The sequence below is a fragment of the Pelecanus crispus genome, chromosome W (assembly GCF_030463565.1).
Source record: "Pelecanus crispus isolate bPelCri1 chromosome W, bPelCri1.pri, whole genome shotgun sequence".
NCBI lineage: Eukaryota > Metazoa > Chordata > Aves > Pelecaniformes > Pelecanidae > Pelecanus > Pelecanus crispus.
This window is the reverse complement of record NC_134675.1, coordinates 5,270,748-5,414,926: the sequence shown is the minus strand read 5'-3', so window position 1 is coordinate 5,414,926 and position 144,179 is coordinate 5,270,748. Positions and strand designations below refer to the sequence as shown.

At 37.5% G+C, this 144,179-nt stretch overlaps 1 protein-coding gene across 1 annotated transcript; it reads right to left on the bottom strand.

Annotated features, from left to right (window-relative positions):
- Positions 1-33,417: 33,417 nt before the first annotated feature.
- Positions 33,418-140,879, bottom strand: LOC142596550 (nipped-B-like protein). The gene is given in 47 exon segments (XM_075725737.1): positions 33,418-33,823; positions 34,390-34,456; positions 34,458-34,576; positions 36,796-36,970; positions 37,310-37,605; positions 39,074-39,220; positions 39,632-39,832; positions 41,185-41,292; positions 42,097-42,287; positions 42,826-42,999; positions 46,296-46,386; positions 46,647-46,801; positions 46,912-47,005; positions 47,332-47,472; positions 49,178-49,314; positions 50,544-50,652; positions 51,833-51,886; positions 53,489-53,587; positions 55,019-55,153; positions 56,997-57,143; positions 57,247-57,345; positions 58,295-58,397; positions 58,498-58,712; positions 58,960-59,049; positions 62,552-62,695; positions 63,622-63,754; positions 64,789-64,871; positions 65,077-65,215; positions 67,080-67,180; positions 68,222-68,302; positions 68,699-68,850; positions 69,155-69,386; positions 72,399-72,485; positions 74,603-74,706; positions 75,872-75,961; positions 76,048-76,119; positions 76,261-76,458; positions 80,845-81,027; positions 95,535-97,070; positions 110,488-111,120; positions 124,350-124,443; positions 127,693-127,853; positions 128,912-129,063; positions 130,698-130,797; positions 136,482-136,612; positions 137,896-138,061; positions 140,810-140,879. Coding segments are annotated over 47 exon segments (8,349 nt in total). The 5' UTR covers positions 140,874-140,879; the 3' UTR covers positions 33,418-33,457.
- Positions 140,880-144,179: the final 3,300 nt, after the last annotated feature.

Genomic DNA, 144,179 nt, shown 5'->3' with positions numbered 1-144,179 from the left:
CTCAGCATGGGCAGCAATACAAACCCTGTGGGTGCTCCTGGCCTTCTGGGCTGCCAGGCTCAGCCTCCTCTGGGCCAGCCATGTTCACACACCCCAGTGGAGCTCAGGCAGTCCAGCTCTGGCTAGGGCCATATTTCTGGATGGTTTATTCAGACCCCTCTTTGCTGCCATACCCCTGATATTAGTCAGGTCTCATTCATTCTGTCCCATTCACACTGGGGAGCTACAAAGTTGGCTAAAGTGTACGTGATGACAGTGAAGCTAAGGTGATGGCTGGTAACTTTTTAAAGACAGTGCATCTACAGACATTATCCAAGTATTGTTTGTATGCACTAACACAGTGAGATGTAAAGAAAATTCAGTCTAAAGGCTTCTGGTAAAACAACCTGAATATTCTCATTTTGAGCATAAAAGGAAGGATTTTAGTTTGATGTTCTTACAGGCATATTCTAATGTAAATTAGTAACATTTTTTTTCCCCTGCCTAACTTAAAGCTCTTTAGAAGAGCCCCTGCAAATTACTGGTCTGAGTGGTGTTACTGACATCATTAGTGATCTTGTAGTAGAAGGTGACGTCTCTCCATTGGAGATGGGCTTTATGAAAACACAAGCTAAGAAAATCTCTAGGTAGTACCATGGGTGGTTTTTTTTATGCATTGGTTACATCATTTTAACCCTGGTTATTCTTCTCATAGCTCATACCCTGTAAACAATGGAAGCAAGCATGTGATTTGAGTTGATGTTAATGGGACTAGCATTAGAACTGTTTAATGGCCAATGTTCTACTGGCCATTATTGTCAAAAGTGCTAATTGGTTTTTATTATTTTGCTTTTAAAATTCTTTCCTTCCTACTTGCTTGTTCCTTCTACCAGACACAGGCTGGAGCACAACTCTGTATATACAGCATATTCAGTTCAACCAAGGGGACTGGAGCCTTCTAAAGCAGTTCTGACAGACAGAATAGAAATTTCCTGTCAGTGGCAGAGCAGCTTCAGAAGCTTCCAGCCCCAGACTCCAGCTTGTCATGCTCTCCTCCCTGCTGGAGATTTCTACACCTTCCTGACTGTCAGTTATAAAATCAATCAGCTGTGTTCTTTCCTGAGATAGGTTGAAATTGCAGCTGTTTCCTACTCCTGTTTGTGATATCAGTTGCTTACAAGGCAAAATTACAGCTGTTCAGAATGCCAAATAATCTGTTGCATTGGTGCATTGGTTTAAGATACCTGTTTCAAGATGTTATAGTGACTCATTTAAATAGAGTGTAGTGCTCTGGTTTTACTTGTTTTAACATTTATTCAAATTATAAAAGGAGCTCAAGAGCTTCAGATCTAAATCTGTGCACAGATCGTAACATCCTTGAGATCCTTTGAGAATTCCAAACACATTAATAATTACTACATCAACATATAAATGTTGCTAGCTGGTCTGTTTTGTGCAATTATGTGAATGTTTTCAAAATTACTGAAAAATTTCAGAAACGTATTCAAATAGTATTTAATCAAACCTGACCAAAGATCTAAAGACACCTCAGCTCCTAATGTGAAGTAAGTTTCACATACTTATTTTCACATAAGACTATGGCAAAGGGAAGTGTCATCATCAGAAGTATTCACAAAGTAAATCACTTTCAAATGTGTCGAAGGGAGGCTCGAGGGTTTTAATGCTTCAATCCATAAGCATTCAGTTGAACTGCAGCTACTAGAGATACCTTGTTTTGCTACACTTATATCTTCTGTTGATTCTGGAATTATTAGTGCCTGCCAGTCTTGAAAATGAGAGAAGTTTCAAAATGGGCTGAAAAAAATGAGGCATTTAAAATTGAAACACTTCTCTTGGAAAACCTAATATTTAATTTTTAGGTCACTTCTTTTAGTTATACAATGAAGAAAATATATATTACCTAGCTGCTTACGTTAAAGACTATTGCAAGGTGAATTAGTAAATATTTCTGAAGAACTCTGAGGATGAAGTCATGTTAGCATTTCTTATTGGCTGTGTTTTTCTGTTCTTAGTATTCTGAGTTAGTGTTTTTAAAATTACTTTGTACAAATAGACTTGTGAAGGAGCTCATAGGTTCAGGGGAAGGAACAAAAAGGATGATAGAATCTCATTGGTCTTTTTTTCTTTTTAGATACTTATACTGTACACACTTAAAAATGAGAGATCATAGCAGAATGACTTCCTGTTTTTACTGTGCCAATTCTCCTATAAAGACAATAACAGATGGTCCCTATTTAAAGCTTTGGTCCTATTATCTGAATGTAATTGACAAATAGAAGAAAAATTTTACGGAACATCTTGGAAATTAATTGTGTGCCAGGATTTTTATGAAGTATAATTTTGCAGAAGAAAATTTCCCAGTTGTTCGTTACTTATACTTTCAGCTGAGTCAGAGTTTTAAATTTATTGCAGTATTTTTATTGTATAGCTGCCATTGTTTGCAATTTAAAGGATGTGCTAGATTATTTTCCATTTGCATCAGCTCTCAGGATTCATGATTCTGCTGCTGGACATTCTCAAAAAACAGAAAAGAAGAAAGAGATACAAGCATGGATGAAAAGAAAGCAAAAGAAAGAATGAAATAATATGTGAAGAAACTGGATGGATGAACAAAGACAGAAAGCATAATCCAATCAATTTAAGAAAGAATGTGGTAAGAATAATGGGTATCTTGAAGAGTAACTGTTATGTATTGTACAAGTGTTGATTGTTCAGGTTAGATAAGATAAAGGCTGTTGATGATTTTTTTTCCTATTTTAATGTTGGATTTTTATATATATAATTTTATTTTATTGGAACTGGCCATAGTTGTAAAGACGTGTTTACATCTTGTTTCATTTTTCCCCCCATCCCCCAAAAAACCCCAATGAATTTAAAAAGCACAGTTCAGATGCCAACATCCTTTATGAAGGAGATAGATATGATAGAGGGCAGCCATCCTTGTCATACACGCACAGAAGTGTATGCAATTACAGACAGTCAGCAGAAATGTCAGAATATGGCATATATCTCAAGTATCTGATGATTTTTTTGTTGAAGGCTGTTTTCAATACAGGCTCAGCAAACAATCCCTTCCCTTCCAGAATTTTTTTAATTTTAAGTTTAATTAGTAAAAACACATTTATGGCCTGATACATCTCTTCTGATCTGCACTGTGCTGGAAATAACTGAAGAAAAAAAGGTACAAAAGTAGTTGAGAAATAATTTCCCAACCAGTATTATGTCTTAAAATATGCATTTGTCACCTGGATACCTTCAGGACCTGAAAAGACACTGCTGAGTCAGGGGAAGCTACAGGGTTACAGGAGATGAGACCTAGCAACAGCAAATGTATCCCTATACTTTGTACTGATCAACTGAATGCAGGTTTTGCTGTAAATTCTTTCATGCTGAAGCTGTTTCAACTCCCAAGCAGCAAACATGTAACACACAAAAGTTTCCTGTTACTAAATAATTCCATGGTATTCACTTTTAGAAACAGTAACAGATCTCATCTATGAAATACAGTATTTCCCTTCCCCTGGTTTTAATCAGTCTTTCAGAGTTGTCCCAGGCTGCTCTTTTGTACATATGTAGAGATAAGTGATACAGGAAAAATGGACCTGCTTCTCTCCCTCTCATGTGCTGCCAACCCATGAATATATACTTGATGCTTTTGTTATAGGCTTTTCTCCTGAAATCATTAGATGAGGGGATTCTCAGCTTTTGGGTTTTTTATTTAAAAAAAGCATTACAAAATTCAAATTGTACGCTAGCAAACATAGCTCAAAGTGTAACCTTGCCCTGTTTTTTTTTAATTAGTTATTGTTAGGAAATACGCTTATTTTTAGGAAGCTGAGTGTGAGGCCATTTGAAATTCTGAGCTTGACAGTGATGACGTCTCCTTAGAAATGTTAATATAATGTTAATATTTTAAGCATATGAGCTATGAAAGGTGTGACTGCATGCTTTCAGTATATTTTTAGACCTTGGATGTCTATAGAGCCAATCTTAACGGAATCTCCTGGTAGGGCCGTATGCTTTCATATTGTTTTTCATTCTGGAGAGTGTCTTAAACAGTAACTTTCAAGTCAAATAGATCTAAATTTTGAGAGTGAGAGATTGGAATGAGACCACAATACATAATAAATTAATGATTGTTATACTTTCTTGTACAGCACTGCAGTTTTACTTTAAAGGATATTAAATTACTCTAGAAGAAGAAAGAAGAAAAAGTCAAGTTGCTATAAATGTAACTTGTGGTATTCTTATTTATATATTAATCTTCCAGTCTTAAAGAAGTAGTTTTAACTATCTTGTCTATGAAATTTCAGATATGAATGACATTTCAACAAAAAAGCATAAATAATTCATGTTTGCTTTACTGTTTAGGAAAACTTTGAATATTTTTAATCTTTTCTCTGTATTTTTCACTTTCCAAATTTCTTTTTTATTTTCCTTTTTTTTTTTCAACATTGACTCATTCATTCTGTCAAACCCATTGTTAATAAATGTTTTAGCTTTTTACTGATGATCTTAAAAGGGTTAGTGCATGTTCTCTGAAATTGCAAAAATATGTTCTATTCTGGTTACCATGTAGCCTTACAAGCCTCACAAGCCAGCTGCAATTAAATGAGTGGTAGCATGAGTTAATATGTATTATTATGCTTCCTTTCTCCATAGAGCCCTGTTAACTGAACATCACAGTATGAGAATATCACAAGCACTTTCTCTGATGAATGAAACGTTATCTGAAACAATGGTGTTACCTGCAACGGAACTGTGGTGGGTTGACCCTGGCTGGATGCCAGGTGGCCACCAAGCCACTCTATCACTCCCCCTCCTCAACTGGACAGGGGAGAGAAAAATATAACGAAAGGCTCGTGGGTTGACAGGACAGGGGGAGATCACTCAGCAATTACCATCACAGGCAAAACAGACTCCACGTGGGAAATTAATTTAATTTATTGCCAATCAAATCAGAGTAGGGTAATGAGAAATAAAACCAAATTCTTAAAACACCTTCCCCCCACCCCTCCCTTCTTCCCAGGCTCAACTTCACTCCTGATTTCTCTGAGCAGCACAGGGGGACAGGGAATGGGGCTTGCAGTCAGTTCATCACACGTCTCTGCCGCTCCTTCCTCCTCACTCTCTTTCCCTGCTCCAGTGTGCGGTCAAGAGCTTTAAAAATGTCCTTTGGAGCACAGAATGAGCCAACTCTAGAGACAGAGCTGTAATCAATGTCTTAACCCATTCCTCTCAGCAGGAATCAGGTACCTGGACTATAGCCAGTAACACAGTTAATAATCTCAAGAGCATCTAGTAACAAGCAAGAAGCAAATAAAAATACTACTGTGCAGGCATATAGACTACATAAATCGGTGTTCAGCAAACTCTAGACTTACTTTCTTCCTTTCTAATTTTTTCATTACGTAGGATTTTACTTGTTCTTTCTTTTGCACTTTGGTGCTTATTACCTTTTGAGGAGATTATGGTATTTGAGTATTACAAATTGGTAAATATATTCTTCTTGATGGCGTTAATGTCACATGTATATATAATCCAGGTGTATATTGCAGTATACTTTTTCCTCTTCTGCATACAATTTTATGTTTTCCAGAATAATAGGAGGAACTGGGTACTTCAGATAATCCTGTAACTTCCAGACTTAAATATTTCTGCATCTCTTTTTAATAGATAAAGTTCCAGGGTAGATCATTAAACTGAATGTAAACAGTGCTGTACCGAGTCTGCTGGTGGTGTCCAAGGGCAGTTTAATTACATCATCCCTGCTAGAATCAGAAACGCTAAGGCATGTCATGCAGAAAGCCACCTTAGGACTGGCAGTAACTTCTAACTAATAAGTTTTGTTGGACCTAAACTGGTTCTTTGAAAGCCAATTTGATATGTCTTCACTGTGATTCCCAGCACTTCTGATACTCATGAGGCTTATTGGCCCCACAAGCAGTGTGTGATGCTGATCCTCAGCTAAGTGGGCTGTAGGTGATTTCTGTGGCTTTTCTGCATTGTCTGAATAAGCCCTGTTAGATGTAAGTTGTGTGGAGGAATGGTATGTGGTAGACAGTGGTAAGTATTTGGGTTTTGCTGTGGTTTTTTTTTTTCTTGTTGTAGAGGCCATCCGAAGAGTCACATTCTGTAAGAAAGGAACAGAATTTCTGCCAAACCCAGCTTTGGTCAAAAAGGACAGTTTCACCCTAACTCTTGGTTTAACACAGTCCAGGGGTAAGAACTGAGTCAGACTCGCAGTCCTGAAGGTTTCCTGTCCTGAGGATTTTGCAACTATGCTATCATTGGCCTGTTAAATGATGAGAATTATCTTTCCTTATCATCTCTTTCCTAATCCAAAGTAGCTTTATTTGCCATAGCAAGAGTACTGTGTAATCCAGGAAGCAAGCTCATAGATTAAAATTCTGAAGCATCTTTTGAGTAGATTTGATCTACCGCTGGAAATGCTTTCTTTGTCTTTCCAGGAAATGCCTCTCTGCTCCTACAGAAAAATACTGCCAGAGGAAGAAAGAAATGCTGCAAACTATCCTCTTAATTCTAGGCACTGTAAGTTACAAAGAGCAATGACATAGTGCTCCTCAGCTACATAATACAGGGGAAAAATAAGAGAGAATAACAAGAAGGGCTTCTACAGGTATATCAACCAGAAAAGGAAGGTTAAAGAAAGCATACCCCCCCGATGAACAAGAAAGGTGAACTTGTATCAACGGACGAGGAGAAGGCTGAGGTACTCAACAACTTCTTTGCCTCGGACTTCACCGGCAACCTCTCTCCTCACCCCTCCCGAATCGATGGACCAAAAGATGGGGACCAGGGGGCTAAAGCCCCTCCCACTGTAAGGGAAGATCAGGTTTGAGACCACCTGAAGAACCTCAATATACACAAGTCTATGGGACCCGATGAGACACATTCGAGTCCTGAGGGAATTGGCTGATGTAGTTGCCAAGCCACTCTCCATGATATTTGAAAAGGCATGGCAGTCAGGTGAAGTCCCTGCTGACTGAAAGAAGGGGAATGTTGTGCCCATTTTTAAAAAGGGAAGAAAGGAGGACCCTGGGAACTACCGACCTGTCAGCCTCACCTCTGTGCCTGGGAAGATCATGGAAGAAATCCTCCTAGAAGCTATGCTCAAGCACATGGAGGACAGGGAGGTGATTTGAGACAGCCAGCACAGATTCACCAAGGGCAAGTCCTGCCTGACCAACCTAGTGGCTTTCTATGAAGGAGTGACTGCATCAGTGGACAAGGGAAGAGCTATGGATGTCATCTACTTGGATTTCTGTAAAGCATTTGACACAGTCCCCCACAACATCCTTCTCTCTAAATTGGAGAGATATGGGTTTGATGGGTGGACTGTTTGGTGGATAAGGAATTGGTTGGATGGTTGCATCCAGAGGGTCGTGGTCAATGGCTCGATGTCCACATGGAGACCGGTGACAAGTGGGGTCCCCAAGGGGTCCGTACTGGGACCGGTGCTGTTTAACATCTTCATCAATGACATAGACAGTGGGATTGAGTGCACCCTCAGCAAGTTTGCAGACGACACCAAGCTGAGTGGTGCGGTTGACACACCAGGAGGACAAGATGTCATCCAGAGGGACCTGGACAAGCTGGAGAGGTGGGCCTGTGGGAACCTCATGAGGTTGAACAAGGCCAAATGCAAGGTCCTGCACCTGGGACGGGGCAACTCCCGACACCAATACAGGCTGGGGGATGAAGAGATTGAGAGCAGCCCTGCGGAGAAGGACTTGGGGGTAATGGTAGATGAAAAGCTGGACATGAGCCGGCAATGTGCCCTTGCAGCCCAGAAAGCCAACCGTATCCTGGGCTGCATCAAAAGAAGTGTAGCCAGCAGGTCGAGGGAGGTGATTCTGCCCCTCTACTCTGCTCTGGTGAGACCTCATCTGGAGTACTGCGTCCAGCTCTGGGGCCCTTAGCACAAGAAGGACATGGACCTGCTGGAGCAGGTCCAGAAGAGGACCACAAAAATGATCCGAGGGCTGGAGCACCTCTCCTATGAGGCCAGGCTGAGAGAGTTGGGGTTGTTCAGCCTGCAGAAGAGAAGGCTGCAAGGAGACCTTATTGCGGCCTTTCAGTACTTAAAGGGGGCCTACAGGAAAGATGGGGAGAATCTTTTTAGCAAGGCCTGTTGTGACAGGATGTCCTGGTTTCGGCTGGGATAGAGTTAATTTTCTTCCTAGCAGCAGGCATAGTGCTGTGTTTTGGATTTAGCAGGAGAAGAATGTTGATAACATGCTGATGTTTTTAGTTGTTGCTGAGTACTGCTTATGCTAGTCAAGGACTTTTTCAGCTTCCCATGCTCTGCCAGGCACACAAGAAACTGGGAGGGGGCACAGCCAGAATAGTTGATCCAAACTGACCAAAGGGCTATTCCATACCATATGACGTCATGCTCAGTATAGAAACTGAGGGGGGGTGGCCAGGGAGCAGCGAATGCTGCTCGGGAACTGTCTGGGTATCGGTCGGCAGGTGGTGAGCAATTGCATTGTGCATCACTTGCTTCGTGTATCATTATTATTATTATCATTATTATACTGTTACTATTAGCATTACTATTTTACTTTATTTCAATTATTAAACTGTTCTTATCTCAACCCAGGCGTTTTTCTTCTCTCACTCCTACGATTCTCTCCCCCATCCCATCGGGGTAGGGGGAGTGAGCGAGCGGCTGCGTGGTGCTTAGTTGCTGGCTGGGGCTAAACCACGACAGTCCTTTTTGGCGCCCAACGTGGGGCACGAAGGGTTTGAGATAACAACAGATTAACCAGAGTGTATTAAGGAGTCTGTTAACAGTTGCCGGTCACGATATTAGTTCATCTGATCTGCACCATGTTCTTTTTTTTGTCTGTACATGTTAAAGCTTGCTGTCAGTTTGTGTAGTGTGCTATGCTCTGCAGTGATTCATGATCTTTTGCTTGGGAGGCTCCTTATCAAAACCCTGACCTTGAGCATTCTTTGGTATTTGGGTTTCATACAGAAGTCACTACTGTACTTTGGGTACTACCTCATAGAGAGAGTTAGCAATTATACTTCTTACTCTGAGAGGCTTGTTGTGGAGGAAATACAGAATGGCACCTTTGCTGCTTTCTTCTATGATGTTTCCTCCTTCATTACAACAACTTTCCAGTATCTTGAACACCCCTGGGCAGTTAAGATACTTCTATTGATACTTCTTGGGAATGTTGTTTCCGTTTTGATAAAGGTCAGTAAGCAGTTTAAAAATATCATCCAGAGATCTACCCCAAGGCTGGATAGTTATGAGTGGCAGGGTGTGTGGGATCGTATGCGCAAGTACCTAGGGCAGTGGGGACCTCCAGTGTTTTGGAACTTCACCCCTGAACAAGTGCAGAATCCTGAAGAATTAGTAAAGTATTTGGAAGAAGTATGTTGTCACCCTGGTAGCTCCAGAGAGACACAAATCATTGCAACATGCTGGGGACTGGCCCATGCCTATCGAGCTGTGGTCAACACTAATCAGTACCCTCAAAAGAAAGAGAAGGTCTCTGGATATGATGACAAAACAACAAGCACTGTGGCTACTCAAACCCCCACTACAGGCCCTGCGGCTACTCCAACCCCCACTACAGGCCTTGCAGCTACTCAAACCCCTGCCCCAGGCACTGTGGCTACTCCAGCCACAGCCATGAGCACTGCGGCTGCTCAAACCACAGTGACAGACACTGCGGCTAAACCAGAGAACCAACCTGCGCCGGTATCAGTTGCCCCTATACAGAAGAAAAAATACACGAGGAAATCAGTTCCTTTAGTAAGGGATGAAGATGAACCAGGGCCATCACGAGAACCAGAGGAGGAAGAACCCATAAATGAGATGGTGACCACCCGATCCCTATCCCTGAGTGAGCTGCGAGATATGCAAAAAGATTTCGGTCGTCATCCAGGCGAGCACATCATCGCCTAGCTGCTCTGATGCTGGGATAACGGGGCCAGTAGCCTGGATTTAGAGGGTAGGGAAGCCAAGCAGCTGGGATCCCTTTCCAGGGAAGGGGGCATTGACAAAGCAATTGGAAAAGGGGCAAAACCGCTCAGCCTCTGGAGGCGACTTCTGTCAAGCGTGAAGGAAAGGTATCCCTTCAAGGAGGATGTTTTATACCGCCCAAGCAAATGGACCACCGTAGAGAAGGGTATGCAGTACCTGAGGGAATTAGGCGTGCTGGAGGTGATTTACAGTGACCTGAATGATGAGCAGTTACCCAAAGACCCAGATGAAGTCAGGTGCACACAATCCATGTGGCGGAAGGTGGTACGGAGCGCACCAGCATCGTATTCCAACTCGTTGGCAATACTAGCCTGGAAAGACGACGAGGCACCAACGGTGGATGAAGTGCCTAGACAACTCCGGGAATACGAAGAAAGTCTCTCTTCCTCCCTACGGGCCTGTGTCTCGGCTGTGGAAAAACTGTCTGAAAAAATATGCCAAGAGTTCCAACAACTCAGAGAGGATCTGTCCTACTCCCCACCTGTAAGGACCAGTGTCTCAGCCATTAGGAGTCAACGTCCCTATGCTCAAGAGAGAGGATATAGAGGATACACACCACGGGGCACCCTGTGGTTTTACCTGCGTGATTATGGAGAGGACATGAGAAAGTGGGATGGAAAACCCACCTCAACCTTAGAGGCACGGGTGCGTGAGTTGCAAGGAAAAACTATTAGAAAAGGCGGTTCTCCCAGGAAAATTGCAGCTCCAGTTTCCAGTGAGCAGTTCCCCAGACAGACTAAGAGGGCTAATTTTACTTCCGATCTTAATCAAGGGACTTTTGATTCACATTTACAGGAAGTGAACAGCGAATACTGTGACCAGTGTTAGAGGGGCCCTGCCTCCAGCCAGGTGGAGGAAAGGGACAACCGGGTTTACTGGACTGTGTGGATTCGATGGCCTGGAACGTCAGACCCACAGGAGTAGAAGGCTCTAGTGGACACTGGTGCACAGTGCACGCTAATGCCATCAAACTATAGAGGGGCAGAACCCATTTGTATTTCTGGAGTGACAGGGGGATCCCAACAGCTCACTGTATTGGAGGCTGAATTGAGCCTAACTGGGAATGAGTGGCAAAAGCACCCCATTGTGACTGGCCCAGACGCTCCGTGCATCCTTGGCATAGACTACCTCAGGAGAGGGTATTTCAAGGACCCAAAAGGGTACCGGTGGGCTTTTGGTATAGCTGCCTTGGAGACGGAGGAAATGAAACAGCTATCCACCTTGCCTGGTCTCTCAGAGGACCCTTCTGTGGTGGGGTTGCTGAAGGTTGAGGAACAACAGGTGCCGATTGCTACCACAACTGTGCACAGGCGGCAATATCGCCACAATTGATATTGCTAATGCATTTTTCTCCATCCCTTTGGCAGCAGAGTGCAGGCCCCAGTTTGCTTTTACCTGGAGGGGTGTTCAGTACACCTGGAACCGACTGCCCCAGGGGTGGAAGCACAGCCCCACCATTTGCCATGGACTGATCCAGACGGCACTGGAACAGGGTGAAGCTCCAGAACATCTGCAGTACATTGATGACATCATTGTGTGGGGCAACACAGCAGAAGAAGTTTTTGAGAAGGGAAAGAAAATAGTCAAAATCCTTCTGAAGGCTGGTTTTGCCATAAAACAGAGTAAGGTCAAGGGACCTGCACAGGAGATCCAGTTTTTAGGAATAAAATGGTAAGATGGACGTCGTCAGATCCCAATGGATGTGATCAACAAAATAACAGCTATGTCCCCACCAACTAGCAAAAAGGAAACACAAGCTTTCTTAGGCGTTGTGGGTTTTTGGAGAATGCATATTCCAAATTACAGCCAGATCGTAAGCCCTCTCTACCAAGTGACCTGGAAGAAGAACGATTTCAAATGGGGCCCTGAGCAACAACAAGCCTTTGAACAAATTAAACGGGAGATAGTTCATGCAGTAGCCCTTGGGCCAGTCCGGGCAGGGCAGGATATTAAAAATGTGCTCTACACCGCAGCCGGGGAGAATGGCCCTACCTGGAGCCTCTGGCAGAAAGCACCAGGGGAGACTCGAGGTTGACCCCTAGGGTTTTGGAGTCAGGGATACAGAGGATCCGAAGCCCACTATACTCCAACTGAGAAAGAGATACTGGCAGCATATGAAGGGGTTTGAGCTGCTTCAGAAGTGGTTGGTACTGAAGCACAGCTCCTGCTGGCACCCCGACTGCCGGTGTTGGGCTGGATGTTCAAAGGGAGGGTCCCCTCTACACATCATGCAACTGATGCTACATGGAGTAAGTGGGTTGCATTGATCACACAACGGGCTCGAATAGGAAACCCCAGTTGCCCAGGAATCTTGGAAGTGATCATGGACTGGCCAGAAGGAAAAAACCTTAGAATATCACCAGAGGAGGAGGTGACACGTGCTGAAGAGGCCCCACTGTGTAATAAATTGCCAGAAAATGAAAAGCAATGTGCCCTGTTCACTGATGGGTCCTGTCGTCTTGTGGGAAAGCATCGGAGGTGGAAAGCTGCTGTATGGAGTCCTATACGACAAGTCGCAGAAACTGCTGAAGGAGAAGGGGAGTCAAGTCAGTTTGCAGAGGTGAAAGCCATCCAGCTGGCTTTAGATATTGCTGAAAGAGAAAAGTGGCCAGTCCTTTATCTCTCTACTGACTCATGGATGGTGGCAAATGCCCTGTGGGGGTGGCTGCAGCAATGGAAGCAGAGCAACTGGCAGCGCAGAGGCAAACCCATCTGGGCTGCCGCATTGTGGCAAGATATTGCTGCCCGGGTAGAGAACCTGGTTGTAAAAGTTCGTCATGTAGATGCTCATGTACCTAAGAGTCGGGCCACTGAAGAACATCAAAACAACCAGCAAGTAGATCAGGCTGCTAAGATTGAAGTGGCTGAGGTGGATTTGGACTGGCAACATAAGGGTGAATTATTTATAGCTCGGTGGGCCCATGACGCCTCAGGCCATCAAGGAAGGGATGCAACGTATAAATGGGCTTGTGATCGAGGGGTGGACTTAACTATGGACAGTATTGCACAGGTTATTCATGAATGTGAAACATACGCTGCAATCAAGCAAGCCAAGCAGTTCAAGCCCCTCGGGTATAGTGAACGATGGCTGAAATATAAATATGGGGAGGCCTGGCAGATTGATTACATCACGCTCCCATAGACCCGCCAAGGTCAAGGAATAATGGATTTAAACTAAAGAAGAATAGATTTAGACTGGACATAGGAAAGAAATTTTTTGCAATGAGGGTGGTGAAGCACTGGAACAGGTTGCCCAGAGAGGTAGTGGAAGCCCCATCCCTGGCAACATTCAAGGTCAGGTTGGATGGGGCTCTGAGCAACCTGATCTGGTTAAAGCTGTCCCTGCTCACTGCAGGGGGGTTGGGCTAGATGACCTCTAAAGGTCCCTTCCAACCCAAAGCATTCTATGATTCTATGATTCTATGACACAGAGAACACATTTAGGAATACATCCTAGGTAGAATTTATCCAACGCAGGCCTCAGATACAGCATTAGCTTAGAAGAATAAAAATCATTTTTTCACCCACATAAAAATCCTTTTCATTAGAAATTTGTACAATATTTTAATTAATCACCTCTATTTACCTCCTGACAGGTTTTAGCCAGATGGCAATTCCAGGATTACTGAAGCAAACATGTTGGATTTCAGTGATTTCCTGAAACAGGCATTATGAAGTCATGAGAGACAGAGGACTTGGATCTTTCTTTCAGATAAAACCCACAGAGGACAGTTACTTAGCAGTACAGTACACAAGTAGAATAGAATAGACTATTTCAGTTGGAAGGGACCTACAATGATCATCTAGTCCAACTGCCTGAGCAATTCAGGGCTGACCAAAAGTTAAAGCATGGTATTAAGGACATTGTCCAAATGCCTCTTAAACACTGACAGGCATGGGGCATTGGCCACCTCTCTAGGAAGCCTGTTCCAGTGTTTGACCACCCTCTTGGTAAAGAAACGTTTCCTAATGTCAAGTCTGAACCTCCTCTGGTGCAGCTTTGAACCATTCCCATGCATCCTGTCACTGGATATCGGGGAGAAGAGATCAGCACCTCCCTCTCCACTTCCCCTCCTCAGGAAGCTGTAGAGAGCAATGAGGTCGCCCCTCAGCCTCCTTTTCTCCAAACTAGACAACCCCAGAGTCCTCAGCTGCTCCTCATAGGACATGCCTTCCAGCCCTTTCACCAGCTTTGTTGCCCTCCTCTGGAAGCTTTCAAGGACCTTCACATCCTTCTTAAATTGTGGGGCCCAGAACTGCACACACTACTCAAGGTGAGGCTGCACCAGTGCTGAATGCAGAGGGATAATTGCTTTTTTGACTGGCTGGTTATACTGTGTTTGATGCACCCCAGGATGCGGTTTGCCCTCTTGGCTGCCAGGGCATGCTGCTGACTCATGTTGAGCCCGCTGTCAACCAGCATCCTCAGATCCCTTTCTGCAGGGCTGCTCTCCAGCCACTCCTCTCCCAATTTATACTTGTGCCCAGCATTACTCTGTCCCAGGTGCAGAATCTGGCATTTGGTCTTATTAAATTTCATGCCATTGATTGATTGCCCAATGCGCCAATCTATCTAGAGCCCTCTGCAAGGGCTCTTGTCCCTCAAGAGAGTCAACAGCACCTCCCAGCTGGGTATCATCAGCAAACTTGCTAATGGTGCATTCAACTCTTGCATCCAGATCATTGATAAATATATTGAACAGAACTGGCCCTAGGATTGAGCCCTGAGGTGACCAGTTGCCAGCCGGATGTAGCCCCATTAACTACCACCATTTGAGCCCTGCCCTTCAGCCAGTTCTTCACCCAGCGCACCATGTACCTGCTCATCCCACAGCTGGACAACTTGTCCAGAAGGATGCTGTGAGGGACAGTATCAAAAGCATTACTAAAATCCAGAAAAACTACATCCACTGCCTTCCCTTCATCCACTAGATGGGTGACCTTATCGTAGAAGGATATCAAATTAGTTAAACAGGACTTTCCCTTCACGAACCCATGTTGAGTGTGCCTGATGATTGCATTGTCCTTTAAATGCCTTTCAATAGCACCCAGTATGATCTCCATAATTTTTCCAGGTACTGAGTTTAGGCTAACAGGTCTGTAGTTTCCTGGGTCTTCCCTCACACCCTTCTTGTAAATTGGGATAACGTTGGCTAGCTTCTAGTCAGCGGGGACCTCCCCAGACCTTTGGTAGATGATCGAGAGGGGTCCTGCTCTAATATCCGATAGCTCCTTCAGTACTCTGGGATGAATCCCATCAGGCCCCATGGACTTACAAACATTCAGCTGATACAGCTGGTCCCTTACAATTTCAGCGTCCACAAATGGCAAGTCACTGTTCCCACAGTCGTGGTCCTCCAACTCAGAGGACCAGGCAGCCCTAGGTCTATCGGTATTATTAGAGTGAGGCAAAAAAAGCATTGAATGCCTCCGCTTTTTCTTCATCCCTGTTAGTCAGGTGACCATCTTTGACAAGTATTGGTCCAATGTTTTCCTTAGACCTCCTCTTGCTATTAACATACTTAAAAAAGCCTTTCTTGTTGTCTGACACAACACTGGCCAGTTTCAACTCTAATTGAGCTTTGGCCTTTCGTGTCTTCTCCCTGCATATGCGAACCACAGCTCTGTAATCTTCCTGCGAAGCCTGACCTTGCTTCCAGAGATCATACAATTTCTTTTTCCTCTTGAGCTCCACGAGGAGTTCCCTGTTCAGCCAAGCTGGTCTTCTGTCCCACTTGCTTGACTTTCGACACAATGGGATTGCCTGCTCCTGTGCTTTTAAAAGGTGGTTCTTAAAAACTGACCAGCACTCATGGACCCCTAAGCCCTCAAAAGCAGATTCTGAGGGGACACTGCTATGTAGCAACTCTGATGACCTTTTTTCTCATTACACTGAAAATTTTAAGCTCAGCCATTTTTAATTTTAAACTCTGGCCAAGACAGCCACCTACCATCACATCTCCCACGAGTCCTCCTCTATTCACAAACAACAAGTCTAGGAGGGCATCTTTCCTAGTTGGCTCCCTGAGTACATGTGACAAGAAGTTATCTTCCACAAACTTCAACAATTTCCCGGACTTGCTTGTCACAGCAGTATGGTATTCCCAGTTAATGTCTGGGAAGTTGAAATCTCCCATAAGGACAAGGGCTACCGATCCAGAGATTTCTCCTAATTGCCTACAGAATAACTTATCAGTGCTTGATAGTAGACACCCACTACGACATCTGCTTTGTTTTCCATCCCCCTAATCCTCACCCAGAGGCTCTCAACCACGTCATCCCTAACTGTAAGGGCTGTACAATCAAACTTCTCCCTTACATACAGTGCAGCTCCTCCACCTCGCCTGCCCTGCCTATCCCTCCTTGAGCAGCCTGTAGCTCTCCATCCCAGCACTCCAGTCATGGGACTCATTCCACCAAGTCTCACTAATACCAATGACATCATAGCTCTGGGAATGGACCAAGGTTTCCAGTTTATCCTGTTTGTTTATCATACTGCATGTGTTGGTGTACAAGCATTTCAGATATACTCCTGAGCCCTCACTGCTCCCTGGAGCACCGTAAATGTTCCCACTAGCATTGCCACCCTCAGGCGATGCCATGCCAACCCTTGGCTTACCTTCAGCTCTCCTGTTGGTATGCCCTTCCCCCATCAATTCTATTTTAAAGCTCTCGATCAGTCCCGCCAGCTTACACCCAAAGATGTGTTTTCCCTATCAGGACAGGTGCATCCCGTCAGGCCCCAGCATACCTTGTACCTTGAAGACTCTTCCATGGTTTAAAAACCCAAAGTTTTGGTGGAGGCACCAGTCCTGGAGACAGGTATTGATGTTTTGGGCTCGCCTGTTTCTTCCAAAGTCTCTCCCTGTTACTGGAGGATTGAGGAAAACACTACCTGTGCTCCTGAAATTTTTAGCATTCTTCCCAGGGCTCCGTGTCATGAATATGATTTTTTACACAGCTTTGGTTTAGCAGCAATTTAGGATTTATTAATATTTTTGAGATAGATCACAAAATTAGGTTGTATAATTCTTAACAGCACTTAAGCATCAGCCAATTTAACAGAGCGATTCAATGGCATTTGTTACAATCAAAATAGTGACTGAGTTAAAGATTCGAGAATGGCAAGGTTCACCCGAAACTTACAGCAGGGTTGCACACACAGATGGGGTTTAAATGAAATCTCACACACACAGACAGACAAACAGCTTTAAATCAAATTGCGCACAGACAGACAAATTGCACGCACACGCGCACATACACACACAGGTTAACCTGTGATTCAAATTTCCCTTTTTGTGAGTTGCATGAATTACTCACTTTTATGTGCTGGCATTCATCAATGGACGGTCGGTGAACCTCGCAAAATCAGGCCTTTGAGTCCTCGCAAAATCATCGACGGACGATCTTTTGATCCTCACAAAATCTACCCTGAGAGGCGTCCCAGCTCAGGGGGAGATACTGGGTCACATAGCCCCCTGAGTCATTCTGGTACACAGTTCTGGCAGCAGATGGCCCAGGTGTGGCCAGAGAGTGCCTGATGCCCAAGTCACTGCACTTGTGACCAAGAAAACAGCACAATAGGGCTTATCCTGGGGTCTCAGAGTGGCCTGGGGCGGGGGGAGGGAGCTACAGCACCACACTCCGAAATCTCTTTTGATTGACCTCAGACTTTTTGTTATGACATCGCTAGTACCCACATGTAAGAGCAGGAATGGATAGTAGCCTGAAGGTTCTACGAAGATCTTCAGCTTTGTGGTGACATCCCTAATTCAGGCCCCAGGGAGGCAGCAAACTTCCTTGAAAAGAGGGTCCAGTCTGCAAATGGACATTTCCATTCTGCACAAGAGGGAATCACCAATGACCATAACTCGCCGTCATTTCTTTTGGTGCTGGTCTTAATGCAGGTCTTGTTGCAAGGGGTTGGTCTCTGACCTTAGCAAGACTGTTTGCATAGGTTCCTCCTCTATCTCATGATGCGCTTTGTCTACCGTACCCAGGGCCTCGTACCTATTCTGTGAGAGTATCTTAGAGGGTAAGGAGAGTTTCGTCTTCTACCCTTCCTTATCCCTTGTAATGCTGCCTTCTTCCTGGCACAAACCAGATCCTGGACCTGTGTGCTGGTTTTGGCTGGGATAGAGTTAATTTTCTTCATAGTAGCTAGTATGGGGCTATGTTTTGGATTTGTGCTGGAAACAGTGTTGATAACACAGGGATGTTTTAGTTATTGCTGAGCAGTGCTTTCACAGAGTCAAGGCCTTTTCTGCTTCTCACACCACCCCACCAGTGAGTAGGCTGGGCGTGCACAAGAAGTTGGGAGGGGACACAGCTGGGACAGCTGACCCCAACTGACCAAAGGGATATTCCATGCCATATGATGTCATGCTCAGCATATAAAGCTGAGGGAAGAAGAAGGAAGGGGGTACATTTGGAGTGATGGCATTTGTCTTCCCAAGTAACCATTACGCATGATGGAGCCCTGCTTGCCTGGAGATGGCTGAACACCTGCCTGCTGCTGGGAAGTACTGAATGAATTCCTTATTTTGCTTTGCTTGCACGCACGGCTGTGGGTTGATTCCATTCTCTCTTACACCAGAATTATACTAGTGGCATTATAGAGATCCTCTTTGGCTTGTCAAATGTCAATTTATTTGAGTTGGCAATACAGGAAAGGGAGAGAAGCAGTGGTAAGCCGCTCGCTCACTCCCCCTACCCCGATGGGATGGGGGAGAGAATCGGAGGAGTAAGAGTGAGAAGCGCTCCTGGGTTGAGATAAGAATAGTTTAATAATTGAAATAAAGTAAAATAGTAATGATAATAGTAACAATACAATAATGATAATAACAATAATAATATACAAAGCAAGTGATGCACAATGCAATTGCTCACCACCCGCTGACCGATACCCAGACAGTTCCCGAGCAGCGGTCGCTGCTCCCCGGCCAACCCCCCCCAGTTTATATACTGAGCATGATGTCTTATGGTATGGAATAGCCCTTTGGGCAGTTTGGATCAACTATTCTGGCTGTGCCCCCTCCCAGTTTCTTGTGCACCTGGCAGAGCATGGGAAGCTGAAAAGTCCTTGACTAGCATAAGCAGTACTCAGCAACAACTAAACCGTCAGTGTGTTATCAACATTCTTCTCATCCTAAATCCAAAACACAGCACTATGCCCGCTACTAGGAAGAAAATTAACTCTATCCCAGCCGAAACCAGGACACACAGGAAGAACAGGCAGAGAATCAAAATATAAAGTTTACTTGTAACAGTGATTTCCTCATTTGCTAGTGCTCCTGGGAAGCAGAAAGTAAATATTTCTCACCTTCCTTACTTTGATCAGCAATGTCGTTACTTTGATCAGTAATAATTGGGCCTGCATTTGGAAATGCTTGCACAGAAATATTGCATTTAATAACCCATGCCTAATGAGCTTTACATAAACATCAGTGAATGCAGTTAGGAGTGGGAGAAGCACAGCTTGACACATATGCACTCTCTCATGTAATTTCTAAGCACTGCAAAAACAAAGTGGATGGAAGAAAGAAACCCAAATGAATCCATTATGCTAACATCTACCTTTCATAAGCAGGTAGATTGTAATATCTTCAAAAACATCACATCACTCTTATCCAAGAGAAATCCCCAATATACCCCAGGTGAGCCCCGTTAAGTAATCAGGAAAGCAATACTTTAGAAATTGTATCATCATGTCATTGTATGTTGCACCAAATAAAATTGATGTTTGTTTGTTTTTAAAAGGGTGGGAAGCAGAGCTGTTCCTTCCAAGTAATGAAGGATTCTGTTGTATCAAGAAAACACACAACCCATCTTTCCTTTAATCAGTTCCAACCTAAAGTAAAAAGTTTTGCTAATGCAACAGCTGATGATCACAACAATTTCAGGACCACTTTGTTAGAATAAAAGGCTGCAAATGGAATGTCTTCCAGTTAAGTTGAAAGCAGTTTCAAACAAAGCCACCCTTGAACAAAGATTTCTCTGCACATAGTGCTGTAACATGCCACAAGGTCTTTGAACAGACTTCTACTCACGAGGTAGACTCTGAGGTGAGGTGAGTAGAAGTCTGGTATGGGTTGATAGTCCATACCTGAGAAAGCTGTAGATGAAAGACTATGATGATAATTTTTAGCTTCCTAGAGTTGTTCTTAACGGTAAACTGCCAGGATACTAGGAGCAAAGACCACTGAGGGGAAAAAACTGCCCAGGATTTTACTTTCTTCCAGAAGTACAGCAAGAAGACCTTTCGTGACTGGGATTTGATGAAAAAAGATGTACAAATTTATCTCTTGTGCTATGAGGCACATATCTCTTACAAAAGATCTTAAGAGCTTAGCCTTGGTTTGGTTTTGTTTTGTTTTCATAGTAGTGACTTGTCATTTCTATTTTATTGAATGCAAAACAATCCAATGTTGTGATGCTGTGAACAGAAGCTCTTTTCTGCGAAATGCACCTGAGACAATCTCCCCCAGCCATGAGTTTCCACAGGGCATTGAGGAACTTTGAGAGAAGAAAAATATGTCCCAGTGATAAGTGGATAGAGAGGGATGTAAATCACTATCTCTGTTATTCTCTAACTAGACTAGAGCAGGTTTCTGTAAAGTCTTGAAAGGTATGCATCAGCAGCAATTAAATGTGTGCAGGAGCTTGTGCGATGGAGATGGACAATTTTTACTTAGAAAAGCAAGATGCAGCCACCTCAACAATGCTCTGCCAACAAAAAAGTTTAGAATTGCCTTAAAATCCTTAACTGAGGGTAGGTGGCTACACTGGTCTTCCTGATGATTGAGATAAACTGTCTATCATGAGAATAGATTTCAAGTCAACATGGACACAGCAGTGTGATGCAAGGTCAAGGCATCCTTTTGAAGCCAAAAGGAGTTGTTTTAACACATACAAACAGGTTGGATAATTTATCAGTTGGAGTACTTTGATATTCTGTTGACCATTCTCTTCTAAGAACTTAACAGTTGGGAGGCAACAGTAGGTGATGCTTTCACATGAGGCAGGTCAAGAAAAATGCTCTTCAAAAAAAGATTTTAGTGCCTCAGGAGCAAATAATGCTCCTCTGTATTAAAAATCCTTATCTGTAAAAATATTCGCTTGTGAACCAGTTGAAGTAATTCCTTTTTTTTCCCTGAGAAATGCTGATGTAATTGGATTTCCCTCTGCTATCCCACGAGCAAAGGGAGGTCCAGACTTAGTAGGAACATAGCGGGATGGTGAGATGAATGTAAACACCTCTTCTTCTGACTCATAACAGGAAAACTAGCAAGTAAGTTTTGGAAGATCTATAAAAGGCTTGACAGAGGTTGTGTACTGGCTCTGGCTACAAGATGAAAGCAAAATAGGAACACTTCTGGTAAAACCACCAACAGCATAATCCTCAGTGAGAGCAAATATCCCATTGGTCCTACTAGAAAAATTAACAGAGACATCGTCTATCTATGAAAAGAAGAGCAGACCACCACACGACAGCTTGCAGTTGGCTGAACCTTGGACTAGAAGGGCTAACTCCAAATTCAGTTTTACTGTACTCTTTGAAAGTGGCATCCATGGTAAGAGATCACCTCTTCCTTTTTCCAAGTGTCTGCTAGAGAGATGCAGAGGAAAGAAGGAAGGAAGAGCAAAAATTAATACTAGCACACAGTCCTGTTTTCATGAGAGAACTTCTGATTTATCTGTCTGCTTGTTAACCAAAAGGCTCTGCACATAAGCCAAATAGTGTATGTTATGAAACAGATGAGTTGCAGAAAGATGGAAGTATCAATTAGTTAAGAAAATATATATGGAAGTACAGAGGAGGAAAATGTGGGAAATAGAATCTATATAATCTCATATATACCTAGTTAGAATAACTTAATAGAAGAATGAGAAATGGAGAAAAAGTATTTTTAAAAAAAGGGCTGAATTTTTAGAATGGCTCAAGTAGCACAAGCTACAGCAATTTTTATTTTTCTAAAGCACAGTAACACTTTTTTGGAGTCCCACCTGAAGAAACCTAAATTTCCTTTAGCAGTCTAGTAGTGAGACATTTCCATCTGACTCCAAGATACTGAAATTTCACAGCTTTAAGCATAAGATTATTTTATTGGGTTAAATCATATACATAGACTTAGAAACTTGAATTTAGATATCCTTTTTATAAGAATGACTTTGAAATAATTTTTTCTATATTTTGTACTTAATTCCACATATTTGACATCTTTATGTATGTTTCTGTCTTTGGTTTCTTTGGTAGCTTCAGTCAGAAAGCTTAAAAAAAAACAAAATGAACTTCTTCCAGAAAAAAACTTTCTTCCAGGAAGTTAAAAAAACCCAACAAAAAAACAACAACAACAAGGGACGCTGAAAAAAACACCTACCACCAACCAAAAAACCCCAAGGAAACAAAAGACTTAAAACAGAAAGATGAAAAAGACAAAGCTACAAAATTAAGAAGATACTGCTTTGACAATCTTTATTCTTTAATATGTTATCTTGATTATTAAGGGACTCAGAGTAATAAAGAAAGTGGTACTTACCAGTCATTGGCTGTCTTTAGCTATACATCTTCAGCAGAAGTCTGTCTCTTTGTCAGAGCTCTGGCTGAGATATTTAAAATAAGGGACTACTAAAGAGATGTCAAATTATGTGAAAAGACAGAACTCATTGCAATATGCTGGGGAATGGCCCATGCTTATAGAGCCCTGTTCAACACTATTCAGTACCCTCAAGGGAAAGAGACGGTCTCTGGATCGGATGACAAAACAACAGGCACTGTGGCTACTCCAACCACAGCCACGGGCACTGCAGCTACTCCAACACCCACCACAGGCACTGCAGCCATTCCAACCCCAGTGACAGGCACCGTGGCTAAAACAGAGAATCAACCTGCGCCGGTATCAGTTGCCCCTATACAGAAGAAAAAATACACGAGGAAATCAGTTCGTTTAGTAAGGGATGAAGATGAACCAGGGCCATCACGAGAACCAGAGGAGGAAGAACCCATAAATGAGATGGTAACCACCCGATCCCTATCCCTGAGTGAGCTGCGAGATATGCGAAAATATTTCAGTCGTCATCCAGGCGAGCACATCATCGCCTAGCTGCTCTGATGCTGGGATAACGGGGCCAGTAGCCTGGATTTAGAGGGTAGGGAAGCCAAGCAGCTGGGATCCCTTTCCAGGGAAGGGGGCATTGACAAAGCAATTGGAAAAGGGGCAAAACCGCTCAGCCTCTGGAGGCGACTTCTGTCAAGCGTGAAGGAAAGGTATCCCTTCAAGGAGGATGTTTTATACCGCCCAAGCAAATGGACCACCGTAGAGAAGGGTATCCAGTACCTGAGGGAATTAGGCGTGCTGGAGGTGATTTACAGTGACCTGAATGATGAGGAGTTACCCAAAGATCCAGATGAAGTCAAGTGCACACGACCCATGTGGCGGAAGTTGGTACGGAGCGCACCAGCATCGTATGCCAACTCGTTGGCAATACTGGCCTGGAAAGATGACGAGGCACCAATGGTGGATGAAGTGCCTAGACAACTCCGGGAATACGAAGAAATTATCTCTTCCTCCCTACGGGCCTGTGTCTCGGCTGTGGAAAAACTGTCTGAAAAAATGTGCCAAGAGTTCCAACAACTCAGAGAGGATCTGTCCTACTCCCCACCTGCACGGACCAGTATCTCAGCCATTAGGAGTCAACGTCCTTCTGCTCAAGAGAGAGGATGGAGAGGATACACACCACGGGGCACCCTGTGGTTTTACTTGCGTGACCACGGAGAGGACATGAGGAAGTGGGATGGAAAATCCACCTCGACCCTAGAGGCACGGGTGCATTAGTTGCAAGGAAAAACTATTAGAAAAGGCGGTTCTCCCAGGAAAATTGCAGCTCCAGTTTCCAGTGAGCAGTTCCCCAGACAGAGTAAGAGGGCTAATTCTACTCCCGATCTTAATCAAGGGACTTTTGATTCACATTTACAAGGAGTGAACAATGAATACTATGACCAGTGTTAGAGGGGCCCTGCCTCCAGCCAGGTGGAGGAAAGGGACAACCGGGTTTACTGGACTGTGTGGATTCGATGGCCTGGCACATCAGACCCCCAGGAGTAGAAGGCTCTAGTGGACACCGGTGCACAGTGTACCCTAATGCCATCAAACTATAGAGGGGCAGAACCCATTTGTATTTCTGGAGTGACAGGGGGATCCCAACAGCTCACTGTATTGGAGGCCGAAGTGAGCCTAACTGGGAATGAGTGGCAGAAGCACCCCATTGTGACTGGCCCAGAGGCTCTGTGCATCCTTGGCATAAACTACCTCAGGAGAGGGTATTTCAAGGACCCAAAAGGGTACCGGTGGGCTTTTGGTATAGCTGCTTTGGAGACAGAGGAAATTAAACAGTTGTCCACCTTGCCGGGTCTCTCAGAGGACCCTTCTGTTGTGGGGTTGCTGAAGGTTAAGGAACAACAGGTGCCGATTGCTACCACAACTGTGCACAGGCGGCAATATCGCACCAACGGAGACTCCCTGATTCCCATCCATAACCTGATTCGTCGACTGGAGAGCCAAGGAGTGATCAGCAAGACTCGCTCACCCTTTAACAGTCCCATATGGCCAGTGCGAAAGTCTAATGGGGAGTGGAGACTAACAGTGGACTATCGTGGCCTGAACGAAGTTACACCGCCGCTGAGTGCTGCCGTGCCAGACATGCTAGAACTTCAATATGAACTGGAGTCAAAGGCAGCTAAGTTGTAGGCCACAATTGATATTGCTAATGCATTTTTCTCCATCCCTTTGGCAGCAGAGTGCAGGCCCCAGTTTGCTTTTACCTGGAGGGGTGTTCAGTACACCTGGAACCGACTGCCCCAGGGGTGGAAGCACAGCCCCACCATTTGCCATGGACTGATCCAGACGGCACTGGAACAGGGTGAAGCTCCAGAACATCTGCAGTACATTGATGACATCATTGTGTGGGGCAACACAGCAGAAGAAGTTTTTGAGAAGGGAAAGAAAATAGTCAAAATCCTTCTGAAGGCTGGTTTTGCCATAAAACAGAGTAAGGTCAAGGGACCTGCACAGGAGATCCAGTTTTTAGGAATAAAATGGCAAGATGGACGTCGTCAGATCCCAATGGATGTGATCAACAAAATAACAGCTATGTCCCCACCAACTAGCAAAAAGGAAACACAAGCTTTCTTAGGCGTTGTGGGTTTTTGGAGAATGCACATTCCAAATTACAGCCAGATCGTAAGCCCTGTCTATCAAGTGATCTGGAAGAAGAACGATTTCAAATGGGGCCCTGAGCAACAACAAGCCTTTGAACAAATTAAACGGGAGATAGTTCATGCAGTAGCCCTTGGGCCAGTCCGGGCAGGGCAGGATATTAAAAATGTGCTCTACACCGCAGCTGGGGAGCATGGCCCTACCTGGAACCTCTGGCAGAAAGCACCAGGGGAGACTCGAGGTCGACCCCTAGGGTTTTGGAGTCGGGGATACACAGGATCCGAAGCCTGCTCTACTCCAACTGAGAAAGAGATATTGGCAGCATATGAAGGGGTTCGAGCTGCTTCAGAAGTGGTTGGTACTGAAGCACAGCTCCTGCTGGCACCCCGACTGCCGGTGCTGGGCTGGATGTTCAAAGGGAGGGTCCCCTCTACACATCATGCAACTGATGCTACATGGAGTAAGTGGGTTGCATTGATCACACAACGGGCTCGAATAGGAAACCCCAGTCGCCCAGGAATCTTGGAAGTGGTCATGGACTGGCCAGAAGGAGAAAACTTCAGAATATCACCAGAGGAGGAGGTGACACGTGCTGAAGAGGCCCCACTGTATAATAAATTGCCAGAAAATGAAAAGCAATATGCCCTGTTCACTGATGGGTCCTGTCGTCTTGTGGGAAAGCATCGGAGGTGGAAAGCTGCTGTATGGAGTCCTATACGACAAGTCGCAGAAACTGCTGAAGGAGAAGGGGAGTCGAGTCAGTTTGCAGAGGTGAAAGCCATCCAGCTGGCTTTAGATATTGCTGAAAGAGAAAAGTGGCCAGTCCTTTATCTCTGTACTGACTCATGGATGGTGGCAAATGCCCTGTGGGGGTGGCTGCAGCAATGGAAGCAGAGCAACTGGCAGCGCAGAGGCAAACCCATCTCGGCTGCCGCATTGTGGCAAGATATTGCTGCCCGGGTAGAGAACCTGGTTGTAAAAGTTCGTCATGTAGATGCTCATGTACCTAAGAGTCGGGCCACTGAAGAACATCAAAACAACCAGCAGGTGGATCAGGCTGCTAAGATTGAAGTGGCTGAGGTGGGTATGGACTGGCAAGATAAGGGTGAATTATTTATAGCTTTGTGGGCCCATGACACCTCAGGCCATCAATGAAGAGATGCAACATATAAATGGATTCGTGATCGAGGGGTGGACTTAACCATGGACAGTATTGCACAGGTTATTCATGAATGTGAAACATGCGCTGCAATCAAGCAAGCCAAGTGGTTCAAGCCCCTTGGGTATAGTGAACGATGGCTGAAATATAAATATGGGGAGGCCTGGCAGATTGATTACATCAAACTCCCACAAACCCGCCAAGGCAAGCGCCATGTGCTCACCATGGTGGAAGCAACCACCAGATGGCTGCAAACATATCCCGTGCCCCATGCCACCGCCCGGAACACCATCCTGGGCCTTGAAAAGCAAGTCCTGTGGCGACATGGCACCCCAGAAAGAATCGAGTCAGAAAATGGGACTCATTTCCGAAACAACCTCATAGACACCTGGGCCAAAGAGCACGGCATTGAGTGGGTGTATCACATCCCTTATCATGCACCAGCCTCAGGGAAAATTGAGCGATACAATGGACTGTTAAAGACTACCCTGAGAGCAATGGGTAGTGGGACATTCAAATATTGGGATACACATTTAGCAAAAGCCACCTGGTTAGTCAACACCAGGGGATCTGCCAATCGAGCTGGCCCTGCCCAATCAAAAGTTCTACGTACTGTAGAAGGAGATAAAGTCCCTGTAGCACACATAACAAATATGCTGGGGAAGACAGTGTGGGTGACCTCCCCCTCTGACAAAGGCAAACCCATTCGTGGGATTGCTTTTGCTCAAGGACCTGGGTGCACTTGGTGGGTGATGCGAAAGGATGGGGAAGCCCAATGTGTACCTCAAGGGAATCTGATTTTGGGTGAAAATAGTCAATGAACTGAATTGTATGATATTAATTGCTATATAATACTGTATGTTATCTCTTGTTGTATGTTATCTCTTAACTGTATGTTAATGTTAAGTATATAGTACTGTATGTTATGGTTGCTATATGCCACATCAATGGTATTACAGTGAGAATTGCCCAGCTTAATGAAAATGAACTTTGATGAAACCATGTTGGAATGAGAACTGGCTTCAGCATGCAACAATCCAACACTGCACACCACCTCTCCTGCTCTGAAAGACAGATGAAACCCAAAGTCATGGGCTAAATGAACTCAATGGACATTTTACAGGAATGGGCCATAGATGACGGGAATGATATCTGTGTGTATATATCAAGACAAGATAGGGAAACCAGTGGTGATTAATTAGAACGCATTGGAAAGGGGAGGGCCTGTGCATGACGTAGATGGTATAGAATAAGGGGTGGATACTGTCCTGGTTTCAGCTGAGATAGAGTTAATTTTCTTCCTAGTAGCAGGCATAGTGCTGTGTTTTGGATTTAGTAGGAGAAGAATGCTGATAACACATTGATGTTTTAGTTGTTGCTAAGTACTGCTTATGCTAGTCAAGGACTTTTCAGCTTCCCATGCTCTGCCAGGGGCACAAGAAACTGGGAGGGGGCACAGCCAGAATAGTTGATCCAAACTGACCAAAGGGCTATTCCATACCATATGACGTCATGCTCAGTATATAAACTGGGGGGGGTTGGCTGGGGAGCAGCGATCGCTGCTCGGGAACTGTCTGGGTATCGGTCGGTGGGTGGTGAGCAATTGCATTGTGCATCACTTGCTTTGTATATTATTATAATTATTATACTGTTACTATTATCATTACCATTTTACTTTATTTCAATTATTAAACTGTTCTTATCTCAACCCAGGAGTGTTTCTCACTCTTACTCCTCTGATTCTCTCCCCCATCCCATCAGGGTAGGGGGAGTGAGCGAGCGGCTGCGTGGTGCTTAGTTGCTGGCTGGGGCTAAACCACGACAGCATGTATTTCTGACATAGCAATTTAAGTGCAGTTCAGGTTCTGTATTATTTTTGTATAAGCATAAACCGTAACAAGAGAACTAAACAAGTAAAAGACATAGGAAGAAGGCTGTTGTGCAAAGAAAGCGTAAGTCTTCAGTCTGTGCTTGTGAAGTCAAAATGAGAAAGAAACAGATGATTCCCTGTATGGTTTCTCAGAACTAACTGTAGTGACAGACTTGGGTTGTTTCCAACAAATTTTGTAGTCCTCTCTAACTGGGAATAGTATTGCAAATAAGGGATAGGTAAAACAAATTCAGAAGCTATTTTGGGGGAAGGGTAATGAGGAAGTGCTTTGAAAACGAGCTGATTAACAAAAAAGAGGGCCGGGGGTGTTTACATCCAAACCTAGCAGTTGAAGAGGTGTCCCATGCGACATGGTTTAGTGCTCATAACTACAGCCTCCAAAAGACAGAGGCTACATTACAAACATAGAAGTAGTATCCTGTTTAATAGTCAATCCCCTGGGGAGGTGAGGGTGGAAATCAGCTAAATCACCATTCTAGCTTTTAGGCACCAGGATACTTGTTTTCAAAACAAAAATATGAGTCTTTCAACACAGCTTCACTAAGTACAGTTATGGAGAAAAGCTCTTTTGAAGTCAAAACAAAAAATTTCTTTAGTCACTGAAATACTGAGAAATACTTGCCACTCTGTGTCACAAACTGTAACTGGGACAGTCAGTTATTTGGTAACGTACTTTCACAACTCCTGTGCTGTAGACTCCCTTGCCTGGACAGATGATTGCTAAAATGCATGCCACACGCTTGTATAACCACTACACTGGTGTTTGGTTGCCCGAGCTATTGCTGTTCTGCACAGGATAAACTCACCCCTCCCACCCCCTCGCTTCCCCCCAAACCAACCCTCAGGTTAAGGATTTTTTTTGAAGAGGATTTTTGGAAGAGAAATTTAACACAGCAGCTGCAAGTAGTGTATGCAGTTGCATGTATGCCAATGAAAATTATTCCTTCCTAATACAGAGAAGTCCAAAATTAGGTGGGAAACTGTATTTGAATAATGTAGAAACTAGAAACTACGTAGTTATGTCTGATAGGTTGAACATAGACTGGCAAGGATTATCTCAGAATAATCTAAAAATGGATTCCCTGGATGCCTTGTACGTGCCCCAGGCATAATTTGAGCATTGTAAGCATGATGAGAAAGGGATCAACAAAGTGTATGTGCATTCTATGATAAAGACTTGCAAGTTTCATTTTGGAAGGGTCCAAACTGAACTCTTACAACATTTATTTTAAATAAATGAAATATGAAAATACTATGAATTTATTTGTGTATAACAATAACACTTTAATATTTAGTCAAGGAACCATGAAATCTAAAATCTCACTACTTACATTAAGAACTCACCCATTACAACTCAGTACTTTAATAAGATGACAAATTCTCTGTGGGATATGGAAATGCTTGTATGATTATGGTGTGGCTCTTTGGTGAGTGGAAGCAAACTTGTGCCTTGGGCTCTCACTATTTCTAGCGCATAAGACTTAGGAGTGTCGGGCACATAACAAAAGCATTAGGTGTGTGTTTGAGTTCAACTCCATTAATATCTGTCTGGGGCTCAGAGTTAAAATGTGTTAGCTTTACAGTAAGGATCAGTTGAACTGATCCATTCATTACCCTGGAACATTATTAACACCTGCATTTAGGCAGAACATCCTGCTGTTTAACTAGCACCAGATGAGTCAGACTTGATTACAAAATTGTTTTTGTCATGAGCCACAAATACATTTAAGAACTGTTTCAGTGCTAGAAGGTATTTCATGTTAGAGCTAATGTTTACCACAATCCAATTATTTCACAATAACAGTATTCTCACTAGTGACACCACAACAGCAAAAAAAGGCTAAAGTTTGACTTAAATTTTAAATAGCTTTTTAATGGCCACACCTCACTAAAATACTTATGCTGAATATTGCCCATGCCTACCTTTATACATGTTAGAGTCATAATATAAGCAATAGAGAACTTCAAAAAAATACAAAAGGGCATTACTGAATCATTTAAAAAAATACTTATTTGTAATTAAAGTTTTGTCAAAAACTATTGCGATCTTTTATAGCTGCAGATAATGAAAATACTTAAGAATTATTCTGCAATTTTACAGTACTGAAGTGGAAGATTAAAAATAATAATTTAATTCTTTTTTATTTAGATTGTTGGAAGTGTCCATGTTTTCTTAAAGAGTACATTATGGTTAGTGTTAATTCTAAAAGCTTGACAATATCCCTTTGTTAGGTAAGCTACTGCAACAAGTTTTCATGTACAGAATTTGTACTCAAAGGAAGAAAGCAGTAAGAATAAAAAAATTCAATAGTCATTATTGTTATGTATGTAAAAATCTATAGCCATACAGTGAAAAAAATACTATAAAGCTATGTCAACACAAAGGAGTAAAATTCTGTTACTGTATCAATTACTGCACTGCAGCACTTTTTTTTTTTTAAACTTTTTTTTATGTAAAAAAAAAAAAACCTTATCTTGTAAGTGCTGTTGCCAATAATGTGGTTCATGTTGGTAAACCCATGACTGCTACTCAGAGACTGAGCACTGCATAGATTACAGCTGCAGCCTCAGGCTTTCTATTTCATATCTCTGAAAATCATCAGCCCACGTTATACACAGCTAACAGGAATTTGTTTCCCAAAAATGAACTCTGCTACCTTTTTCTTTCACAGCAAGTAAACTGAATGTTTGTGTTAGGCAAAACAAAACTAGATATTACTCTAGGTAGTACATAAGGGGAAAATTCAGCTCTTAACTAGAGAGAATCTTATTCAATTTATTCAGTAATCTATAATTAATTTTATAAGTCTATATTATATATTATAGCCAACAGATCCCATCAAGGAATATGCCCTTTGGCATATTACACAATATGGTCCAAATCCTCTCAACTAAGACAACTTTAGACTTCAGGTTTCTATTGTTTAATTATAATTTCTTTCTGATAATTTTATTCTAATAAATACCAAACAAATTGAAATAAAAAAACCTCTTTGCTATGGGAAAGCCACATGACCAGGAAACAATTTGTTTATGAACAAGGAAACATTTGCATTACCTATTAAAAATAAGATTCTTTAATATAAATAGCATCAGAAATGGCTAACAGACTAGTGACAACTTGATTTTAGACTTCATCTGTATGAAATTCTTGTTTTTACTATTCGGGAGTTTCCTTCTGAAGTATTTTCAACTCTTTCTACTAGTAACATGTGACATGTCATGCAACCCCTCTATTCTCAAAGTATGAAATTCCCACTATAAAAGCTGCTCCTGGCCCTGAGAAATACAGTATTTCATCGTTTGCTACAAAAATGTCCTGCTTCCAGACCTGCAGGGATGACTTCTGCTTTTTCTACTTCTCCCTACTTTAACAATACCTATATCTTAGCACGAGATATGGCTTTTTGTACAGTGAAGAAAACACCATGAACAGCAAAACCAAAAAGGTGAGAAAATATTTCTGTTCAGAAAAATTCCAGTGGTGAAACAGCAAAAACGCATTTCCCATAGGAACAATTACTAACTAGATTCTGAGGAGTTATTAATCAATTCAGTTTAATGTTTTTTCTGTACATGAGAATATTTTGTAATACTGTTACTATTCCTCACAAATCAAATAATGCATTAGAATTCTGCAAGCTAGTTTCAAAAAACAGCTTCCTACCATAAATTAAAATAAAAAAAAAAAGTAAAAGAAAATAAACATAAGAGAAAGATTTACTTATTGAGGAACACTTGTTTTAGATAAACACATTTGAAAACACAGCAGGGTTTAATACTCCCCTAAAAAGTTTAGTTGTTTTAGATTTTTTCTGTTTGCAAATCTGCTGCTTTTGTTAATCTCTGGAAAGGTGAACTGCTCATGAAAGGCTTGTGGCAACGTAGTCAAAACAAATGCTTCTGAAAGCTTTCAATAGCATTTTTTCAATTTACAAAATGTGAAAACATCTTTCAATTAGTAAAAAAAATAGGCTAATATACAAACTTTTTTTAAAAATTCATTTGTGAAGGAATGTAGCGTAATTACCCAGATTCATACCCATTCACTCCTCAGATACTGGTAGCTATCTCCTTTTCACACAAACCTCTCTATATTAACCCAGTGAAATGCATACATGGCCAGTTAGCCCAAGAAGAATAGTCATTCAGCTTTCCCCAAATTTAAACTATCATAAATTACCATTTGGACAGCATTAGAAAGAAATTGAAGCATACAAGGAATAAACTATAGTTTCTTTTTATATCAAAATGTACTCTTGAAAATGTGTTTGGCACAGTGCTAAATCATATAGTTAATACTAAATATTGCAGGATACAATAAAACCCTGGAGTTAACTTGTGTTTACACCCTTTAAGGGATAAAAATAAAAAGATACCAATTATTCAGAAGTCAGCCTATACAAACTGTATAAACAATATTTTATGTCTTGTTTTGAAAACCACTAATATAGTAAATTTTACATAAAAGACTGCAAAATAATATAAATGGATTTAAACAGATCTTTACAATAAGAAATTCAAATGGAAACAGACAAGTAACAAAGAGAAGTAAAAAAATTTATTGCAGTATTCGTTCCACCAGATTTGCTGGGGATCCCTTTTCTTGTATTATTCAGGGTGACCTAACACATCAAAATCTACATTTACAAAAACTCCTCCTGCAGATAGGTCATAAATACTGCATGCTTTTTTTCTTTTTTTTTTTTTTTTTTTTTTTCCCCTTCAACAGAATAAATTATATATCCAGGAGATTCTGCCATTTTACAGCCTGGAAAAACAATGCTTCCTTGGAAACTGGGCTAAGCTAAAGAAAGCCATCCGCTGCTAGGTTAAACTCCAAGAACACTTTATTAAGAACATTAACAGACTAATTGCCAACATTCACTTGTTTATTTTTTTAAACAGAAGGTTTTTTTTTCAAGATATAAACAATTTTTTGTTAAACTATAATACAGTGGGAGTAAAAATGAACTGAGAAGTTTCTGCTGCACAACAGCGAAGGAAGCTCCCACATAAATGTTTACCAAACATTTCCTTCTTTTTTCCTGCGTCCCAGGTTCCATTCTTACTCTTCATTTAACTGATTTTTTTTTTGCCAGAAAGTTGATATTTCAAGTTTTTCTGTTATTTCAATTCCTGTAAATTTGGCTGCATGTACAAATTCATTAGCTGGAAGTTCCATCCTTGGCAGCATACAGCGATCGTAAAGTCTGAACAACTTTATTAGTCAGCTTATTAGCACTCGTTAGAGCAATTTTTTTGTAAATAATGTCTGACTCCTTAATAGTGTCTACCCAAGGCACCAGTTTGCGGCCATCACGGCGCTTAGCCTCAGTCCAGGAGCCACTGTAGGAGCCTGCCATCCACTGAACACTGAAGCCACTGCTGGTTTTCTGTACTACTCTTGCAATTTGTGGTCGGTCTTTGTACTTTGGACAGCAAATAGCGATGACATCCATGACATCAACACTTTCATTCATCTGTGCTGCCAACTCCGTAGAGTCTGAATTTCGTTTTGACCTTCTCAATGACTAAAACATTGGGGGGAAAAAAGACCAAGTGTTACACAAAAGAACTTTAGTGAAATTATTGCTTTTATTGCTTTTAATCCCTTGACGCCGGGAGTTGGGATTTCCCGGCACACATTCCATTGCCGGCAATGAGACGCACCGCGACCGCCAGCGCCAAGGGGTTAACAAATCCTTGTAAAACCACATACTCTTAATTTGTACCCGTGTCTTTATCTCTTATTGATATATAAAATTATATATACACACGAATCATAAAGCTACATAAAAACTTGGCAACAATAAAAAGGATAACACACAGTACATTCCAAAGGAAAATTAATAAATTTTTATACGGGATAAATCTCATTTTCTAGTTTGTTTTTTTTTTTTTTATTGTCTTTTCTGTTAAACTTTCTACAAAAGTTGTATAAACGGTTAAGTAGAGAATCTCTATCTACAAAATGCTTTCTTTCATGTGGATTACATTACTTGGTGTACATTTAATATAATAGACTGACATTTATAAGCACATAAAAATAATTTTACGTAATACGCTGCGAAATACGTTGACTCCTCCTCCGCCTCACCCCTGAAGTGCCTCCTCCTCTATCCTCCCCATCACTTTCATCGTCCTCTGTCTCAGCTGCATTGTTTTTTAGGGCTGCCTCCTCCAAGCAGCGAGGTAATTGCTTTGTTCCGAGCATTTGTGCTAGCTGACACCTCTCCATCTTCTTCCTCTTCATCAGGATCCAAATGTTCCATAAGGAGCTTGAACTATTAAAAAAACCAGATCAGTCCCACATTTTAACTTTACAAATACATATTCATATCACACTACATTAAATAAAAAACAAATGAAAACATAAAGAAACAGGGTAAAACAAATGGCAGATAACTTCAAACTTCAACAGCTTGTGTTTTGTTCTACAAACTTTTAACTTTCATTTTCTACTAGGTACGTAAATCTTTCTTCCCATGTTTCCAACACTGCAAGTTTTCTCTAGTTCTCTACTTAATATTCTCTAGTTCTCTACTTAATGTTTTAAAGAATTGGGGGGGGGGGGGGGGGGGGGGGGAGATAAATAAACTAGATCTAGTCTCTGTTCCTATCTAGTCTCTGTTCCTATGATGGAAACAGTCAGGGAAAAAGTGAACAAGTTATATATACTCTCCACCCGAGAGTACTGAGGGAGCTGGCAGAGGAGCTCACCAAGCCACTTTCCTCATCATCTATCAGCAGTCCTGGTTAACAGGGGAGGTCCCTGATGACTGGAGGCTTGCCAATGTGACGCCCATCTACAAGAAGGGCCAGAAGGAGGATCCGGGGAACTACAGGCCTGTCAGCCTGACCTCGGTGCTGGGAAAGATTATGGAGAGGTTCATATGAAGTGAACTCAACAGGCAAGTGCAGGTCAACCAGGGGATCAGGCCCAGCCAGCATGGGTTCATGAAAGGCAGGTCCTGCTTGACCAACCTGATCTCCTTCTATGACCTGGTGACCCGCCTGGTGGATGATGGAAAGGCTGTGGATGTCATCTACCTGGACTTTAGCAAAGCCTTTGACACAGTCTCCCATAATATTCTCCTTGGGAAGCTGGCAGCTCATGGCTTGGACGGGCGTAGTCTTCGCTGGGTAAAAAACTGGTTGGGTGGCCGAGCCCAGAGAGTAGTGGTGAATGGAGTTAAGTCCAGTTGGCGGCGGTCACGAGCGGTGTTCCCCAGGGCTCAGTTTTGGGGCCAGCCTTGTTTAATATCTTTATCAGCGATCTGGATGAGGGGATTGAGTGCACCCTCAGTAAGTTTGCAGACGACACCAAATTGTGTGGGAGTGTCGATCTGCTGGAGGGTAGGATGGCCCTGCACAGGGACCTGGACAGGCTGGACCGATGGGCCGAGGCCAACTGTATGAGGTTCAACAAGGCCAAGTGCCGGGTCCTGCACTTGGGTCACAACAACCCCAGGCAACGCTACAGGCTTGGGGAAGAGTGGCTGGAAAGCTGCCTGGCTGAAAAGGACCTGGGGGTGTTGGTTGACAGCCGGCTGAACATGAGCCAGCAGTGTGCCCAGGTGGCCAAGAAGGCCAACAGCATCCTGGCTTGTATCAGGAATAGCAGGAGCAGGGAGGTGATTGTCCCCCTGTACTCGGCGCTGGTGAGGCTGCACCTGGAATACTGTGTCCAGTTTTAGGCCCCTCAATACAAGAAAGACATTGAGGTGCTGGAGCGTGTCCAGAGAAGGGCAACAAAGCTGGTGAAGGGTCTGGAGCACAGGCCTTATGAGGAGCGGCTGAGGGAACTGGGGTTGTTTAGTCTGGAGAAGAGGAGGCTGAGGGGAGACCTTATCGCCCTCTACAGCTACCTGAAAGGAGGCTGTAGTGAGGTGGGTGTTGGGCTCTTCTCCCAAGTAGTTAGCAATAGGACGAGAGGAAATGGGCTCAAGCTGCGCCAGGGGAGGTTTAGATTGGATATTAGGAAAAATTTCTTCACGGCAAGGTTAGTCAAGCATTGCAACAGGCTGCCCAGAGAGGTGGTGGAGTCATCATCCCTGGAAGCGTTCAAAAAATGGGTAGATGTGGCACTTTGGGACATGGTTTAGTCTAGTCTACCCTTGATTGGTTTAGTGTGGACTTGATACTATAGGTTAATGGTTGGACTGGATGATCTTAAAGGTCTTTTCCAACCTAAACGATTCTATGATTCTGTATGGTAGAGGTATACAAGATGGATACCAGAAATTAGAAAATACTCTGTAAAGATGAATATCCTTTAGTTGAAATTAATTTTTATTGTGTTTAAATTTATTAGAAGACTTTGAAAGATAATCCTGCTATACATCCTGAAAGGAAATGGTGAGTTATCAGTATATCACATAAGATTACCAGGAACTTAACATTTTGAATTTTTTGTCCAATACATCAGCATCTACTTTCAAGTTTACACTGTGTTACCTAGTTTGAAAGGATTTCAGATTTTCTGCAAAGCAACTTTACTTACATCTAAGTACTGTTTTACTATACTCCTCTTCACTTCTTCAGTGATCTTGGAATTAGCCATATCACTCCGCAGAAAATCCAGAGTTTGTTTTGGATGGAAATGAACTCCTGCCTTCCTGTTTATCGCTTTATCATAAACTTTTGCAGATTCAGATGGAGAATATTTCTGAATTTTACTGTTTAAAGAAAACAAAAGGGAACAGCTTTTAAGGAAAGTCCAAAGCAATTTCAAGGAAAAGCTTTTAAAATCTTCAATATAAGTAGTTATATTTTAATCATTACATATACAATAGACATCCTGGTAAGAAATTAAATCATTGCTTTTTCTAAGCCAAAATTTCATTACATTCAACCTATTACATTTATGTTTTGTCTCTTATACGAATCTAGTGCTTAAACAATTGTTAACAATCAACTTTAAAAAAAAAAAAAACAAAACAAAACACCTTCCAAACTTAATCCTTACAAAGAATTCACTAGATAACAAGATGGCCTATTATCTAAATTATCCTTACCTATCAGAGAATCCACAGAGGTTCTTTAAATGCTGCTTCAGCATCAAAAGTAATAATATGCCTTGGGAGACATTTGCAAATTCAATTAAAGGAGCTGAATTTTCTGGTAAACATTTCATCACAGCATTTATATCATTTTCTTCATCAGAATCTGAATCAGAGTCTACTCGTTTTCGTAACCTCCGAGGCTTAGAAGCTTCCTCCTCGCTTTCGCTCTCACTACCGCTGTTACTGTCACTCTCAGTCTCCTCATCTGATGAAGGCTTTCTTTCCTTTTTTTTGTCTTTCACCATAGACTGCAAGACAGAGAAGGCAACACACATTCCAAAATTAGGGTAAATAGCATCATGTATGTTTCTAAAAAATCTTTCCAAAATCATTATTGGCTTAAATTAGGAAGAATTCCCTGAACAATGTTATTAATTCATAACATGATATTCAAAGATTAAAATTATTTATGGCAAAAAGATGCTGAATTATAACCCAAGGCCCCTTAAAAACTGATCCAAAGTTCACGTTTTTTTGCAAGGTGGTTACAGAAGGAACTGAAGCAATGAGTACTCCACTGACATGTTATTCTTAAAAAGACTGCTCAAGTCTGTTAGCAGAGACAGTAAAATGCAGTAGAAGGCCAAATACAATAAATCAGGAAGAAAATTCCATTTTTGTTTCACCTGAATATAATTTTTGCATGTTACATATATTTCCATATGTACTTTGGTACAGACTAGTCCAAGCTGGTTTTAATCCTTGTCTCTGTTAAAATTATATGACATTAATTACACTGCTGACCAGAGAAACCCCCAAGTCATATATAGTATTACTAATAATCAGTTCTACTACTTGTAGAGCTACAGAATTTCACACTTGCATTATTACTGTACATAGTATGATTTTTCATAATACAGAACTTAAGATGTCCCAAGTAGGTTCTCATCCTCTATGTGCTGGTGCTGCACATTGTTCCCCCATCTAAAGAATGTACTGTCTCTTTCTAGCAGATTAAAAATCGACTTTGGTAGGGTGAGAATTCAAAGCAGTGTACTTTTCCAGGTATCAACTCTGACTTGTACTTACTAGTCAGATTGGAAATTCTAGAAATGGGGTTGTTTCCTGACAGTTTGGACCTTCTACTGTTAAAGTTGTCTAGGAAATGAAGACACTGAAGTCTTTAAGAAACAGAGGCCTTTTTCTTACAGGGTTGTGTATTACCATAACAACAGATACTATACCATTACTGGGGTTCTTATATGCTATCTTAAAAAAAGACATATAATGCACTCTTTTCTTGCAATAAACAATGTATTTAAAGTCTCCCAGGTGACACAAATGCAACTGCCATCAGTTACTTGACAACAAAAGAAACAGCATATTGGATTTTATTATTAAAATTATAAAACCAACCACAATAAACCAATATTTCATGATGATTCTGGGTTCATGTACTTCCCAGATGCATGCAATTAATATTAATTCCAATTAATTCAGCAATATTAGGGAATGATATAGATTTAATATTAAGATCTCAAAATTTGTCATTCTTTTTTAATAACACAAGCAGCAATGTAAGGAAAGTTTTTAACTAGTGTCTACCAGATACAGGCCAGAACAGAAAGGGTTGCTTGTTTTTTAACTACTGGTTACAAAGTAACTTTACTGGTCCATATCATAATAATGGTACTGTATTCACTGAAAAATTGACCAAATTATAGAGAAGCATATGTTGCCACCATAATAAATATACTAAAATATAAATGCACATACCTCTTTAAATGACTGTAGTAGGTTGCTACCAGAAACTGATAGTGTAATGTCTATATGATGCATTATAAACAGTGGCTCTTCCTGTGTTTGATAAGGAAAACAGGCTAGATTGTCTGCTATGTACAAGAGCATATTCACCTCTGTTTTCTGGAAGTTAAAAAAAAAAAGGACATATAAACAGACATACAAATATCTTAGATTTATACAGTTATCCTGTGTTCCTAACAGTCTAGAGCAAAAACATGATCAAAAAATTTTATTCTACATACCCCCGAAACCCACTCTAAACAACATGTATATATGCAAAATTTAGTCATACCTGAAGATAGGTTATTTCTGATCAATTCAAACTGAGCACAGAAAGGTACAGAATGATGCAAAAGTAACAAATGCATTCTACTATATAGGTAAACACCTTATATTACAAAGCAAAACAAAGTACCTTAGGGAAATAAAGTTATCAATAATTATGTCATAAAAATACATTGTAAAAGGAGAATTTAAGCTTGTAATGCTATATTTTATTTTCTTTTTAAGTGAAGGAAATGCGATGCTTACTGCAGTATCATCAAAGAGGTTGAGTAAAGAAATTAGAAATGCTCGTCTGTGTTGACGGTTCCCTCGGATCATGGAGTATAGGTGTGAACACAATGCATTGGATGATTCATCGTGTCTAAAACCTCTTACAGGATCCTTTGGGCAGGTATTGATTGCCTGTTGTACCTGGTAAGACATCTTCATACCAGCCACTGCTTTCATCTGAAATAGAAAAGTATTTATTTTTATTTAAACCATTGCTTTCAAGCAGTAAAACTGAAAGTGGAAAATTAAACAAATGCCTGTCAACAGAAACTGCTAGATCATTTTTTAGCTTATTTCCTTTTAAGTGGATGCTCATCTGAAGGTTAACTTTCAAACATGCACTACTACCTTTTGAGTTGGTAAACAGAATTTGTGGCAGAGATCAAAATGTCTTGTGAACTGCTTTCACCGTAAATTCTGTTAGAAACATACAGCTAATCTGTTTACCCACTGCAGCCAGGTATTCCAATTTAAAAAATTTTCAAGAATGCTGAAATGTTTTCATACATGAACAGAATATCTTACCAAATGCGTATGCTTGATGTCATTTGTAGTGAAACCAACAACTAAGTCCATATTAGCACAGTAGGACTGACAAACAGAAAATGAGGGTTTTTTTGCATATATTCTGTAATTTTCAGCTGATTTTACTTACTTCAAGGCTCCTGCTCTAGTTTCAAAACAAACAATCTCTAGCTAGGCTGCATATCCAACTCTCCTCATACCATCTCTGCTTCTGTTCAGTGTAGTTGTCTCTTCATCTATACATTGTCTTAAATCCCAGCTGCCTATATAGCAAATTTCATCTGCTAGCCTTCACCTACTGGATTAGGTATCTGTTTGGATGCCATGAACAGTGCAATGCTCCAATTTCAGTGAAACAGAATCAGATTTGGGAAGTCCCACAATGTAGTACACTCACTGAACCAAGACTGGGGCCTTCTGAAATAAGGAGAGAGTGCTGCAGCTCAATTTCAGATCTTAAGCAGAATTAATGGCACTATGCCACAACTCCACAAGTCCTCACTTAGCCCTCAGATTTTCCTTTCAGCAAGATCCCTCAGTTCTTAACACCTTCCTATGCTCCTTCTGCTTAGATTACAATTTATAAAGCCTTGATGCCTTAACGTTCTAATACATATATACTAAAGACCTCTACTTTTACAAGGTGTTCTCTTCCCTAGTCGACTGATACAGGAAAATCATTGCTAAACATTATGAAACAGCTGTCCTTACCTCTTATCAAATAAATGCTCTTATGTACTATTCAGTGAGGAAAACACTACTGTGAATTATAAATTAAAGGAAATTTTAGACTGGAAGAGATGCTTCAAATTATTATATCCTTTCTATTTCTAAGAACAGAAATCTCCAAACAGGGGAAAGAGTCGTGATCTTCCTTACAACTGCTTATAGTTATTGTTTATTTGTTACTTTATATTCTTTTTCTGCAGCTGAGGCCTATTCAAGTGTTAAGTCACCAGAGAACATAACAGTATTTTGTAAAATGATAAATTAGAATTACTTACGTGAATGAACCCAGCATATTTTTTGTCTATTTCCACCAACTGCTGGTCAGCTTTGTTTCGCATAGAGGGCTCTGGATCTGTGCCCATAGCAATTAAGTATGGCACACACTTGAAAAACAAATTAAATGATTATTCAGAGTCATTGTACCTCCTCTTTCTCACTCATTGTTCTTCTATTACACTGTTGTTCTTTTTATATTCTGACTACTGCAGAAACTAGAATAGGAAGCTCTGTGCAACTTACTACCTGACTACTTTTTGCAAGCAAATAGTACAAAATACACAAGACACCAGCATTATAAATGACAGAAGTTGTGTGAGGTTTCAGGTAGTATTTCCATTTCTCTCAAACTCTAAAGCCAATTTACACTACAAAAAATGCCATTTTAAAAAAAAAGAAAACACCACTTATGACTGAACATGCACAATGGCTGTGGTATAAAAAAAATAATTACAAAAATATTATGTAAGCAAAGAATAATGGAGATGATTAACTGAAGTTCTGACATTGACTCTGGAATTCCATAGTGTTTGGAGGACATGGGGATTTAAGGTGGAGGCAAGCTGACACAGTTTTCAGGATAAAGAATCAAATAAAGAAAACAGCTTGGCATACACCTGAAATTTCTAAGTATAACAGAAATATGCTCCAATGTGCATTTGTAAGTGCTCTTTAGGCACTGGCTGGGCTTTTACATCTTGATCCAAAGACAAGAAAATACAGCATTTGGAATCTCACTGGCTAAACAACATAAAATAGATTTCAAAATATGCTTTCTGTAAAGGCCCCTTGCTACAATGAGAAATTACTGTAACATATCTGGAAGAGAAAAACTAGAAATGTATCTAGAAAGTGTAGAAACCTCTGAAAACCTGAATAACAAAACCCCCCATCATAAAAGCCTACCATACCTGAACGGGATGGATGAGACCCTGGTTTAACGTCAGTGCAATGACATTTAGAGCAAAGTGGCGTACACTGGACTGGGTATGAAAGAAAGCCTCAAGGACCTGTTTCAGATATAGCTGCATGATGGAACTACTCATCCCTGAGGAAATATCACCCATTTCTTTCAGGTCTTCTTGCTTTGCTACTTTTTTCCCTATAAAAAGGACAAAAGCAATAGCACACTCACCACAGTATAATAATTTACTTTACCATTACTTGATGCATACTGATCTTTAAGATTTACAATACATACACATTTCAGCTGTCTTAGAATGGGTTTACAATCTCATGAAACATAGAACAGTCTGATGGCAAATATACTTCAAAAAACTAGAGACACAACTTTAAAGTCTTGTTCCTCAATAAAGATTTTAATTTTTAAAATTTCTTATTTTGTATCTGCAAATTAACCTTAGAGAAGATTTTGATAAAAAGTATTACTACCATCATTACAGCAATTATGCATTCCTGCTTGCTTTCAGGATTTATAGAACTTGAAAGTAAATAAGCAGCTACACTTCTCAATATACCTATGCACATAATGAATTTTTGAAAATTGTTCTAAGATACTTTGTGTACAATATTATTGATTAGATAACAATCTTAAGTGACTCAGTTCACATATATAGTAGTTGTATGCAAGAAAGTTAGGTTTTGCATGCCTCATTAGCACAGAAGAACTCAACACTTACAGTCTCTGTCTGCCTGCTGCATACGTGTATCCTCCTCCTGCAAGTAGGTCTGGAGGTTTTTTAACACCTGGATTTTTAAGTTTACTGAACAGTTCTTATCTGAAAGAATGCTGTTGTATAGAGTCTTCACTTCCTGTTCGAACATTAAACTTGGGTGTTGTATAAATGCAAATCCTAAGGGTGGAAGAAAAGAGGAAATATTCCACGTTATTATCTAGAAATTGTATTTCTGCTTTTTAAGCCTTTCTTCAAAACAGAGGTATGAAATTTATCTCCTCCCAACAGCATAGCTTTTTCTTGTACAAATAGTATTGCTTTTTCATATGGACACCATTCAAAGCTTATAAGGAGTTCTATTAGCCATGACACTGTCTGACAGATAAAGATTGGGTGCTGACCCAGGGCAGTTGCACTGAGAAGAGTTATACAGGTCTGGAAGCATGTCTAGTGTACTGGTCTGCATCTGAATGACTAGGAGCTCTCCCAAGAACAAGGGAGGAACATTGCTAAAAATTACCCATTATTTTTCTAATATATTTGGAGAAAAACATTCTGCTGAAATTGTGAAGAGTTATTCATATGGAGGCAGAGCAAATGTGGAAAAATTTATAAATATAATGAGTATTTAAAAAATAAAATCTTAAAAGAAAAAACATAGTGGACACAGTAAAATAAAATTTATACCTCTCACTGTCATTATTCATATACCTATTAAGGTCTTCTCTTGAAAACTATCTGAAGCCTTCCAACAAATGTAGTCTTGGTAATATATACACTATAGAACTGCTTTTAGCTGCAGCCTTACCCTTGACAAAGAACTGGTTATTCTTAGTCAGGGAAGTCTTTATTTCATAAAAACTTTGATCTAAATTAGTGACAGTATATATCATTTTAGATCACGTATGTAGATTTAGAAGTGCTGCTGACAAACTCTTACAGAGTATCATAAAAAAAAACCAGTAATGGGAACATAACTTCCCAATTTAAACTATGTTTAACTGCTTGATTCATTTTTAAGACTGTGAGAAAAGCAGACATTAAGTGTATTTTTCACAACCACAGGAAACTAAGATTTTGAATGAACACACAGAAAACATATAAACATAAAAGAAGAATGGGGGGAAAAATGAAAGCAAATAAAATTATGCAAAAGCAATGTATAAAAGTGGCTGTAACAAAGGGAAGACTGAGTCAGGCTCTGCACACAGAAAAGACAGTGTAGGTAAAGGCTAAGTCTAGGGCAAGACCTCAGTGATCTCATTTCAGTCTTAAAACAGGAAGAGGAGAGAAGGCAGGGGAGATGGAGGGGAAAGAGGGGAATGAAAAATGAATGATGCTCCTCTTTGTAGTATGTACTATAATTGTGCACTCTGTACAGGTGTATATTGATGTTTATAACTTGACCACCTCTGAGAAAGTCCAATCCATTTCTTAAGGTTAATATTAAAAATGAAAAGCACGTGCATGTATGTGTAACAATCCATAACTTTTTCTTTCCTTCATTCACTTACTTAAAAGAGTCTAAAACCACCAGTATTCTCAGGGAAATTCTTATTTTTCCATCCCCTGTAAGCGGGGAAGAAATCTTACTTGGCATAAGAATTTGTCATAGGAGATGAAAAAAGGCATCTGCTGTGTTCTTTTAAGGACTGACTCACATCTCAGGGCTGCCCTCACACCACTTCTCTTCATACCTTTGTTTTCACTCTGTTAAGAGTAAGCACTGAACTTGGCCAAGTAAGACATTACCTTTTAGATACTTACAGGTTTAGCTAAATTTACTAACAAAATTTTGTATCCTCAATCTGCCTTGCAAGTACACATCATCTGGAAGAGAAGCATAACCATAACCATTAAGCTTATGGTTAAGCTTCATCCCTCAACAGCAGTGACACATCCCAAAGCAAAGGCTAAAACTGTTGAGTGTCCTTACTGAAAGGACACACTAATAATTACCGATAGGAAAGAACACAGTCTTCATGTGATGCCTTCACTGTATATAAAAGTTGAATTAGCTTGCTAGTCATTTTCACCTTATTGCTGCACACAAATGTTGAATGGATTTGACAATTTGGCTCAATTACCAGCCTGTAAGGTAGAACTTTGCACTGCCTACCACATCTCTGTACATCCAGCAGCTACCCTCAAAATGGAACCAGTACTTAGATGAGATTAATATATCACAGAAAACAGTTGTCTGAGGTTTAATTAAAATAAAGACTGACATGCTTACAGGCAGAGAAAAAAAAAAAATATAGCCACCCCTGTTTTCTCCTCTTCCCCCAAACTGATCATAGTTCAGTCTGTAATTTAGAAACATTTTTGTCGAATGCAACATTCTCAGCATCCATGAGTAAAGCAATCATGGCTATGGTTAGGAAGACAGCCCCTATCCCACGTGCAATATTCTGTAGAGGACAATTAAATGAGAATGGACTGCAGTAAGTGTTGTGCATCTTGATACAATGCCTAGAAAAACCTCCAGCTAGTCCAGAACACCATAGCATTGCTCCTGCAACAGAGGCAACTCTAAAGCCATTAATCCCACTCAGCTGTCTGAAATGGTTTCCTCACAGAATATCAAATCAAGATTCATTCTCAGTCCTTATCCTCAGAGTCCTCCCTAGCCTGAACTGAAGCAGGATATCTAAAAAGCCACATAAACAGCAGCATAAGGAGGCAAATTCTTGTTCACAGTTAAACCATACAATGCAAGCTCACACACATGGGAGACAACTTTCTTTAGACTAAGCCATAACCATGAACTGAACTCTTCCAGAAACCAAGGCCTATCTGCCCAAACAAGATTCTCTCACATGTACAGTTTTTGTCCTTGAGCAGAGAATGAACATGATACAAACCACTCAATGACAGTTCATGTACTACTGCAAGTCAGTAAAATACCATACTAATGCCTTCAGATAAAGAATCTATTTAAAACTGAAATATTGCCAAAATCCCAAAACAAACTGTAATATTTAGACTATGACATCATCTCAATGCCTCGTGAAATCTCACAGAGCATCCCCCAGTTGGTATAAACTGCCGGAGTTCCCTTGACTCCTGCAGAATATCTGCCCCTATACTTAAAATTCTCAAAGTTTTTCCAGCATTTTTTCTAGTTATTCTTTAACCATACCTTGTGGACTGAAAAACAAGATTTGGAGTTACAACATACTTGCATGTGGGAAAAACATAACATCTCCATTACTTTGGAAACCTGATGCTTTTTAAGACTTGGTCACACATAAAAAAAGACATTCACTGTCAAAAGCATCCACTCTGCTGCAGAAGTATGCAACTTCAAAGTATCCCTTTGATTACATTTCTATAGCCAGTTCTCAAATAAAACATGCAGTGAACTTTGATTTTAAAAAAACTCCCCTGACACTACACAAATAAATGAATTCCTGCTGAAATGCATGGATTTTTACTATAGCGGAATAATAAAAACTATTAATATTTCTTACCAAGGCCAATAATGGCTTTTGTCTGTACTTCTTCATCTGAATGTTTTGTAAAATACATCAGCAATTCAAGTACTTTATCCTTAATGTTAACCTGAGGAAATTAAAACAAAAATAATAGCTATTTGAAGATGAAACAGATGTTTTTAATCTCTTATAAAAAGCATAAATATCAAAAAGGAAAAACACAATCTTACTGCATGGCCTTTGCAAAACCATGTATTTACAAACCAAAAAGCTATATTGTATGCATTATGAAAAAATACATAGCTTTGAGGGACTAGGAATACTGTGCTTTCAAATTGAAGCATTCAATATACATAAGACACAGAGAGTAAATACAAGTTATTTTACCTTACTGTTGCCCTTAAAATCTTCCTGATCAAAATCAAAATGCCGACACAATGCTCCAACAGTGAAAAGTGATCTAAGGAGTGCTGGTTTATTGGCAGTAAGTATTGTACTGTTGGGGTCTTCTTGGTGTTGACTTTTTAATTTCGAAAGTGCACCTACAGTAAGATAAAAGTTTTGGTCACAGTATTTAATCATACTGTATCCCTAAGACAAGATCTGTAGCCAAAACTGAAAAGTGACAATTACATGTTGTGATTTTACTTACCATAGTATCTATTAAAACAGGCCCACACAAATTTATAGTTCTGTGTGACCTTGTTCACAACAGCCCCAAGACAGCTCACACAGTGCTGAACAACCTAGGATCAAGAAAGAACAAATGAATTATACATTTAGAAGTTAAAACTGAGATTTTTGTGAAGTTATGTAGGAAAAAGCTATGTAGAACTAAAACTAACAATCTAACAGATGTAATGTCCATCTCCTAGACTGCTCTGTAAACCTGCCCAAACTTATAATTGTTAAAATATAGCAACAACACATACAAACACCAGTAAATGAAGAACACTGATTTTTCATGGCTCAAAAGTTATCTTCATAATGAAGACAGACTTTCTTTAAATCAAAACCATGTATTTCACAATGTGAAATGAAATCAACTGAACAGTAGCAATTAAAAGCTTACCGTCATGCCATATTTGATGATGAGTTTCATGAGGTCTTCCTCAATAGTAGCAAGAAAGGTCTCACTTGGGTGCTCCATTAGTGGCACTACAAGTTCTAAGATTTTTGCAACATTGCAGATCACCATGAAATCATTCTGGGTCTGAAACAACAGTATTTATAGCATTTAACATTTCTGGCTGTGTTACCTATAATCTAAGTATTATTAATATGTATTATGTAATACATATGTATTAATATTACATAATACAAATTAATATAATACAATTACATGCAAATACATATTAATGTAATACAATTACCTAATGGTATACTACAATTATGTATCTTGTAAGATATTTGGTAAAGATTTAAATGAATATTTATATAGTTTACATCTGCTTTTAAATTACATATTATTTTGAAAGCAAGTTCTTGTTTTCTACAGAACTTCTGGGGGGGGGGGGGGGGGGGAATCTGTAGAAGCTGAACTTCAGCTCTCATCAAGGCTGTGACAGACCTGAAAACTTTTGGTCCTGACAATTTTTTGGAGTCCTACAACAAATCTAGGAACTCTTCCTGACACATGCACACTAGAGAACACATAATACCTGGCAACAGGTATCGGCAACAAATGAAGTTGTGCTATGGCTGAACGTGGCTTAAACAAAATAGATAATAATGCGCACCAATATAGAAATTACAATTAAAATTATTACTGGTTTACATTATCGTGATTGTATATGTATTGTGAGGAATCTATGAAAAACATTTGTATATTAAATATACATCCTTCTAGAAATTTACTTTTTTGACAAATCAAGCTCACTAATCACGACAGGATAATTCCCAAATGCTACTATCAAGCTATTTAACATATTCAAGCTGACAGTGGTAATTCTACAATTCATCTCAACCTGTATAAGTACAAAACTTATGTAATGCACTAAAGAGATGTTGCAGCAAGTAAATAATCAGATAACCCTTTCCTATACTGTTTGATCAGAAGCAGCTCTAAAAGTCTGTTGTAGATGTGCCTAGAGAATGCTGAACCTATAAAATGCTAGGCTATACCTACAAGCTAAGCTGATAAGTATTCTCAAACCTGTCCTTCCCTGGGCAGCTGACCTAATGTAATGGATTGCTGCCACCCACCAAGCCAAGCTCTTCCTTGAGCTATGGTTGCATGATCCTGCCCTGCTCCTTCTGCCAGATCAGGGGTTCATCACAACCTTCACTGAGCCAACTGTGCTAATCAAACTGGCAGAAAGCAACACAACGTTTCAGAGGAGGGGGGCCATTTTACTGGAGTGGGGGGTTCAGCATTATAGCTCTCTACCATTTTCGTGAGCTAAACTGTCTTACAGGGTAATACAAAAACACCAGAGCTAGGGAAGGGAGAGGTCAAGTGCTGAAGAGGACAGAGCAGGACATTTTCCTTCCAATATATTTGCTATATGTTAGATCACTCTATCTTATGGAACCATACCTTTAGTCTTAAAATTCATATGTTAAATCTTAACTACTTTTAAGACTGTGACTATAAAACAAAACAATTTTAAGAAATTATTTCATAACAGGTGAAAAACTGGGTTTTAGTCCTCAAAGGAAAGAGTCAGCACAGGTTTCAGTTTCATTTGGCTGTAAAATGTGGAGGTAGAGAGTGAGGAACAGCATCTTAGAAGCTACAGAGATCATCAAAAGGACCTAATATCTTCAGAAGATAAGATGCCCATGAAATAGAAACACAATTTTTATTTCTATTTTCCTACCTTCAATTTCATCAAGCATACAAGACAGCCAATAATTTCCATGCTTAATTATCTGGGAAAAAAAAAAAGACTGATTTTGTAATTTTCTCTACTTACACTACATTTAGTGGTCAGGTATGGCTGCATGGTCATGGCATGTTTGACCATTAGCTGGGGCCGGATTTTGCTGAATAAGAACAAAGTGGTTATGCAAGCAACCAAGCGACCAGAATTCACACCTTTGTTGTCAGAATCTGCAAAAAATTTAGAAAATACACAAAGTAATGGTTGAGCAATGAAAAACATATGGCCAAAACATCATATGAATATCTCTTTCATAACATATCTTTCAAGATCAATACAGAATATTCTTATTAGATTAGAGATGAGAACATAATGTGTTAACATTTGTATGTGATCACAAAATATGTGAAATAAGAAGTAAAGATGCTTCAAAGACATCACTAGTTTTTAAACTACTTACTGTACACAGCAGACTGGCCCAACTAATGATTCCTATTACAACTGTAGAACATATTAATGCAAATAAAGCTTGCCACATTTGTTTTATTTTCAGTGATCTAAAAGTTTGAACAAGTTGTTTTAAAAGTAGTTCTGTTATTGTGGTTAGCTAGAGAAAATCATAGAATCATAGAATCGTTTAGGTTGGAAAAGACCTTTAAGATCATCCAGTCCAACCATTAACCTACACTACCAAGTCCACACTAAACCAATCAAGGGTAGACTAGACTAAACCATGTCCCAAAGTGCCATGTCTACCCGTTGTTTGAACACTTCCAGGGATGGGGACTCCACCACCTCTCTGGGCAGCCTGTTCCAATGCTTGACTACCCTTGCCGTGAAGAAATTTTTCCTAATATCCAACCTAAACCTCCCCTGGCGCAGCTCGAGCCCATTTCCTCTCGTCCTATCGCTAACTACATGGGAGAAGAGCCCAACACCCACCTCACTACAACCTCCTTTCAGGTAGTTGTAGAGAGCGATAAGGTCTCCCCTCAGCCTCCTCTTCTCCAGGCTAAACAACCCCAGTTCCCTCAGCCGCTCCTCATAAGGCCTGTGCTCCAGACCCTTCACCAGCTTTGTTGCCCTTCTCTGAACACGCTCCAGCACCTCAATGTCTTTCTTGTATTGAGGGGCCTAAAACTGGACACAGTATTCCAGGTGCGGCCTCACCAGCGCCGAGTACAGGGGGACAATCACCTCCCTGCTCCTGCTGGCCACACTATTCCTGATACAAGCCAGGATGCTGTTGGCCTTCTTGGCCACCTGGGCACAAATTAGGGAAGCTTTATTATTATACAGTGCTCAAAAGTTCATAATGAACTTAAATGCAATAATTCATTACCATCAGTTTCGTAATAGGAATTCTGTAACAGTAACTTTTCGCGACAGTAATTTGAACAACCACTGTTACAGTATCATATAAAATTCAAAGGACCTACTGGGTCGTAAACAATATTACCTGATAAGGATTCCTCATATTTAAGAATGTGCTCAACCAAATTGTCAACAAGTTGAGTACAGGCTTTTTTCACAGGTTTATATGAGGCATCCTCTTCTGACTTCAACAGCTATAGCAGATGAAACAGAAAATGATTTAGTATTAAGGGTGCATTCATTTACATTGGATACATGCTGGTTTTATAACAATTACTACAGATACACAAGGATTTTGCACTACAAAAGCATTTAACTTCTCCATAAAAGTTACATGGTGAAGAGAAAAAGTAAGGGAAGTAAAAAAAAAAAAAAAGTCAAACCAAAATGCAAGAGAAGTAAAGAAAAATTAACTGCGACAAAAAGAAGAGAACAGTTCTACTGTTTTTTGCATTGGGATGAAAGTTAACTTTGTGCTTAATGAAATAATGCAGAAAACAATAATGTAGTCATACTTGCCAGCAGTAACTAATAGGAGTTAGAAGGCTTTTTAAAACGCTCAGAAAAAAAAAAAGAGCAAATTCAGAAGGAACGTTGTTTTTGACACTAAGCAAAAATATCAAACTAAGATGAAACACAGTTCTATGAACATTTTAATCAGTTAATTTAATTGAGCCCATACTATAGCTTTTTCTTCAGTGCAGGCATTAAGAGGCACTTTGGTTTACTTGGCTACCTATTTTCACGGCACTCCAGGCTAAAGTAAAATCTTTGGAGGCCTCTAATTCCCCCATGCATGCTTTTGTTAATTTTGCTTGAAAATTAATGAGTGCATACAAGTTGTAGAGAAGAAAGATAACACAGGCTAAGAGATATAAACAAAGCAAGCTCATTCCTTAGAAAAATCAGAGTAAAATATAATGTCCAAGTAAGCTATACTCTGAAGATTCACAGCTTCTGTAAACTGTGTAACAAATATATTAGATGTGAAAATACATTTATCTACCATTTAAAAAAAATCTACATTACACTAGAGGTCTCATTTCAGAATTAAGTATCTTAGCTGTGGACTGCATGTTATGTCACTCATTATTGAAGAGACCATGAAATTAAAACCAACCAACCAACAACCCTCCCCAAAACAAAAAGTGAAGTATTTTTAAAACAGATCATATAGAAAGAAAGAAACTAATGTTGGAGACACAGAAAATTCCACCAATGAAGATTTTAAAAAAGGTCAGATGTTTAAAGGACATGAATTGGTCTGCTGTAAAGGACTGCTCTTGTAGTCTCCCTTCAATGCGTTTTAGTACCAAAAAGAAATGTTAAAATTCTTACAATGATTGTGCCATACATTCAAAATTCATTACTTACATTTTGAAGAAGCTGTTCAAACCAATCATACCCTGTATCTCTACAAGCTGCAACCTAAAAGTAGTTTTGAGAATAAAATGGTTAAAAAAGGCATCTGAAGAAAAATTACTTCAGTACAGATGTCATCTTAAAAGACCAGTAAACATGCATAGATATATTTTCATATACATTCAGTACAATCTCTTTGGAGATCAGAAACTGTCTTCTGCATTTGAAAAATAGTTCTCACCATTTAAGTGATCCCAGAATTTATATCCCATACAACACGAGGCCTACACATTTTACTGGAGATTGCTGGCTCTAATGTAAACCAAATTTTGGGTTCGGAGAACAACATTTTGTAAAGATTAAAGCACAAATACGAGCCTGACATATTAAAAATGAACATGTGTGTATATATATGCATATAGATATTTTTATACAAACAAACTAAGCCTTCACTGGTATCATATGTCAGGAACAGCTCACAGGTGTTCCAAAATAGAATTGGCAGGAGAACTGACAATTAAGCTGAAGTCAAATCGACTGACTTCTCAGTCTGGAAAAATGCACACTACACTACCATTTAGTAAAAATACTGAAAAGCAGGATGGAGTTTAAACCCATAATTTTAAATAGTGAAGCAAGTACTTTTATTTGATATTTACATCTTGGTATAATTAATATTAAAATACCTTCTCAGCACAGTGGTTTTACACAACACATTTTCACTACAAATGTATAAGCATTTTATCTGAAACAGATTTTTTTTTGAGACGTGTTATTTTATTTGCTGCTCCTAAAAAGTAGATAAAATTATGCAGATACTAGTTTACCCTGGGTGAGAACATGACCCTGTATTTGTTAAAACAGCTTATTAACCTTTCAAAATAAATGTTATCAATTGAGGAAATTTTTCTTTTAAGAGACAACTTCTTAGTTAGGCTTAACTATATGCTGCTACTAGCAAAATGTTAAATATAACAGAAATTTTTTGTTTTAACTGAACAAGTATTTTACACAACCTGAATGTAACGTGGTCTCAGTTATCACTGCCAGGAGATTAGTGAGCATTTAAAGTTTCCTACAGCCTGTTCCATCAGATGAATAATTCTAGCATATATTCAATGTCAGGAGACATATAAAGAAAACCATCTGATAATTAAATTACTTGCATATTTTTTGTATTCTAAAAGACTACAGACAATATTTCAAAGATACTAAAAACATAATCAAATTTTGCATGCAACTTAATTAAACCAGGGGAGGTTTAGATTGGATATTAGGAAAAAATTTCTTCATGGAAAGGGTAGTCAAGCATTGGAACAGGCTGCCCAGAGAGGTGGTGGAATCACCATCCCTGGAAGTGTTCAAAAAATGGGTAGATGTGGCACTTCGGGAAATGGTTTAGTGGATATGGTGGTGTTGGGTTGATGGTTGGACTGATGATCTTAGAGGTCCTTTCCAATCTTAATGATTCCTAGTTTTTACTTTCATTATAAATGATCCAGCCACCAAGCCAGGAGGCGTGGGGTTGCTACTCTACCCTTGATTGGTTTAGTGTGGACTTGGTAATGTTAGGTTAACGGTTGGACTGGATGATCTTAAAGGTCTTTTCCAACCTAAACGATTCTATGATTCTACGATTCTATTCTAATTCAAATTTGTTTAACATACCACATCAGTGATGTTTAGTATTTTCCTGGTCATTGCTTCTTTGTCATGGTGTGGAGTTGGAGTAAACCAGAGCTTCTGGAATGTCTCATTTACTAATTTCTGAAGGGAAAAAAAAAATAGCAGAAATAAATAAGCTTATCTTGGCACACAGGTATTATTTCTAATACATCCATACAATAGATTTGTTGTTGATACGTGCCATTTCGTAAGGGATTATTCAACCTAAGTGAGACTGTTGTAGATAATATTATCTGAGACAGACCCAGATCTACTATTACAGCAGTTATACTGGCATCTAAGCAAGCTTCACTAAAATGATCACTGAGAACTGATGCTACAGAAAATGGAGTTACCACTTTCCTGCACTAATTTGCATTCCTCAGGAAAACATAGTACCCTGAGGAGCTGACAACTGAACACAAGGTTACAATTTCTACAGCAGAATTAGCAGCAATTGTAGATTACTTTGGCATTTTCAGAACAGCTGTGACAAGGTGGGGAAAAGAGAGAAGCCAAGTCTCCCTACCCAAACATAGGAAGTCGGTTCCCTTCCAATGTTTTTGGATGGAAGAAAAGATGGAATAGAATTAAAGTGAACTAATTATTCCTGAATTACTTATAAAGCATATGGTTGTAAGAAGCATTCCTCATTCATGGAGACACAAAAAAGACATTGCAGATACTGCCTGATCTTTCTGAGGTTGTTGGAAAGGCAAGGGAAAGGAGGAGAGAGAACAAGGTCATCCTCCTTTCCCAGCAGCACCTTGGATCCAGCTGTCCATCTACTTCTTGATTAACAGTCCTCTCTGAAAGCCACTTAGCATTAATGTATCTCAAGAGGTAAAATATATGCTGCAGCTTTAAAGTTGCAGATTTCAAATCCCACTGAAAGTGTGATACAAAATTATTACAGGTATATTCTTAATTACCCAGCAATTTTAATTTTTTTTTGCCAAATCAAACAAAAAACATCAGTGTCAGGTTTATGATTCAACACATAATCTTAGTTTTATGCCCTTCTGCATATATATTGCACAAAGGGTAGAATATGATTACATAAGTAACATTTTAGGGGGAATAACTGATTCATTAAACATTCATAATTAATGCAAAATTAGCACAGATGAATACTTTATAATTTCTATATGCAGAACTTACAAATCTGGCATATACTAACATCAAGTACTTAATTTTGACTTAAAGTTTATTTTGTTTGCAGAAAGGAGTTTTATATGCCAATTTTACTTGTTATAAAAGAGAAGTACTAGAGACAACACTTGCAAGAAGAAAAAAAACAACCCTAGACAATAACTTTTTAAAATCTTTTAATTGTCAGAAAGAACTTGAAGAAAACAGAAGAAAACCAAGTCAGACAGCAATGTAGAAAGCTAAGATACTTGCTCTCAAAAATGAAAAGTGAATAAAAATAATAAAAATTACAAAGGAGCAATGAAATACTTTTTTGATTTATTTTGGTCAAAATATAGAACACATGATAATGAAAATCCTGAAGGATATGTTTCATTCTACCTTAATGCCTTCTTCATCATTGACTCTCCGAATCATTTTCACACACATCTCTGTAATTTTGGGAAATGTCGGTTGTTCAATGCAGATATCTCGCAGTATCTTTATGACTCTCTTTCTGACACTGATACCAGTATCCTGTGAGGAGAAAAGCATTACACTCTTGAAAACAAATCAGACATTAATTAATTTATGTATTAGTGTGGCCAGCAGGAGCAGGGAGGTGATTGTCCCCCTGTACTCGGCGCTGGTTAGGCTGCACCTGGAATACTGTGTCCAGTTTTGGGCCCCTCAATACAAGAAAGACATTGAGGTGCTGGAGCATGTCCAGAGAAGGGCAACAAAGCTGGTGAAGGGTCTGGAGCACAGGCCTTATGAGGAGCGGCTGAGGGAACTGGGGTTGTTTAGCCTGGAGAAGAGGAGGCTGAGGGGAGACCTTATCGCTCTCTACAGCTACCTGAAAGGAGGTTGTAGTGAGGTGGGTGTTGGTCTCTTCTCCCATGTAGTTAGCGATAGGATGAGAGGAAATGGGCTCAAGCTGCGCCAGGGGAGGTTTAGATTGGAAATTAGGAAAAATTTCTTCACGGCAAGGGTCGTCAAGCATTGGAACAGGCTGCCCAGAGCGGTGGTGGAGTCACCATCCCTGGAAGCGTTCAAAAAACGGGTAGACGTGGCACTCTGGGACATGGTTTAGTCTAGTCTACCCTTGATTGGTTTAGTGTGGACTTGGTAGTGTAGGTTAATGGTTGGACTGGATGATCTTAAAGGTCTTTTCCAACCTAAACGATTCTATGATTCTATGATCTTAAAGGTCTTTTCCAACCTAAACAATTCTATGATTCTATGATTCTATTATATGAATTAATATTTGAAGGTCAGCCAATCTGACTTGCAAAACGTATTTAGAAAAGGCAGCTAAAATATTCTGGAGTGCACTTATACAAAAGGTCCGCATAACTTGTACCACTTTATTTGCAACAATTCTAAAGGTTCTGGCTGAGTCCCCAGAACACTGAAACTCTTCCTCCATTTATACCCTCCCATTTAAGAGCTCATGATGTTGCAAATGTATAATTTCACTTCTTAATTCAAGAGCTTACAAGCTAGATGCGATGATGCTTTAGCTACTTTGTTGGAACACACAAGACCCTTTGTATATCTGGACTAATACTTCAAAAGCCTTTGGATAAAGCTTATGGATAAGATACATGCAGCAAGTCTTTTCCATTTTCCTAGGCTTCGTCTAAGGAGATGGATGAGGAGCTTCACTTCATATTACCTTATTCAAAACCTGTTTAATCTGAATGTCAGGATGAATGGCTTTATGTATGCTCATATGCACATCTCCAAAACCATTCACAAACGTGTTTTATCATGTAACTATAGCAAATGAGTAGTATTTGACTAAAAACCTGATATGGATGCTAAAAGCTAGTGTTCTCTTACAGTTAAATTAACATTGTATTTTATCTGAACATCCAGACAAAACCCACTTTTTATACAAAAACTCTAATAAGAAGCCTTTTAAAACACTAAAACATAACACAGAAAAACAAAATAGTTTTATCTTTTTTTCTTTTGGATTACAAATGGAAACTTTAGATTACTGTGTTGTAGATCTTTCTTCATCACCCACACTACTGAACTGCCCTCAATGACCCATATCTCAGACTTCAGAGATGTGGAAAAATTCCTCATTTCACCTAATTTGTGCCTTCATAAAGGAATCAAAAGGAATATAATCCTGGTTCTGATGTGGTACAACTTTCTATGTATGTTTACCTTTTGATGTAACAAAGCCTCACTGGAAACAAGTGATGCATTTTACAAGGTTGGTCTTAAAAGCATGATGCTTCCCATTAAAATAATAAAATATAATTTACTCTTGGGATCATCATTCCATATTATTAAACATATAAACTCAGTTGAAAACAAATTTTCAAATGACACATTTTATCATAAATATCACAAGTCACAGTACCAATATTCTTTCGATCAGCATGTCATAATACTGCTCAGCAAGCTGAGGACGACAGAGCACAAATCGGCCAAGCAGCTCCACAGCTGCTTCTCGTACACTAGTGGAGTTATCCATTAACCGTCCATGAACCCCTCGTTGCATATCCAGCTAAAAAGAACAAATAAAACACAGATCCAAAATAAGAAATAAAGATTTCTTTCAAGCGTAACAGAAGAATGCATATGCATAACGGATATTTCATTTTTTTTACCCTGGCTAGAATACTGGGGTCTACAGCAACAACCTCAGACAAACACTTCATGGCTTTTGTTCGAACAGCAATTGCATTTTCACCAAGTACACGCAGAATCTAATAAGAGAACAAAAACAAAGATTCAATTGCTTTGGGAATGTAGCAAACAATGTTTAACAGGCAAAAATGCAGAAGAATAATATGCAAATGATTTAACTAAAATAAGAATATCTGTCTACTAAAAACTGTATATATCTTCTCAGACAGTAAAAAGGTGCATGCAAGTGATGTTCTGTGGCACCGATAACTGAGCATGGATATTTACTAGCATTTGCTACATCTCTAAGCCTGGTCCAAACAGGATTTACACAGGGTCCGTATGTTCACTTTAAGTCCCTTCATTTTAAACTCTACTTTTGCCATTCAGTTGTGGCTTTCACCATGGTTCTTTCAACAGGAGAGCTGGATTTGGGCACTATAATTTTAAGAATGGCTCTGTATGCAGATCAATATAAGCAACACAACCTAAACTAAAATAAACAACTAAACCAGTACTGGAGTTCAAACATGTCACCATGCCAACATGTTAGAGCTCTTCTCCCAGAAAAAGGAAAGAAACCACACTGGTCAAACAGCAGCTTCCAAAATGACAGTAACATGCACTGCAAGCAACTGACCAAGTTGGCTTGTATTTTCAAATCAAATTAAGATCAGTTTAATGAGTTAATATTACCAAATGAGCATACAGCTTACAGAAACTGTAAAAAAAGTTTTCAACATTTTGTAATTATCCTTTTACTGCGTACATCTAAGATAATGATTTTGCCATATACATACACAGACAAATAAAATAATGCATGTACAATATGACATATGAAATGCATACAAGAAAAAGAAATGTAAGCACTTATGTCATCAATACAGAATATGAAAGCACATGATGTTATCATGGCCTGTTAAATATACCTGTGCTCAACAATGAACAGATATTGCACACTACCGCAAAAGTGTCTGGGATCAGAAACCAACTCTGTTTCACTGTACTAAGACTTCCAGCACAGTTTACCTGTGTCAAATAAATATCGAAGCTCTGGGCAAATGGCCTCATAGAGGCCAAGTAGCGAACAATCAAACATGCATCTTCATAGTCCACAGTATCAGAATTGATCCTGCAACAAATCCAATGTTTTAATTAGGACATGTTTATCAAAAATTATTAAAAACATCAAATGCATGGTTAATAAAGAAATCAGTGGTACTGAAACGTACTTTAGTGTACTGAACTGAGATGGAGCAGTTTTAATGATGCTGCGAAGAAACATTTTGCGACTTTCCGCTCTATGCATGATTTGTCCTGTGGTCTCAACATCTTTTGCATGATGAGTTCCTTCAGATGAATCCTCATCCTTCTGAGATTTAATTGCTTTCTCTGTCTCCATAGTTGTATCACGGAACCACTGCGCTATATAAAACTTCCGAGAAAACTGGAGAAATAGAGCAGGATACACAGAAAACAAAACCAACAGATATAGAAGAGTGAAATTAACAGATTTATAATGAGATTACGTGAGTCTAATGCATCAACCATATTTTGGAAAACACAATCAACAGTATATGTTAGGGTGACAATTTAATTGAAGCACTAACATGCATGACCAAAAATCATTTTATTCAGTACATGTTACTAAAATTATTTTTATATACACTTGACATCAGAAAGCTGAAATTTACCACTAATGATGCATCAGTTTCTGTGTTCTCATCCAGATAATCTAGCAAAGCCTTTTGCAGCTGTTGAATTTCATCTTCTCCTCCTGAAACCTATCAGAAATAGAAAGATAGTTATAAAATAGAATATTGCACAGTGGTAATTATCATCTGAAAATCTGCATGTCCACATATAAAATACACTGAAGTTAATGTTCTGCAATTATCAATACAACTAACAATTTTTTAATCAATTACTTCTAAACTTTATACAGACTAAACCAAATTAGACTGTGGCTCCAAAGTCTAAAAACAATTAACAGCAGAATAAGACTGGTTTTAAAACAGACTGATTTGATTAATTTTCATTCTATGATCTTGTGTGAAGACCCTCTGTCCCTGAGGAAAAAAGAAGGGCTGAAATCACACATAGTAGACTGACACAAGGTTTAACCTATAAAAGTAATCGTTAGCTCTCTCACCAATATTAAATACTGAAACAGTGACTTCTCAGGTGAACAAGGGATAAAAGGCAAAAAAATCAAATGAAAATAAATATGAAACACAGACAACAGTAAAAACATATGGGAAACATCAAAGAAATAAAAGTAACTTATCCCTTTGCAAAAATATTTGGTATAACTTTTTTCAGGGATAAAGCATCCATACAGATAAAGTGCAGCAAGTATACTCAATCCATCTAGGAAAGAAATTACAGAGGTTGTTCCCAAACACCCCTGAGCTCTAGCACTAAAGAATCACGCTCTCTGAGACTCAATTAAGTTTCTATCAGTCAAAAATCTTGAGGACAAACATACATTTTATAAAAATGCCACCTAGTGCATAAAGCCTATCTACAGAATAGGGTAATATTAATTTTCTTGTGAAGCGCTTTTAAGATGCACAAAAAGGATTACATATGAAATATTAATCTGAAAACTAGTGCTGGAGACTATGTATCAGATTTGTAAATATCTAAATTGTATGAATGTTAAAAACAGAATGTACTTTTTCCAAGAGGCTATTTTATAGGAAATATGTATATCCTGATCTCTTAAATAGTTCTAGCCTATGTAAATTGAACAACGATTTTGTATATGACCATCAGACAATGTACTTCTCCCCATATAGGGTTTATAGAGAATAAATCGGTATCAATTAACTTCTTAATGAATCTGAAACTAACTTTCACAACATCTACAAGACAGCATAAAACCAAAAACATAAACCACCCTTTTTTCCTTGGTACATACTGAAATACGCAGGTCCTTGCAATTGCTGATGCTACAGCAGAAAAAAGGATATTTTTTTTCCAAAATGAAGGAGTTCAAGAATGCAAAACATGTCTACAGTGCACATAATACTAATATAGGTTTATCAATATATATTTGGCACCCTAATATATGTGCAAATTGTGATTTGAAAGTCTGGCCTTTAACCAATATTAAATTCTGTGGATAAAAGGCTGAAAAAAAGAAGTTGCTTGATGAACGTTAACTGCCTAACTATTTTCAAACAAGTAAAAAACCCAGAACAAACAAAAAGAAACTGTGAAGCCCGCAACAAATTATATTCAATATTGATAATAAAAGTAGAAGAATAATTTCTGGCTTAAACTTCTTCAGCTACAGAACATTTTTCTTCTTCAGCAATAAAACTTGTAACTTATAACCATCTTAACTTCTGTATGAACAGCACAGACTGAGAATCTTGTCACAAATGCAGCACATAATATAGCTTGCAAACATCAGCAAGTGGAAAAAGGTACAGTTACAAGTCCAGAAGATCAGCGTATCAAGAGATAAACTAATGAAAAGCATGCACAAGTGTTCAAATCAACTTGACAATCTATGACAGATTTCTATGAAAAAAATCTACTGCTTAAAAATGTCAAAACAGAATAGATTTTCTCCTAAATCTAACTGTACAGTTCATGAGTCCAGACCACAGTAGACAGAGTTATAAGCATTCATCAATCATTGGGGAATATCCTGGTAATGATATCAGAGGGTAGAAGGAAATATCCAACTGAGTCTAAGCATTCAATTCAGCAGGAAAGAAAAATCTGTAGAGGTATAAGTTCATTTCTGAATTAAAACAATAATTTAAGATCTTTCTGATGACTAAAGCTGAACATGTCTACCGATGGATCTTATTTTCTTGCCATTTGAACAACAAAGTGAAGCTTAGCTGTCACGTACACATTTCCAAGTAGTTATTTGTTCTTATGTTACAAATCATTTATAAACAACACACTGTCTACCCTGACTGATGGTACTGTATAGTATACACCTTCCACAATGTATGGATGGTACTATCTACCATCATTGATGTTAAGCTTCCCGAGTAACTGAAAAAATGCTTTTAGCACTCAATTGCCCACAGCAATTTTATTTTCTGCAGATGCCAATGCCTAGTTACTGTCTGATCCTGTAAAAAACCCAAAATAAACATAAAAATTCAGGTCACTGATTGGGTATGTATCTTTTTAGAATATCTTTCAATACTATTATATAACTTCTGGAGATAAGGAAAGAGAAAAGGATTCTTCTAAAATATTTCCCTATGAAGTCTAATGTAGAATAGTCAAAATCACTGCCAACAGAGGAGAATTATAACCCCTTAGCACACAGAAGTAAAAATTATATTAAGCCACAGACATAAAGATTTGTCACTATATGTAGTACAATATTCTAATTGACAAAAGTTATGGGAAGTATCAGCCTCATAAAGGAGTAGATGAATTTTGATTTTTTATTTGAATGCCTGTAAATCACACAAATTTTTCCTTCAACATAAATCTATAACAGTCATTATAAAATACATATAATAAATCGGGAGTCTTTTCAGGTAACTGAAAGGGAAATGAACTTGATATGACTACTCAACTTCAGATCTAATCATGCCGAGAACAATTAGTAGTTCAGAAAGAAATGTATAGCATCCAAAAGAAATGTGCAAGTCCACATTTTTAAAAGGACACATAAGACCTGAGATTTTCTCATCATACTATGTACTACAGAGAGCCCAAATGCATACATTGCTTTGTTAATTGCTGCCACCCTTGCAGATTTGGAGACATTTTGATAAGCAGCATTAGATAATGCATATTTTCATTTCTGCTAATGAAAGATATATGTAAGTCCAGTTAAAAAAAACAAACACAAAAACCACCCACCACAAGACCAATACCAGCTATGTCACATAAAAACTAACCTTACAGGCCTAACAGTTTAACTCTCTAAAGCCTGTGTATGAGCGCCATAAGCCAAATTATCACTTTGCAATAGCAAATGCACATACATACATACACATATATATTTTTAAGGCTTCTTAAGATAGAATCCAACTGTCACACTATTATTTCCTCTGTATTGTCACAGGAAAACTGGTTTTATCATTGTAATTAACCACTTAATATGATCACTAGGGAGATGGTGTGAGAAAGACATGAATTAACAAATGTGATACTTATAAATTGAGTATATTTGATTCAGAAATCTGAACAACAATGAAAACTCATTCTCCACAATGCCAATTTTTCACACATCTTTAAAACGTTCAAATTTTTAAATGGATACATCTCAATCCAGCTGGCATGGGATCTCTCACACACCTGTTTGAGGATTCTGGCTATAGATCCTTGATCCATTTTGCTAGTGACTGCATCTTTCCTGAGTCTTGCAGCTACAGTTCCAAGATAGTCAAGTGATGCAACTCTTAATGCCATTTCTGTAGATTTGTTACTGAACTGGTGAACCTAAGAAAAGCAAAATAAACTGTTATAAAAAAATTATTTATGCAACTGAGATTCTTCTCACAAGACATTGCTTGACCTTATTAAAAATTCCACCTAACTTCCATGCTGCATAAAATTATGTCATTAACTATTACATCACAGATACACTCCTTACTTTACATTAATGCTTTTTCCTTTATTGGGTCTCTCTCTCTACAAATATGCCTGTTAGAGTTTTTTTAAAATATATATTTTTATAAAATAAACTGGACATCTAGTAGAGCAGATATCCTTTGCAATAGCATAGATCTTCAGCACCATAATGCAACTTCCTCATTATTCACACAAGTATAAAGAAAGCTACCATTTTACCAGGAACAGGACCATAAAATATTTTTCCAAGAAACAGCTCAAATTACTGTGTTAATTACATTGTAATACTGAAGAACAACTCTCAAAAAATGCATCAACAAAAATATTCACATTCTATAAAATGTCACATTCTATAAGTAAATGTACTATTATTGGTAAAAGACCAAACTACTTAATTGTTTTCAGGTTCTGTGCTAAAGGAATAGTCCAGAGAAGTATTTAACATGAACAATTGCAGATATTAGTCTGACTTTATTCCCAATGAATATCTACACTTATTAGATGCTATACAATGGCATTTTTTAACGTGGAAAATGTCATGGAATAGTAGAAATGGACTTCCATGAGAAACTGCATACATATGACCTTTACTAAGTTCCATATCAATGATCTTCTGACCTAAATTTTATTTTCTATGCATTACATAATAGTGATACACATAAGAAAATCCTTAAATGCTACATGTGTGTGTCAACAATCAGAAAGCATTCCTGTAATAGTCTGAGCTGAAATAAACAAGCTTCACTGTAATAATAAATAAATAAATAAAATAGTTAAAACCAAGAATCCCTTACCAATAGCCTTCCTAATAAGCTAAGTAGCAACTCTGCAGCTGGCCATTCTGGTTTATTGACTGTGGAAAGAAGATCTTGAATGAAGTTCTCAAACAGTGGTCTGTAATCTTCTTCCCCTTGTTTACTGCCACACCTGTTTAAAAGAAAATGAATTTTGTAAGTGAATTTAAGAGCCATTTAAGCTTTTCTTCTGATGTAAACAGAAGTAATCCTATGTTTAACCAGAAAACCAGTTTTATGCAATTCTAAAAAAAATATCCAAAATATTAGCAGAAAGATTGGTTTTATCCATTTACGGACAAATAGTTTAAACAGTTATCACTCCAAGTTGCACTGGAAGTAAAGCAGCCAATCCAGGATAGTAGAATTTTGTTCCTAAGATTTTTTTATTTATTGTTTTGAGTTAAAGTCTGCATTAACTTGGATGGACAAAGTAGGTAAAATTCTAAAGCTCAAGCTAGAGTGGAGTATTTAGGAGGTGTTGTGTCCTTAAACATGGTCTGACTTATCTCACAGTGATAAGACATTTCAGTATTATGCTCCACAAAGGTTAAAATCAGAATGTAAAAAAAAATCAAGAGATAACATACCTGATAGTGTTTCACTTATATGTGGCATCCCTAACTTTAATGATACCAGAAGTATGCAGAGAGATGGCTAGATGGCTCGTAAATAGCCTTTTGGCTTAACAGTAGAAATTAACACGATAATAATCTCAGGACTTTTTGTTACAAATCCTTTGTTATTCAGGTATTTTTTTTTCCCTGTTGAGCTATTGACATTCCTAACTTTATCTAAATGAAAGTAATTTTAGGTTTTGTTATATCTTTGTCATTCTGATGACTGAAAGAATCTAGTTTCACTGCTTAAATATTTTACTCGGCCTTTTCTTCCATGCTTCAGATGAGTAAAAGACCCCTGATAAAAGGTTCCTACGTAAACTATCAGACAGATTCTTAAATGTGTAAAGAACTCCCTGCAGAATTTCTGTTCCATAAAAATTTCTGTCCAGACAGGTAGCTCTCTTAGGGATCTATAAAGTATATTGCTATAAGTAACTTTATTAGTAGGCATTTAGCATTGCAAAGTGGTTTGGTTTGTCTTAAGGTGTGACATTTTATTTGGAGTTGGTTTCATCAATACACTAAAGAATGCAACAGTACTTACTTCTTAAGGAAAATAGAAAGGAAGTTTTGTGCTGTTCTCATGGCTGTTTCATACGAGTTAGTAATAAGCACATCTTGATCCACCTAAAAATAACAAGATTTATTTGTCTAATATTTTAGCATACACAGAAATATGATTTCCAGATCAACATTTCTCATTCATCAAATAATTACAGCAGACATAAAATTACAATGATTAATTACTAGAGTACCATCATAAAATATACCTACAGACAAAGTCATTCCTGCACGCACAAAAAAATATGGCTCTTAAAAAAAAAAATCTTACTTTTTTGTTTGATTCCTCCTCGGGATTAGAATCTTTTTCTGTTGATGGCAAATGCACCACACACTGAATAAGCTGCAGAACTAGTGCCGTTACCATCTGAATATACATAGGCTCTCCATCAGTGTCACTGCTGTTTAACCTGTTAATAAGACAGCATTAACACTAAAACTAAACAAAAAAGACAAAACAAACCAAAAATTTTTGGTCCTAAATAAAATCTTTCTAAAATAATTACCACAGCTAGATAAACATCTAGAACACAGATTTCTAGTCATTTGCTTCTCTCTTATGCAGTGAAAGATTTGGTCTAACAAAAAGAGTAAGTAGTATTCTCAGGCCGAAGAGATGAACTGAAACAGCTCACAGATAGGCTATCAGAGTATCTGTGAAGTTCAGCAGCTGAAAAATCTACAGAAATATTTCATAAATCAAACACCTATATGCTAAGGCACTTACTAATAGGCTTATTATGTATAATGCCATGTCCATTTCCAACACAGCATAAAAAAAATACACCATACTTGTCCTAATATTTTATTACTTATATTTTATTTAATGTATGTGAAATGTGCAGGACTTCTAAACAAGAGAAAATAGTGACCATGACCTGGATTGACTTCTACAAGAGTTACACCTATGGTAAATCTCAGGTAGTGTAACAGACTATAAACTTCAGCATGTAAGAGTGTCTTTAAGTTGGTATGACCAGTATGAATACACTCCACCTCACATTTCTCCCCTTCCAAGTGATTTAACCTGACAAATAGTACGGTGTTTAAAACCCATACGTACATCAACACCACTTAATGCTACCCTTAACAATATGAAAAGGTGATAATCTCTGACATAATTCTCCCCAAAATTATCAAAATAACAACTGGGCACAAAACATTGCAATTATTATCTTTATGAAGTTATCTTTGACTACTTGTACAGAGAAAATCTTTTCATATCAAATTTTAGGTAAGCTGTACCCTTCATGACTGTAGCCACAGACAGGGAATGTCCTTCAACAGATCAGATCTAGGACTCTAGAGATAAACAGTGCAGTCATTGTGGCCTTGAGATAGTGACTTCCTTCTAGTAAAGGTCTTAATTCAAAGAGTGTATCTATCATTTATGCTCCTATGCCTACCACCTTCCTATTTGCTAGATCTCTCTGATGCCTATAACCAAAACAATAGGAAATACTAGGAACAAGCACTCATGCTAACATTAAGGTTGCTGAATTCAACTTCAAAGTTTCAGTGAATTTCTTTTCCTGGATATTTCCTGTTCATCCACCCTGGATCGGACAACCTATTTCATTGACAATTTGTCTGTCTCCGGGGAAAAGATGTATGCAAGCAAGGAACAAAATCAACGCCAACAACAAATGTTTTAGAATCATTTCAAGTGTCCGACCCCAATTTTAACTGAAACCCAGATCAGGTCAGATTCTTTCTCAAATTGAACCTGAACCTATACTATTATTCAGAAGATACACTGAAATCCAGCTGAAGCACTTAAAAGACAGTTAAAGTGAACCAAGTAGTTCCTAAATAAAACTCATTCAAAGGAGTATTAGATTGATTTCCTGAAAAGAGTGCTGAGTGTGTCCTCAAAGAAATTCAGCCAGAATTTTTCTATTAAGCTTTAGCAATGAAGAAATGATATAAAATCCATACAAACAGAACCAAAGAATTTTCCAACAAAAAAACCTTTGAATGCACACTAACATTACACTCATTTCCATCCTTAGTGAGACAAATAATAAGATATTTCAATTATTTTTGTAAGCAGGCATAAATATGATGGCATAAGAAACAGTGATTATTACAAAATACATTTGTCAGGCAAGTCCACTCTCACTGTAGAGGTTTTGAAATATCAACCTCTAACAAAGCACAGCTTGTGGAGTCACAGATTTTTAAAGTTGTTGTTAATACTGAAGCCTAAAATCTTATATCTACAAAACTGTAAATGCTACTGTCTACAAATTATCAATCTATGTCAGAAATTACCTGAAGTTTCTCAAACTCCTCTTGCTAGTTGGTAGTCTCGCAAGGGAAGTGAAAATTTCTTCTAGTATTAACTGTCTATGTTTTTCATACCTGGAGAACACCTATTTAACAGTTACAGGATTAATTATTGTTACATAAAATATCGCTTGTTAAATAGATTGTTAAAAATTATATATAGAAACATACACTTTACATGACATTTAAATAAATTATATTTAATGCATACCGTATTTTTAATGCATTGCTTTGTTTTTTCAAAGCAAACATTTCTCTATAAAATACATAAAAACTTTTTCAAATATAGATTTTTTTAAAAATCTTCAGATAGCATAAATGTGTAATAGCTCTTAAAAATACCGTATGTTTTAAAAATTTCTGCCAATGGTACAACACACTGTATAAGAAAGTCAAACAGTGTAATGCTAAACTTTCAGATTCCAGTATAGAGCAAAACTCTATGGTAACATAAATTAAAATGAACACATGCATGGTTTTAGAGCACATTTGAGAAACCAGTTTTACTTCATATCCTAAGCTTTAATGTTTGCCTGACATGAAACATTCTTTCCATTTACGGGGGTCAGAATTGTAGAGTTTGCCTCTCCTTTTGTTTAGGCAGAATTACTTTTATAAATACTGGAGTACATCATCCTTACAAAGATGGAAAACTTGCTTGAACAAGCACATCTGTGTTGCACTGCAGTTTTCCTGAAATAATATTTTTATCTGCCCCATGTTTTTTTCACATAGCCACCTCTTCTGAGGAAAAGGACTTATTCTATTATATAGAAGTATCCTACTAGTTCTGTAGCTTATTCCATTGCGTAAATTCAAATCTTAACAAAGGAAATAAGGAAAACCACATTGTTAAGATTTCTTAAGAGAAAAAAGGACAGGTAAGAGGAAGGGGTTTGTGTTTACATTTTAAACAACATAACCAAAATTAAGTAAATTCCTTGGCTTAAGTAGGCTATTTCTTCCTACAGAGTACTCCGCAAATAGGAGCAGCTCCTATGATAACAAACTGTAAAAACATGCAAGAATAAAATTAGTTCTAAACTCCAATTCTCTACCAGCAAAAATACAGCCTAATAACTCTCAGAAGTACAGGAACATGAAACTGCAAATTAAAAATTACTTACTGCAGTCACTAATTTGATGGCACATAACTGTAGTTCACTGACATTTTCTACAAAGAAAGGTGTTATTCCCATAGATGATACCTATCAACAGAAAGAAGTTATTTTAAGTATATTTGACTAACAAACTGATATTTATGCAGTTTCACAAGTAGGTTATTCATTGAGCAGGTAAGGTATTCAACAACATGTATTACTTCATATTATTTGCAAACAAAGTTATTAAAGGATATTTGAATACAATCAGGTTAAACTTTTCTTAAGCGTATAAAAAAAGAATTAAAAAAAGCCATTAAAGATTTGAACATTAAATGCCCTTCTCCTGCAGATTACATACAACACAACAAACTAGTTATTGATGTTAATAATTCAAAAGTTTGTACTGATTTCATACTTCATGTCATTGAGACAATCACACTTTACAGTCTCTCTGGGAAAAGAACAACAGTCTCAGACAGAAATTCTTCTGATAAAACTTACCTGAAGAATAGTTGTATCAGTAAGAAGCTGTATCTCTAGCAACTCTGACAAACTGCTGACAATGTCACAAACTTTGTTATACAACATCACTATAACTCTTTGCTTGTGGGTAGAACACTTGGCACGTTTTGCTTTTGAACTTAAAACACCACCTAGAAAATAAAAAATATCTTTATTAATTTTTTTCAATGTTTCACATCAAATATTAGAAAGATGATCATCTTCCTCAAAAAATGTCCCCAAAACAACTCCATGACTACAGATTTGTAAATGCAATTGCTTACAGAAGAAAAACTATTTAGTAGAATCAACCGGAAAGTGAAAATTTCATATTTTCATAATTGCTCTGAATTCTGGATCCAAGATTTTTAAAACAGTTCTTGAAGTTGGACACCCACATCTGAAGGTATGTGTACAACAACAAAACACTAAATGCAAAACTTTTAGCATACTAACCACCATGAGGATCCACTCTATACACAGGATCGTACTGAGGATAGAGAGTGTTCTGCAAATGAAATTTTGTGTATTGAATAACTCTTTCTATTACATCCTCAATATATACAGCTTTAGGCATATTTGGTGATGTCATAATATTGATAGCAGTAAGACAAGCATCAGCAGATTTTGTCACTCTCTCCATAATAAGATCTCTCCATAATCTCTCCTCATCTTCAGTGTCATTGTTCTGTAACAGGCAAGAAAAAACAAGATCGTGCGAACAAGAAGTCAAATTTTTATCCTTACCAAGTAAAAGATATCATTATTTTAGTATACTTACATACACACACACAAAATGCTGTATTTCCTTTATGACAGAAAAATAGTTTGTTTTAGAAATCAACTAATGTTTGTTTTACTAGCAACAGGTTTGTAACCCTAAGTTACAAGTCTTCAATATCTCACTCTGTTCTTCTGGTAAAGCACAAAGAAGCTTTCTGTGTATCATCGGGAAGCACTATGAAGGAAGATTGCCACATTCTCTACTTAAGAATGATGTACCTTAATCAAAATCTAAACTCATTCATCTAGTGTTCTTTTCAGCGGCCTATGCACACCAGTTACTGCTTTGATCAGTCTAATTTTTGCCGCTAGAGGGAATTCTTACATAAGATGACTGTTAAGTCACACAAAACTCATGAGAATACAAGTTTCGCCACTTCACAGACTCATCTATTATCAATGGATTTAAAACATGTCTTATCAAAGATGACCATTTAGATTTAGCACAAGGTACAGAATCTCTGTATTTCTGTGTTTGTACAAGTTATAAAACCAAACATACATGAGGTTAATTATGACCACCCAACACTACTGAAATATTGTAATAAGGTGGAATTTTTAATAACTTCTCTGTTGGCTTTCCTTGTAAAAATAAGGGGTTGGTGAAACCGTATCAACTTTTTCCCTTGTGGGTAAGAGAATCTAAAAATATCACAGCGCATTTTTATATATATATATATGATATAGATACATATATATATATATTTGAAAAATCAACAGAAATCTGCAAATCAGATCTCTGTAAATTTCTTGCATAGAATGGCTTTAAATCATTTGTTCCTTACACAAAGGAGACTTAAAAAAACCCCATAAAACAAAAACCCAAGTAGTTTTAAATATTTTCTTTTTTTTTTTTTTTCTCATTAATCTTGGAAATAAAAAGAATCTGCAAGTGCAATCTGCCTCTGAAAAATATCCTGACATGGAGGTAGGATATTTTTCACTGCACTGTAAAAGAAGTAAGCTTACTCCTTACCAGAGGCTTTCTTTGCCATAATGACCTGAATCATGTTTAATGGGTTTTAAGAAAAATCTAAAAACTTCTTTGGCTAAAGATTACTTCTTTTTTAATCAAAGCTTTGTCTCTGAATTGCAATCATTGGACAATTTCATTAACTGCTTAATAATCTTGAATTTTACTACAAAAACCTAAAAGAAAAATATCACTTCAAAGGCATTGGCATAAAGACTCAATCATAGAATCACAGAATCATAGAATCGTTTAGGTTGGAAAAGACCTTTAAGATCATCCAGTCCAACCATTAACCTACACTACCAAGTCCACACTAAACCAATCAAGGGTAGACTAGACTAAACCATGTCCCAAAGTGCCATGTCTACCCATTTTTTGAACGCTTCCAGGGATGGTGACTCCACCACCTCTCTGGGCAGCCTGTTCCAATGCTTGACTACCCTTGCCGTGAAGAAATTTTTCCTAATTTCCAATCTAAACCTCCCCTGGCGCAGCTTGAGCCCATTTCCTCTCGTCCTATTGCTAACTACTTGGGAGAAGAGACCAACACCCACCTCACTACGACCTCCTTTCAGGGAGTTGTAGAGAGCGATAAGGTCTCCCCTCAGCCTCCTCTTCTCCAGACTAAACAACCACAGTTCCCTCAGCTGTTCCCTCAGTGCTCCAGACCCTTCACCAGCTTTGTTGCCCTTCTCTGAACACGCTCCAGCACCTCAAAGTCTTTCTTGTATTGAGGGGCCCAACACTGGACACAGTATTCCAGGTGCGGCCTCACCAGTGCCGAGTACAAAGGGACGATCACCTCCCTGCTCCTGCTGGCCACACTATTCCTGACACAAGCCAGGATGCTGTTGGCCTTCTTGGCCACCTAGGCACACTGCTGGCTCATGTCCAGTCGGCTGTCAACCAACACCCCCAGGTCCTTTTCTGCCAGGCAGCTTTACAGCCACTCTTCCCCAAACCTGTAGCGTTGCATGGGGTTGTTGTGACCCAAGTGCAGGACCCGGCACTTGGCCTTGTTAAACCTCATACAGTTGGCCTTGGCCCATCGGTCCAGCCTGTCCAGGTGAATTAGAGCAGGTAAAGCAGCACCTTCTTTTCACTTATTTTTCTTACTGCTAAAGACATTCAGAACCATATACTGAAACTTCGAAAACCCAACAAACTATCTAGATGAAAATATTTAGGTACAAATAATGTGTCTCTGGTTTTCATTTTCAAGTTCAAATTCTTCCTTTCCAATATACATAATTACTTTATATTTCTGCAGATCAAGGGTTTTTTCCATAAAATTCAAGAACTCTATTCTTGCTACAATATTTTTTTTGACTAGAAAGTGTAGAAATACATAAATAAATATAAAAAATGTGTAATATCACATTTCAGCCTCATAAAAAACTCCAAATCCCCATGTAGTTTTAGGTATATCAGAAAAAAACCCCTAAAGTCTTAAACTTCCTGTTAATTTTGTTTACGTTGATAACTTCAACTTTGCAGCATAAGAGCAGACCTAAATAAAGCACTTCCTCACTTTTTAATGCTCAGGAGAAGAATATGCTCGACATGAAAGCTGTAATACTTATTCTACTTTGTAAGGGATGTTTTATGGACACAGAAAAGTAGCAAAGAAATGTCCAATGGTGCAAGTTACCATGAATATTTCAGGATGAAACTATAATATTTAAAATTAAGTCAAAAGACAACTCAATTGCTCCCAATATATCTGTTAGTTATCAGTACTATAGTAAAACATGTTTAATACTGAAAGAATATAATCAATTGAATTTTACTTCAAATCTTAAAATTTGGCAATCTCTTAATCACATACTTATTAAATCAGAAATTCCTTTCATACAGACACACAGTATTTGAAACTATATGGGACTCAAGTGAAGAAAACCCTGTTCTACACAATGGTGTGAAACAATGTAATTTGAAACTCACATGGTTAAGTAATGTAGAAAGCTTTGATCCATCTTGAATATTCTTCTCCAAAATATTCAGGACTTTTACTGTTTTATCTGTTGAGAGCTAAAACAAGAAACAAAACACATCAAACAACTGTAGGAACATAGAGGCTTCCAAATTGCTGAAGAAAATGTCGATGGATAAAGGACAGAACATGTTATGTAGTCTGACAAACTTAAATTGTAAGTAATCTGAGATAAGGATTGGATCTTGACTTGTGCCCTGGTTTCAGCTGGGATAGAGTTAATTTTCTTCCTAGTAGCTGGCATAGTGCTGTGTTTTGGATTTAGGATGAGAAGAATGCTGATAACACACTGATGTTTTTAGTTGTTGCTAAGTACTGCTTATGCTAGTCAAGGACTTTTCAGCTTCCCATGCTCTGCCAGGGGCACAAGAAACTGGGAGGGGGCACAGCCAGAATAGTTGATCCAAACTGACCAAAGGGCTATTCCATACCATATGATGTCATGCTCAGTATAGAAACTGGGGGGGGTTGGCCGGGGAGCAGCGATCGCTGCTCGGGAACTGTCTGGGTATCGGTCGGCGGGTGGTGAGCAATTGCATTGTGCATCACTTCCTTTGTATATTATTATTATTATAATTATTATATTGTTATATTATCATTACTATTTTACTTTATTTCAATTATTAAACTGTTCTTATCTCAACCCAGGAGTGTTTCTCACTCTTACTCCCCCAATTCTCTCCCCCATCCCACCGGGGTAGGGGGAGTGAGTGAGCGGCTGTGTGGTGCTTTGTTGCTGGCTGGGGCTAAACCACGACAACTTGTCTGGTTTCTGACACAGCATGATTGAGAATGCTGATAATAGAATTAAACTAGTGAAATATGTTCTAAGGCTGCAATCAAACTGCATTTTCAACCAGCAAAATCCATAGAAATGTATTTAAAACTGCATGTCTGTAATTAACGTTGTATAGTTATACACTTTTGCTTCTAGAAACAGAAATTTACCAAATCCAAGTATCAATCACAAATTCTAACTGACCATATGAGCTTTATTAAGAGAAAATCCAAATTCTATGGACAAGCAGAAATAAAATTCCCTGATACTTGAGTGCTAATAAAAAGGAAATGTATTCTTAATAACTCTGTTAACTTTGAAAAACTAACATGTTGAAAAAAAGTAACTCAAACTCACTTACCAATGTTCTACAGAATTATGATTAAATAATCTGTAGAATATGCTAAACTCCAGAAGAGTCAGTTTCATTCATGCAGATACTATTGGTGCTCACCTTTAGAAGCAACAAAATTCTGATTTTATGTATACATGTACAGAGGTTAAGGGTGAGAACTATCAGGAAAGAGAAACACTCAGGCTGATAACACGCTACAAAGGAAGGTAGGGAGATCGAAGAAAAGGCCAGGAAGAATATCTAAATCTTGAATTAAAGAAAACCCTTCAGAGTGACTTGTATAAGTGGCTTCACAGACACTTCATAAACATAGTAAGTGGTCATGAGCAGGCAGAGTAAGAATTTAACACAAGACTGCCCAAAGCCAAGAGTTCTAGGAAGATAAAGAAAGCAAGAACTTTGTTGCTAGAGGTGTGATACCAACAGAAAGTTCCCTTGAACTGAAGTCGGGAAGAGTACGGCAAAGAAACCACAATATGCCGTCTACAGAAAATTAATCTTATCACCTGGGACATTAAGTCTTCTAGGTTTGAAAGGGCTCTTTGGAGAGAGGAAGGAAGTAGGCAATTCAGTGTGATGGACATCATACATTTACATTGCACTAATGGCATATATCAGAAAGGGTGGATTTTTTTTTTACTTTGCCAGCAGGTTCTGTTTTACTGTGGTTGCAAAACACTAGCTGTAAGGAGAAAAGCCTATGGGTCGATGTGCTTTTGTGAAAGTAGATTAATTATTTTAGATTTTACTGCTCAGGCATGTGTTACCTATTGGCATATAGTGCTCTGAGTCAGCGCTAACACAGAGAAGGACCATTCAACAAAAATGTCTCAGCTTCAGAGACAGTAACAGTTAAGATGTGGTAACTTTTTAAGCACTTCAGCTAAGTCAGCAGAAGCACAACTGTTCACAGTATCTGTCACATGCACACTTGAAGAGGGTGGAATATTACAGGGGACACAAGTTTTTTATGTTTAACAAAATTAAATGCTCAAAAAGAGTTAAATACTATGAAGATGTACCTTGTCCATAATGCCCATTGCCTTGATTTTTGCAGATTCACTACCCAACTCATTAAGCTGATGCTTTCCCAGTAGCAATTCCTGTGGAATCTCATCATCATCGCCTAAAAAAAAAAAAAAAAAACAAAACAAAAAAAACCCCAATCATATTTCTAATAAGACTTCAAGGAAACCAGTATTTTACAGCCAATGTGAAAAAGCCAACTGAAGAAAAAGAACTGATTTTCCAAATAGCTAGCATCTAATAGTCCCATCTAATGAAGACTGATGATGACAACTTTTGGTTGTTAAAATAACTACTTGTTAAATATGACTGAAAGTCATAAATTAAAAATATTTTTAATATAACAAAATCCATTTATTGCAGCTCTTGTGCCATCACCATCATTTCAGTAAAACAAATCTTAAATGATTGTAGTCCTAATTCTAAACTTCAAATCTGGGGAAGGGCAATAGATGAAAAACACATAGGAAATTAAGTACCTTGGGACACACTGCATCTTAATCACATTTACCCTTACAAGAAACCCCGTGATGTTACAAGACATACAGAAAGAACCAATTACTCCACTTTTTAATCCAAGGTTGTAGACACCATTGCTGTAGTGATGTGTTTACTATGCTCCTCCCCTTGTTCTAATCTCGCGACAAAGATGGTAGGAAAAAAAATTAATGAATGATCCATTATCCATTTCAATAGAAAGTCATCTTGGTCAACCCAAACTACTTCATCAGGCACTTATGCTAAGCTGGCTTATTTTCCACTGAAATAGATAAGGAGCATACAGTGATTCAGTGCCTCACCCATAAGTACATAAGCACTCTGCTGCTGAATTGAATAATCAAGCTCTGTTGGGCCAAAGGCCACAACAGATGCAAAATTATGTGCCTCAGACATTACTGGCAAGAGAACCATCTTACGTTAGTGTTGTTTACAAAGATATGTTTGACAGAAGATAACACCCTAATGACATCCCAAAGAGGTATCCTTTCCACTCCAGGGGACTATTATTTGTCTCATTGTGATTTATGTCCCTTTTGGATTCTGCAGGGAGGAAGAAGGAGGATCTTCTTCCTGCAGCAGCAAGTGAAATCGGAAAGGTAAAGGCCTCCACTCAAGGTAGAAGCCATATAAATGCAGTATACCGTAGCATGTATCACAGGCAATTAAATCACAAAGAAGGAAGTTTGAAAATACTGAGATGCAAAGTTTTTTGTTTCTTGTGTTTCTAATTGGGGGAAGCATTTTGAAAATTTCTGACATATTACCAAAAGCTGTAAAATCCATGTCTTCTAAATTTTCCAAAATATTCTCTATTGAAGCAGTAAATCTTTTGAAAGTCGAAGAATCCATCATTTCTGGTGAAAAAAAGAAATGTATATATAATTATTTTATATACAAAACAGAAAATACAAACTGTAGAAAATAAATCTTCTAAAATTACCTTCAGGTGTTAGTTTAGGTTCATAAGCTTTCCTCTTCTTTTGCTTTTCTTTTTTCTTCATTTTTCTAGCCACTAATTAAGAGAATAAAGGATTGTTTACATTTCTTACGCTTATATTCAATAATGTAAAGATGTTTATTTTAAAATGTTTAACATATCCTTTAAAAATGCACTAGTATTATGGAAGAAAATAAAATTTTTAAAATAAGTTACCCTCACTAAGGCTAGGAGGAGAAGAATAATCATCCATATCAGAGTCATCAGGACTGCGATTACGGTAACGGCCACTACCAGAAGTCCTCCTTCCTTCATGATAATAACCACTTCTCCTATGGTCACTAGAACTTCTTCTGTCATGTTCTTCATACTCCCAAGCTTCATCTCTATCCTTTTTATGTCTTTTACGAGAAGCTAGAAATGAAATGCATTTTCATTATAGAGTACAAAAATTCTACATTTAATAGCTCAAAATTATACATTTGCAAGTTAAATTGTAGTGTATAGATGTTCTGTAAAACAAGTGAACACTCTAAAACTACCATATAAAATTCTGTTATGGCATTATTCTAACAATTTCTTTTGAATTACATGAAAACTGTGCCTGAAACTGGCAAAGACACCAGTAAACATTTAAAAATGCAAATTTACAGGGCATTTGTCCTTTTAAACAAAGTAAGGAAATTAGAACAAATCAAAATAAGTTTCATCCTTTCATAAGAGAACATTGAGATAATTTCTTCAGTTATCTAAATTGTGACTATTACTGGGTGTCCATGTTCCAATTAAGTGATTGCTTTGCCCATCTAACACAGCAAGTTCCAATGAGACCTGATAACCTAGTTGCTTAAAGATATTCTGTTTTGCCAAGACAACTAAAATTTTGTCTTGACATATATCACAGTAAATTCAGTGTAAAGGAGAAAGATGGAGTCACAGTTCTGGGCCAGGCAGCGAGTATACTCGCTGTATACCACAGTATACCACAGAAGGTTTTTAAAACCAGTTTTCAGTCAGGACCAAAAAGCCCTGCAGAACTGAATGTTGAAAAACTGGGATAAATGTTCTATACAGAAACAGAGACTTGGTGCAAATAAAGAGGTTGTGGTGGGGGAATGGAGAGATCTCTGTTGTTTTCAAAGACAGTCCTGAAGGGGAGAGGGTGCTAAGATGTAACAGAAAAAGGATATGGAGGAGGAGGTAATTTCATTCATGAAATCAGCCAACTCTCCATTATCTAAGGTAACAGGATAACTGGGCTAGCAAAGAGATGTCTAACACAGACTGTGCTGTGAAGATCAAGATGGCTCCAAAACATTACATTCTAGACTAGCAGAGTTTATTATTCTTGTGAACTTGCGTATAACAGCCCTGACATGTGTCTCGAACCAAGTCTCCTGAAGTTTAGAGAGGTATGACTATATATAGGTGTCCTGGTTTCAGCTGGGATAGAGTTAATTTTCTTCCTAGTAGCTGGCATAGTGCTGTGTTTTGGATTTAGGATGAGAAGAATGTTGATAACATGCTGATGGTTTAGTTGTTGCTAAGTACTGCTTATGCTAGTCAAGGACTTTTCAGCTTCCCATGCTCTGCCAGGGGCACAAGAAACTGGGAGGGGGCACAGCCGGAATAGTTGATCCAAACTGCCCAAAGGGCTATTCCATACCATATGACGTCATGCTCAGTATATAAACTGGGGGGGGTTGGCGGGGGGGCAGCAATCGCTGCTCGGGAACTGTCTGGGTATCGGTCGGTGGGTGGTGAGCAATTGCATTGTGCATCACTTGCTTTGTATATTATTATTATTATTATAATTATTATATTGTTACTATTATCATTACTATTTTACTTTATTTCAATTATTAAACTGTTCTTATCTCAACCCAGGAGTGTTTCTCACTCTTAATCCTCTGATTCTCTCCCCCATCCCACCGGGGCAGGGGGAGTGAGCAAGCGGCTGCGTGGTGCTTAGTTGCTGGCTGGGGCTAAACCATGACAATAGGGTTGTTTCTGAGTAAAATGGCTCCAAGCATTCATACAGAACTGGAACAGAACTGACAAGTTCTTTCCACAACCCCAGTTTATTGAGAAGCATAGGAAATGTACCAGGATACAGTCATACCTGGTATAGTACCAGGATATGGTCAATACTCAGCCCAGGCTCAGAACTAATAACAACAACATTGAACCTGTGGTGATACTAATGCTCTGCATTGCACCCTAGAGGGCTCCCACTTCTGAAAATATAGTATGAAACTTCTGCACAGAGGTGGTCCAAGTGTTTAAGGTAATAACTTAGTTCATGCTTTGAGCTGTTCTGCTTATGGATCAGACTTGCTTCTGGAGGCATTATAGTCATGTTCACGAGGCCTGAGCTACTAACACTGTCAGTTTTAAAATGGTTGAGTTAACTGTGATTGAAGAAATGGAGAACTGTCTGGGATACCTGAAGTGAGCATACTGGAGAAGAAAGTAGGGGGTTTATGGGAAAAGACTTTACACATCTTAACTGATTTTTTTCCCCCCCATGAGACAGTATTTTGTGGAGGTAGATGAAATCTGTCTCCACAGTTTACAAATCATCAGTATCAATTTAAGCTCTGTAGGACGAATTCTGACCCCAGCTACATCTCCATGAGAAAAGTAACCTCCAACATTGCTTTCCAGCAGAAATTTAAATTGACCAGTTTATCAATGCTGCACGACAAAACAGAATGTGTTACAGTTGTGCTGGCTCTGCAAGGCAAATAAGATGAACATGGGAACAGCTATTCATAATCAGTCATTGCTCTACAAAGTTTATTTTGAAGTAGATAAAATTGACTAAAAATGTAAGCATTAATAATATTTTAAGAGTTATTATTAATTTTATACATAAATAAAGACTATCTGGATTATAAACACCCAATTTCATCTGAATTCTGCCAAACATTTATGCAATAACACATTTAGCACTTATTGTATGAGAATGATTTCATCAATTTTTAATTTCTCATTCTTTAATTTAACGGAATGCCCCCTTTTCATGAGATAAACAAATTTCTCTTCTTCTATAAAAATCACTATTTCATATTTTTTAAAGTTCAATTTTAGACAACCAAAAGAATTCTGAAATTCATATTTGTAACAGTACAAATCTATTTAGTATACTTGTCACAAATCTTTCATTCTCTTGATCATTTTGTCTCTTGTATTAACTCAGTTCATTTCTACAGTATCCTTTGAGAAATATTATAATTTATTTTTAAACCAGATGTCCTCAATGAATTGTTTAGAATGATGGCCAGATCTCTTGAGTGGATATAGTGAACCTAGAATCCCTTAAAGCATATAATTACTGTGAAAGTTTTCCTTAATTTGCTTTACTTTGCATTTAAGAATTTCAACAGCCACTGTGGCTAATAGGTAGATTAAGATCTCTCTGAAATTCCTGACAATCCTCTCCATTCCCAACCAACTTAAATAATTTTGCTTTACTTATTCTTTTTTTTAATTCACTGTTCCAGATTATTAACATCATAAACAGGTGAAATGACACGGTAAAGAGAGAATATAGAATCCTGAATGAAGCAAATCATCTGATTACAAGTTACCTCAAGATCTCATATTCACGGTCAAAGCAGCATTATTCAGTTCTATTTTAAATGAAAAACAAACAAACAAAAGGACATTCTTTTCTGCTTCTTTGATAAAGATCAGAGGTATCGCTATTATAATTTTTATGTGTATGTGTGCATACGCGTTGCATATCTGTTGGACGAGAACTTGAAACATTAAAAAAGCAGGACAAACAAATCTTTCTCTTTTGGACCCTAAGAAAGACTAAGAAGCAAAATGTTACGTTTTACAAAAGTTCAGTAAGATGTTTAGATAAGCAAAGATGGACAGAGTCTAAACTTGGAAAAAAATCATTATAAGCAAGATGCCTTCTCAGATTAACAGCAATAGGCACTTCTCCTGTAGCCCTGCATAGGTAACACAACTAAGATGTTACTCAGACTGAACTGATTCACTCCATTTTAATGGAGTTTCTTTTCAGTGTTAGCTAACTGAACTACCATAGTGACAAACTAACTACACTCTTATTCGCAAGTAGGAAAGCCCTTCCTAACTCAGAGGCATATAACAATTTTTTGACACTTATGAACTTTACCTGATTGCACAGCAAAAGTCTAACTATAAGCTTCCTCTCTTCCTTTGAAATCACTTAATTCAAAAATAGTATCATCAGCAAATGCTATTTTGAGAAACCATCGTCAATAATTCCAGTTTTTCAAGCAATATACCATGGAAATAATAAAAGAAGAAATATTTTAAGAAACTTCTGGGCACTAACATTCTTAATTTATCATGTCAGAAAGATTCAAGAGGGGATCCTTTGCTTTTCTTATCAATGAAACTCAGAATAATTTAAAATGTATTTACTGAAATTTTTCTTTGCATAGCTTTGTGTGCAAGTTTTCTGATCTGCTTTACAGGATATTTTATTTAATCTGATTGGCTAAAAATGTTTCACTGCACAACTGAAAAAAACCCCCAAAAATCTAGGCAGTGGCTTCCCATAAGGTAATTAGGGAAAGAAATTTAACAACTAGCTGCTTTTCATCTTGAGTGACAAATTGAAATCAAGTAATTTTTCTTTTAAAAGGAAAAAAAGGTTCTTGTCCAAGTAGTTGTCTGGACAGCAAATTTGTTTTCATATGGTTTAGGGTAGCCAACAAAAAAAAAAAAGTATATCTTTTTGTAAAAGCAAAATATTAGCCTTCTTTAGGAGTAGGAACAGAACAATGTACTACTTACATTCAAAAGCTTCTTCACTGTCATTGTCTTCATCAGAACTGATTTCAGCATATTTTGGTTTCTCATTAACTGTGCTACGTTTGCGCTTGTTCATTTTCACACGTTCACAAAGCGGCATGGTGGATTCAATTTCTGCCAGGAGCTCAGGAGGCAACTCCTTTAACACTGACTGATCTATGCTACCTATTAATGGAGAGCAAGAAGAGTAAATGTGAACCTGAAGATAATAAGGGCCCAACACTACAGTCCTTTCTCAGGAACTGCTTACAGTATATCCACTAATAAATAATACCACAGTTCGATATACTTGGATGTATTTGACAGCCCTTTCTAAAGTTGCATTTATTGTTCACACTGCAATTAGAAATTAACATAATAAATTGCATACACATCTCCTTCAATAAAATATTTTGTCAGGCATATAAACAAATTCAAATTGGTGAATTTCCTTTGTAAAAAGACGTCCTTGATCTACTTCCACAAAATTTAGTCTTATTTTGGTTCATCCTCTGAATTCAACAGGTTTTCTAACAGTGTAGGCAAATTAAAGATTCATTATGCCTCATAAACAGTTCCGTTTATTCTCATTCATATTATTTAGTGTACACAAGACAGTAATATTCCCTTTTCCAGTAGGTAGAGACAATCTGTGGCAGAATCTCTGGGGTCTTATCCCTAAATACAGACCACATCATTGACATCCCAACCTCTGCCTCAGATTTTTGTTCTTACCTCCTACTAGTAGTTTTATAATGCAACCCAAACTTTTGCTTGATTTTGTTACAAAGCATAGTTGAAAGATTTTTATTTAATATAGACAAACAGCAAGCTGGACCACATCAGGTTTCTTTTCCACAGAGGTAAACAGTTAGACATCATCACACAATTCTCATCACATTTTGAAACTATGATTAGGCCCATATGCAGTCAGTATGAAGGAGATTTACAGTCAAAATATTTTACAAGTGACACAAGGAAATCAAATTAATTCAAAAGTATTTCTTGGGTTTTTATTTATTTGATATCTTTATTTATCAAAGAACCTATTACACAGATTTTAAGATTATTGGACTAAACCGTTAACCTTTTTCCAACAACAGAACAAATGCCTTTGTCATAAGTGCCTCTCTTCTTCCCAAGGCATATTATATTATTTAGATAGAGAGGAAATCACCTGCCAATTGCTATACACACACACACACACACACACAAACACACAAAAATCCTCCAAGAAATCACCTTCTGGATGATAACTCACTTTTTAATTGCATTCACTATATCACTAACATAACTTTCTAAAATTTATTTCCATTTTTACACTAATATCCCATCTTCTAATCCAAACTTAGTGTCGTCGTCGTCGTCCCCCCCCCCCCGCCCTTAAACAACTTTAACTGGAATTAGAAGAGCCTTAATATGAGAAAATAGTTTCCAGCAACAAAATTTTAAAAAAAAGTCTCATATATTACTGGTTTCACATATCTTTACATCCATAAAAATTGCCTATAAGCAATGAAACTAATGATCAGAAAATTATTTTTCTATACTTCTCAGGTATGTTCAGCAAGTCATCCCATTTAAGTGCATTTGTAAAAAAGACTTAACTTAAAATATTGGGGTTTTTGAACTGAGGTAGGGAAATATCTATAAAGTAAAACTGATAGCAAAAGTTGTCCCTGCTTCCCCCATGCTATGGTCACTCTTATTTATTTGCTTTAAGTTGCCATCCTTTGATAATCACCACCTGCCAAAGTTACCTAAATTCTCAATATTGCTTTCAAAGATGCTAGAAAACATTTCACAGTGTGGTTTACCATGGTATGAAATGGTTATTCTTTGCAGGCTGGGCACTTGATTGAAGATAGGCAGAAATATGACAGCATGGACAGATCAGTTCCTCTGTATGTACCACCAGCTGACTGGATGCCAGCCAGGTCTAATCTGGACACTGCATAGCCATGTCTGAGCAGTGGTGTCCCCACACTAATACTCCATGTCTCTCTGTACACCTATACAGTGTCTGAAGAGAGTTAGCTTACATTCAGCCCCAGACTAGAGGAAAATTTGCACATACGTGTTTTAAGACAATTTCCACAGGTGAAATCGCTAAAGGGCCTCAGATCCTGTTTTTTTAACACATATTCTCAGTTTCATGCACTGCTGGTAATTTCATTGAAATCAGCAGGACAACACACAGAGCATAAATCCTACAGCAAATCTGGCCAAAGACATTGCAAAAAACAGCTGCAAGTAAAGGAACAAAAGTTGCATTAAGATTCATACAGATGCTTAAAAGCTAGATGGGCTAGATGCGCTTACACTAACAGGAGTATTTTCTACAAATATATCTTTAAGCCTCTCCTAGTCTACAATGAAAAGTAAATTTAAAACCAGAATAACTAGTAAGACAGATTGCTTGGAGAGGAAATCAGAAAAGGAAACAAATCAGTAATGGATTGTATACCTAGCTTGGCAAGAGTTCCATGACCAAATACTAATTCAATTCAATTTCAAACTCAATTTCAAAACTATGCCTGAATACTTCATGATGTAATTTTAAGATTGTGATCATTGCTTTGAGGAACTGTTAGAACAGAATTTATTCTTTATTTTCCTTATACTGTGCACAAAGAACATCTCAGTAAGATGAAAGGTGATATATTTTAAGTAAGAAAACCCTTAAAAAACAAAAAAAACCCAAACAAGAAACAAAAATCACATGCTACTACTCTCCTACCTCCTAGGAATATCTATTCTTGCTTTCCTTATTGATGTTGTTCCTGGGGTAGAACGCTACTCAATCTTTAAAAATAAGTCAATTACCACAGTGTTAATTAGACATCAACGAAAAAATAAAAATGCAAGTACTTTAAATATTTGGAAAAATAACTTTATTTCCTTCTCAAAAGTTCCGAGTTTTTTATGTTCTCCAATGCTAAATTCAACTAATGCTTGAACTGCACTCTGTTACAGATATTTCAGATGACAGTATAAGCTTCCCCCTTTTTCTTTTTTTAGGGAATATGAAAAGCTTGCTTTATTCAAGAAGAGAATAGCAGAAAAGAGAACAAATAGAATTACTGTAAGCCATTTGTAAAGTTTTTGTTTCTGTCACAATGTTCCCTGAAACGAGTTTGTTGCATGCCCAGTTTCCTTAGCTGCTGAGGATTGTAAATAACCAAATCTAAAAAGAGTTTTACTCATGCAGTACAAAGGAGTTAAGCATGACTGCACATGTACGAACAATTCTGATATACATGGAAAAGGACTCCCCATCCTTTCTGAAGAAATTCAGGGATATTATATACTGTGGGACTCCAAGTCAAGAGCTTATTAATATTTATTTCACTCCATTACTTATGTTGAGTCAGGGCAACCCAATCTTCACTAGAAACATCTTACTAAATTCCTTTTTTTATAGCTCCATATTTTATAATAAATGTACTATTTATTTGTTCAGGGTAGTAAAGAAATACTTAAGAGAATCCAGTTCACCATAAGAATCCAGTCACATGGCAACAAACATTAGGTTATAAAACCCATATTAATGCCTTTTCAGTTTACAGGATACTTTTCAAAAACAATTAAAAAATATAGAACACAAAACCATTTTGAAAGCATCTACAAAAACATGTATGATCACCTTCAGTTTTTCAATTTGTTTGATAAGCTTGCTAAGAGCTGGTACCTACTTTCCTGCTTCCACTTTAATCAGTTACATTTGACTCTAGTTTGCATGGCTTTTTAAATACCAAAGGAGAAAGTAACTTTACTAAAAAGTTACTCCACAAATTAATAAGATTGCCCCAGTAAACCAAGCTTTCTGAAAAACTGTCCTCATCAACAGAATAACTCAATTTTTTGCAATGCATGTGATCAGCATATACAGTATGCCTGAAATGGACCATAGGCATCAGTGTTCTTCAGACATCACTTATGCATATTCTCAAAGCTGCTGTAAAAATTAAAACAAACAAACAAACCCACAAGAAAAGTGCCATCCTAACCAAATTTTTGCTCCACTGTAAGGAATCACAATGCTGATAAACTCCACATTAGTGAAACTGAAGGGCGAGTCACAGAGTAGCTGTAAGAACAATTCATCAACAATTCATCCTGAAGAACTGCATATATGAACAACCACTTCTTCAGTGCTTTTCCAAACCTATGCAATGCTGTTCATGACTTACTAGTTGCTTGCTGGAGGAAGAACATATTGCTTGTTTTTGTTTGATTGCCATTATCAAAAGGTTTCTTGGAGAAGATATTCGAGAATCTTCAGCTGTTACTGAATATCCACTGACTGTCAAGATACTTCTTTCTCACCAAACAAATCTCGACAAAATATAATACAGTTAAAAACTAGCCAGAGAATCTTAGCTAAAAATGAATTAGTCTGTAAACCTCCTCCGATATTCTATTTTAATCTGGGAAGCTTTTCAAAGGGTTTTGCCATGTATAGTAAAGAGAGTTCTACAAATGTCTAGTGGATATAGTATTTCCCTTCTTCACGTATGGCTTAAAAAAAAGAATGGCAAGGCACAGATCTGATTCAAAGTTCAGCATTGCTTTTTGTTCATAACTTGATGGGTGGTTTCAAGTTTGTAGAACAGCCTTTAACTTTAGCTAATATTTACGCAAATCTAATCTTTAGAAGGATCCAAAATCACTTTGCCTTGAATTTGCAAGTCAAATAGATCTCCCTGAAACAGGCAGATGTATCCATCACCAGAATGCCTTCAAGAGAGGTTGAACATAAAAAAAACCCACTAAAAATGTAACATCATTATGGACTTTTATTAGATCCATTCAATATGGAAAGCACAAGTATATTTTGACACAACAATCAGTGTGTTCAGATTAGTTTCACCTGGCTTGATATGGTAACTTCAAACAAGTAGCTATGGAAAAGGGCATGATGCTTGCTGATGCTTAGGTCAGCTTTCCAGGATCAGAGAGGCTGTTCCTGCCATAAAATCAAAACCAACACTAATAAACTCTGTTATCTTCTCAGTAATGATTTATCTTTGCTTTCCAAATTATGGAAAACAGATGTATGGATTACATTTTGGTGTAATTTCCTAGTAACTAACAAGCCATCAATATTCAAAAACATTTAGAAACCTAAACTCTGAATTGCTACTTCCATAACTATAAGAGACAGTTAATACAGTGGAAACAATCCATATCAGTTTGCTTATATGGTTACTTTAAAAATACTCATGACATCAAAATGGCCTGTTTGTACATACATCTATTGCAACAAACGAACAAGTGCTTGAAGAAAAACTGCCCCTGAAGTTAATTTCAAAACTAAGGTTTAGGTTAATGAAGTCTTTTGCATAAATTAGCCTCCCATAAATACTGTCTTTTCCATTTCTATGTGCTAATACTTTGCAAAGTATAAGCAAAACTGCAGTTAATGCAATTTTATATTTGTAATCTCCTTATATACCTTGTATTTTAAAATGCAACTTTTTCCAAATATCAAGACATTATAGAAAAGAACACACAAGGGTCTAAGAGGGAACAGTGCCACTTGTTTGGGGTGGGAATATGAATCTTAACTTTGCATTTCTCAGTGTTTAGAAATTTAAGTTTAGCCACTCCCCACATTCTGGAACTTCTACACTAGTGAACTGCCACATTCATTTTGACATTAAAATTCAATAAAATAAAAACTTACAGATTACAGCTCAATTTTGCCTTCCCCTCACTCCTTTTTAGACACAGAAGACATTAACTGCCTACTGGACTCTTCTTATTTTGCTGATGACTAGTCTTGCTGTTATTCCACAGAGGCCAAGCTCTCCTTCCTTACATGTCCTCTCTGAACATTTGATAGAGGATATTCCAGTAGTTTTGGGTCTACCTCCCTTATGTATCACCAGCTTACTGTCTAACTTTCTCTAGTCATTTTGGGTCACCACTATAACTACACTGATAAAACCTCCTGTGTCAGACATATATACAGAAAGGAAAGCCATTTCTTTCTGGATTAGCTCAAACAACCTTCAAACTCTGTGCTAAATCAAATAAAATACACTCTTACTCCGTAACAAGAGTGCCTTCTTTCTTGTTGTTGGATAGCCATGTCATTGTAAACTACATCAGCACAGACTCATAGCTGAATTCTACTACAACCACTCATGCAGATCAGGTTCTATTTTAGATTAAGAACTAAAAGAAAAAAGAGGGGATAAAAGTACTTCCCTACTTTATAAGGATGCTTGGAAAATAAACACCCTTTAAAAATAGTTAAGTACTGTTACAGTATAGCACTCAGGCACTACAGTGCAAAGGGACACATCCAGCCACCAAGCCAGGAAACATGAAATTGCTACTCTACCTTTAATTGGTTTAGTGATGGACTTGGTAGTGTTAGGTTAATGGTTGGACTGGATGATCTTAAAGGTCTTTTCCAACCTAAACGATTCTATGATTCTATGATTCTCTGTGACTGATGAACAGCTTACTAGTTAAAGCTGAAAATTTTCAGCTATCCCTTAGTGTACACATTTAATTATATCCTTTCCACTGTGCTCTCCCTTAAAATGCTCCAGTATGTTCTTTATATCCGAGTCCTTGGTGATCAGAGTCCCTTGCCCACCAGCATCACACTCCTCCAAATAATTCTGTGCCCTGGAGAGTTTTAAGAACAGAAGGGGAAACACAGGGAAATCGCAATCCTTTTCTCAGAGAGGAATTTAAGGTATGAGGAAAGTATATCTGCTCATAAGACAGAAGTTCCACTTTTATCTCAATATCATATCATCAGCTGAAAAACACACCATCAAGATGAGTACTGATGACAATAGTCTGAGTAATCATCCATTTACTTCAGTGGTTTTCCTCTTTCCTCTCCCACTCTCTGCCTTAAAATTTGTGGAAGGGTATACAGCTACATCCTATAAACAGGATATAACTCTCTATTGAGCCCCTTACCCTCACCTTTTGGCTACATCCATGAAGGGATAACTCCTGAGCTCAGCTCACACACACACGCCTGAAAGAGGGCTGGAGACTGAGATCCCCTCACCACTGCCCAAGGGACTGCGCTCACAGGATTCTTTTGCAATGGATTTGGCGGGAGGGAGAGAAGTAGTGTTAGGAAGAAGTATGTTCTATATCATTCCATAGAACCTGCTTGAACACATCTTTCAAAATCATTTTTCCTCATCTACCCCAATACTGGCACAAAGGGAAGGCTCTCAGCCTCGGGCTAAACAAAAGGAGAGGTTCAGGCTCCCTGTTTATATTCCAGTCCTTAGCTCTGGCCTTGAGAAATGAGACCCAGACAGGTTGGTGGGTCAGAGAAGAATCTGGACACAGCAACTGAATAATTCCATGATGTAGTAGAGGTCATCATTGCCCATGGCTAAGCACAACAGATTAAAAAAGGATTTTACAGGAGCACAAAATACTCTTAGAAGCAAGAAACATTGAAGAAGAGATTTCCAAAGAGCGCCCTGAAGGATCCAGAGAGCAAGGAATATACCCAATGCACACTCTCCAAAGATGTCAAGAAGCATGAGAACTCACATTACATCAGTATCAATGATTTCTTCAAGCTATCTGATTGCTGCAGCAACTATAGCCACAAGTTATTTTATTCCCTATTGCTATTCACTGACTTCTCGCCTTTATAAAAATCAATAACAGAAGGTTAGAGCAGTCTAGTTTTGCAAGATACTTCACAAAAAATATAGCAGTACTCAGAGTAAAATGGAGCAAGATTGGCAATTGAAATAAATGCAGTGCTGCACAAAGAACCTCACATTTATGAATCAGTGTCAGGGAATTGCTTTTGGATTTCACTGTCACTGCTTTTGAACATATGCATTGAAATTTAAGTCAACTCAATTTATTGTATTAAAAAGTTAAGGTGTTGTGTACATGTACAAAACACAGCATGTAATTTTCTGTTACTATTAATGTTTGGAATCTGAAATTTATGATTGATGCATTTTCCCAACCATGTATTCTGATTAATTTAAAAACTGAGCCATGGGGCCTCACCTAAGAAAAAAGGCCTTCATTAAATATAATCAAATTAAACCTCAATTTTTCTTCTTGTAAAAGAAAAACTCCTATTTATTCAATATAATACAACCAAGGTCTTTGCAGAGAACAAGCAAAACAAATACCATGATTTATATCCAATTTGTGACTATAGGCACATCAAGATCTGCTTTTACCTCGCTCTATCATGGAAAGATTCTCAGCCTTTATCACTGAAAATATCACATAAAGCTACTCTTGTTTTGCTTCTTCAAAGTAACTTAATTGCATTAAAAACAAGAACAAAAAATTGCTGATATGTTAGCTTTTAATATAAAATACTACAGAAAAGTTGCTCAGAAGATAATTAAACAGTAAGTATATTTAAGGAACCTTTATTTGATGCAAACAACAGTTCAGTAATTTGAAGAACAAAAAAGGTCTCATCGTTTTCCTTTATGTTAATTGGTAATATTCCCATCGAGCAAAAACAAATTGCAAATTTCAAGTAAATCATTTAAATTTTCTTACACAAAACCAGTCTCCTAAAACAGTTGAAAATGTCGAGCAACAGAAAAGTTCATTTACCAGAAGCAAATGTGAGGCTTTCCCCTATTTGTATTTTGCCAAATTTACCCTTTGTCTAGAAGAAAATTCAAACCAAAAATTTTGATCATGTATCCCTGCACATAAGCCAATAAATAACATCCATATTTAGATACTTAGACACATGAACAGGTCTGCATTGCATATTGTAATGTCAAACAAATTGCTGGCCTACATTTTTACATATTGCAATGCATTGTTGCAAATATCATATGTGTAAAATAGCTTTAGCTTTTCCCAGAAATAAGAGGAACCTGATCAAGCATCCAAGCCCATGAACCAAAGGCAGTTTCAGACTTTCAACAAATTGCTCTGACAAATTAGATAATAAATTTCTATCACTTACATGTGCCAAAGTAATTTTTCAAAAGTGAACTAATTAAACAATGCACTCCTAGATCTGCAAACAGACAAAGCATCATATTTCGGATGAACCAAAGTACAATGAAACTAGTAGATTTGGTCAAGTTTATTGTTGCTGCTAAGAACTAGAAGTGCAACATGTAAAGCTCACTCTTATTATCCAGAGAAGACTTAAGAACAACTGTGAGAACAAGAATCAAAATATTTACCTTAGTGGCAAAGACAAAAATAGGAAATAACTCAAGCAGCCTCCAGGCAAAGCAGTGTGCTGAAAATGTCTCCTATTGTACTGGTAATAGATCAACACAAGAAAGGACTCCAGTGTGCAACTGCTGAATTCCTGCTGTCTACCGCTATCAGTTTATCCAACACCTACTTCTGAAAAACTAATGCCAAAAACGAAGGCCCCAGAGAGTACGTACAATGCCCACACACATCCCAACATACTTTTTGGGATAGGACAGATGCACCATGCCTAAAAAAATCCCTGTAAGTAGGAACAATCCATGCTAGAGAACTGAGATCCTCCTAGACTATTGGATTTAACTGGTTATATATAGCTTGGTTTTGGCTTTTGACTAAACAATGCCTGGAATATTTTTCAAACTATGAACCTGTTCAGTCCAGAAAGGAGAAAAAAAATTAATTAGGGCTAAATGGACAAAGTATATATTAAAATGGCTCCTCTACAAATCCAACATATCTTTAAATACTTCTAATGCCACGAGGGACAGCCAGCTCCTCTTCTAGACTAGTTAAGTTGAAAAGAGGTAGTCACTAATATCTCAGAAAAGAGTAAAACCAGGAAGATTGTAGAATTCTTATGAAAGTGATGTTTTTTCTACAAATTCAGTTAAATTTAGAGTTTAAGAGAAGCTTTAAAGACTTCAGCTGAGAAGAATCATGATAAACTCCTTGCTGTAAACCATGAAATATATCCTTTACTTCTCTGAAATGTGGCATAATTTACTAGAGAACTTCAGAGAAAGTTATGACATGCCTGATCCACCTGGCAGTACATGCACATACAAGATGCTTAGTGGGTTATTACTCTGGCCTTCCCACATGCAAATGCAGTTGCTACCAGGAACTCTAAAACAGTGATTCCAAATTTCAGATTTGTGGAATTACGGACTTTCACAATGCTTATCTTTACAAAAGCACAATCTGTAGTAAGCAAGCTGAGTTGCAGCCTTTTCCTTTCCAAAGGAAATATGCTTTTACTCCAGTTATTTCCTTGCAGCACAGCTGCTTGACCCACTGATTTCAGTGAGTACAACAGTATGTCTGTTTCATCATCAAGAAATTGTTATTTTGGAAATAAATTTGAGTTGAACTCTAAAGTTTTCTTGATGACTTAATATCCATAAGCTATTTTTCTCAAAGGTTTGCCAATTTTGTCTTTGTAGAAGTCCTATACATGAAGGATTTAAACAAATGTTTAAAATTGATACTCCCTTTTTGTCTATAGTTTTCAGCTGTACCAAAAAGTATTGGTGAGTAGCTCTGCTGTGCTGCCCAGAAGACTGTGAGAAGCATCAGAAGTTGGCTCACTGAGCCAACACAATCTGGATACAGCTTTTCATCGTGGAATACTCCCTTTCTTGTCACTCCTACCAAGAAGATGAGCACCTAATTGATTACACTGCTTCACAAGTGAGACCGTTTCCAGCAGTGATAGAAGTCAAAGATGGACCATTATGTTACACAAATGCCATAGAATTTTATGCTGCTACAACCTACCACTGACTACAAATTATAGTTATTATAGGCTCTGAAAAAGTCATCTGGAATTAAAAAAAAAAAAAAGCACACAAGCATAGAACACAGAAAAATCTAGAAGCATTGTTTTAACTCTGCGACATAAAGATGATTAAGCAGCAGCAAATTTTTTAGTTGCACCTGTAAAAATATGAAGAGGACCTTTGAAGAAATAGCAAATCTTCACTCAAATTCCAGATCATAGCAGCAGAGAACACAGTATATTTAGGAAGACTTGTAGTGAGCAATGAAAACCTGTGTTTAAAGTTCTGTGTTGTACAGATAATGAAATCCTATAATAACAATCTACACAATGAAGGAGTAGCATTCTGCATTAGATTCTGCAGTGAAATTATCACTTTTTTTTTTCTTTTAAAAAACAACAAAGTCTTTTTAGGTGATATTTGAAGACCCAAAAGGTGTTTCTGCACAAGTCTTAAAAAACGTGCACTCATTTGTCCTAGAACTAAACCTTGCGTTACATATGTAGTGCTTATTTTGGAAAGCCAATCCTTCAAATATATTATAAACCAACTCAGACATCTCCTTAACACAGACAGTTACAGTTTCTCTCATTACTCATATCTGTTTCATACTTTAAGAAAGTAAAATTTGTCTTGTTCAGAATGCAGTAACTGTAAAACTGGTAACAGCTCCCATCTCAACATAGCTGATCAGTATAGCTATAAGAAGCAGCAGAGAAGGTATTCGCTGAAGCTCTGAAAAGAAAGGATAGCAAACATGACCTCCTCATTGCAGGCACAAACTTGAAGGGAAAAGTTTCATGGATTCCCCAACAACATACATTTGCATTAAAACCAGGATAAAAGGCATTCACAGATGTTAAAACCAGAAGTAAAAAAGTGTTACAATTCATTCTGACCTGGACAAAACAGGCCACAAAATTTCACCATAAGACCCCTTAACAAAAATACTATGAAAAAAATCTTCTATAACTTTCCTCTGAGCTAGAGTACATCTTTCAGAAAATCGCTCAAAGATCAGGAGAGAGAAAAATGTTGCTTCTTCCTTGTAAATGCCAAAAGGGACTGTTAGGATGGTTCAATCTTAACAATCGTGTACTACGGCTACCCCATTCATATAACAAAATTTCAAACCTGTCTATAAAATTTGAGTAAAATGTTACTTTGTTTTTTTATAGTACAATGCAAGGTTTATCCACGTGCACAATAAAGGTATGATTTTCAAATTTAAAGTTTACTGAAACAATGTAAGAAGTTGTATAGACTTTCAGCATACATAGCATTAATTTTAGCTTAAACCAAGTCAATTTAACTGAGTTTTATAATGAATGGGCATTAGTCCCTTAAGACAGAATGACTATCTAAATGGTGTTTTGAACTAGCTGAACTAATCTTATTTTAAACTGGATTTCAGATAAATCACAGCAATGATGTTGTACATGACAAAGCCAGAAGACATTTTCTTGGGAGAGGGATGGATGAGAAAGGAAAAACAAAGGACAAGAAATACAAGGAGGTAAAAGAAGGAAAGATACTAAGCTACATGGAATAAGAGGGATGCAAGAAGAAGTGGAATAATGATGCTAAAAGGCAACACTAGAAAAGATTTGCTACAATCTATTAAGAAATATAGGGTGAACTAAATAAAAAATGTTTATGAAAATTACATCTCCTAGTGTATTAAATGTTTATAACTAAAAATGGCATGGAGTAAAACAGTGAATGCTATTTCTCTCAGTTGGAGTGAGGACATTGTGGAAATGACATGAATATTTTCTATATCAGTCAGCTGTTGACAAATAGACTTTGGCTTATGAAGAGATATCTTTATGAATTATGAACCTTTTAAAATACTGGAGTTCACCTAATTATTTAGTATAATATATCCTAGGAAGTAGGTTACCAGGAAGTTGGGCAAAAAAATGTAAAACTAAAAATACACATGAAAAATCTGAAGTTCAAAGACACTTTCACTGAAATCTGCCTGGCTGAAAATTCAAAACTTTATTTGTAAGAGAAACATAGTTACAACATTATTCTTTCCACGAAACTTATTTCTAGTATCATTGTAAGAATCTTATTCTAGATACAATAGTAAAGAGACTGATATCTGATTCAAACATTTTTTTCCCCTGGAAAATATGTCCCAAGTTAATTTCAGAATATGTAAGAAATATATGACTTCAGAAAACACAAAATACACAAAAACATTGCAGAAAAGTTAGAAACCTGACTTTAAAATAAATGCATTGTTCATGTGTGACACAGCTGCTAGAGTCATGCCAATAGGATGTCATTAAAACCTTTACACGTTACTAAAATATACTATATAAATAACCACATATAATACAGACTACAAAAGAGTCTACTTCACAATCATTTTAGAAAGCATACATGCACTGTATATGGCTCTGAGGGCTCTAAAAATTACTGATTTTCTGCACATAGAATTGTGTGAATTCAAAGTCTATCCTTTTGAGACTAGAGCTGAATTCCATCAGAAAATTTTCAGTATTCCCCATCAAGAACATAAAAGTTTCATCTGAAATCTTTAGACTAAGCTGACAGCAAAGATGTCATAATTTTATGTCCGACTCTAGATACCTATTATTATTAGAAATGGAAATTTTGCCTGTTCTGAACCTCAAAAAGGGAGAGGGAAAATGTTAATATTTCCAGGATAAAGAGAAAAATATTTAACAAGGAGGCTAATATTTTACAAATAAGTAATACTCATCCTGAATTATTAAGTCTTTAAGAGTCAATACAATCAGGTTAGTAGATAGAGAACAGACATAGCACAATAAATTCATTTTACAGATATCAACTCGGTACACTTGCACATAAACATAGTTATACATTCACAAAGATGATTTCTACATCATTTCTTATCAGATCAACTTTGTAAGAAAACATTTTAATCTCAAATTCATGAGCAATAATGTACCTGGAACTGCATTCATAAATAATCCTGTATACAGCTGAAATCCTCTCCCCTGCCACTTTATTTGTCTATTTTTGAGACATAACAGCTCTATAACCATAACTATGTAAGAAATTTAAATGCTTTAAATGCTAAATATTAAAAAAGAAAGGAACCCTGACCAGTTAGTAACATTGATTTCACAATGTAAAATTATTTACTTCAGTCTGAAACTAAAGAAGCCAAAATTATAGCACCAAGAAAAAAAGCAATCTTATAAAAAAGTGTTAAATCTGCAGAAGAGACAATCAATCAAATATCAAACCTACAAACTATTCTGAATAATTTCCTGTTCATATTACTAATTTGAAAATGCCAGCCCATTGTTTACCAGTTCCTTTCCTCTTTCTGCATACACTGGACCCTAAAGACAACAATATCACAGAATTCTAAAGACAGACCCTTTTTGTAAGCTTATTGTCACACAGCCTAAAGTGTGGAGGCTTCCCAACAGAGTTGTATTTATAGTGTAAAAGAGGCAGATGAGACTTTGTAATTGCCTTATTTCATCATGTCAAAACATCCCTTGGAAAACCACATTTCATTTCCAATTAAAAATACAAAAGAATCGTAGGGCATGTATACATAGTATTTCCCGCTACTCCAGCTACACTGATTCAGTTACAGTAGTACCAGTCCCTTATACAGACACACTTAAACCAGTTTAAATCATTCATATAGCAGTTATGTTTAACTAGATAAATTACCAGATTAAACTAATGTAGCTGAAGTATAGCTTAAGACTATTTAAGTGTTCCTACATTAGGAACTTGCATTGGAGTAAACAAATCATTTCAGTTACACTGTAGCAAGATTTCCAATAATGACAATCCCATAGACAAGTTTCACTTTGTTCCCCAAAATCACCATATAAGCAAGCATATAAACTAACTATCAAACGTTTGCATTTAATTTCTAACCACAGGAGTAGCAAATCTAAAAGAACAGGAGTGTACAAGATATAATGCAATTAACATTAAAATAAATCTTACCTTTATTAGATTTGGATGACTTGTTCTTGTTAGGTTTAAAACAAGAGCCCCTTGATTTATCTTCTCTATCCTTAATAAATTTCTGCACATCATCCAATGAAAGCTTTTGAAGGACAACTACAGGCTTAGCTCCTTTATTTAGATCTTCAACTAGCCCAATCTTCTCTACTTTGTCCTTCTGTTCACCTTTAAATTCAGTTTTCCTTGACTCCTGAGTGACATTGCCATCTTTATCACGCTTGATTTTTGGAATGACAAAATGTTTCAATGCGCCAGATCTTGCCCCCAACAAATAACTGGGAAACTCTGCTTTATTGTCAGCATGTGCTTTATTACTATCTACTTTACTCTTATTACCATCTGTCCTTCGTTCATCCTTGCTGTTGGGTGATTTAAAACCAGGTTTATCAGGTCTTGACTTACTAGAATCTCCTTTACCTTCCTGTTTAATGCGAGGGCTGTCAGGTCTTGATTTCTGATCCCCAGAAGAAAATCTTTCCCTTGACTCACCAGGCTCATGTCTATGTTTCCTTTCAAATTTCTCAATTTTTGAACCATCAGTTTTAATACCATGCTTAGAATCATGTGCATTTTTGTTTGAGGATCTCAAATATTCAGGCCTTCTAATCTTGGATGGATCTCCTCTGTATCTCTCCGACTCCTCCCTGTCCTCAGATCTTTGTTTAAGGCTATCATGGTCACGCCTCAGTGTATCAGAAACTGAACACCCATCAGGCCTTTGTTTTGTTGGATCAGATCTACTTTCAGATTTTATCCTTGAAGGATCAGATTTCACATCTAGTTTATGCCTAGATATTTCAATTTTCTTATCTGACAATGGTTTACTTGAGTCCCTCCTGTTATCATGTCTATGTTTTGGCGTTTCCGGCCTGCCTTCACTCTTCTGTTTCAGTGTTTCAGGCCTGCCTTCACTCTTCTGTTTTGGCATTTCGGGCCTCTGCCTTATTTCCTGCTTGCCATTATTTTGTTTTCCCTCATTTTGCTTCATCTCCATTTGCCTGCTCTCATTTTGTTTGGATTCTGTCTGTCTGTTCTCATTGTGTTTCACTTCCATTTGTCTGCTTTCATGCTTGCTTTCATGTTTAGCTTCTACCTGTTTGTTCTCATTGTGTTTACTTTCCAACTGCCTGCTCACATTTTGCTGAAATTCCATTTGTCTGTTTTCATTTTGCTGGATATCTGTCTTTTGACCCTCAAAGTCTGATTTTTTCCTAAAAATCTCAGGATTATTTTCAGGTTTAAATTTAACTCCAACTGTGTCTTCTTGGGGAACACACACAAACCCATCGTTATACTGCTTAATTTCTTCAGGTTTTTTGATGGTGTCCAAATCCTGAGTTACTGTTGCCTGAGAGTCCGCTCTTCCTGCTTGCTGCAGATCAATACTAACCATCAATGCTGGCCTCGCCCCATTTCCTGCAGAACCTGTCTCCTGAGAAGCTGCTCTATTTCCTCCAGTAGCACCTCCAGCCTCCTGTGGTTTGTTTTCTTGTTTTCGCTTCTTCAGAGGCTTATCTGCAAATTAAAAGAGAAAAAACACAAATATATATATAGAAATATATATATATAGAAACAGGTAAATGTCCAAGCAAAAATGTCCATTCCCCTCCACCCCCACCAATTAATCCTCCTCAGCACGTATGTGCACACACAACAAAACCCACTGAATTTAAAAGCAAGAATAGAACTTCTCTAATACTTTTTAATGTATTCAGAATATCATTCACTGTCAGTCTACCACATGTGCCAATTAATCATTAAAAAACACCGATAAAACATATGAAATCAAAGTCCCTGTAAAATTCCCAAGAGAACCATCTAATAAAGCAGCTGCAATACATAACGACTGAAAAAAAAAAATCAATTTACACTTGAAGCAAGTTTTGAGGAATACTACTCTTCTGCAGATTCAGCCTGCTTCACTGTACATGAACTAAGCAAGGATCTGCAATGATTAAGACAGAGGTTCTCCCTACTTGGTTCAATGCATCAGTTGGACTTCACACATATTGTAGCCAGGGAACACATGAACAATGAACAAAAATGATTAAAGTAACTCCAACACTCCATGCTTCTCTTTGAAACAAGGAGTATATCAAGAGTTGGAGTCTATACCTTAACACATCTGTATTAGGCAGGGGGCCACTACACACTTAAAAGCTTGAGTATTTTCCCTTTGCAACCATAATGCTTTTCATGGATGAAATAAAAAGTTCAGTGATAATTTTATGTAGTGTCAAGAGCTTGACTCTGCAATAAACCTTTCAGTTTACACTAAAAAAAAAAAAACCCCACAACATTAAGAGTAGAATACAGAAAAATAAAAAGTGAGCCAACCACACACCCTGTAATTTGGTAGAATTTATAGAAATGAGAAGCACATGGAAATATAAAAAAGAGTATGTTCTATTCGTTTAAAATACAACCTATTTATATTACCAACATGGTACTCTAAACTAAAATTAATTTCTGCCAGGAAACTCAAAAGCCCTACCTGCACTAAGGCTTATATTCTCATTTCTCAACTATCATTTTGTAATTTGTAAAAAAAAGCAATGACTTTCTCTGTAATCAGGGAATATGATTTTAAGTCTAAGTAATGACCAAACATAGGTTGGAAATGCTGTTGTAGATCTATTGTCAAAACATCTAGACCACAAATGCAATATATAAAAAATAACTTATTTTGTGCCTAGATTTGTGGTGCCTTATCACCAGATGCAATGAGCCATCTCTTTTTGGGAGCAGGGGAAGGGTAAGGAGGATGCAATCAAGGAAGAGGGAATTAAACTCTAAGGGAAAAAAAAACCCAACCTCTCAAGTTGTAAACCAGAATTATAACATATGACTTCTAATTTCTTCTATACTTGTAGAAGATTCTAATTCAGAAGAATTAAAACTTTGAAGGATCATCTCCAAAATTAACATTAGAACACAGTAACAAGTAGTAATATGGTCAATTCCAGTGATGTGAACAGGTTTGTGGTTTTTTTCCATCATTTTCATTCTCAAATCTATTTGTACATCTCTAACTCCAAAACATCTAAAACTCCAAAATTATGCACAACATTTAATGTCTGGAAAACAGTAAAGACATATACAATAAAGTCCATGCAGAAACTGGTCAACTGCAAAAAAGGAACTTTTCAAAGTTCAACAAAAACCTGTAGGAACGCCTGCCAACTTTATGGTAGACGTGAAGCAAAATAAATTTGCCGAATCGAAGGTGCAGCTTTTTAGCATGGCGATTTTTGCTTTTTCTGTACAACAACAACTACTGTTGGATTCATATGAGAGCTTATATAGATTAACTTCCCTACACTACTTATTAAAACAAATGTATTTTTTTGAAACCTTCATGCAGTGACAAAAATTCTTTTTCTCCCTGTGACTAAGAGGACTTTGACCTCACTGAGCTTCATGGCAGGTCTTAGGAATGGCCATGAAGTAGAAGCTTCCAGACTGACAGATTTCAAATTTGTTTATTTTTTTAAAACATACACATTAATATACATACATACACACACACATATCACTACCTTATTTCTCAACTAAAACTCTTTAAATTTTGAAACACAAATTGAAAAACTTGTGATCTTAGCAAAAAGTCAGTCAGCTTTTTCATTTTAACCCAGAAACGTCAGCCACACTGAAAAAGTCCTGTAAAGCTCTGATGGTGGATCTAACAGTAGCCTTTAAGACATTACTGTTACCAGTTATGTGCCCCATTCCTTTAACTGCGGTTATCACCCGTAGCAGAAGGGAACACACATTCACATTTCCACAAGTGCGTTTCATTGTCCAGTGCATCAACTTAAGGCACTAGTGAAGATGGTTTGCATTAACCTACCAGACTGAACAAGTCAGCTAAGAGCCAAGCAAATGTTTCCTTCTGCTACCCCTACTATAGGAGCAAGGCAAATGGCCAGGAGCTGTGATGCCTTAAACTGCTGTAGCTGGATCAACCAAAACTCACCTTTCAGAGCCCTCATGCTGAGGGCTCCAAGATTAAACAACCAAAACAATTCAAGTAGGACCAATTTTGTCTCTTGAACTTCCATAACTGACCAGGCTCAAAGTGCTGCTCTTCATCATCATCCAAAACGTCAAATTGTAAGTTGAGAAGATACAGATGATCACATCACAACTTGGCATGTTCCCTCTAAATACAGAGCTCTTCTGATGCACCTTCTTCATTTCTCTTGACAACTGAGTACTGATGTTTTAGTAAGTTATAACCACAACCTGTTGACATCTTATCTGAGAAGAAAGGTATGCCTTCAAAGTTTTCTTTTCCTAAATGGCAAGGTGATTGCAGACGGAGTTACAGATTACTTGCAGATTTCTTCATATTTCTAGTGCATCTTGATGGAGATCCTCAGAACTAGACTTGATCATTACTGGTTTGCCTCTATGAGATTTCTGGATCTAGGACAAAAAAGCTGGCCCAAGTATATGAAAATATCAGGTTGAACTAGGGCACTAAAGGTAGGATGAGTACATAGTACCACTATCTTCATTGAGCATAATGGAAAAAACTCCACTGAATGAGCACAAAAACTTTTTAGGTTGCCATCATAGCTGCAGAAATACGAAAGGTGAAAAACACCATTGGGCTTCGAGGACTTTATCAAATCTTGAACTCATCACTTTGAACTATATGAGAATAATCAATAGAGCATCAGAGAAGTGAGGAGAGAGTAATTAACCTCTGAAAACAGATGTCTTCAGGTCTTCTCTTTTACAATCGAATATATGCAAGTTTGCATAAATCTGCCTTGTTAAGGCATGAGTCCCAAGACCCCTTAGGGTCTTAATGAACAGATGAACTTAGGAACTTTTACAATATCCATTCAAATATACTTCATATCCTTCAAGGCATCAGTATCCAAGCTTCGTCCACTTCATTCCATAGACAGTAGAATTTTTTTTTATTATCAGGATCTAGGACTTTGCCAAAATATCAGACATATTTTTCTTTCAAATCCTGCAGACCGAGGTTCAAAGCTTGCCACAGTTCTGAACAAGTAGGCTCACAAGCTCTTGAGACCAATAAACTGTGATCAGGATCTTTTTGCTTCACTCTTTGTAACAGTTTTCATAATAAAAGGAATATGTTGTAAGCCACAGAAGAGCTTTCTGACTATATTACAGATCAGGTATCCAAGTTTGTTGTTTTCAATTCTTTTCTTTTTAGAAACATTATTCACTCCTCTCCCCCAGGAATGTAGATACATCCAAAACATATCTGCATTTTGTTCAATTCCTTGAACAGATTTATGACAGTTCACAGCACAGTCTGATCCTCCCAGTTATTCTCCTATGTTTGCATTCTTTTGACTTGGCAAATCTGCATGGATGTTCTCTTTACATTGCAACATGCTCACCAAAAGGCAGTACCTTGGTACTCAAAGCAAGATCATAAGCTAACTTATTCGAAAAAATAGCAGAGGTGTTCTGTCAAATTAAATGGGTCACTGTGGTGCAAGAAACAAAATATTACAAGAACCACAAGTTTGAAATGGAAAAAAAGGTTAGCTGGATTTCCAAGCAGTTATGTCTCACCTGTCCTGTTATGAACAATATTCCTGGAGACAGGTTGTGGCCTTCATCTTTGGAAATATCTGCATGTCAAAACAATGAGTACTTTCAGATTTAGAAATTAATTAATTACTGCAGAACCTTTGTGCAAAAACACATTGCACTGGAATAACCACAGATACCTGCAAATACATTTCTGCTGAAACTGCAAGTCAATCGTGATTTGAAGAATATCCATCCTGAAAACGGATATACTCAGAAGCTGAGCAAGTGTTAGGGACAGCAGCTGGATGAAGGGAGCTGTATTAAAGAAGTATCTCCATTCTTCCATTTAATCTGAAATCTTTCCAAAGCAGCAGCCAGAACACCACTAGTGCTGAAGTCTCCGATGTTACTGCTTTCTTGCAAACCTGATGATTGTCTTAAGTCCCAGATTAAACTCTTTCAACAAATGAGTATAATAGGATGATAGCCTAAAAACTTCTAGAACTGCTTGTCTTAGCAAACTGAAATGGGCCTTTTGTAAATACCTGTGAAAAGGTAATAAGTCTAAATAAGAACCACATGCATGGCTGCTGAGCTTTGTTTTAGCAGAATGGTAACACTCCGCTCTATTACTACTGTTTGGTAGACTTTACAATCCAGAGATTTCTGAATGATCTTGAATGATCTTGAAGACACAACAGATAAATTACCACTTCCCCTTTTACACCTTGTAAGGGATTCAGTTGGAGACTTCATATCCAAGATGGTTAAATGTGACTGTACTCCTCTTCAGAACCACAAAGAAGATTGATCCTCTAACGCTGAATTCTGGATGAACCATTTTGATGACTCCAGTACAAACATTCTTTTTTTAAAGCATAACAATTAAGAGTTTAATATTTTAAAGCTCTAACACTTTTCAGAGATTATTGGGATATGCCTCCATTCATTTGAAATACCACTTATTTGCATTATTTAAATCAGCAATGAATAAATTTATACCAAATATACCAGTCCTAAGCAGTTATTACCTATTGTCAAACCTTCCATTTTTGAACATCATCAAAGACAAGTCAGCCAGAGGCCAATTACAAGCTTATCTTATTTAAGTTAACGGTCAAGACTAGGAATTTTCGACAAATAACACATAACCATACGCCTAAATAACAAATCTGTTTACTGACAACTGGGTTTTTTTCCTAGTTATTTTTCACAGATCTCTTCAAAGCTGTCCAAGCGCCCTGTCCCCCCCAACCAACAGTGTTGTGTAGACCACAAGAATCTAAACCAATCGATATGATCTGGATACAAGGAAGATTTAAAATTACTTTAATGGTACTGATGGATGACCTATCAATGGAGTGAGGGCAAATATCCATTTTTATCTTTCTACTCTTTCATGAACGTTCAGCATTACTGGCCATGAGAGTTTGCTCTTACCTGACCTCCCCCCAAAACCATATTCCAATAAGCAAAGAATTAAACAACCAAAGAGACCCATTCCTATCAGTAGAAGAGATTCCCACAGCACTAGCTCCTCCCCTTGAAGGAGAGACTCAGCAAAGACAGGTCAAAAATTTTAGTCTCACTGCTTCCTCCCTTACAGAAGCAGCTAAGAAAGTACAGTCATGATCCTGGTATAGGAAGCTTTATAGAACAGAACATAATACTGTGTCCAGTTTTGGGCCCCTCAATACAAGAAAGACATTGAGGTGCTGGAGCATGTTCAGAGAAGGGCAACAAAGCTGGTGAAGGGTCTGGAGCACAGGCCTTATGAGGAGCGGCTGAGGGAACTGGGGTTGTTTAGCCTGGAGAAGAGGAGGCTGAGGGGAGACCTTATCGCTCTCTACAACTACCTGAAAGGAGGTCGTAGTGAGGTGGGTGTTGGTCTCTTCTCCCATGTAGTTAGCGATAGGACCAGAGGAAATGGGCTTAAGCTGCGCCAGGGGAGGTTTAGGTTGGAAATTAGGAAAAATTTCTTTACTGAAAGGGTGGTCAAGCATTGGAACAGGCTGCCCAGAGAAGTGGTGGAGTCACCATCCCTGGAAGTGTTCAAAAAACGTGTAGATGTGGCACTTCGGGACATGGTTTAGTCTAGTCTACCCTTGATTGGCTTAGAGTAGACTTGGTAGTGTAGGTTAATGGTTGGACTGGATGATCTTAAAGGTCTTTTCCAACCTAAATGATTCTATGATTCTATAATTCCAAAGGCTCCAAAGTAGAGACCAGAGGGCTTCCAGCTGCTGCAGCTCAGAGGAAGGGATTTCTAAGAACCTGAACAGAAATAGCTGCTAATTTTTAGCAATCTGTCAAGAGACTTTATCAAACTTCTGGTCACTACACAAAAAAGTAAGCCCATCAGGAGGGATGTCCAAACTCATTCAGAAAAAAAAAACCCAAAACCTCCAAAAGACTACAGGAGTCTCTGACATGCCTTAGGGTGTAGCAGAATTCAGAATCTTCATTTTGGTAAAGTTCTGCTTGTTTTCTTAAATATGACAATAACGTAATCAGCATAACTGGAGAATGAAATATGATCTTATGAATTTTTCTACTTAAGGATGTTTGGTAACTCATTATTCCCTGTCAACTATAGTAATACAAAAGAAATATTACACTAGAAAATAACAAGAACTGAACTACAGCAAATTATAATCAAGCATCTCCATTTGTTTAGAGACTGGAAGCTGTAATTTAACCTCCCTAAATTTAATATTGCTTTTACAAACAATATGATTTCAATTTATTTATGAGACATATTTTTCTGACACAAATTGTGGGTTTTATCCATGTGATTGCTTTGTGAAGAATTACAGTTTTGTAAACTCAATTGTTAAAAAATCTGAGCAAAACCTGAAGTGCAATTACTTTTGTAATACACAATGCAGCACCTAATTTCACAAGAAAAATGCAACAGACTAACAGTAGACTTAATGAAAACTACTTATTTTATGTATCACTTACAGATTAACATATCCAATTAGTTTCATATTCATTTGTAGGAACAACAAACTTTAGAAATAAGCAAATGACTTTGAAATTTATTGGTGAACACTTTTAATCTCCCTTCCAGATGTTGATTTCATTCTGACATCATACCTTGCATTCAAAAATATCTTCAATTAACTAGATCCAGTAACATTTATATGGGCTGATAATGAAAAATGTCTGTGTCACCTTAGGTTGATGTCAGAGTGAACTTAGTGACTATGAACTATAGAAATGCTGGGCTTAAACTGTTAATAAGCTTTATTAATTATACATGCCGTTTCTTTATCAAGATTTAAATCCATTATAGAGAAGTGACTGTCCCAGAAGAAAATAAAGTAATTACTGGGTAAGTAATATTATAAATCCTCCCATCCATTTAACAGGTACAATCAAGGGCATATGCTACATGCAAATTATATTTAATTTCCCAGTCTTAGTTTATGCTACAGATAAAAATAAAATACACTTCTTACCAAACTTCTGGGTTTTAGTTATTTTCTATACCTGCTTACAAGAGCAGGTTTCTGCACTACCCTACATAAAGCACAACCTGGGATAAACATGGGAATTTGCTTTCATGTTACACAAGAGCACCAAAAGAAAGTAAACACCATTAAAAATATATGCCTCTACGTTTTTTTTTAAAAAAAATGTGTTTTTCACTCAATCAGTATTTCATTCTTTAAAAAAATATAAAAGAAAATAATTTCTTCCAAGATAGATGGAAACATTGCAATGCTTCATAGTGATTTCTCTAGATAGAAGAGGAATTTCTTCCCCTTACTTTTCTTAAAACACATCTGAACACAAAACAAAAAAAGTCTCTCATCTATAGGAACTGGACCTTGCAAACCTGCTTTTTCTTGGGAAAGCTACATGAGGTGCCAGTTTCATCCATTACATAACACTACAAAATGCAGACCTAATGAAAGTTTGTGTACACAAAATACATGATACCTGATTCTCACACTGTCCTACTACATAGAGACACAATAATTTATATTTTTACAATGTATCATTTCATCTTTTGGTGTTAGTGACTGTAATCTTCTGCAAGATTACTATACAAATTACTACATTTGTATCTCCATTTTTAAGTAAATAAAACCCCTATAACATATTTTTGGAAATGAATGGTAATATACTGGTTATAATTACATATCCTGTCATTTCATTCGTTGGATACATAAAATTAGATGTAAACAAACTATTAATTCTTAATAGTGTTCTTCTGTTAGTCTCCTCTTTGGGGGACTTTTGGGGGGAGATGGGCTATGGGGAGAAAGGGAGAGGAGCTGGATAAGAACTTAAAAGTTAAGAGAAAAAGTTTACTTACCTATAACTGTAGTTTTGAGTTTTGCTCCGGCAGATTCACACTCTTGGGATGTGTGTGTCTGCTGCTATGGGCTTGGAATGAACTAAAAAAAGAAGGGCCCACAGCAGGCATCCAAATGCCCCCTAACTGATCCAACTATTGGAAATAAAGTTATTATAGCTTCCCTTCTTCCTAATTCAAAGGATCTACAGTAAGATTCCAAAGTAGGTAAAATGGATCCTCAGAGGTAAAATATATATGGGGAAAAACCCCACAGAAACAAGTAGGTTTGTCTCATTTAAAAAATGTTTCTAATGCTTTTAAGTTTAAAAAAATATTAGCCTCCCAATGAAACAGTTAGCGATTAATGATTTCATGACTCTTCTCACAAACTCCAGAGAACAGTGCCTTTTACAAGTAAAAGTAGAACTCCTTAATCTGTTAAGACAGATCTGTTAAGACAGTTAAAATTTAGCAAATCTGAATAAAATAAAAAACTAAAGCGATTTGAAAAAGAGTCTCTGAAAAAAGATGGGTTGCTTTCTGTTTTTTCAAGTAATTTTCAAGGTTATCTTCCCTTTTCCCCTTTCTAGAAGACTCAGAGCTCCTTTTAACATTAATATCTTAAATATTTTTGTTTCGCAGTATTTGGGGTCTTTAGAAAAGCATGAAAAATCTTGAGGTAGAAACCTTGAACCTGAAAATTAATTCAGTAGCAGTTCTAAATCTTGAAGAACAAGAATAACTTAATGTAATGTTCTGGGAAAGGTTTAGACTGAAAGTGACTGACTAGCTTTGAACTACTTGACTATAAACAAAAATAACCCACTTGTATCTGAACAGTGGCAAAGCACGAGTTAATGCAAAGAACTGAGGCTACCAAAACAAAATTTCTCTCTCAACACCCCCCCAAGGAAAAAAAAGATTCCTGAGAATAACAGAAATTCCTGGGACATAATTTTCTAAAACTCCACAGGATTTCCTGTACTTTCTTGGAGTAGTCAACCTCAGAATGTGAACTAAGCACAGCTCCAGTTAAGTGAACAAAATAGGTTCAGAATATGGACCTCTGCTTGTTTCGAAAGCATTCAAGAGCACCAAGTAGTACAGGAAATGTGACTACTGACAGTGATTAGAAGAAAACATGAGTGAAGTTTCATTATTTCTAATTTCTTTAGAAAGGTATCCTGATGTACCTGATGTAAGCAGAGGATGGTTCACTTGTCAACTGTTGTGGAAAAAAGATAAACCCTTTCTGTATTAACCCTTCCAAATAACTTTTTTTTCAACTCAAATAATCTGAGTCTTGATAAACAATAGCTGGATCTATCTGTGATATTACACATCCTTTCAAAAGAGAAGATATGATCTAGTCTTGATTGACAACTTGATGAGGGTATAGAGGCCATTGTGAGGGAGGCAATTGGAACTGAAAACATGAGGCTTGTCATGTTCCACGGACTTATTTGTTTGTTCTGAGGCTATTAAACATATTAGATGTATCAGAATGTAACTTTCAGTGCTGAGTGCCTTGATCTCCAAAATCTCCAATTATTCCTTTCATTAACAGATACAGACAAATTACTTGCAAAGAGAGACTTCCTTGATGGAAAAAGTAGGAAGAGGAGATGGACTCTTGTCCTTCCACATAGAGGACAAGGATGAAACCAACTTTTTCAAATTTTGCACCTCTCTATCATGACAAAGAGACCATATAATCCACTTAATCTAAGACCCAAATAGACCAAAAGAATAGAATTATAAAAACAGAGCTCTGAAAAGCACTCAGATATGGAGGCAAAAGGTCTATATTATAAAATCTCTCCTTATGCATATCTGGATAGACATTAGGTCAAATCTGCCAGATCTTGCATTAGTGATTTTTGACCTAAGAATTCCTTTTTCAGAAAGCAAAATCATGACAATCAGGTTCCAGAAAGATACGTTGCTTTTCAAAGAAGGCAGCACTTCTGCAAAACCCTGTTAGTTCCACCTCTGGAATGGAGACTGCCTCCTACTTTGAGAGACTTTGTTTGGTGGAAGCTAAATATTTTAACAGTTTTGTTAGAATTAGGAATTTATTACAGAAAGTACTATAATTTCTAAAGGACTCCAATCTCCATTTCCCACCTGTACCAAACATTATAAAAGGACTTCAGCATTAAAAAAAAAAAAAAAAAAGACCTTAGCATTGCCTTAGGCAAGTGTAGTAGTTGTATAATTTTTAGCAAGAACCCCCCAAAAAAAACATCTCCGCTTCTCCTCTGGAATAAACAGTTCCACTGCACTACTGGTTCCCAACCTCAGAAAGAACATGTCATATCCATCCAAAGCCTTACTGTTAAAAAAGAAGCATCTGAAAACCTTTGATGAAGCATAGTACTGTAGAGATTTCACATCTAATAAAAGGACAGAAGAGACCACTAATCTTCTATCAAAACTTGCAAGTATAATTCTACTCAAAGTAGAAAGTTCCAATTTATGGAAGACAACAATGCGTGCCTACACAGAAAGTGTAGTGTGACTGTAATATGTATTCCCATGCCTCAATTACAAAAGCAGCAAAGATGCTTTCATGCAGATTTTAACATGTGCTAGCATCTAGAGTAAGATCTCTAGAGGGACACTTGCTATGTACAGCATCAGCTAGCACTATATGTTCCCATTCTAATTAGACCGAGTACATGCTACAATCACACTATTTTCTTGACATAATGTGATCTGAAGTTACAGTACATGTACTAAAATGCACAAATGCCAGGCTTTTGCATAAATACAATAAGCAACTTCACAAAAAATGAATGACATATTTAGGAATTACTGGATATATTTCTAACAGTCATATTCCCATAGGAACAATAGAGTTAGCTTCCTCCTGCAGTCACACCAAACCAAACAGCTATAAACTAGAACAATCCCAGAGTGTATCGACTTGTAGACATAGTACAAACTTACAAGGAATGGCAAAAGCATTACCAAAAAATAAGAATCATATTTCTCCAAGCTTTTCAGGAAATCTGTCCCAAGACTGCTAAAAATCCTTCTACTCAATACTATTCATTTGTGGCTGAAATCTCAGCAAAGTGAAAACAGCTGCTGTCTAGCATAGGGGCAACTTGCCACCAGTGAATAAATGGTGATCATTTGTCCCAATATAAGGCAGCAACTCTTGCACCTGATCCATAGCAATTGCAGGAACTCAGGAAGAACTGAGACCTGGCAGAGGATGCAGGTAGAAGGGAAGCATAAGGTTGGAATCCTTATTTGGCAAAACGGTTATTGAGCAGTGGTGAAAGGGAGCAATCGCATTCTATAAAAATCACTCCTTTCCCCCAAAAAACCAAATTTGAGTCTGCCTATGGCTATGTAATTATGGCAAACAAACTTCTCATAACTAATGTTCAACATCTCCTGAAAACCGGAACAAAAGAGAAAGAGTGTTTTAGTCTTGCTGTGCACCTTCAAAAATACACTGAATTTTTTGAGATGCTTCTCAGCTAAAATGTGCTGGAGAATCTACTCAAAGTGTGGGGATATAAAAGTAGCTTTTTAAGTAGTAGGAGACAAACCACAAGCTCTCCATAAATAAATATAAAATTAGTAGAAGAAATGCAAGCAAAGTAACAAATTCCACCATTTCATTAAATCAAAATTAAAGGCAGTAGAGATCTCTTTTGAGATGAGCACCCATTTTTTCTGTATATTCACAAACAATGTTTTCTAACAAGACTTGATTTAGTTACCAAATAAGAAATAGCTAAAAAGTTAATCCTTTGAGTAACTGCAACAAGAACGTTTGTACACACACAAACACAACAAACTCATTCTCTCTCTCTCTCTCTCTCTCCAGGCATCTTTAAAAACAGAAAAAAAAAAAAAAAAAAAAAAATCTTTGAATAGGGAGAAAACTTGTGAGCTCTCTGCTGGTTAGACCCAAACCGTATGTAAATTTAGTTACCACCATGCAAGCATGTCCAAAATCAACCATTTTCACCTATGAACTTCCAAAATCAGAACCTGTGCCATTTTCCACTCTGCAGGATTTTTCTTGGGAGTATCTAATAAATTAGCATTACACTATAAAAATTTTTTTCTCAGAAGTTAAACGCAGTGCAGAGGAAGCTTCTGAAAAATACTTATGTTAACCTATCACTATCTACTTTATAAACCACATCTTATCTTCAAGATTTACACGTGGGTTTTACATCCACTTTTGATATTTCTGAAGCCTAAGACCTTCAAGCCAGTTGACAACAGAAAAAAAAAAGGAAGAAAAAAAAGAAAAGGAAGGAAAGGAAGGGAAGGAAGAGAAAAAAATAAGGAAAAAAAGAGGGGAAAAAAAAGGAAAAATCAAAGAGGATAGATTCAATGAAATCAGTTAAGACAACCAGTACAGCTACTGAAGCAAAGAGCAAACATTTCAGAGGCTCATCTGATTCTGTGCTAGAGACCATACAGATATATGGTAGTTCTCTAAAACTTGTAATGCCTACATAATAATGAATATCCAGTTGAACAAACACTGGAGACAAATAGTAGTATATATTACCCAATTGTTACAGTGCCTTTAAAAGAATAGATGTGATTTTAATCTAACACCTCCTTCACATTACGTTCAAACTGGGATATTAATAGAAATGGCATAAAAGAGGTTTTCCTGTATTTTCTTAAATTAGGCAACATAGATAGTTAATTAATAATTCAACTACCAAACCTTATTACATATTTTTACTTATGGTACTGCTGGGATTTTAGAAACTATAAACAACGTCAATTGTACTTCATTCAGTCTCATGGTTCAAAATAAGAGTAGCTTAAAAAGAATTTGGAAACATAAGAACTTCACTTTCCATCCATTAAGATCCCAAATAAAGAATACCAGATATTAAAAATATGCATATATGAGAGATTACAGTTCATTGTTGGAGGGGAATGAAGATGAATGTTGTAGAACCACCTACACTGAGTAAACAGAATTGAACTATATGACAACGACAGGAAGGTTTATATATATATATACACACATATATATATGGGTTTTATATGCATATATATATTTATATAATATATATAGTGTATACACACACACAATCCTTTTACCTTTATCTTGCACTTCTTTTGAAAATCGCTCCCTTTCAATAGCTGATTCACGTTCTATCCGCTCAATTTCAGCCAATGCATCCAATTCTACTTCATCATATGACGTTACAGTTCCTTGTTGCGAAACCTGTTGCTGTGTCTGTACCACAGGAGTTTGAGGTTGTTTTGCAGCAACTGAAGTGTTCTGTTGTAAAACAGGCACTTGTTGTGCCTGAAGGAAAGCTGTCTGTTCATGCTGCGGCAAACACTGAGCAGCGTTTAGTGGGCGGTTAACATCCTGTGGAGTAACGGGTGTTTTAGAAGTCTGTCCTGGGTACTGCACATTAAAAGGAATATCACCCTCTGACATACTGCTGTTTTCCAAACCAGAAAGCATATCATCCTGCTGGTCCATATCCGAAGATCTTACACGAGAAAGTCTTAATGTAAGCTTAGTGGAGTCCTTGGAAGGAGAACTAATGATATCATACATTGCAGCTTTTTCAGTCTGGTCTTTTTCATCCTTGCCTAACTTCATTTTCTTTTGTTTCTTTTGCTTTCTTTCTGGAGAATCTAACAATATGTCTGGGGGAACATCTCTAGGTGATGAATAAGGTGGAGGCTGAGATTGTTGGATTAAAGGTTGTCTTGATCCTAGAATAATAATTCAGAAAAACTGAACAGTTATGTTGTTCCATGTTTATATACAAACACACTAAATATAACCTACATAATTTTAATATGTATTTGTACATATATCTGTGTTCACAAAAGGTCTAAATAAGATTGGTAGGACGTACATCATTCCTAGATCAAGATGTAATCCAGATAGTTGCAGTGTATTTCCTAGGAATTTTAGCCATCCACTACAAGTAGAGAAGGGATCGTTTCAGAGAAGATGGAACAAAAAACCCACCAAAAAAGAATAAATAAAAATAGTACCTGCAGGTTCAGAGTATCAATTATTAGAAAATAGTCAATGAAAGCAAGTTGACTACAGAAAAGGAAATATCAAAAAGATTCTTAATGAGGTCCAGTGATGAAGACTTAACGATCAGTGTATAGGCATTAGCCATTTCAGCCACACATTTTTAAATAATTAAAAATATATATATATTTAAAAAATTAAAATATACACAACTCCCTTAACTTCGATTCTGACATTTCATATTCAACTGTTTTGTTTTGGGTTTGTTTGGATTTTTTTGTTGTTTGTTTTGTTTTGTTTTGTTTTAATTTTAATTTTTGGTAAACTCATTCCAACCTCCCCCACTCATTACTATCTAGAAAACACTAATTGTCTTAGAGCATTTTTCTATCATTCCCTGCCTTATCTCCCCTCTTTTTTTTTTTTTCCGTTTTTTAAACGTATGAATTTGTACTTCTACATTCACCCATTTCAGGCTTTGAGTATATCTAGAGAAATTTTTGAGAGGACATTTTTTATTAAAAACATTCTCCAATTAATCACATTAATTTTTTTTGTTTCTCAAATTAAACCAGCTCCCCATAACTGTTAGCCCAGAAAAAGCTTTGAAAAACAGAGAAGCTTTTCAACCTGTCCCAATTGTAATTTTGAGCTATCATTTTTGGCTTAAAAAGGAATACTGGTGTGGGGGGAAAAAAAAAGAAAAGCCTATTGGCTGGACCAATATGGCCAGCCTCCTCTTGTTAAAGAAAGCAAACATTTATCTGATCCCATTCATCCACTGGGGAATATTGATCTTCAGAAAGCAGTGACTGAGATTATTATTAGACATTCTGGTTTAGGTCATCATCGGTCAATACTTCTAACAACATTCAAAACCTAATTAGAATACAAGTCCCCACGTGCTTCATTCAAGATACACCACTAAACAAGAAAGCCACTTCATTCTGAAGCTTAAATTTCTATCAGATATTTTAAGAAATATTAAGAATCATTAAACAATGTACTGACCTGTAGATGAAAAAAAGAATAGATACCTCTAGCAAAGCTTCAATTCAAATGAAAGGTGTGCCTTTACTGATGACTTCTTTGCACAGACTACTATACTTATTTTCTCTCCCTAGTACATTCTGTGAGAAGTCCTATAACCTCTGTATGTAGAGCAGAGTATAAAATGGGTTTCTCTTACCCTTTCTTAACCATCAGCAACAACTCCATATTCTGCCAATAAAATCCACAATGTTGGGAAGCCCTGTTTTGAGTCACCCTGATTCTCAAGATCTTTTCACTACTCCATTTCCCCTTCTCAAATTAGACACCACACTCAATCACTAGTACTGAAGACCCGGCTACACCCTATGAAGATCTCTCACTTGCCTTCCACCAGAGATTCCTATTTTTGTGATGCCCCCTCCACACACACACACACTTCTCCTAATTAGCACCTGTTTAGACAATAATTTACAAGATTGTCTCAGTGTAATGTATAGCAGAAATCGTTAGCTACTAATTTCTTCTAAGGCAAAGACTACCACTCACTGGAAATACAGGCTGCATTTTTATTTCTACAAATATTAGAGGCAGCTCAAAACTTTTCAGAGAGATCTTACTGACATCTTACTCTTGAATTATTTCTTAAATGAATACTTCTGAAGTTGCAACAATGGAACATTTACTGGTTTTCATAGTTACAATTCAAATAGAGGACAGAGATTTGATTTGTCCTAAACGTTTAAGTAAATTTGACAAGATTGTTCTGATTTGTATTTGTTTGGTATTTCTCATGCTGAAAAATAACACTGCAGCAACAGATAAGGTGGTTCTTTTTATCTTTGGGTAGACTTGAGGAAGTCAGATGGATTTCAGCGCATTCCACTGAACGTAGTTAGAATCCAGTAAATGAAAAAAAAGTAGTTTTCCCTCTCCTAGGCAGCACTACAAATAGCTATTTGAAAGTATCTTCCTCCTGAAGGAAATTCCCGAAAGGTGTTGATAGTAATGCCTATAAGCTGCATTTTAAGAGTACATGTTCTGGCAATAACTTCACATATTTCAGAGATGTCTAATGATGGCTAAGCCTCTGGCAACAGAGGGGCTTAGAAGCTACAATACCTATGTACTGAGGTGAAAAGAAATTGAAAAAGATGAACCATTCTGTAACAGTTTCATTCTACCACAGACATTAACATTTTTGAACAGGTATCACACATTGAACATGTACCACATTGTGTTGGATGCTTAGACTTCAGACAAAACATCACCTGTTATACAGAGACAGTTGTGCCTATTACTGTTGAAGTCAGTCTGGAATATTTCCTATGGGAGAAGGCTTGAGCCATTATATGTCTGAGAACAAAGCTCTTACAAGACTTGCTAACAACAGAAAAAATGTTTTTATGGAAAGAATACACAGACAGACAGGTATGATCTTGTTTGCTGAACCAGTCGAGATTCCAAGGTTGAGAAGGTCTGTTCTACAAAATGCTGTCAATATAGTAAATCATACAATAATCTTTGGAAATTATCATTGGGAATGAACTGAATTTCAAAATATTCTTTTAGAATAGAGAAATATGTAGGCAGATTTTGAGTCTAAATCTAGAGCTGTGTGGTAATTCAGGAAAAAAATAAATTACTTCCTGTAGTTGATCTTCCATAGTATGAGTAAAAGAACTTTGTCTAAAATGTGTGTATAACAGAAATATATAAAACTTGTGAGATAAAAAGAGATTCTCCACTGATTTGGGAAGGTCATTGTATCATTTCTGAACAGCAAATACTGATGGTCATCCACATAATGCCAAATGTAGCGGCGAAGCAGGTAACATCATCGGAAATAAAGCCTCTACAGAGAACAAAAACACCCATCAACAATACCTCCATAGTCTTTCAGTAACAGTCATCCTGACCACCTATGAAAATCCTGGGACTGGTTCTCTGTACTAATTAGTTTTCCTACTGATTCCTAGTGGTAGATGGCACTGAGTATGGAAGAAGTTTTATCAACTGCTGTAACTATTTGTAAACACTTTTTTTTTCCTGTGACTCTTGACTGATTTCTTATAATCTCCTTTATAATGCAAGCAACTATAACATGCGTTGCACTGACAGTAACTTAGTCTTCTTAAAAACATAAACTTTCAAACCCACTTCCTATTTGTTTGCCATGGAATAGCTTCACTTGCTTATTGTACATCAGTAACTTGGGTAGCAAACAAATAAGCTTCTCTCCAAGAGACTGCACGCATCACTGACATCTAAACCCCACAGTTTCTGTCTGTACACTTTCTAATTATGCCACAGTACTCTGCATGGAACTATAAGAAGAACCCCTCCTTAACCTTTCAGCTACCTTTACAGAATAGGCACGAGGCCCTGGGTATGGTAAAGGAAGTGCGTGATGAAACAGAAAAGGAGAAACCTATGCAAGTACTCTCGCCAAGGTCAGATCAACCAACCCCTTGCAACAAGACCTGCATTAAGACCAGCACCGAGAAGAAACAACAGCAAGTTATGGTAATCAGTGACTCCCTCCTGAGGGGAACAGAAGCACCCATTTGCAGACTAGACCCTATTTTCAGGGAAGTTTGCTGCCTCCCTGGGGCCTGAATCAGAGATGTCACCAGATGACTGAAGAGCTTAGAACAGCCTTTAGACTATTACCCACTCCTACTCTTTCATATGGGCACTAATGATGTCGCAACAAAAAGTCTAAGGCCAATCAAAAGAGATTTCAGAGCCCTGGGAAGAATGCTAAAAATTTCAGGAGCACAGGTAGTGTTTTCCTCAATCCTCCAGTAACAGGGAGAGACTTTGGAAGAAACAGGCGAGCCCAAAACATCAATACCTGTCTCCAGGACTGGTGCCTCCACCAAAACTTTGGGTTTTTAAACCATGGAAGAGTCTTCAAGGTACAAGGTATGCTGGGGCCTGACGGGATGCACCTGTCCTGATAGGGAAAACACATCTTTGGGTGTAAGCTGGCGGGACTGATCGAGAGCTTTAAAATAGAATTGATGGGGGAAGGGCATACCAACAGGAGAGCTGAAGGTAAGCCAAGGGTTGGCATGGCATCGCCTGAGGGTGGCAATGCTAGTGGGAACATTTACGGTGCTCCAGGGAGCAGTGAGGGCTCAGGAGTATATCTGAAATGCTTGTACACCAACACATGCAGTATGATAAACAAACAGGATAAACTGGAAACCTTGGTCCATTCCCAGAGCTATGATGTCATTGGTATTAGTGAGACTTGGTGGAATGAGTCCCATGACTGGAGTGCTGGGATGGAGAGCTACAGGCTGCTCAAGGAGGGATAGGCAGGGCAGGCGAGGTGGAGGAGCTGCACTGTATGTAAGGGAGAAGTTTGATTGTACAGCCCTTACAGTTAGGGATGACGTGGTTGAGAGCCTCTGGGTGAGGATTAGGGGGATGGAAAACAAAGCAGATGTCGTAGTGGGTGTCTACTATCAAGCACTGATAAGTTATTCTGTAGGCAATTAGGAGAAATCTCTGGATCGGTAGCCCTTGTCCTTATGGGAGATTTCAACTTCCCAGACATTAACTGGGAATACCATACTGCTGTGACAAGCAAGTCCGGGAAATTGTTGAAGTTTGTGGAAGATAACTTCTTGTCACATGTACTCAGGGAGCCAACTAGGAAAGATGCCCTCCTAGACTTGTTGTTTGTGAATAGAGGAGGACTCGTGGGAGATGTGATGGTAGGTGGCTGTCTTGGCCAGAGTTTAAAATTAAAAATGGCTGAGCTTAAAATTTTCAGTGTAATGAGAAAAAAGGTCATCAGAGTTGCTACATAGCAGTGTCCCCTCAGAATCTGCTTTTGAGGGCTTAGGGGTCCGTGAGTGCTGGTCAGTTTTTAAGAACCACCTTTTAAAAGCACAGGAGCAGGCAATCCCATTGTGTCGAAAGTCAAGCAAGTGGGACAGAAGACCAGCTTGGCTGAACAGGGAACTCCTCGTGGAGCTCAAGAGGAAAAAGAAATTGTATGATCTCTGGAAGCAAGGTCAGGCTTCGCAGGAAGATTACAGAGCTGTGGTTCGCATATGCAGGGAGAAGACACGAAAGGCCAAAGCTCAATTAGAGTTGAAACTGGCCAGTGTTGTGTCAGACAACAAGAAAGGCTTTTTTAAGTATGTTAATAGCAAGAGGAGGTCTAAGGAAAACATTGGACCAATACTTGTCAAAGATGGTCACCTGACTAACAGGGATGAAGAAAAAGCGGAGGCATTCAATGCTTTTTTTGCCTCACTCTAATAATACCGATAGACCTAGGGCTGCCTGGTCCTCTGAGTTGGAGGACCACGACTGTGGGAACAGTGACTTGCTATTTGTGGACGCTGAAATTGTAAGGGACCAGCTGTATCAGCTGAATGTTTGTAAGTCCATGGGGCCTGATGGGATTCATCCCAGAGTACTGAAGGAGCTATCGGATATTAGAGCAGGACCCCTCTCGATCATCTACCAAAGGTCTGGGGAGGTCCCCGCTGACTAGAAGCTAGCCAACGTTATCCCAATTTACAAGAAGGGTGTGAGGGAAGACCCAGGAAACTACAGACCTGTTAGCCTAAACTCAGTACCTGGAAAAATTATGGAGATCATACTGGGTGCTATTGAAAGGCATTTAAAGGACAATGCAATCATCAGGCACACTCAACATGGGTTCGTGAAGGGAAAGTCCTGTTTAACTAATTTGATATCCTTCTACGATAAGGTCACCCATCTAGTGGATGAAGGGAAGGCAGTGGATGTAGTTTTTCTGGATTTTAGTAATGCTTTTGATACTGTCCCTCACAGCATCCTTCTGGACAAGTTGTCCAGCTGTGGGATGAGCAGGTACATGGTGCGCTGGGTGAAGAACTGGCTGAAGGGCAGGGCTCAAATGGTGGTAGTTAATGGGGCTACATCCGGCTGGCAACTGGTCACCTCAGGGCTCAATCCTAGGGCCAGTTCTGTTCAATATATTTATCAATGATCTGGATGCAAGAGTTGAATGCACCATTAGCAAGTTTGCTGATGATACCCAGCTGGGAGGTGCTGTTGACTCTCTTGAGGGACAAGAGCCCTTGCAGAGGGCTCTAGATAGATTGGCGCATTGGGCAATCAATCAATGGCATGAAATTTAATAAGACCAAATGCCAGATTCTGCACCTGGGACAGAGTAATGCTGGGCACAAGTATAAATTGGGAGAGGAGTGGCTGGAGAGCAGCCCTGCAGAAAGGGATCTGAGGATGCTGGTTGACAGCGGGCTCAACATGAGTCAGCAGCATGCCCTGGCAGCCAAGAGGGCAAACCGCATCCTGGGGTGCATCAAACACAGTATAACCAGCCAGTCAAAAAAGCAATTATCCCTCTGCATTCAGCACTGGTGCAGCCTCACCTTGAGTAGTGTGTGCAGTTCTGGGCCCCACAATTTAAGAAGGATGTGAAGGTCCTTGAAAGCTTCCAGAGGAGGGCAACAAAGCTGGTGAAAGGGCTGGAAGGCATGTCCTATGAGGAGCAGCTGAGGACTCTGGGGTTGTCTAGTTTGGAGAAAAGGAGGCTGAGGGGCGACCTCATTGCTCTCTACAGCTTCCTGAGGAGGGGAAGTGGAGAGGGAGGTGCTGATCTCTTCTCCCCGATATCCAGTGACAGGATGCATGGGAATGGTTCAAAGCTGCACCAGAGGAGGTTCAGACTTGACATTAGGAAACGTTTCTTTACCAAGAGGGTGGTCAAACACTGGAACAGGCTTCCTAGAGAGGTGGCCAATGCCCCATGCCTGTCAGTGTTTAAGAGGCATTTGGACAATGTCCTTAATACCATGCTTTAACTTTTGGTCAGCCCTGAATTGCTCAGGCAGTTGGACTAGATGATCATTGTAGGTCCCTTCCAACTGAAATAGTCTATTCTACTCACATCTTATTTAAACATTCATAATTCTTTCTCCATCATCTCTGAGCCTCTTCAGAGCAAAGACCACTCGCCTTTTAAAGCTGATGCACTGAAGTCCCACCACTGGTCACATTCCTTCTTTTTTTTTTTTTAAATCAACATGGTTAAAAACCAACTATTAAGGTTACCAGGAACTTAGGATTCACATATTTTGAAGAATTTTAAAGAATTATTAGCTTTCCACTTGCACAACAGCTTCAGAAGGGTCACTTGAGATAATATCTCCATATTTCTTTAAATCCCTTGCAGGTAAAGGTTCCCAGATGATGAAAGAAAGTCTTTCATCTATCCTACATGCTCTTTTGCCAGATGTATCGTTCCCTATGCATGAAAGCTGGAAAAAAAAAAAAAACTACTAGTGAACAAATGAAGACTGATGGCTAATACTTGGTTCATAGCACACTGGAGAGAAACATCAGGAACATTCAAGTGCTACGCCTTTTTTAATCTATAGCAAAGTGATCCTTGAGACTCCAGGAACATTATTTACGTGGGTACCAAGTTGCTGTTCGTCAAACCTGGACACAGCATTCCACACTTTTTACTGAAAAAGTCTTTTGAGGGGCTTTAATGAATGCATATTTTCTACATGTGGATTATTAGACTTCACATCTGAGTAATTATTCTGTAAATAAGTTCTTGAAGGTAGAAGCTGGAGAAGACGACGACTAGAGTATCCATACTGCACTCATACTGATGTTTGGCTGTTGGAAAAAGCCAAGAACCTGGTGATGACAGATCCCAAGGAACATTCACACACTACTGCCAAATATTTTAAGAGAGACTACAGTTACAATGTATAAAATGGAAGTGTCTTTTTTTTTTTTAAATTTAATATGATCCTATTTACCACCTTCACATAAATTGAGTGTTTTCATGAAAATGGGATCAGACAAATTCACCCTGGAATCCTGGCTAAACCAATCTCAGAAATGGCAATAATCATTTTGAGAATTTGTGTCTCCAGGAGATTCAAAAAGGGAAAAATAGTCCCTTCAAAAGGATGGTAAAGGACTGCTCAGAGGATTATATACAGTCTGTGTGATTTAAGAAGAACAATTTCTCTATAAGGATTAAGATAATAACAAAGAGGTAGTATTCCAAAGTGAATGTTAAGAGTATCATCAAATCAAAATAATTTTATTCTATAAAGCAATAGGTCTTGTGGATTAAGGAGAACTGAGTGTCATGCCTAAACTTCAGCATGGCTTTCTATATAGCTTCTCATAACAATTTCACTAACAAGCTGAGGAAGTATGGTCTAGACAAAAATAGTCCAAGATTGCAGTATACCCTATTGCAAAACTGTGTTCAGAGTATCAGTTGTTCTTGGTAAAAATGGATGAATGGAGTACAGGTGAACAAGTGCAGCTTTCCAGAGCGCTGTCTTAAGAATAGTAGTATAAAATATTTGTCATTAATAACTTTTTGTGTAACAGAATTAGAGAGTATTTTATTAATCTAAAGATCATAACGAGCTTTTGGTGTCGAGTGTTTGAGAGGCCCACAACTGCTTTTAAATAACAGAATCAAAATTTACAGTTTTCTTGATTAATTGGAATAACCTTTTGAAACAAAAAAAATTCAGTAAGCAGCAGCACAAACTTTTTATTCATCTGAGAAAGAGCAATTGTAACAACAGGAGAGGAAGACAGATAAGCTCTACAGAGAGACAGCAATATGTTTATATCAGCTTGCAACACAAATCTAAGTTATCGCCAAAGAGCAGCTATAGTCATATATAACAGTAGTACCATACAAGGTCATCCACAGTACTTTTCTGACCACTCATCCTTCTAAGTCTTCAAATAGTTTTATCTACGACTTACAACATCAAGACAAATGCAGACCAATTAGAATTCAGATAAAAACAAAGACAATTAAAAGCTCAGAAATTATTACTTATGTAAAGATGATAGAAAGAAACTGCGCTGTTCAGTCTGTAGAAGATTAGATTAGTGCAAGACACGATAACATTCTTTGATATCTAAATGATTGCTATATATATATATATAAAAAAAAAAACAAGACATGAATTGTTTTTCCTTGCCTACTGGAAAGAAGTCAAGAAGTGAAGAAGCGTCATGCCTAACTGCAACAAAAATGATTCAGGCAAAGCATTAGGAGAAAAGCTTTCTAGCACTAAGAATTTGAACAGGTTGCATGGCAAGAGTAAGGAAACTCCATTACTGACATTTTAATTAAAAAAAAAGGGGGGGGTGGTGGAAGTTATTGGGAGTGATACTGGTACAGCTCATGTAAGAGGGTAAGATGATGGGAAGCCCCCAAGCCCTTTCCTGCTGTATTTTCTAAAAATCTGGAAATCTTCCCAAGTTTTGTACTAGAAATTATTACTTATTTTGATTAACAGACTATATTGACATTCATTTTCAAAGAGCATAAATTAATTTAAAATTCAAACTTAAAGGGATAACATATGAGACAGACATAGAACAACATACATTTGGGAGGTTTTTCGGGACAGACTGTATTCACTTTCCATATACTCTTTCAGGGAAGAGTCCCACCACTTTCTCCAGAGCTTCAAATGCCTCATGAGAAATCTCAGCTTTGGCTGTTCTAGCTTAGAACTGCTGTATTCAGAAGCATCCTTGTGTAAAAAGTTAAGACTTGAAGAAACAAACAAGAATGAATGTTTATTTTGGCCCTATCAGAAAATACCTTTGAATAAATTTCTTCCACTTTTCTTTTGAAGGAGAGAGGGTGACATGATAATTTTTCTTAACAAGTACCTTTGAGAGCACTGAAGTCTGTACTACAGATTTGAGAATTCCTAATTCTTCTTGCCACCCACTATACATTCAAAGACCAAGCGTAGAGGAATCTCTCTGGAGAAGTCTTATAAGTCCCTAAGAAAATAAAAGTAATCTTTCCAAATTATTCAGAAAATAATCAAGTACCCATTAACAATTTCTGGAGGGAATACAACTTATTTCTGGAAAAGAGTGCAAAATTATATAGTTTCAGAAGGGTTGTTGCTATTCCTTACAGATGTTTTCCCAGGAGTTTAGGAAACTATGGAAACAGGACTGTAAATATATGAACTCTTCTCTTTGGAAAGCAATGGACTAAAAATATTGTGGAAGGCTTTCCTTTATACAGATCTTTAGAAGTTGTCTTAGTAAATAAAAATAAAATAAAATAAAATAAAATCTTTTCTGAGATTGCAGAGTAGTGGGAAAGTAGAACAAATGGATAAAGGATTTTGATGAGCAATCGATCTTGGGTAATGGATACCACAGAATATTTTATGAGCTCAGCAGAAGGAAAATACTTCATGTTAATTCTTCATAGATGAATTCATAGAAATGTATTTTCTATGAAAGCAGATGTGGTAACAGATGATAGCATGAAAGCAGAGCCACTATTCTGTTTGCATAGCTAAAAATATAAAGTTTACATAAAAAAGAAAGGATAAAGACCAGCCTAGAACTTCTGGATAAAGTTTCAGCTGCTCTGCTACCTTTACTGGAGCAGAAGCGAAGCAAAAATTTTTCCTGTAACAGAGAAATTTTACCCCATTGAATAAATGAATAACCAACGAAAAGAACAAATATAACTTCTGCCATCTCTCAAATATTTGCCTGAGTTGCAAACAAAACTTTTTCCTCATTCAGATTCTGTTAATCAAGACAGCTATTGTTCAGTCTTCAAGTAATTCAAGGCTGTACAATCACATTCTCCAAGTCTACAGAAGTCCTTGCTACTTCCATGTCAGAAGTACAGAAATACCAAAGGTACACGTACAGGCTGTAATTGCCTCACATTTCTATGTTACATAAGAAAGCTTAGATATAACAACATCCTTCTTGTGATCTTTCTCTGACTGATGATGTCTAGTGCCATTCTTTTTATCCTCCGAAACAATTAAATATTTTGCTAATTTTCTTTATCAAAGTTTGCAACTTGTCAACCAAACTTTCAAGGACTAATGAGAGTAGCAACAAAAACCTCAGCGTAGATACTTGCTGTTTGTTCATCGCTGGAAAATTTATCAGCATAACCAATCGCTTTCACTCCAAATCATAGGCCAAAAACTCACTATCAGAGATCACATATTGTAAGTAACACTGTAATTATCCACACCTCTTCAATACATTTCTAAAATGCAAGATTAGAGGAATTAAATGTCTGACAAGATTCTTGCAGCATCAAGAACTGGTTCTCTCAATCAGGATTCATTAATCTCTTTAAGAATGCAAAATGGTAGCACCATTAGTAACAGTATTTCAGTTGTGTGCTTTATCAATGAGAAAAGTAGAGCTAACAGAGGTATATAAATCAAAAAGCTCTTCTTGCACTTTTTCAGCCCCTCTAATGCTGAAACATTACAATCTGAATTGTACAATCAGATTGTTTTCAGAAATAATCTGAAAAGGTATCCCTTCAAAACAGGTTCTGAGACAACCAACTGAAACAGCAGCAACTTTAACAAAAAAAAAAAATTCAAGTATTCTTCTGGCTGAGTGGTAATCATATATTTGAGTGGAAGTAGCTTAGATTCACAATATTGTTAAACTGATAGGCTCAAACAAACATGGATTTTGCATACCGAGTTAAATAAAAACAACCACATTTAGTCTTTGCCATTTACACAAGTCTTACAACAAGTCCTTTAGCACAAGACCTCCTAAAATACTGATGCTGCTGGCATGCTATACAAGTACTTCTCACTTGCATTTGAGCCACATTTCTTCTATCACTGTTTAACACAGTATATGCCTACAAAAGACGAACCACAAAGATCATTTAGCAGTCACAGGATCATAGGATAATTCAGTTAAGAAAGGACCTCAGGAGGTCTTTAGTCGATCCTCGTGCTCAAAGCAGGGTGAGCAAGGCCACAATATACAGGGCTTTATAAACCAGCCTGGTGTTGAAAGCCTCCAAGGATGGAAAATGCACAGATTCTCTGGGCTTTTTCAATGCTCAAGTGTCCTGATAGTGAAAAAGTTTTTCCCTATGCCTAGTCAGAAACTCCCATTTCAATTTAAAGTCCATTGTCTCTCATACTTCCTCCACAACACTGTGAAAAGCCTGACTCAAGTCTTCCTGATAATCTCCTCATAGGTATGAGAAGACTGCTCTAAGGTTATGTCCATCCACTGGGAGGGGACACACACACACACACACACACGATGGACGGGACGACAAAGACTTCTCTTATCCAGGCTGCACAAGCCCAATACCCTCACCTTCTCTGGAATCTCCCCCATCTCCCATTCTCCCTCTCCATCTAACCTGACCATCCAGAAAGACTTAATTTTGTTTCAGGGCTAAAGAGAAGAAAGCGCTGTTGCATCTTTTTACTATTGCCATGTAAATACATAAGCACTGAAAAACCTAAATTACCAAGAATATGCCCAAACCCCTACCTTGCTAAGTCTCATGTATCTCGGTCATTGCTTTAGGGATAATATTTAAAACAGTATTATGCATTCCAGATTTTAGCATAAAGAATTATTTTCTCAGCTGACTGACAGTTTACCCTATTCCTTCTCCACAGCTAAGGTTTTCAGACTTCATTTATGCTATATATATTGTGTTCATTGAACTACTTTTAATTTCACATTCTTAAAATCTGATGATTACAATGAAGACAAGCGTTGCATGTTAAAACACTTTTGAGCTGGTTAAGAGTTCACATACTCGTAATGCTGCCTTTAAACAATTTCTTATGGAGAGCAACTGAAACCATTCTTATAAAGAATCTAATCCTCATATTGGAAAGGATTTAAAATTCTTCTGTCCTCCATGAATTTGAGCTCTGTTTTGAAGTATGATTAGTCAATTTTTGGACCTTCAGAAATTTCTTCTGGATCAGGGCTCAAAATAATTTTGTATCGAAAACTTAATGACATACTCTTTAGTACTATTTGAATACAGAAGTCAGGAGAACTAACTAAATACCTCTTTAAACTCTCTGTGTCTCTGTTCTTTAAAATTGGGAAAAAAATACATTGATATATATGACTGCTAGACTACCTTTAAGGGTTCCATCACTTCCAGCTGGAGAGCAGACTGACTGTGGTGACCTCAAGGAAAAAGATGCAGCATTCCTTATTGAAGGATCACCATCCTAAAGTGACAATGATAAAAAATTAACATTATGAACATGAACACTCGATAAAATAAAGACTGAAATTGGTACATATACTGATAAAATGGATTGGATGAAAAAGCATACAACAAATATTAGAAAAAATATTTATTTATATAAAAATCTTTGTGATATAGACTGCTATTAGACTACTATATAGGCAACATTCCAGAGCACAATCAGCCTTAAGAAGAGTCTAGAACCAGAACATGCACACAAAAAATAAATCTATGTATACGTCTTCTAGCTAAATAAGCACTTTTGGTTGACATTAAGATTCTATTTACAAGTTTTTTGTTATGTGCACTCATAGTAAAGAGCTGAAAATCAGAAAGATGAACTCTATACAATACCAACTGAAAGAAATTGAGCACAAAAAGCAGATTTTTTTAAAACAAAGTCACCATTTTTTCACTTAACCTACCCTTAAAGTTTATTAGAATGCCATCTTACTTTTACAGTTAAGCAAAGTAACACTTTGTATTTATACCCTCCAGCATACACACATCAGGACTGAACAAAATCTGTAGCACTCCCACTGCAGCAGCTGAGATAGATGGACGGCAACTACACACTCCCTCTGACAACAGCCAAACAGCCAATTTCCACATGCATAGCAGTAGACTAGCCACTGTACATGTTATGCCTTGTGAAGGCGTAGTTCGCACTGCTTAGGGAAAAGGAAAAAAAGTTTGATATTTATGGACTGAAGGTGCTTACAAGGCAAAGAATATAAATCCATAAGAAACCAGATTTCATCAGTTTCACCACCCATGGGCACTTGGAAAACAATTCTATTTGATTTTTTTTTTCCCCTCTCACAGCAAAACGAATCCGAAACTCATGCTGTGCTATTAATTACACTTATTTTTGCAACAGTGCTTGCAAAAAGAATTGTTGCCTCATGTGAGGAAAGCCTCATGTACAAAGAAATCTAATATTCAGACTCAACGCAATAAAAAGAACTATACCTTAAACTTACATGTGTTTTATTGCAAGTCAAAATGAATTAATTTCCTGATGTACGAGTTACTCGTTTATTTAATACATTGAAATTATGGAGCTGATTTTTTTCAAACCTGACTTATCTTTGAATTGTAATAAATCTCAAAAACCTCCAAATATTTGGGGGGGGGAGCTTAGTAACTTTTTAGCACATATGTTTTATTAGGGCAGGAGAGGTCCTCTACCCGTGATTGTCAAGGACACAGGCAAAGGTGCCTTTTATTAAATTAACTAAATAGACTAACTAGGTAGATGACCTTTCAGGTACACATGCCATCCCTACCACAGCTGACAAATTTTCAGAAGTGCTCATTTACTGTTTCCTAGTTCAGAACTTCATCAAATGGTGAAATGTAAGCATGAACTTATATTCTAGTAATGTTCTCAAGTTTATCAAAAAATGGTCCTTAAATTGAGTATATGTGCAAGTGAGCCTTCAAGGGTATACTTGCTGATTTTACAAAATCATATATTGCAAATACACAATATCCTGTAACTATTCATAATTTTTAAAGCAACAAAATCCTAAAACTAAGAAAAAGACTAAACAATAATTAAAGATTTTAAGTTTTATGATTTAATAATCCTCATTCATAACTATCTGTGCCAAAGGTCACACTGCAACATTATGATTAAGCTTATTATTCATACATAGATGCAAAACTTTAATTAACACACATTCTTCAAACTGTTTTCTGCATGATAGCTACTAAAATCAGCTTTTAAAGGTATAATTACTTTTTACCTTCAGTATGTCTCCAATTAAGACAAACAATGAGAGTATGTTTTATGTTTTCAGTTTTGAATGAGTTTCATTTCTAAGTTCTCATGGACTAGGATGCGGTTGCATTGCTTGGATCACAGAATTAGGGGTAAATATTTTTAAATACTTCCTCTTTAAACATTGTGAAATAAATTATCCTAATATTAAAGTTCCCCCAAAATCTTGTCTTAACAAAACCAAGATTCTCTTGAAAGTGTACCTTTAACATAGTTGGGGGATATACGTACACTTAATGACAAGAACAGCTTCTTATTTTGAAGAATTTGTATTGCTGAAGCAGAGACTGAAAAAAACATCTGATGACTGTGTATTATGATAGATTGCTTTGTTACAAAACTCTCTTGTTTAAGATACTACTTCTTAGCTAATATTTTAATCAGCATAATTCTTGCATTTTAAAAAAAAAAAAAGACAACTAATAAAACTAATAACTCTCTTGGAGTTCTAGTGTATTAATCTTGGTAAGGGATTTAGGGAGCCTGGTGTTAATACAACACTTTTTTTGCTTCCACAAGCTAATTTAGGAAGACGAGAGTTGCCCACAGTTTTTGTAAGCTAAACAAAACACACACACACAAAAAAAAAGCCTGCTTGCCACCAGGTTTTGATGAAGTTTTGTAACTACTGTTATGCCTGCTGTTGTAGGCATCACTGTGACCACACACTGTTCAAAGAGCTAATATCAAAAAATAAAAATGAAACTTCAGTGCTCTCCCCTTAAGAGCTGTTAAGAGACTGTGCGCCAAACTTGTAAAGAAGAATTCCAACATGCTTCATCCACAGGAGGAGACGTTCATTAAAAAGAAAATTAAGAAGTTCAAAACACTGTGGGAGAAAGTTGCTTGTTTTTTTCCCTTTAGATTCAAGATTTCAGAAGGAATTTCTCCCACGTGAACTAAAGTCCCTAAGGGAAAACTTCTTATAAAGAAACCAGGCCATAAAAGCACATAATAGACCAGTAAGAAAAAGTGTCCAAAGGAATTTTTGCCTTTGACAACACTACTATATTACCCAATAGGTTATTCAAATACGTCAAGTCTAACTGACAGTTATGGGGATCTTCAGAAAGACAAGTTAACTATACACCTATTTAGAATCTAGTATTGTTTGCATCAACATATCGCTACAATAATTGCAGAGACACTATAACATTTCTTTAAAATAAACTCACATATGAGTAAGATTTTTTACTTTTCATAACTTCATCAGAATCAATGTTACAAGCTGTTCCAAAGGAGAGATCTACAAAAAAAATTAAATCTCACACATTAGAGTTGCACAGTTGAGTGTACACATCTGAAACTGAAATATATTTTCAGTGGTTTTATACATCATCAACAACATAGTAAAATATCTGACTTCTAAGGCAGCTAAACACATATTTGCTTTATCATAGTAAATATTTGCTTTATCATAATAAACTGATCTAGGTAACATACATCACTACTTAGCCTGTGCATCATCTGTAGGTAGTCTTCATTTGAGCCATGTCTAGAATTATCAGCATGATGATTAGCTGAATTTCCAGACAACTGACTTGAAACTTTGTTTTCATGGAGATTCCTCATCCCAACTGTGACAACGGGACTGGATACTGAAGCTGAAATAAAAAAAAATATAAATAACTATACCGATATATTCACACAGTCGTTAACTCTAAAAAAATTTCACAGAAACACCATAATAGTGGATATTAATGAGCTGGATGCAAGAGGTCTGGAATCTGAACAAGAATCCAACTTTCTTGACTGAATCCTTTTGCCACAAATACCTTGAATAGAATTAGATCTCCAAGATTTGAATTTTCAAGATAATTTAAAACCTAAATTCCGTGTACAGATTAGCCAAGCTTCTCTCCACATCTATCCTAATTACAGTCAGTGTATCATATTCTTATAGGTTATAGAAAACTTTATTTTCCTCTATATAATTTGTATTCACTACCTTTAGTAACTTCCAAGGTATTCATGAGACACACATTACATAGCAAACAGCTATATAAAGTCTAAGCACACTGCTAAACTTTAAGAACAGATGATTTAAAAGAATCCAATGAGAATTCTACTTACCAAACAAACAAACAAAAAAAGCCTAGATACTTAACAGTGTTCATGTTGTTCAAGACTGTTTTTAGAAAAGGGAAGAAGAAATCCATTCATTCTGAAGGTCATCTTTGCCAGTTATTCCATACCTTGAGCATAATTCTAAAACAACTTAGTCTAGTCTACACTACAAAGGTTTGGTAAGACTAAATAAGCTGGCAGCAAAACTTATGTTACGCTGGCAAAAATTAAGTTTTTGCTAGTACAGATAAACAATTGCCAGAGCTAACATAAAAGTTTTTTGTTTGTTTTGCTTTTTCTATTGTCATGTATACGTGAAAACTATGCAAAATGGGTGTACATAGGGGAGGAGCAGTGTAACATGAACATGTGTTTTACTTTTTCTTCTTCCTTTTTTTTTTTTTAAATAAAGTATATACTACCACTCTGTACAGTCAAGAAAGCAAAGCTTAAACATACCCAGAAAATTCCCTATCAACTCAAAGATTTGCATTAAGCATGTGACTCCTTCAAAGAAATTAGAGCACCATGAAACATGCACATGAAGGTACAGCTGACATGAGATAGGTGAATAAAACAAACATCACAGACTTACCTTGCTGCATCTGAGGATGTGGTGTATAACTTGGAGGATGTGAATATGGCATGTATCCTGCAGGACTTTGAGGAGCATATGGACTAGGCACTGGACTGTTCTGTTGTGCCAAAAATCTGTTACCAGAGCTTGTCTGTGGTGGCACAAACCGGCTAAAAATAAAAAAAAGGTTTTAAAAGTTGGAAAAGCAAATTTAGACAAATTTATTATTCCTTTTGGAATATAATACCTTTGGAACATTATAACTTCTGTAAGAGACAAAATTCCAATGCAATCAAGAAACCCCTTCAAAATCAGGATTTTAAGCTATCAATACCTTCCCAACTTCAATTACTACTTAAGAGCCACAGCTTGGGTACTGCATTAGTAAAAGTCAAGTATAGAATAAAAAGTATTCATAAGACCTCCACTTAGGGAAACAATGACACAAATATTTATTAAAATAAGATCTGCAGATTTACTAAAACAAGATATGCAATTTCCAAAAGTTAGTCCTAGAAGCTTGAATGAAAGTGACAGCTAAGGTTTAATTATATAACTAGCTTGCTAGGATTAACAAGGAGCCATCTACTCTAAATAGGATTTTTCCAGTAAGATTTCAGAGAACTTCATCTAACAGAACTATACTGCCAAGATATAGGAATGTGATAGGTAGGTAGGTAGGACCTGACCCAAAGTCCACTGAATACAACTTATTCTTTCACTGGCCTTATCTTAGACTCATCCTAAAAATAGGAAGCCCTAAAAATAAAATAGGCTTGTGACAATAATATATGTACATTATAACTTACATTCTTATATGAGCTTTTCAAAATAAAAATAATCCAAATAAATACTTCAGAAAGTACAATACGTGCTTTCACAACCCTCAGTTCTAGATAGCAACTCTATGAAGGTAAGCTTCCATAGAAAGAAATAGCAAAGTATATAACACAAGGATTTCGAGAAGACTTAGCACATTGTAATATTCACAATTCAAAAAACCTTCTTCAATATCGCTTTTAGATATAAAAGTAAAAGAGTGTGCTAGTTTTTGTGCAGATTCAGAGCATTTCATTTGCCAAAACAATTACACTAACTCAAAGTAAAATAAGTTTATTTTAATAATGATATCTAATAACTGGAGATGAAATCTGTTAAAGCCCAGCAACTGGGTTGAAGGTACATGCAGAACTCTTTCCTGTAGTCCAGAGTACTTTATTATATTAACAAAGGCCTGGATTATAGGTACATGCTACTTGTTGACACTCAAAGTTTGAAAAATAACCAAAAAGTTGATGAGGAAGCTGCTGGAAGACTGGCCAAACTACTGGGCCTATCCTCCTCTGAGTAGCCTTTTGTATTACTGTTACAGCAGTACTCCATGCTTTTACAAGCCTTCTTTCCCACCCTCCTGCACATTGGTACTGTTATACATGCCGGAACACATAGCCTCTTCTTCCCTATCCTCCTGCCACCAGTCTCAGCCTCTGCCACAGGTAGAGAACAGCTGGAGGGGTGACAGGAGGCGGGGGGATTCCTTAAACAGGAAAGAAAATTTGCCAAAATTATGGGAGGGAGAGAGAGTAGGGAATCATGACTAGTACTTAGAAAACAAAGATTAATTCACTAACAAAAAGATGTTTGTTTGCCAGCTGAAGAAACTCGCCCTGCTGTCAGACAAATGCAAAATTTGTCTTGACACTGATCATCTTTCATTCACATACTTGCAACAAGAATTGACTGTCACTGTAAGAAGAATTTGCAGTTCACTGCCCATCCCACCTGATTTAAAAGAAAGCATTACCTGGAAGGACTATGCGAAATAGTGGTTTGTTGATAATTGGAAGATGCAGGACTACCTCGCATGGAATTCTGAGAAATATTAAACTGCGACATCATCATCCCTATTAAGAAGATAGCAGCATTACTTTACATGCATTTCCTTTTTAATTAATGAAGTCTCTCATTTCGGAAATTATTATATACAAAGAGATTATAAACTTTACAGACATTAACACCTTCTACCTACAACTGTTAGAAAACATTAAAAAAAAGACTGATTCCATGTAAGATGTCCATTTTACAACATGACACAAAAAGAGTGTTCCCTAAAGCAGTATTAATTCAATTATACATATAATTTATAATTATAAATATAAATAATAATAAAAATTAATTAATTGATAATTGAGGTAGTTCCTTCCTCTGTTCTTTAGCCAAAAACCTGCTAGTAAATAGAAACATTTTATAACAGGACATATACTCCACAACCTAGACTGGTGTGTACAGTACTCATTGTGCCAATAAGTAAAAGATTTGGAAACTTCACAAGTCAGATGACCACAGAAAACTTATCTCCCATTTTTAGAACAAGTACAGCAAACAATCATCTCAGGCTGAGTGGTGCAAGATATTCTCCCTGCTCCTTTAATGCCTTAGTGGTTCCTTTCTACCCAGGGACAAGAGCTTTCTATTCCACTTCCACCATGCTTATAAGGAATGTCATCAAAGAAGGTGCTGAAATATTTTCAATTGCAAAGAACCACCAATATCCCACCTGTATACTCCCACAGCCTGTAGATTCCCACTTTGGAAATTCAAGAGTTGTACTAGATGGCAAGCCACAAGTACCAATGTGCTTGAAACTAACTCGCATCTTTATTAGGGAAAATTTAAAGGAATCTTTTTTTTTTTTCCCCCCTCTCTTCAATACAGGTATAAAGAATTTCCTTTTAACCGAGTGATTTTAATGATAGAATTGAATGTCTTGCAGCTAAAACAGCGTCAGAATTCACTTGCACACTGCAGCTTGGGAAGCCACAGCAACTGATCCACAGCCGTGGGTAAAAGCACATCAGTAATGCAAATACTTTAAACCAAAGGTTAGATAGAAGGCTGACAGTAGTCCCCAATCCAGAGTGTTTGGGAGCCATCAATCCTTGAATTACTATCACCAATTTCAATTACTGCAATATTCACACAAGCAAAGCTAGTTTCAGAAATCCTCCCTGTCACCCTCTTTTCTCTTTCCCTCTCCCCAGCAGAGGTGTGATAATCCCCCAGGAATGCAGCCGTTACTACCTCCCGGTATGTAGTAAGTGCTGCATTCCAAGTGCATTAGCACATGCAAACTAGCCCAGAGCAGGAAAGAAAGTCCCATGTTGTGCTGGGGGGGGGGGGGGGGGGGGGGGGGAAGGAATAATCAGAGACCTCCATACTTCAGTACAGAGGACATAGAGGACATTTCATTGTCCCGAGTAACAGAAGAGGACTCCTCAACTCCTGCAAACTTTGTTTCAATGGACACTGGTTGCCTCGCACAGAGGCAAGTGAGAAAGAACTTGCAGGGTTTTGTGTTGAAGGCAGCATGCCCACTCACCTCTCAGCCACTCTCACCACAGCTAGGTAGTATTTAGTCAAACTACTAACCTTTAACATTCATGTACAGAATATGAGTATGAACTATACAAAGTTTCATTTTATGCTTAAAGCAAAGACTGCACTTTTAAAATACTTTAAAAACATATCTATTTGTTTTCTCCTCCCTAAATTTGAAACATGTTTTGAACCACAGATGCAGTAGTTTTTGGTTTAAAAAGAATGTCAGAAAAAAAATATATAAATGAATCCATTTTAAATGCCATTTAAAAAACCCTAAAACTTATTCTGTGACAAACAGTTCTCACCTCTCTATCTCTGTTGGGGGAGGGGGCCCAACATGGGGGGAACAATCTAGATAATTTAAAAAAAAAAAAAACCCAAACAAAACCCCCACCACAACAGTGTCTCCAAAGTTTCCAGACAGATAAGTCTGCCTAGTAATTATGTAATGAGGAAGGAGTAAAAATAAGCCCCAAACATTTAGTCTAAAAAGGAGGTGAAATTAGCCTGTGGCCATTAACATTGAAATATCTTCTTGTACATTTTTTACATTGTTGTCATATCACTAAGCAGCAGATTTATGGCTCTACTGTGCATTTTGATACCTTAAAATACTTCAGAATTTCTTTTAAATGCAACTCTAATTTTGATTGTTGATAACATTCAGTTTTGAGAAAACACCATCCTAGTAATACTGTTCCTAGAATGAGTTTCCTTAAAACATACTCCCAGTCTTTACTATAATTTTTTTTGCTTGGAAAAAAGTGATAGCATAAATCCATTTTAGCATTCCTACTAAATGCTAAAGAACGCACTAGATAAAAACACAGCTCAAGATCACAGAAAAAGTCTTGCATGATTAAACTGTATTACAGCATCATGCATGCTTAAGCTAGGACTGCTCACCAACAGGTGATTTTTCAGTTAAATATACACTCTTATTGAAAGCGTACATTTACACAGTTTTTCCCTTTTACAGGCACATGTGCACTTGAATTCTTGTATAAATGAAAAAAAATTGTCCAAGTAATTGACGTTTATAGAAAGATGCATAAGATTTTAATCCTCAAAAACGCACAAGTTGTGGTAAATAGTTTAAAGTGAATTTTAAGTCCTTTCTGCACCCTAAGCTATGCTATGAATACTAACCTATTGCAATACATTATTTTACCTGATCTTCCAACACATATCTGCTGAAAGACAAAGCCAAAATGTTGAGAGGGAAAAAGAGAAAAAAATTATTATGGAAACTGAAACTAAATGTTATCTTAATTTTAAATAAATATAAAGAAATCCACTTCACTCATACACTATAAGATGCAAGACAGATGTAGCTGAAAGATGGCACCCAGAACTTTCTCTGTCATCTGATGAAAAACGTCTAAAATAAAATTAGCATGCTGCTTTTGTACAAAGTTAGGCCTGATGCCACATGGTGATGTGACTCAGTCTGTTCAGACAACCTAGTAATAGAAAACAGTCTGAAAAAAATCTAACTAAAAATCTAATCTGTATGAAGACTGTTTCAAGAGTTTGAACACTGCTGCTACGTTACCTGAAATGCAATATGCCAGCAATTTTTTGGGGGTGGGGGTGGGGTGGGGGGTGTGTGTGGTGTGCATGCCCAGGACACAAAGCAAAAAAAAAAAAAAAGTGTCCATATAATACATCTTTCTTGCACTATTTGTTCATCATAACTAAAAACAATTCTCGCTCTAAACTTAGTGTCGAGCTACAAATCAATATGATTTTGGAAAAAAAAAAAACATCAGCACAGAATTCTGCTTGTACTTTACCTTATATTCACAAGTATTCAAAACATAATATTTAGCTTTCTGAAGATGCCTTTATTTCCTGACAAATTGTACTGAACCAAGAATTTTATTCCACGTTTAATGTAATTCTTTAGCCAGGTGGTCCTTCAGTTCTTGCATTAGAAAAGAAGGCTGGGAGAAATTAATTTGAGTTCAGTTTGTCCATACTAATGCTGGAACTGACGCTCAAGGGATCATGGTGCAGAAGCCCATCCCAGGCTGAGTAAATAGACAGGAAGTCCCGCTGCCTTCATTCCTTCTCAATTCTGGGCATTACAAATACTGGGTCACAGTACCCAGCGCTGACTTCACCGCATGCTGGGCTCAACAGAAGGCAGAAGGACAATATTCAGAAGGAAGACAGTAAGGAAAGTAGAAGAGATTAATTTGAAATACTAGGAAAGAGCCTAAATTTCATTCTTCTAGGTGGCAAAATGCATTACTTAAGATATCTACCAAACCCCCAATTGTTCTACAAATCATGACTCTACAGAGATTACAAAATCTGTTCAGAAAGCAGAAGAAAACCCAACCTTTGCTGCCAGAACACATCAGTATATCCTCCTTTGGCCTTGGAGATCTGAAGGGGATATATTAACAGCTAATAAGGCTACCACAATTTGCCAGCATCTAGCCTAAAGATCCCCCTATTTCTAGGTAAGGGTGTGGCCTTTTTCCATAGAAAATAAAGTCACACTTTGCCTAGCTTTTCCAAACATTCATTCCAGGGCCACCGCCTTCTCAAAATACTTGGTCTACAGCTATGCTTTTCCCCTCTTCCCCCTTTCTTTCAATTTTTCCGATTTCACACTTACATTGCAACGTTTGCACTGGTACAAGTATTCAGAATTATGTAAAATAAAATTAAATATTCAAGGAAGTTTTAAAGTCTGGTCTCTTTCTGGTTCTCTGAAACCACTTTGTTAACTTTATTAAAATAACATCAACTATTCTTTTAAGTTTCATGTTGAATTATTTTTAATTCTGTACTAGTACCTTCCTTCAAGCATAGGCCAAAGCACATTTACTAAAGACAGAGGTGCTTTTATTTCATTAAGGATTATTCTTAACCTATTGAATCAAGCTACAAAAGTGTTTCCCCCTCTGATGCACAGATTAGCAAAAATTAGAAAGAAATTAACTTGCTTTATTCTTCTTTCTTTCAAAAGCCTCTGCTGGAACAAATAATTTCAGAAACAATGTCTCCCTTTTGCACTAGCAAAAAATTATTTTACTCTACAAAACTGGCGGAAAACTCCGATTCAAGCACATGTTCTTTGTGGAACCACTCTGCAAACTGGCAGGACAGTCACAACTCTTCCCACAGCCAGAAAAATTGTACTCTGCCACGGCTACCACCAAACCCAGAATCTGGAGACTGTTTTCAGAGCTTAAATTTCAGGATATATGTATCAATGAGCTACTAAATATTTAGCACTGCCTTTCACACTTTCATTTCAGGAAATTTCTGCATTCTTCCAAGGAACATTACATATTCTGTCCTTAGCAAGTTCTTTTCAAATATTGTATGGCTTTTTACTCACTAGCCTAGGTGAACGAATTTAATAATCTCATTTTATTATTCTTCCCCTCCAAAAACACCCTACACTTTCTATCCCCTGTGGACTCCAATGACACTTATATCTATATCTCTCTCTACAATGCTAGCAAAGCTTTATTCTCACACTGCGAAAACTCTGGAAATTCTCCTACTCATTTCATAGTTTAGTATTTAATGAAAAGATTTCAGGTGCAAATAAAGACGTCTCCAGATCTACAAGTAGAATCTGTCTGATTAATCCTTTGCTTGGTCTCTCCCCTTCTCCATCTTTGCTATCCAGCAGTATATCTCACTAAACCTCAGGAAAGAATTAGCTGTTGAAACAGTAAAATCTGTAGGGCATCACAAATTGCTGAAAAGAGAAATGGCAGGGAAGAGCTGTTAAGTATGGTTCATTCAACCTTATTCCTTACCCCAGAACTATTAAGAACTACCACTACAATGATACACTATAATCGTACAGATTTTCAGTAAGATCAAGGCATATTTTCCCAACTTCAATTATTTACTGACAAATATATGAACCTAGCCATAAAGAAACTCAAATAAAATTACTTTAAAATAAAATCAAATCACTCATCCCAGAAGTTAAACTTTGTAGTGAAATTGAACATTATTTTTTGTAAAAATACCCGGTAGAGTTTATTTCCATGCTTATCCTAATACAATTGCTCTTAGAAGATGTCAAGATACATAGCTTTATATCATTATCAAATACAAGGTAAGGCATAAATATCACAGTTGTACTCCATATATATTTGTGGTTAGTATCAGTCCCCTAAACTTACAGAACAACATAAACCACAATCAATAAATAATCAAAAATCCTTACCGCTTTGTACCCCATATCTGTTTTGCATGCTTTTCTCCCTGAAAACATTAGGATTCCTTGCCAGGATAGCCTGCAGCAAGACTGGTATATCTCCCTCTGGATCATCACTGCCAAGGTTATCTTTCAATTCTCTAGAATTGTGGAAGTAAGCAAATAAAGAGGCAAATATGTTTTCAAATGATTAGAAACCATGAGTCAAGTTAAAAAAAAAAAAACAAACAAAAAAAAAACCCCAAAACACCCACATACCAACCCAAAAAAAAAACCCCAAAAACCACATACACCAAAAAAACCCAAAACCAAACCAGAACAACAACAAAAAAACCCCCCAAACCCACAAACAACACCCAACCAAAACCAAACCAGAAAGATAACAATTTACTGTTAAAATATAGAAAAAACCAAGTCTGCAAAGCACTGTTCCCTGTCTCTTTCTTCCCCCCCCCCCCCCCCCCCTCTTGCTTAAGGAATGGAAGAAGAGGTATTCCTACTAGCCTTCAAAATTATTTTCTGTTAATAAGCACTTATATATACATGGCTGTCAGTTCAGACTATTGTAAGAAGTTTCTTATGCCCGCTTTTGTATCCTGATCTTCTCCATAAAAGAAGAATGCTTTGGCATAACATCAAGAAAGTATTCTTGTAGGAGTGAAAATAAGATATGTGTGAGTGTGTAACATTCAGGTTGCACCCCAACACTTTGAGAATCTTTTAATTTAAAAAGGAAAACTGGCATATCTTTGACATCACAGGATTCCCTTTGAACCATCAAAAATGTAATGGATTTTCTATAAATGCATCCATGCTTTCACTTATTGTTTGCTTTGAGGACTTTTAAAAGCTACTTCCATTTGATCAAAGCAATTGATTGGAACATGTAGGAAAAAGACAGGGCTGTCAACATAAGACAATTCAAAGGACACCAGGAAAAAATGAAAAAACAAAATATATATTAACAGAAAGAGAATACATTAGCATACTTGCTGGTTCAATTCTTAAAATATTTAAGTTCAATATCTAATCAGAACTGACATGGGTATCTCAAAAAAGTATCTTTTTGTGTAATACTGAGTATATCATTTGTCTACGTGCATTATTAACCAAAGTGGAACACAAATGACTATTGCACAATCCATACCACAAAGTTTGCACTCCTAACTAGCAAGAATGGAACAAGCAGCAGATCTATTAAAAAAAAAAAAATTATAGTTATACATAGGGGCTGTCGGACAATTACTAACATTCTGATTGACTGAAACAACTGACTCTTATACAGCGGTAATATGCTAAGCAAGCCTAATAAAAACACCTGCACATTCTAATTTTCAGATTCTCACAAACACCCTTCTCAATTCATTTTAATTTCAAGGAATAAGGATGGTGATCTAATATAGTTGAAGTTCAAAATACATACATGTGATCTGTTGACACCTGATTGAGACTGTGGACGAGCTGTGAAACCAGATTTTCATCCCTGCAAGCCAGAAGGCAGTTCACCTCTTCAGCTATCCGTCCATTGAAAAGCAGGCTTTTTGTTGTTGTAGCAGGTAAAGGTGATGGAAGAGGCAGCTGGTTCAAAACTGTTATCAGAAAACAGAAAGGAGTTCAGAATCATTTCATGAAACACAAGCATACAAAGATGGACACCTTCTTACTCCCTCATGTGATTAAGAAAGAAAACCTGACAACTACATTTGAAATATAGGGAAGAATTCTGGATTTTTTTTTTTTTTTTTTTTAAAAAACATGAACACACACACAAAGGCTAGACTCTGTTTAAAACAAAGTAACACAGTCAAGTCCATAAGTTATATTACTATATTATTGTAAATATTTAACTGTGCTAAGGCAAATATTATGAATAAAAACATACTGTTAAAACATTTCAGAATATTAAGTTTTTAATGTCATGGCAGTTTTCTCTTGGAGCTGAAAGCATGGATAAAGGGAAGGAAGGAAATGCAAAATCCTTGTAGTTGGATGCAGTACTGTAAGTGCACTGATCATATACTTTAAGTTTTCTACTCTGACCTTCATATTTAATTAGTGCTTCCACTTTGTATGGTGAGGGTAGATAAAAAAAACACCACCCCAAAAAAACTAAACAACCCAACCACCAATTTAAGCCACTCATTAAATTCTCGGTTTATTCTTCTCCTGTTGTACTCATTTCTATGCAAGCAATCTTCTCAAGAAAAGGCTAGTATTGTTGGTTAGAATGACCACTAAAATGTCAATTCAGTCAATATACCTTCTATTCACAAAGATTTGCTAATGAAAACACCTATCACTATTTCAATCAGATTATAAATGAGCATACTATACTTTCAGAGGGCATTCTTAGGTCTACAGGCATAACAAGGAAGTGTACCAAATCAGAAACCTTGACCAGATGATTTGGTAGGGCTACAGAGACGAGAGTAAGCTAGAAGAGGCCAAAAAGCCTGCTACATAGGAAAGTCACTTTCATAGGTCCACAAAAAACAAGCTGACTCTGACTTCAAGTTCCCAGGCTGATTACACTAGAAATAGCTTCAGAAAAAAAAATTAAATATACTCTTTTTTGGATCTTTTATATTTTGACTTTTTTTTTTTTAAGGGGGGGGGGGGGGGGGGGGGGCAGAATTCCAGGGTTATATATACTGTATTTAGAAATAAACTGCAATTCAAATAAAAGCGTATAATATATTAAAATAGCTAGCTTTCATTACTTGCATTAGATTACCTTGAATGTGCCTTGAAACTTGGAAAAATTAGCAAGATTAGGAAAACGTATTTATTAAACCAGTATAAATTCAGGTAGTTAACTGAGCCTATTCAACTGCCTCTAGTCATCATGTCCTCCATGTTTTTAGGGCAACAGGACTTGTCCATTCCAGTTCCTTCTTTTCACAGAGAGAGAAATAAGGTGAAGCAGTAACAAGCCTTTCTCTTTCACCTACTCCTGAGTTTCTAAACATCAGATAAATATGACAGATAAAGAAGCAAACGCACCTAACACAAGGGCTAATCCCGCCAAAGGTAGTTCAGTGTTTCAAGAAACTCTTGCACCAGGAGTCTGACCAGTGACTTCTACCAGTTAAGTATTTTGACTTCTTTAGAACCTTACCTCTAAATACTTAGTGCTGGAAAACTGCCCACAGCCCAGAAACTTATGATTTGCATCCTGATGGCCCATTATTAGACACACATAATGATATATATATGTGTGTGTGTATATACACACACATATAAATACATAAGCAGCATCTTCCAATTTAATATTTCAGAATATCCAAAAGACATGAAGAAGTGTTTTTTCCCCCCCTCGAATACATCTGCTTTTTTCACTGTAGGCAATTAAATTCAATTGCTAAGTATATACTTTCAGTGTCTCTTGGAAAGTCTCCAAATTTCAACAGTATAATAATAAAAACAAGAGCTCAGAAGAAGCACACGGGTCACTGAGTCCAATTAACCTCAGACAGACAACCGAGCTATAAACTCTTGCTTACACTTTATAAACAAGATGCATCTTTGTCCCAACTGCTCTTATTGAAATGGTTGTTCTAAGACCTCATTATAGTAATGATAAATCTCCTCTTAGTTTCCACTAGAAATTTATTTTTGGTCAGATTATAACCATTTGGTTTTGCACCAGTATCAGTTTTTAATGTAAATAGTTCTTTTCCTTTCCTTGCATTTTGTCTTCCTGATGTATTTAAAGACAGCGCACACACCTCATCTGCTCCTTTTGTAGGCTGAACAGCCAAGAAAGAAACCTCATAGGTTCAGCTGCTTATTTTCATTCTAGCAGCCATTCTTTGCACCTATTAATCAGAGCAACTTTTTTGCACGTTGTCCAAAACTAAGAAACTAGGTTTCAAGTATATTCAGCATATTCCACAACTCACTCTAGTTGAACATCAGTCTAATTCTCTCTCTCTTCAGTGAGGATGATGAGATGTACATTTTAGAGAAGTATTTTATCATTTATGTTTTTTTCTTTATTTGTCAGGTACCCAGATATGTTACTGAATGATATTCCAAACAAACAATGAATTCTTATATTTTAAGTTTCAGGTTTACTTAAGGGGTTTTTTTTGTCGGTGGGTTTTTTTACCTACATTTCATTTCACTTCATGTTTAAATTAGCATATTTTGTTTGAATATATTTTTAAAATTTGAGCAAAGACAAAATTAACATTTTTAATACCAAATCTGATTTTGAATGGATTTACTTTTAAGAACTTTAAAAATAAAACTATTTTTAGTGTTTTGAAAATGCAGGTATTTACTGAAGAGGTAGAAGGGAACATAACAAAGACGAAAAAAAGAAGAGTACTTACGGTCTGTAAGACTAGCAATCCCTGCAAGAGTAGTGATGGGAACATGAGGCATATCCCCATTCATCCTGAAGTTCTGGGATGGTAGCGCCTATACAGATATTTTAGTTCAGGTGCCAGCTATCATTACTTCCCATCTCCCAAGCACTAAAAAAACAAAAAACAAAAAAACAACAAAAAACACAACAAAAACACAAAACCAAATTAAAATTCTTGTTTTACTTAAAAGAATTTTAAATTCAATAACATAAATGAAACGCAGACCATAACCTCAGCTGCATACCAAGTAAATTTTGTTAAAAGTGGGTAGAACAAGGTAGAATTTAAATATCAAATGGCATTAAGCAATCAAAAGGCAAGCTTTTAGTCTCAGAAGCAGAGCCCTTCACCAAAAAAGATGCAAGATAAGGCAATCAAAAGAATATTTGCTCAGGTTATACAGTACCAACTCAAAAACTGGTAACAAAACTTCTGTTGGTTCATACTGCAGTGGACAGCACTTAATCCATAACCACTTTAAGTAATTAGCTGCTATATTCACTTCCCAGTTTTGGAGAAGGAGATATTTTTCATATAAGAAGCTAGCAAAACCAAAAGGAATAATGTACAGATGCAAAAGTCAAGTAGTAAACAAAGTGACAAATACAAAATCTTAGTCACCACTGAACTAGCTCGTTTATTTCCTGTAAAACAGCACAGTTTATATTCAACTACTGAAAAGGAATTTGTTCATCCAGTTTTCACTAACTATAAAGATCCCAACTGTAAGGAAGTCCACACTATAAAAAAAAAAAACAAAAACAACAAAACCCAAAACATACCAAAACAAAAAAAAAAAACCCAAATACCACACACACCCAAGACCTAAACACCCCAAAAAAGAGATCATCACAATAATTTCAACTACAGTTCCAAAACAAAAAAATTTACAAAGATCACACATTACAATCCACTATCATTATACTACTGAAGTGACAAAAATTGAGCATGATATTTTCTGAAGACAAACAAATAAATTAAAGGAACTTGATATATATACATTTACCTATTATAGACAGGATCCTGTGTTAACAGTTCATGAAAGAGTAAAAAGACTTCTGTCAGCATTTATTGTTGTCTACTGAAGATGCCGAAATTGTGATTTGCTTACACTTACTTTACAAGCTAACATCTTGGCAAGTTACATATACAATACATATAAACCAAAAGATCACTGTCATTTCTTTAGTAATTTTATCTCATTCTTTCTTATGCCACACCAATGACAATATATAGGACACCACTGCTAATACATATGTACAGATTCCAAGCAAGACAAGGAAACTGAATGTTTTAAGTCTCTTTCTAGCTCAAAGTTTTCATGAACCACTAAAGTTAACTTTTCAAAGTTTCCCTATCTACACACAACTGAATTCTTCTGGGGGGTGATGGAGGGATGGGTGGGGGGTGATGGGGGAAGACACAACCAACCTCGTACCTATTCTGTGAGAGTATCTTAGAGGGTAAGGAGAGTTTCGTCTTCCACCCTTCCTTATCCCTTGTAATGCTGCCTTCTTCCTGGCACAAACCAGATCCTGGACCTGTGTGCTGGTTTTGGCTGGGATAGAGTTAATTTTCTTCATAGTAGCTAGTATGGGGCTATGTTTTGGATTTGTGCTGGAAACAGTGTTGATAACACAGGGATGTTTTAGTTATTGCTGAGCAGTGCTTACACAGAGTCCAGGCCTTTTCTGCTTCTCACCCTACCCCACCAGCGAGTAGGCTGGGCGTGCACAAGAAGTTGGGAGGGGACACAGCTGGGACAGCTGACCCCAACTGACCAAAGGGACATTCCATGCCATATGACGTCATGCTCAGCATATATAGCTGGGGGAAGAAGGAGGAAAGGGGGGAATATTCAGAGTGATGGCATTTTGTCTTCCCAAGTAACCGTTACACATGATGGAGCCCTGCTTTCCTGGAGATGGCTGAACACCTGCCTGCCAATGGGAAGTAGTAAATGAATTCCTCGTTTTGCTTTGCTTGTGTGCGCGGCTTTTGCTTTACCTATTAAACTGTTTTTATCTCAACCCATGCGTTTTCTCATTTTTACTTTTCTGTTTCTCTCCCCCATCCCATTGTGGGGGGAGTGAGCAAGCAGCTGTGTGGTGCTTAGTTGCCGCCTGGGGTTAAACCATGACACCTGGGAAAGCTGTAAATATCAGAGGCAGCCACTACTAATGCAAGTTCTTTCCTGGTATTACTGCCATGATAATTAAATTATACAGATATTCAATGGGAAAAATTCCTCCAAAACTAGACACTTAAATTAGAAACCTTCTCCACAGATACATGATAAGAAACCTGAACTGGCAAGATCCAGATCCGAGAGTGGAACAAGTGCAGAGAGCTAGGATGGTCAGGGGAAGAGTAAGCTTTCTAAGAGGAGAGTAGAAGGGGTTGGTTTGTTTAGCTAACAAAACAAAGGTCAAGAGGGGATGTGGTTGCTCTCTAAGGCAGTCAAAGAGGTTACAAAGGAAGAATGCTACAGGGCAATACTAACACAACAATAAATGGGGGCCACGAATGCAAGCAAGAAAAAAATCAGAACGGAGCTTCTCACCATCAGAGCTGCCACGTTCTGGAACAGCCTTCCATTAGGAGTAGTAGCATAGATAAGCAACACTATTATTTTAAAGATGGATCATACAGATGTTACAGAAGGGACAGGATGTGGTTGCTTGCACCAGCTGGAAACTAAGCACATTGATTCAAGAAGTCTGTCTCTTACACTACAAAGTTTTTATAAGTATGATGATATGAGTAAACAGATGAGAGTAAACAAAAGGCAAAGAGAGACTGATGGGATTAAGTGATGGGATTAGTTGATACAACACACACAATATGAAGAAGCCACATGGGAATATTTGGGTCCAAATATTACATCTGTTGTGTATAACAGATGCAGTTTTGCTCTCAACAACTGGCAAACAAGGTGGGATTCAATTCCAGAACTAGAGACTGAGGTCCAGTGAAACTAGAACTTGAATTTGATGTCACCAAGAACATCACTAAACTCACTCATTCAAAATATCAAGTAGTTAGGGGAAAAAAAAAATTGACAGCTCAAGACAAGATACGTTCTTTTATACAAAACATCAGAACAGCATGCAACAATTAATGGCTTGACTGACAGACAAGTTTTGTTGTGGTTTGGTTTTGGCTTTTTTTCATTCCCCAACTGTAACAAGAGTTAAAAGTAATACATTGTAGCAGCTCACAATTAGTCAAAAAGAATCAATGTTTATCAATATTTAGAAAATTTTACATTATCAGCTTTGTACAGTAGCTATTACCAGTAGTACAGCATTTCTACCTCTAGATTGAAAAAAAT